The sequence below is a fragment of the Catharus ustulatus genome, chromosome 4 (genome assembly GCF_009819885.2).
Source record: "Catharus ustulatus isolate bCatUst1 chromosome 4, bCatUst1.pri.v2, whole genome shotgun sequence".
NCBI lineage: Eukaryota > Metazoa > Chordata > Aves > Passeriformes > Turdidae > Catharus > Catharus ustulatus.
The window spans coordinates 66,305,661-66,433,141 of record NC_046224.1 but is presented as its reverse complement, the minus strand read 5'-3'; the positions used below and the strand labels follow the sequence as shown (position 1 = coordinate 66,433,141).

Here is a 127,481-nt window from a genome sequence, read left to right as displayed (position 1 = left end):
AGTAGTTTGGAGTTTACTGCAGTGATAAGATTTTATATGTGATTTCTGAGGCGAATGCAAAAAGCACCAGTTCTTGTGTCTATAAGAAATGTATCTCAATGGAGCCAGGCCAAATTATACTAAACAATGACCCTGATATCTTAGGCATAAAATTATTTTTCCCCATCCTGATGTTTCCATTGCTTGTCTTTTCAGGTTTGCACAAAAATTAGTTGTAACCAGATGATAAAGCAGGTTTGAAGTTCTCATTTTTCTGAGCCTTTCTATTTCTGCATGGACACATGAAAGATCTCTAACGTAAGGAGATCAATGGCTCAGTGAGTCAGGATACTCCAACCCATACACAGCTGGGACCTGCACAGCACACGTGTTCCTGTGCTGAGGGAATGGAGGATGGAGCTTATTTCCATCACACAGCTCCCTTTGGAACAGAGTGGTTTGCAAAGCTCTTCATAATCATAGTGAGTACACACAAAGGGACTTCATCAGGAAAGGAGGAAAAAATACTCTGAAAATAATTCCTGAAGCCTAGTGATATAAATACAGCACAATAATGTCTGAGAGTTAGTCACCATTAAAGGAGAAGCTACGCTGCTCAGATTTGCAGACACTGCCTTGTGACACTATTACCAATACCAGCCACCAGGACAAGCCCTTCTGAAGACTATGAAGCTGACTGATAACCTCTCTGCATAAACCTGATGGTTTCAGTGCCACTCTCAAATAGTCAAATGTTCTCACCCCAACAGCAGCATGAGAACTACTTCCCTTGCCTTGAACTCTTCAGAGCAGTTCAGGAGACTGAGCAGCAGAGGTGGCTGTAGTTCCCATCAGGGAGCCATGCCTGAAGAATGCTGACTGGACAGAAGAGAAAACTTTTCCACTGTTTGACATAACACCTTGGCCTCATTCACAATATTATAATGCTGCAACTCTGTCCTTCACCACTTTTTGCTGTCCCTGCTCTCCACCACTCTCCCAAACCTTGATTGCCTGTTTTATGCACTTTTAAAAAATATCTCTACTTTCTCTTCCATATTCATGGATACTTTTTAGAAAATTAATTCACAAAGGCATTACTCCTCTTTCAGCAAATTCCTCAAGGAATACACCCGCCAGGATATCTGCAGGAACTTACATGCTAATAATATCTTGGAAGTGAAAGAGTAAAATACAAGGAATGTTCCTCCGCTGCCTCTTCAGAGACTGAGGTTTGAAAGTCAAATTTTCAAACTGCCCCTAACAAAAACTTTAGAAACTGCTGTATTTTAGAAAATTAGGCACCCTCTTTGAATGTGATTAAAAGAACTTGTGGATGATGCAAAGGTTAGGAGGAATTTTATTACAAGAGCTTTCAGATAATTGAATTAGACCATGGCTATGCAAAAAACTATTGAGGATCTTCCAAATACTTTAAAATGGATTCTGTGCTCACCTCTTAGATTAGATTATCTCTTGACTAACAGATGTCATCACCATGCTTTTAAATCTCTATATTAAACACTTTAGGGTGTTTAATATGCACAACATGGAGCTGAGCTTGCATGGACTGAACATTTTAGCCTGTGGTGGAGTGATGGACTACAGCAGGGTATGGACAGCTCTGTTCATTATGTCTGAACAAGAGAGTGCAAAGAGTTGGACTTTAGGTCCTGGAAAGTTTCACACATTTCACAGACTTTTGTGACTTCAGGCCTTATCCTTCTCAAATACTTATGGGCTTCATAGAGGCCTGGAAAAGCCAAGGCTACAGGCAAGTTTTGTTCTCATGGAGCAATAAATCCAAACTGACTCCAGAGGCTTCTATAAATTACCACAGAATTGCCTACAAGACAACACAGAGCAAGAAAATTGTCCTTATTGATTAACTGAAGATACAGGAATTCACACTGATCTCTTCTCTTGCACTTTATTCAGGAATACTGTAATTACACTGAGGTTACATTTGTTCACATGCTTTAAATCCAGACAAACTCCCTTGACTTCTGTAGGGTTTATGTGGATTTACACAAAGGTAAGTAATGACAAGATCTGGTCCTAATTTAGGACACGTCTGCCAGCACAAATCATGCTGAGTTCATTGCCACATTAATTTTCTGTCTTTCTTTGTGATTCTTCTGAACATCATGCAAACCCAACAATTTTAAAATCTTAATGGTGATGTTATCCCTCTTTGCCATGCTTGTTGAATTCAGTCAGAGCACAAGATGGTCTGGTACTCAAACACGATGGCTTAGAAAAATATCCACATAAAAAATAATGGCTAACATTTTCAGTCTGAAAGGTGATTTGCTTTCTGTGAGGAGAATCTCTATTGACATGCTCTCAGCTGCTGGAAAATCAATCTCCTCAGTACTAGTTTGCGTGACTATAGCACATGGAGCACACATGCCACACTCTTCATCTAGGCAAGACTGCAAGGCGGTCATGTAGAGTTTTGTCTGAGTGATAAATTCTGAATGTTTGATGGCTATGAATCTAAAAAAAAGTAATAAAATTCAGCCTTGAAATAAAAAATTTTGTTGTGATTGTGGGCCTCAAGATGGTGATTCTTAAAACTGGTATTTTTCCTCTGCTCAGCAGCAATTTATGTCCCCCTTTTATCCTTTAATGTTGTTTGTTAGAATAGTCTGATCCTTCCTTTTGCATCAGAGCTTTCAGGGAGGAGAAAGTTGTTGGGTTTTTTGTTGCTGCTGTTGGGTTTTTTTATAAATATGTTTTTTGATAACTTTCTTTTTTAGTTCAAAGCCTGAAGCCTCAAACTGCAGCCCCTCAGTTTTGTACAGTTCCACTCTTACTGCAGTTGCTCTAGAATAACCTTTTGTATGTTTGACTACTCACTGCATCCAAATAAACCTTGTCATCTACTTCTATGCAGTGAAGGAATCAGGTGAGAGTTTTGTGCTGTGCCTCTCTGGAAGGTAACTACATGATGTGACCTTTGCATGAAAGCCTTCACAAATGCAAAGGAGTGGTTCTGAATGGGAAAAAAGAGAAAAATCTGTAACTGTAAGATACACAGAACTGAGTCTCTGGTCTTGGTTTTCTTTAGGGTGTTATTACAAAACATAACACAAATACTTTAGTGGTGCTGAGGACTGATACACTGTGCTAGCTGAATCAGGTGGGTGTGGAGCAGCACTATTAGCTATCAATGTTTGCCCAAATCTTGCTCATGAAACCAAGTACTCCATGTTCTACCTTGTCTAAATATGTACATGCCTGAATTCCGCTAAGTAAACCTTCTGAGCGATATTGTCTAGCTGCTGCTGTTTGCTTCACAGAGTAGCCAGCCCTTGCAAGGACAAATTGATTTATCTGGTTTTTCAGGTGAAGGCAAGTCATGCTAGACCTGTGGTCAGAGACGCCTACTGCATGGCTTCATTCATAAAATGAGTTTCATAACTCTTGGCAGTGACATCACCTGGCAAGTGAGTAAGAGCTGCCTTCCCTGCTCCCCACGTTCTGGCACTGTTCAAATGCCACCTAGAGCTACTCTGTGAGCTGACAGAAATTAAGGCCTTTCTTATTTCACACCTTCTTCCCTGAATGTTGTATGCAGCCTCCTTTTTTGGAGGGGCACAGAGAAGAGACTTTGAAGGGGGAGCAATGAAATTGTTCTCTCTGTTGGCCAATCTTAAAATGTTCACTGCAGGTTGATGCCACTTTGGATCAAGTGGAAAGAGTAAGCCCTGGCTGGTTGGAAACTCTAACCACAGACACCATCCCACAGAGCCAACACAGATAGTTGTGAATGTGTGGTATTCTGGGATACGTCCTCTGCATCACATCTTTATTTGCTAAGCCAGGCTGCAACTGTATTAGAATTACACACAAAAGTCTGCTGATAAGTAGTTATAGCTGCAAATATGGTTTGTATTAGAAATTGCATCAATCACCCCATCTGCAAATTCTGTGGTGAAAACTTTCTATGCAAATGAGTGAATCTATACCAAATGGAATACTTACAGAGAAATATCTTCTGCTGCTTTGCAAGGCAAGCAGATGCAAACTTGTAATTCTCTTTTGGAAGAAATTTTGCTTGGATTTTTCTCTGAACTCTGTCCCTTGTTTGGTCTGCAGGGAAGCACATTGGCTCACCCTTAGATGCCTCCGGGAACAGGGGGAAGGAAAAAATTGAAGAAAACTAAATTTTAACAGCTTATGTTCAGCTAAATGGCAAGAAAATGCATCAGCACACTAAAAAGCTGAGGGTATAAGAAATTTCTGGAAAAGTGCTGTAACTTTTGACTCTATCCTTGTTAATGTTACTATCACACTTGACTTATCTAGTCAACTAAAAAAAAAAAGGACTAACACTACTCCAAAAACCTCCCTATTTCTGATTTACTACAGCCAGGCTAAGAGTCACTGAAACAGATAGTGAGAGAGCAGGAAGATCTAGATGTAAGAAGTATTAAAATTAAAAAGTACTAAATGCAGGAGGAGGAGCAGCCTTTGCCACTTTCCTTCCTACTCCATCAGAGATTCTCTTTCGGAAAGAGGAATCTGGGGAGGATAGCTGCTAAGAACTATTGCTCTGAGCTACATTGAGATCCTTTACAGTTCCTGAGGGATAATTGTAGAGAGCTTTACCAACAAATTTACAGGAAGGGGTAGGATCACTACACAGCCAAACTGGTAGCTGATTTTTGGTTTGTCTTGGGAGTGTTTAGGAGTAAAAGTGAAAGATGCCAATTAAGTACATGGTAAATAGAAAAGTCTAAACTTATTTCAACAGCCTTGTTAAAAAGATCTCTCCTGCAGCAAGTGCAAGAAGCTCCTTGGTGACAGCAGCAGCAAAGTGCTTGACAGCACCTTCCAGCAAGCAAGTTAACTTCTCTCATATTGCCAGTTCCTTTCTTCCCTTAGGTGACAAAGGTCCTTGAATTGCCTCTAAAGACTTCTGCTCTAAAAACACAGAGTGGAATTTCTTCTGTTTGTCTTGCATAAACCTTACCTTACACTTGCAGCACTGTTAAAAGAATGCTATGGCTGCAAAGTCAAGTTAGTTAAGAGTATAAATCCATATTACAGATATTTCTGCAATATTCATTTAGCATGCTATAGGTGTTATGGTGCTGTCTCAAATTACAGTCACAAATCATTTCTTCTGCATGTTTCTGTGTCTGTTAATCAATCTAATCTGTGTGCCAATAACACTGCCTCCAATAAGGAATGAAAAAAAAAATTACATTCTTGAAGTTCAGGCTATCCATCCCTCCTTGGGAGGCAGATTTAGTCTCCTCACTTTTTATAGAGTTCTGGTGCTACTCTGGACAAATACAGCAGCACAGGTTTTCTTTTTTTTTCTTTTTGTGATCAGCAGTGCCTTGTTCTTTGTCATCTGGATTCAGGGTCTGAAGATCCAGCTCTGATTTGGAGAAACAATTAAGACAGCTACTGCTGTAGTCAGTGAGAAGTACCTTGAGTATTTAGGGTACTATAATATGCAAAGTAGTAGTACAAAACAGATGCTAGTAAATAGGCAAGCAAATTAAGAAACGTTATTTTAATTTAATTTCTATATGAATCATTTCCTCTTATCTCACAGGAAGTTTAAAATAGACGGCTTAATAGATTTCATTGCAAATAAATAAGTAGCTTCATCTCCAGCAACGGTTTAGAGAATATGCACTATATTAAGCACATAAATCGTGCATTTCACAATAATGAGATTTTTTTAAAGCAAGTAACATCCATCCTGTGTACTAAAAGACAAAGCAGTAGGATGGGAGAAAGAAATATGTGTTCCTATAAAGTCATATCACGGTGTAAATCCGTGGTGAGGCAAATCAGGGATGAATAGATAATGCTGACTTTTATAGTTCCTGTCTTCTTAGTGTCTGAGCTGGAACTCACAGTAATGTTCTTGTAAACCTTTTGCAATTGAGTTACTTAAATTTGCTTACATTAACAAAGAAACCTTGCAGTAGATTTCTCCAAGACAGTCTGTGTTCTTCAGCCTCTAGATAAACCATTTATTCTCACTCACATTCAGTAACTTATAATAAATTATCTTTTTTATATTACTCTTGAGTATATTTACATAAATGCTCTCATTCAGAATCATTTAAATCAACCAGTGACTGCTGTATTAAACTCAGTTCCTTGTTGTTTAACAATACAGCTAAATGTACAAGTGGATTTGTAAATCCAAGGGATTCTTTCTAAACCTGCACAAGAATTCTTTTGACTCTGCCATCCTGTGCTGTGCAGTGCTTGTATTTGTACCAGCTAACAGGTGAGGAGGAACTGAGTGAAAAGGAACAACTAGCCTTGGGAAATTCCTCTTAGTCAAACCTTTTTACTTAAATCCTATCTTTCCACAAAAATCAGGACTAACTCTCAGGTGAAACTACCTATAGGTATCTGAATTTTCTCCAAAGGAAATTTTCCACCCAGAACACAGCGCATAGTCGTTTGTTTTTTCACTTAGTTTCATCTCAGCTGCTATGAGTCACTGTAAGGGATGCAGCAGGAGGAGGCAGCACTCTATTAGAAAGCTGATTTTTAAAAAGCCACCCACAAACTCACTAGCATTTTCTGTAATCAAGATTGCATTAGTAGAATAAATCTAATTTACTTTTATTGTTTCTTATCACGAATGGGGAATTCTGGAGAGAGCCATATTGCAATATGAGTCAATATTGGAGTTGATAACTTGCTCCATAAATCCAGTTCCCATCCATATGAGCTCTCAGTCTGATGACCTATAGCCATGCTTTAAGCTTGTTAAATTCATGCCTGGGTAGAAGAAGTAGCCATTGCACCAAAAAACTCACCAAGCAGGAAAAAACCCACCTTTTTATTTAATACCATAGCTGATCTGTTCTAACAGAGCAGAGTAACAGCTCTACTTTTGTTCCTCATTTATACAGATATGATTTATGAAATTATTTTGGCCAACATGTTTAATCTCTGATTTTTTGACAATCAGAAAAGAGCTTTTTGCCAGTTCACCAGCAAGTTCATACAATAATATTCCCAAGGCTCATTTCCCTGAGCTAGTTAAGTTCTTTAACAACAGCAACTTTTTCAAGCAGAATTTTAGCATTTGCAGCTTCCTGTCTGGCTTTCTCTCTCCCCATTCTTTACAGTAGTACATTTGGTTTACATCCATTCCATCCAGGCTTCAAAATATTTTATTTCCTTTTACCTTCTTTGTAGTTTTCCTCCCTTTCCCACTGCTGCACACATTGCTACTGTTCAGAATAGATAATAACCTTGTGACAGAGCTTCTTTGTTGTTTTGTTGTTGTTGTGTTGTTTGGGTTTTTTGTCAGAAAAATGCACAATACAAACTCTTTAATCAAAGGATACCCCCATTTAGTTACACTCCTTAGTTTTGCAAAGCAAACTCATGTATTCAGACTTTCTTATAAACAAGTTCAAACCAAAGTCAAGGTCAGAAAGAGGACAGTTAACAGAGTTCATTTTCCCTCTCATTTACCCTTTTAATATGCAAGTTTTTGCATGTGACTGTACTGAAATGATCATACTTTCAATGTTGCTAATAAAAGGCAGGTGTGAGAGAGGCAGGTGCGAAGTAACACAAAACCTGATGGTAATTACACCCTGTTAGGTGAGAGTTGGCTGTTAGGAGACATTGTTGGTGCTTGGCAGCTTTATAAATATAGCTGCAGTTACATCCAGGGGTACTTCACAGATCATGTCACTCTGCAGGGCATACAAACAAGACAAAGGTTATCTTTGAAAATTAATCTTTACATTCAATGATGGGTAAACTCTAAGTGAACCGACTCTGGCTTTTGAAAACATACTTTGAATTTCTGAAAGCATCTTTCTTCTTCACAGTATTTTATAAACTATTCTGTTTACCAAGATGACAAACTAGTAAAATCCAGCCAGCTCTAAGTTAGAAAAGAGTAATCCCCTAACGGGGAGGAACTGGCAGTTCCATTGTGCAAGGTATTTTATCTCAATCAACAGGGGCAGATTGGCTTCCTGCTATGGAAAAAATTAAGGCACAAGTTTGTTTAAAGACACCTTTTAGCAAGTTCAATAAGCTTTCATTGTGAGTTTTGCTTGGTTTCTTTCAAACCAGCAAGTTCTGGCATAATGTAGGCTTGGATTTACTTTATCATAACTTCTCAAAGAGCAAGATGCCAAACATGTAATGTAATCAACATTACATCTCAGTTCATAGAACCACAGCTGAATAATCAGATGCATTGCTTCTTGCAGCCAAAACCAACCAGCTGCATTGCTCAGCCTGATTACATCCTTTCAAGTGTTATTTCAAAAGTTGGCAACAAACCTCCAAATGAGCAACTGGCTTAATGTGTTGTTTAGTACACTTGGACAAACAGATTTACTATGAGAGATAAATCTGAGGTTGAATCAAGCATTGAACTGGTGTAGTTACTTCCTTTAAGTGTGTTTTACCTCTCAGACATCCTTGATTGCCTTTCTTTGCTGCTTCTTGAAAGAAAGTCCTTCATTTGTCAAAGTTCATGGGTTTCAACTCACTTCAAAAATCTTTTTTCACTGTGACTTTTGCTCCTGAACTTTCTGCCAGTTTTCTCATAATGGTGTTGGCCTGTCACCGTCATATTTATTTGTTCACATTTTAAAATAATAACATGGAAGTTTAATGGATAATAACACATTGTTACTTCTTAGTGTACATTTGGAAAAGTATCTAAGCCTCCTTTTGATTTTACTTTGTGTAGTTAATTTTGTACTGTGTTTGGTTGGAAAGTATTGGTATTCTTTGTCCTTAGTAACTTCTCAACTCCTTGCAGAGGAATCCAGAGCTTATAAAATGTACTGTAGTTGTGACTACTCTTGGGGTTTTAAAATAATAGTGTAGTTTAAGGATATGAAAGAAGCATGGCTTACAGGAAAAGATAATAACACCAGATTAATTGATTCAGACTGAAAAATGGAAATGCTTTCAAAGGCCTTTCTTCACAAAAATTTCCTCTCACATTTCTTTTTAAATGAATGTGAAATAAAGAATATTAGGCTTTGTAAATATACAGGATGGGCCAGACATTGAGTCACAAGCTCAGGCAAATATTTTGCAAGTCTTTGTAATTCCTATCTACAGCTGAAAAAATATTCTAAGATAGGCAAGAAATTCTTTAGTAATACATTCCAGCGTTAGTACAATACAGTGTCAAATAGCATTCCAAACTGGATTTCATACATAGTTGCTGGGTTTAGAGAGAAGAATATCACATAGTTCTTTTAAAATACAGTGTCTTTGATCTTCAGGTTTACAGAACTCTCAATATCAGCACGTTGAAATTCCTTGCTGCTTGACTGGCAGCAGTGAAGGGTGGAAAGCAAAGAGCTGGAAATACTGCAGAGTTTCCCCAAATCAATCATGTGTCAGTTTTCAGGTGAGGCTACTTGCATTCTTCCTTCTCCTTCCCTGTTCTCATTGATTCTACCCTCCATCTACCTTTTCCTAGGAAAACAATTCTTCAAATATTTGTCAAGCCTTTCCAGAGGTTGCACTATAGTAAATAAGACTAATAACAAAGCAAGGAGTGGTGTCTAGGGACTGTAACACAGACAGGTCACAAGGACACAGTGTTCTTACACAGGCTGAAAGTCAGTGATTTCACAGTGGCCAATACAACTGTTCTTGCCAAAACACTGGATATGGAGTAAAAACTGTGCTTATGTGTCATCTTCAAACTTGGGTATAATTAGCAAAATTCTTCCTAAAACTATTACAGAATATCAATATAACTCTGGCATTTCGTGAATGTAACAGAATGGTCAAATCTATCACATGGACACACAAAACCTGTATGTCCTGACTGTACCCAAAAACAATAGAAATGGCTGATGAGAGAAACAAAGGAAAGGGGGAAGCTTATGCCAAGAAATACTTCAGGTCTTCAAAAGTCTATAAAATGGTACCATGAGTAGAATAATAAAATCACAGACTGGTAAGGATTGGAATGAACTTTAAAGCTCATCTTGTTCCACTCTCTGCCATGGATACCTTCCAATATCCCAGGTTGCTCCAAGCCCTGTCCTTGGACACTTCAAGGGATGGGGCAACCACAGCTTCTCTGGGCAACCTGTGCCAGAGCCTTATCAGCCTCACAGCAGAGAATTCCTTCTGCACTTAATTTTGAAAACTCCAGTTATGGAATTTAAATTGGAGAATTGTGCATTTTCAACACAGTTTTGCGACTGGAACTTGGGGGTACAGGTGTGTAACACCCTCCATTGGCACAATTACAGCCCTTACCCACCCAACTACCAGGATTAAAGCAAGGCGCTTCAAAGGGAGGTGAGACCTGGCAGTTTTTGATACTTCGGCTTTAAGATATGAAAAGCATTTAAAAAAAAAAAAAAAAAAAAAAGAAGAAAAAAAAAGGAGGGAAGGGTTGGAAGGGGAGGAGGCGCTGTGGGTGTTGGCGGTGTGACTCGCTGGAGAGAAGCAGCTGTGTGCAGCGCTGCTCTGCTCTGCTCGCAGGTGTCCGTGCCCAGCTGGCCGTGTCACCTGCTGTCACACTGTCACGCCGTCCGCCTCATGATGCCCCGGCCACCCCCGCCAGCCCCGCCGTGCCGCCACTAGAGCCGTCCAAGGTAACGCGGCCGTCTTTTTGTTTTGTTTTGTTTTGCCTTCTCCTCACTGCAGCATTTTCGATCTCCCACACCTCTATGACCAGCACGTTTTCAGAGTACAAACTGCTTAATGTGCGGGTTACCCAGTTCCCTTTCTCCTGTAACTGAGGGCTGGCTGCTGGATTTCACACAGACCCGCAGCTGGGAACTCTTGCCTCTCAGGGGTGTTTTTAGGGAGCCGCGGCCGGTCCCATGCCCGTTCCCGGACCGCAACCTACGGGACAGATCCGCTCGCCTCCCCGCCGACACCCGCGGGGGGTTTGGGAGCAGATTTTAATCGGGATCTGCATTTCGGAGCGGCGCGGAACCTTGGCGGCGGGGTGCTGTTTCCGGGCGGAGGGAGGGCTGGGCGGCGGGGCTCATCCGGTCACTCCCGGAAGCCGTCAGGGAATTGGGGCCGGCGGGAGCAGCGGTGCCGCCCCTGCTGTTTCCCAGAGGAAATGGGCGGGCTCAGCACGGGGCGTTCCTTCCCGCGGCTGCCTCTGCGTTGAACGTGTTAGGCTGTTTTCAGATAGAAAAGTGCCTGGAAACACTCGCTTCGTCGTGTCAGCCCGGTGACCTGGAGTTTTCAGTCGGTGAACAGAACTCTTATTCCACTGATACAAACGGAGTGCGTCGAGCAGGAAAGATGTGAGATTAAAAGTTATCCCGATGTCCCCTCGTTGTGTTGGGAGTAAGGAGCCAGCTCCCATCCCGGCTGTCAGGCATCCCTGGAGCACAGCGGGCTCCCGCTTCCAGCCTGCCGTGAGGAAACCTTGTGGAAATGCTGTTTTCAGTGTTTCCTTGTGGAAAAGCAGCTGCGATGTCCGGAGCAGCTCCGGACCACCGGGAGATTTGACCTCCATCCTAGAGAGGCTGACCTGGAATAGAGACTAGACAGAGCAAAAGAAAGAATAAAGTAGGTATTTATTGAAAGGCCCTAAAAGGATTCACCTTGGGCAGCACAAGAGCCTGGCTGGGGCTGACACCCAGGATGGATCCTGGTCACGAGTTTTTACAGTTCTATAAGTTTTGGTTCATCTGTATGTTTGGGTTAATTATCCAACCACAGCCACAGGTTATGAAGTCTCAACCCACTGGCTTACCCACTTCCCTTCGCAATTGTTTATACTTTTTGGGTGCTGGGTGTCCTTCATTCTCTAGCTAGGAAGGGATTGTTGTGTCTAACTACTCTGGGAAGAGAACTCACTAACACCTGATAGGAAGTTTCAGAGTTACATACCAGGCACCAGAGAATCTGAAAAATGTAAAAGCTAAAAGCCAAGGCATCATTTTATGGCAGCTGTTTCTCTGTGAGGACTGGGGGAACATTGCTCCCACTTCCTTGCACAGCCGGGCCTTCCAGAAAGCAACTTCAGGAGCTAAAAGGGAACAGCAAGGTCTGAAATGCTGGTATTGGCAGCAGCCCATGGTGAGATGCTTTTATTAAATTTGGGGAGTTGTAATGAATAAAGCTTTCTTGAATGGGGCAAGATAAGAACTATCTTTCCCACAAAAGTGAGTTGCTCTTCCTTCCTGTGTTGTTTTTGTATTGTGCACTCACTGTTCCCATGTGTGAAGGAGTCTTGTGGCACCTGGGAGCATGGTTTTATGGTGATTATGCTGATGCTGGGGTGGTGGCCTTGATGACCTGGAATGTTTCTGCCAGCCTTGATGGTTCTGTGTGATTTTGAAGTGCTTTGCCCTAGAAGTATATTGTCCTGGATTACATTTTTGGATGTGCTAATGATCACAGTGGGGCACCTCCATGGGATACTGTGGGTCAGGGAAGGGAGTACAGAGAAAATGAATGTTACAACAAGGAAATACTTTTTCCACCTTAAAAGACACGCTGAGTGCATTTGCTGAAGACATCTGTGGTTTTGGTTGGGGGTTTTTTTGGGTTTGTTTGTTTGTTTTTGGGGGAGTTGTTTCGGCTTTTTTTTGTTGGGTTGAAGTTGGTTAGTTGGGGGTTTTTTGTGAGTTTTTAAATTTTGGTTTTTTAGGTTTTTTGTGGGGGATTGGGGTAGTTTGCTTTTGGTTGGCTGTTTGGTTGGTTTTGGTTTTTTTGTTTGCTTTGGGGTTTTTTGTTAGTCAAATAATCTCCAAACTTGGAGCCTCTTGTTTCCAAATTAGCTTTCAGCACATGAAGGCAAGAGCTGGCAACTACCTTAGGAGCCCTAAGGTTTGGCACAATGTTTATTTGAGGGATTAGGGACTGGAGTTTGCCATCACCACCACCAAAAACTGCGTCTCAAAGCCAAACAACAGATACATTCTTATAAAAAAATGAACCCATGTAATGAAACTTGGGGATTTCTAAGTGATGATCCCGTAGCCAGTTCTCCTGCCAAAATGGAATCTTACTTGCACTTCAGACATAAGACATAATAGATGATACAGTTATGTTTTCCTCAGCAAGTATTTCAGATAAAATCTGTCATACCATGCAGTCTGGCCAAGTGGCTCTCAGAGGACTTCTTGTGAGCAGGATGTCTTGTAGAAGTGTGGTTTCCCCAAACTGGATTGAATAAATTGGTGGGAAAAAAAAAAAAAAATCAAGGAACTCATTCATTGACTTGAAATTACTTGTAATTTTAGTGGGTATTATAAATTTAATCTTGAATTTAGACACAAGTATTTTTTAGTTGCATGAACATCTGTGTTATCTCAGTCCTATGGCATTTGGTAGCTTAACTGGAGCTGTGCTGAATTTACACACTTGTCTTTTGGCAGGTTTGTTTCTAACAGAGCCTTGCTTGACTGGGATGTGACACATGGAAACTTGGTATTAAAATAGTTGGTAGGAATAAAGAGAAAAAAGCCAGCAGTAATAAATCTGATTTTGGTTTGGGCTTTTTCTAAGGCAGAAGGATTAAGAACTATTTTGCTTTTTGTTTTATGCAGGGCTCAATGATGGATTCACCAGAAGGGGCCACAACTAGAAGTGAGCAGAAATTCAGGTAACTTGTATTAGAGTTGATACAAAACTGTCTCTCAATGCAAATCTGAAACCATAATGGGAATAAACTACTGAATATTGAATACAGGATCAACATCATGCCTGAAAACTTGAAATTATCCCAGAAGCTAGTTTCTTCACTGACACAAGTACTTCATGCTCACTCAAGTTGTTTATGAGGAATAAATAATGGAGGAAACAATTTGGGCTAAATGTAGCAGGAAGGAATGGGGTCATCAAACACATTTCATTTGTAGGCACTAGCTGGCAGCCATACCTATGTGTTTATTGCTTTTCAAGTTGAACGTTATAGTTTGACCTAGATAGATTCAGGTGATTGGGAAATAAGAGGTGTTAATAATCTTTATTACCATGTTACCGGTAACTGAAAATCTGTAACAGTAGTTTGGAAAGTCAGGGGAGTTCTGAGTTTCTGTACTACTGAAATCATTGTTTGTACAGAAGGGATTTTGCTGTATGGTTTATATGCATTTTCACTTCTTTGCTGAGTAATCATGAAAGACAGGTTTTTCGCACAGTTCCCTGTGCTGGTTTGTGCAGAGACTATGGATGTAACACCAACACATCTCTGAGAGGGATCTGTGGGTAGTAATGTCTAAATAGTGAGTTGGATGAACCCTTGATCTGAACCAGCATGACTGCTATGTTCACATATCCTACAGTGGTCATAAATGAGAATAAAATATTTCACTGTTTCCCAGAAAAAAACCCAAAAGTTTGTTTTGTTGGAATACTGTGACTTGTCCCTTTGACATAGTTCTACTTCCTTTCTGTCACACGTTTTAGTTCAGTCACTGGACAATCTTTTGTCTACTTCTTTCAATATTTCATTGGAAATGGTGATTGGCTTGCTTACTGGCCTGGAAATTGGCAGTTGTCAATTTGGGTCTCAGAGATAATAGTGATTTAAAATTGTTGCCGTGTTTTTGGCTGGCATTGACCATGCACATTTATTTGTCTGAAGTGGCAAAAAGGCTTCAAGGTTATTGTTGGTTTGGGAGAGGCCATGAGCTTCTTGTGGCTGCCCATCTCATTCCTTGTGTAGGAATGGAGAACTCTGCTCCTGCTGGTGGGTTGGTGTTTTGCAGAAGCTTGAATGGCTCAGGTGAACTCTGGAGTCAGTCCCTGAGCTCTTCAGGCAAGCCAGGAAACACACCATGAACAATGAACACTTTTGTTTTCTGTATTCAAGAAAATTCTTAAAAAGTCTCATAAGAAAGCAGCCTCGGGACCTTCTCCTGGTAATTGGGACGGGGGTGAGTGCTGCAGTAGCCCCAGGAATCCCTGCACTCTGTTCCTGGAGAAGCTGCATCGAGGCTGTCCTTGGAGCTGCTGAGCAGCTGGAGGTGCTGCACCCGGGGGATGTTGCTGAATTCCGTAGGAAAGTAACCAAAGAGAGAGACCTGCTTGTGGTTGCACATGATCTCATCAGGAAGATGTCACCAGTAAGTATGTTTATAACCTCTGTTAGTTTCTACACCTAGTATGTATTTACTAGTTCTGTATAACAGAACTTTTGTTCTATTATAAGGAAGCACTACTTCCAAAAGTTGAATATTTTCTAGTTAAAATATTTTTGTGAGTAATCATACAGCACATTGTAGGTTTTGGGGAGACTAAAAAAATCCCTGAGTTTTAGTATTAAGTTACCATTCCTCAGAATTAATGCAAACAAGAGTCCTGACTATTAAATATTTGCTGTAATGTTTCTGAGAAGTGAAAAAGGAATTTCTAGAGACCCTGAAAGTACAGGTAGGCCTTGAGCCTACTGGTGACCTTTGGCCACGCATTGTGAATCCCTGGTGCAGCTCACACTTCCCTGAGAACAGCCCATGCATGCCCAGTCTCAGATTCCAATTTCCAGAGGTTTTCAAACTGTTATGACCTTTGTCAAGTCTTCCTTCTAGCTGAAATAATCTGGGTGACAGACAGTGCTAAGTGTAGGCTCTCAACAGGCCCAGTGTGACAATAAGTCTGCATGTGTTCATAGCAGATTTAATCATTAATAAAGTTTTCATTCCAGGAATGAAAAAACAGAACCCTCTCCCCACCTCCCACCCTGCACCCCCACCCCCCCCCAATCCCCCAATAGTATATCCCAGGGATATCCAGGATATACTGAATGGCTTAATACTGATAAAATAATAATATGTCTGAATACAGGGTGAGCTAATTATAGTGTTGTTTTACTGAGCTTGTATTACAAGCTCTCTTGAGAAACCCAGACAATTGTTTGGAGCTACACTAAAAAGAGGCAAGAGCACTGGAACAAATTGAGATTTGCTTTGTGTGGTTTTGGTTGGTGTGCTGTTGTGTGTTGGTGTGTCCTCTTTCACAGGAATGCTTTGGCATTAAGTAGCCAGATGGCATGGATTCCTGTGGGAGGCAGTTGTAACAGAGCCTGATGGACTGTTCCTCTCCTCTTTCCTCAGCGTACCGGGGACACGAAGCCCAACTTCTTCCAGGACTGCTTAATGGAGGTGTTTGATAATTTAGAACAACACATTCAGAACCCTGTGGTCCTGCAATCCATCCTGAGGCTCATGGAGAGAGGCACAATGGTTCTGACTACAAACTATGATAATTTGCTTGAAATATTTGGTCAGCAACAGGGTAAACCTATGGAATCTTTAGACCTTAAAGATAAGGATAAGGTATGATGAGAGCAGTAAAATTATTAGACTTAATATATGACATAAGCTGCACTGAAAGATGTTTTCCTGTTTAAAGAGTCAAGACTAAAAGTTGTTAATTGTTAAAGCATGTCTATAAGCTACAGCAGATGCCCAGATGTTTCTTTTAAGTATCTCTTTATTCTGAATAATCTGGTAAGAGTTACCAAGGAGAATTTCATGTGACACATTTGTTAACCAGTTCCCTGCCATTTACTGGGAAAAACCCACAAATTGTTTAACTTACATAAAGTCATTGTTAAAATTCCAAATAGAATTTCATCTGGCTGGTAGTTAATTTGCTGTTCACACCTTTTCTGTCAGTGCTCCTAGAAGTTACTTCTTGGTTCACTGGCTGTTTAACCCAAAAAGCCAGAGACAGCTGCAGTATCAGCTGTCACCTTTTTGTTGTGATTAAAGCAAGCTGTGTAATTAGCAATTGCAATCTCTTGCTGTAGGAAAGTTCAAAAGGACTTGTTTCTGCTTTGAGTGGCTTATAAGTCAGTTTAGCTGTATAGTTTTGCAGATTCATGGTGAATGTGGCATATTATAACAAAAGGATGTATCTTCCATGATGTGCTTTAGGTTCTTCAGTGGGCAAGGGGCCATGTAAAATACGGAGTTCTTCATATTCACGGCTTATATACAGATCCCTGTGGAATGGTGCTTGATCCCTCGGGATATAAAGATGTTACTCAAGATCCTGAAGTCATGGTTTGTGTGATTTTTAAGATTTTGACTATGTTTTGCCAAACAGTTTTCTTGTAATCCTTGCCACAAGATACCTAAGGCTCTGTGGGATCATATAAATGAAATACTTGGAGACCAGAGGGATTATTCAGAATTATTCCGAAAGGTGGCTCTGTTGCAAGGGTGGTCTGTGCCCTTGGGTACTGTGGCTGGGTAAATCACAACCAAATCCCTCAGCTGGACAGCAGAGTTTGTATTTATCCTTGGAAAGAACAGGAGCCTCAGAATACTGGACAACAGGACAAGGATTCATCATCATATGACTGCTAGGTTTCTTAGGGGTTTAAACTGGTACTAGCTCTGGATCCTGGACTTAATGTTGTCTTAGCTGTCATAGGAAGTGAAACGTTTGGTCAAGAATATTAATTTTCCTTATTCAGAGATTGACCTAACAGGATCACAATATTCTGTCACCCTAATTCCATTTAAATTCCCTTGCTGGCAACACTTACATGCCTATTGAAATTCCATGGAATGGCTTGGGTTGGAAGGGGCCTTAAAGATCATCTTGTTCCAACAAAATTATATTTGCATTATAATTTTGCCTTTTTTGTGTGTGTGTATGTGTAGGAACAGTGGTTATGAAATGTCAGTTTGGCCTGGTTCTAAACCATTTACTTTTTTCAGGTCACTAGTGAGGTTCTGCTCTGCTAGTCCTTTTCTTGCTGATGTATTTTAAAAGTTCTTGGCTTCTGTCTGCTGAAATAAATGTGTCTCTTTGTTTCTGTTCCTTCACAGGAGGTTCTTCAGAACTTGTACCGAACCAAGTCTTTTTTGTTTTTGGGTTGTGGAGAGACTCTGCGTGACCAGATATTCCAAGCTCTTTTTCTTTACACAGTAAAGAACAAAGTGGATCTAGAACATTACATGTTGGTACTTAAAGAAAACGAAGACCAATTTTTTAAGCTCCAGGCAGATATGCTGCTGCATGGAATAAAAGTGGTGTCCTATGGGGACTGCTTCCAACAATTCCCAGAGTATGTCCAGGATCTGACTGCTCAAATCTGCAAACAGAGAAGTCCAGGTAATGTAGCCTCTTCAACAGCACAATCTGGAGCAAATACTAGGTAGCTGATCGAGGCACTCATGTGCAGCTTTGTAGAGTTGGAACATGTGGCCAAACTGTAACTAGATGGTTTTTTTGAAATCTCTGGATTTTGGAGGTCTGTGGATTCTTGCAAATTTCATCCTGAATTCCAGATTTGTCTCTTTGTTAGTATTTGGTAAAGATGTTTACTTAACATATATTTATAATGGGAACTACTTCAGCTTGAGTATTACATTATCAGAAATTTGACTTGTCAGGAAAAGAGACTAAGAACTGAAGGGATTAACTGGTGGGATAAGCTGGTTGAGCCACAATATCTGAGCATAGAATGGGAAATTAAATCAGTGCATCCAGTAAGCGTTTGGCTTAGTACACTAAGAGGTACAAAGAGAATGAAGAGAAACAGCTGTATGTCTAAGGAAGGAGATTTCTTTAATGTTTTCCAAACAAGGACAGTTCTGTTTTGGTTTATCCAGAGCACAGGGGAAAATAACTAAATGACCTTGGGAAGCATTGCTACTTGACAGCTCTTTTATTTATAAGTTCAGTGAAACTGTTTAACTGTTTTTTCCAAAATTATTCCCAGGTGCTGCATAGCAGGAACCTTTTCCTGAAATGTATGCCCAAATTAATATCTTGGTTTTTGTGATTTGATGAATATTCCAATTAGACTGCATTATGTTTTTCTTTCCATTAAGGTTAGAAAAAAATATTTGTCACACAACTGAGATTTGAGGAAGTTTGGCTGCAGTCTGATTTGCATCAGACTTGCAAGAGGAGGGACCTCACTCAGATTTGAAATCTCATTATCTCATTATTACAAGTCTCATTATTTACAAGTCAAGATCCCAAGCAAAACTATTTTCAGGTGTGCAGAACTGCTCTGTTCATCAAGACTGTCAGGGTTTGATTTTTGGTGCCTATTTACAAACTCTCTTCTAAAATGGAGCAGGGAGGGTTTGTTAAAAGGGTTATATTAAGGAAATGAGAAATGCAAAACTAAAATAAGCCTGATGCACACTGGGGACTACAGGTCCCTGGACACTCACTGGAAAGGGAACACAGCAAACTGCAAGGAGTCCAGGAATCACTTGAGGAACACTTCCTAGCAGAGGTGATGGAAAGCACAACAGAGGACAGGCTCAGCTGGACCTGAGGTCAGGGTTGGTAGTAGCCTTGGCTGGAGTAATCATGTCCTGGTGGAATTCTCAATCTGCTAAACCATAATGGATTTGCTTAGCTGTAATATTTGAAAAAAAATGTGTCAACTAGGGAAGTTCCCACTGACTGGAAAAGAGGAAACATAACCCCCACTTTTTATTAAAAAGGGAAAAAAGGAAGACTTGAGGGATGTGGGTAAAAAAATGGGCTGGATGGTCACACTCAGGGCTGTGGTCAATGGTTTTGTGTGTGGATGGAAACTGATGGAAGCTGTGTCCTCCAGGAATCTGTGTTAGGACCAGGACCATGTAATGGCTTTGATGGGTATGAAGACTGTGAGCTCATGTGTGTCCTCAGCAGATAACAGCAAGCTGAGAGCTGTGGTTTTAGGGAAGGGGTCACATCCAGAGAGACCTGGATAGGCTGGAGAGATGTGCAATCACCAAGTTCAGCAAGGCCAAGGTTCTGCAGCTGGGTCAGGGCAATTGCAAGCACAAATCCAGGATGGGGATGAGCAGATGGAGCAACTCGGGGCGGGGGGGGGGGGGGCGGTGACTTGGGGCTGAGACCTGGACAGGCCCCATCCCAGAGATTCCCTTGTGCTGGGCTGAGACCCCAACGTGGGCAGCTGGGGAGGGGAGGATTCTGCTCCTCTGCCCTGCTCAGGTGAGACCCCACCCCAGAGCTGCACATCAGGACATGGAGCTGCTGGAAGTGGGTCCAGAGGTGAGCAGTAACGATTATCAGGGACTGGAGTACCTCTGCTTTGGAAACAGGCTTTTGGAACTTAGGGTGTTCAGCCTGGAGAAAAGAAGGCTCTGGGGAGATCTTAACAGCAGCCTAAGAGTGCTTAAGGGGGCTCCCACAGAGCTGGAGAGGGACTTTTGGACAAGGGCACATAGGGATAGGACAAGGACAAATGGCTGCATAGATTTAGATTAAAGAGGACATGTTTGTATGATCAGAATAGTGGGACCCTGGCACAGGTTGCCCAGAAGCTGTGGCTGCCCCATCCTCCTGCCAAGCTGGATGGGGGTTAGAGCAACACGGGATAGTGGAAGGTGTCCCTGCCCATGGCAGGATGGGTGCAAGTGGATGAGCTTTAACATCTCTTCCGACCCAGACTATTCTGAGATTCTAAGTACAAGCTTGCTGTTTTGGGATGGTGCACAGAAATGTAAAAACTTCCTGGATGCTCATGTGTGTTGCTGATGTCTCTTACACTTCTCTAGATGCTGATCGGGTGGACAGCACAACGCTGTTGGGTAAGTGATGTTTTTGTTTTCACAGAAAGTTCCATAATCCTACCAATACCAGAAAAATGCCCCTCTTCTTTCCAAAGTAATTAGTGTCCAGAGCTCTGATTTAGCTCTGGAAGTTTGCTGAATGCTCCTTTTATACTGTCTGGTTTTCTTTCTGCCTAGCAGCAGGTAACTGATGGCCTTTCCAGGTCTGTCAAATGACAAATGATAGTATTACCTCAAGTACTCTGGTGCATGTTAGTAACTTCTCATATACATTTTCTGGAGCTTTTACTGATGTTAGCATGTAAGATATTAGGCTTAGATTTCCAAATACAGGTTTCTGTTCCAAAGGCCTTCCTTAAGGGGGTCAGGAATAATGAATCTCAAGGGTGTGGTACTGAAGATGATTTTTCAGCTGAGCTGTTCAGGTTGCTTTGTGGTATTTCTGTGAATCACCCGAGTAATAATACATTCTAATTGATGGAAAAAATACAGCAAACCAACTTTAAAAGATGCCACTCCTGAGAGATCTGTGCTGCTGCAGCCAACATCACAGTTGTACAGAAACACCATCTGGTACTGCATGTAAGGGTCTTTGGCAGTGCAGGATGTGAAAGCCCTGCTCTTTCCAAATAAAAAAATACACAAGCTCCAGGACACTTGTGTGCAGGTGTAAAGCCTGAGATTAGTTTTTTAATTCCAATGGGATTTTATACTTACCTTCCTCTCAACTGAGTTCATAAATCTCATTTTCAGTGAAGTACAGTTGGGTGGAAGAGAAACCAAAACCTTGGGTACAATTTATTCCAGTACTTTTTAATATCCCTCCTAACAATCTTTACTAACTTGTTAGCACCATCTTTAGGTAGTTTTAGCACCTGTTTACTTATAGTTCAGAATACAGACCATGCAAAAAACCCAAGAGGATTACTGTGCATACCCCACAAAATCCAAGTGAATGGTCTGGTTTTGAAGGAATTATTATTCCATTCATGTTACTCTCTATTTACATTGGTTATGTACTTCCAACAGCAGCTCACACCAAGAATTTTTGTTGCAGACTTCAGGAATGGTTCAGTTTGGGACCACTAGAGTAACGTATTTCAACCCTGCAGCTCAAGCTGGGGTGTCTGAATAAGGGATCCCTCCACAGGTGTTAAATTAGCTTGGGCAAAAGGCAGTTGAATCCTGAGCTGGGTCCCTGTTTTTTGTGTCAGTAGAAGAGATGAGTTTTGGGGGAGAGCTTGAGCCCAGGCCTTTACATGTAATTCCTAATCCAAATATGAGAACCTCATGAGACCAGAGTTGTGTTTTTATTATAAGCACCAGCTAGCAAGATAAAGTACACCAAGTGCATGGATGGAGCTTGTGTTAATTAATGTTTTTTTCCCCTCTCTCACCCCAGGAACTTCATGTGTGGACTGTGCTAAAAGGAAGTTAGGAGAAAGCAGCACTGATTCTCCTAAGAGGATCAAGCAGCCAGATGATATACCCACTCTAGAATGAAAAAGCCCCAAGCACCCAAGGCCCACCCCAGAAGCTTTTTAACAGTAGGTGTTTTACATCTGCTGCATGGAAAGTTTTGAGCTGGTATTTCCATGATTTTAAGTGGAATAAAATTGTACATACATACTTTCTCTTTTCTAAACCCATAAATGTGTCATGTGTAAAGCTTGAGAGTCAAATGAGTCACTCCCCTGGCACTGCCAGAGCACTCAGGCAGGACCTGCAGGGTTAGACAGAAGCAGATGCAACTTCTCTTTGCATTTATGAGAAGCCACACAACCTTTGAATCTGTAAGAAGTGGCTCTTGGCACACCTGCCTTTTGAAAGAGAGGGGTTTCAGTTCTCCCAACAGCTGAATTCTGGATTCTTCAGGGGTCTTGCAGGCTTTAATCCCTGAACCCCAAGTCCTGCAGAACAGTGCTGTTCCACATTTATGGAACCCAGAGCAAAATGACCCAGCTGCTTTCCACTTTTGACATGAAGATTTGTTTGTTCCTTTTCTGGTAAGGCCCAAGATCACCTGGGGAGAAAACACTGGAAGAGTGCTGCAGCTGCAAGGACAGACTACAGGGCAGGCCTCTCCCTGACCTCTCTGCAGTGGGTTCCTGTGGAAATGTTTTAAATACTGCTACTGTGCTGCCTTGGACAGCATGTAACAGTCTTGCAGTGGAATGAAACCCAGTCAGTATCAAAGGGATCCATCTGCAGGTAATTCCTAGTTTAAGTTTGCCTTTGGTTGAACTGCTCCAAGGGTGAAGGTGAGGCACAGCAGTACCTGCTATTTCCTCCACCTACATAATCTTGGCAGCAAGACAGAATTCCCACTGCAGCTGCCAGCACTGGTACACACGTGTAGTTTTCCAGTCAGCTGGCTCTCACCTGTGTATCTGCAGGAGAGCATGGCCAGGGCAGACACCTGGCAGGGCTGAAGGATTACTCCTATCAGGTTTTCCTGGGGCCATTTCCTAAGGATTATTTCTGTTGTGCATTCTGAGAGCAGGTCACATTGTATTGGAGTTTTACAGGAAGGGCAAGGAATGGGTCTGGTAGGTGAGCTTTTTCTCTGAACTATGGTTGGATAGGTCTTTATTCCCTTGTCAACCAACCACCTCCTGCAGTTCCCTGGGACAAAAAGCTTCAGCAAGGTGCACTGTTAGGTGCTCCTGCAGGCCTTCAGGCAGCCCACAGCCACCCTGTTCCTCTTAAAGGGTGTATTTACACCAATACAACTCCTGAAAATTGTCTTTTAGCATCACATAGAGGACTATCTGTGAGATCATCCTCTAACATAAGCTTTTGCAGTCAGAATGAATGGGCTGCTTTGTAAACTGATGAGTCAGGCTCTTGCGGATCCTGATGATCAGCTCAGAACACTTCACCTGTTGCTTCAAGCTGAAGCAAAATCCATCACTTGCATTGAGGTATTTATCACCCTGGTTACTACCACTATTTTAACCCTAAATTCATGCAACTCCTTATGTGCTTGAAGTTGGGTGACAATAGGAAATCCCATCCCTCTCTCGGTAAGGATCAGCTATACCCACCCAGCACTGGTGATTCTTCCCTTAGAGATAGTGCTGCACTGTACCTTGTCGAGCAGCCTCCTGTCTCAAGGGCCATCTATTGCATCCTCAAAAGCAGAAGAATGAGGGGTTACTGGATTCTGAATTAAGACACTGATGCTGACTCATGCCTCAGAGTAAATTTATTCAATTAAGTGTGGCAATAACACAAGCATTTGATGAACATCTATATTCCTGTGAAACATGTTACACTTCTGCTCAGAGTTTTCCTCCCTAAGGCAGGATCCCCACAGGCCCAGCACAAGCCAGGGCTCACAGCATGTGACAAGGCAGGTATGTGTAAGCAACCCACAGGACAAAAGGAACCTGCTCTGTGAACACAAGGTAATTATGAACAACCACAAACCAAGGGAAGCTCTGCAGCACACACAGAGGTCATGAACATAAGTCAGATAAAGTGATTACAGCTTTCAGTTTTCTTTACCCAACTTCATTAACTTTTCATCTAAAGTTCATTAACTTTCATCTCCTCAGATGAAAACCAGCCAACAAAGTAACTTCAGTGTACCGGGAGAGCTGCATAATAACATAAGATTTTTCTATATTTCTATATATATTTCATTTGCCTTCTTTAGCATCTGATTAATTCTTTCCACTTCTGTATGCAGTGAAATAGCTCAGAGGTAAAATTTTTCAAGGTTACATCACTGCTCTAGAGCTGCACTGCAAGTTTTTGTACAGTTAACTAATACTTGTGTAAGGCTGCAGCAGAACACTGAAGTCTTTCTGGTTGTCACAGAAGTCACAGAAGTAACCCAAGATAATGAACACATTCCAGTACCTTACTCTTTCAGAAAAGTGGAAATAATCCTGTCTGTAGGCAAACAGATGCAGCCACAACACGAGGTCCTGACTGGAGCACTGAGTACCTGAACAGCATGCTGGCACCTATGGACTTTTCCTAAGAAAAGCAAGAGGCTTGTTCTTTGGGACACTGTACTTACGGAAATGAACCTGCAAGCCCTTCTTACAGTCAAAATATTTGGCATGAAAGCTTTGGGTACCAGTGTGCACACCTCATAAACAGCCTCAGTAATATTCTCTCTAACAAAACTGCATCAAAGAGTAGCAGTTGATTCTCTTAATATTTTGCAAAACTGCTTCACTTGAAAAGTGAACATTTCCTGTCAACCTCTAATAGCCACATTCAAACTCAGACTTGTAACAGTCAGTTGTGAACCAGTTCCTGTTGTCACCTGGCCCTTACACCATTCACGCACTATTCAAAGAGAGAATCAGGGCTGGGCCTCTCTTCTGTATCCTGCTCTTCCTCCTCTGGGTACTCAGTAAGATCCAGGGTCAGGACTTGGCTGAACATAATATCATCATGCTGAGAGAAGGAGAATCACACCATGTAACACACTTCTGGTACTTGAAATAAACATTTCATAACTATCAGATGCAATAATGAGCTTGAGTTCCCCAAAGGATGTTCCCTGGAGCCAGTGCCCACACAGCAGGACACAGCCAGCCACCAACTGTGTGTGCATGACTGACTGAAGCAACACTTAGGTGTGACCCAGTACTTCAACAACCCCATGCGCATTATTTAACCATAATTAGCTGTTACCTCAGGACACACTCCTATCAATGCATCTGCCTTGCAAAAAAACTCTTCCTTCAGGGAAATGACAATCATTTGGGTCTGCTCATGTGCCTGTTCTCTAATGAAACGCGAGACCTTTGGAAAGAAACCAAGTATTTCAGTTAGTTCTGGCAACCTGAAACAATGCTGTGATTAGGGAATGGCGAGGGAAGAACTGATCTGTGCTAGCTGCAGAATTCCATCATGAAATAAGATTGCTAAAATGAGAAATAAATCAGTTTTAAAAGCCAGGTATTTTCCATGGTTTTAAGAGAACTCCCCTCAGGTGTGCTGCTTTTTAAAAATGTTTAAGAAAATAATGGTTCATTCCAATAAATAAAAGTTACAAAAAGACACCAGTGCCAATGAACAACAATTTTACTTTCTGTAACTAGAGAGGAAGGGGGAAATTCCTAAATAAGTTTTTAAAAAAGGTGAAAAGTTGGCAGCTGGCTCTATCAAAACTTAAATTAGTTCACTGCAGACAGCAGCAAATTTCTCAATGATAATGCAACTTAAAGGTACAAAATTTATTAACTAGTGAGTATTGCAATGTCTCCCAATATCAATTAAATGCTGCGTAAAGGAAAACCAGTAGATTTTTAACCAGTAGATTTCTATCTACATGACATGGAAATTAATTTTTTAACAGATGACCTGTTAGTAAGTTACAGGAAGAACTGTTGTTAGTAAGTTAAACTTCTATTTGTTCTCTTATTTGTTCTAATAATTTCAGAGTATAGTTCCAATTAGTAAGAGATCTGCTTTAATACATTGTCAATCAAAGAAAGGAAAGAAAAATAGTAACTTCTTAGGATAAAAAATGGATACCAGTGAGTACAAGCAACAATCTTTCACAGATCAGTTTTGCTCACTTGTAGTATTTAATTTTAGCTCTGTTTGAATTGAGAAATTCAGCTACATAGAGGTAAAACCACCTGCATTTCCAGTATGTTGACAAGAATGGTGCTCAGCACATCCTCAGGCATGAAGGGGACCTCTCTCCTGCCAGGCAGAATGAACCTCCTCAGAGAGGCAAAGTACCTAGTGCACTCTGTTAATGCATCACAGGTAGCCAGTATGGAAAGCTGGCAACATCCCAGAAATCCTCACCTTCATTCAATGTGTACAGGACTGAGGTGTGTCTAACTGCAACAGGAACTTATATGGATTAGTAAAGTCATCCAGGTAGTAACCAGGCAAGGGCATGATCTGGGTCCCTGCCCAGCCCCAGACAGAGCCAGGAAACACACCAGCCAGCCACCCCAGACAGCGCAGAGATGGGCAGTGCTCATCACCTGACACACCACAGCTTCCATGGAAAGCAGTAAATGGTGTAACAGCAAACAGAAGCCTGGAGGCAGCCTGCACTGCTTGAAGTCAGCCTTGAAACATCTGAGTCCAGAGAGAATAACACACAAAACACAACACCTGTATTTAACCAAAATCCATCATCTTAGAGTGGTCCCAAGTGAGACTCATCAGCAGAGCAGTATCTGATAAAAGCTCAGCTCACAGAGGTGCTGTGTGATGTGTGATCTTGGTTTTGATCGCATCACTGAGAGCCAAAGCTTCCTTAGGGATCTTCCTTATAGCCCCACTACATCCCATCTAGTGCTGCTGAAACACACTGCACCAAGTTAAAACAACCTCAGGCCTGGGTAACCCTTGTGGACTTGCATCCCAAGGATTATTTAGGGAATTCAGGTTCAGGAACGTCTCACAGTGAGTCAGAAATCTCCAAGAAGGAATTTAATTCTATCTGGCAGGCACAAGTGGTAGAGCTTCCCAGCTATCTATTCTAGAGGTACCCTCCAAGCAAGCTCTGGGGTACTTGGCACATCACAGTTAATGCTATCAGGGGAAAAACCAAAATGTTTAGTGCTGAAACAACTGCTTTTGTTTGTTAGACTCCACCAAGACTGACATTAGCAGTAATGCTAGTAGAAATACTGTTCTGAAAAAAAATGCTTCCACAGAAGAAAATCCATGCGTACATGGAGAGCTTGAGGATTCCTGCCTACAAACAATACTCTTTCTTCTGAGCCTCCGCCTCCGAGGGGCTGCCACCCACAGCTTCAATCTCTACTGTTTGTGCTCCAGCCTCAGTTCTTGTTATACTGAACAGTTATTGGCAAAAAGGGAAAGATCAATTGAGCAGGCGGGAAGGTGTTTTAATCAAGAAAAGTCATGTCAAGTCAAGACTAAAATTACTGGAGCAACAGCTTAATTGGTGCTAATGCAAAAACAGTTACTAAGCCAATTATATGAGAGAGTCCAGTGACAGTATGACTTGGTTTCCACGTGCAGACACATTTCTTGGAGCCAAGGGAACTCCAAGGCCTTACCAATTCCAAGCACCATAATTCCCAGGTGCCTTCCAGGTCAGACTGTGCCACATGGAGTTACAGAACACACGCACACCCTCACACTCCTCACCACCTCCTCTCACAGTCACAACTTAGAGACCAATCAAACACACTTGAATTAAGGCATTTAAATATTTCCCATATCTCACAGACTCATTACTTCAGTCCTAACCCAATCTAATCTAAAACAGGTTCAGTCAGGCTAATCAATCTCTGCATCCCAACACCCTGCAATGGAAGTAGCCACCCTTCTGCAAAAGGTGCCAGATATTGTCAGTAAAAGAGAAACTTACTTTATCAATGTTTGTGTTGTCCAGTGCAGCATCTATCTCATCTAAAATGAAAAAAGGAGCTGGACGAAAGCTGTAGAAGACAAGACAGTATTTTACACTGAGATACTAAAACATTATTCAACATTCTAGTTACTTACTAACTCCATAAATAAAGTTGATAGTATTTTGAAATATTAGTCTTATATTTATTACAATTAAATAATTAGGTATAATTTAACATTTAATATGAAATAGTAAGAAATTAATTAACATGAAATTCTGCACTGAATATATTAAAGTAATGACAGAAAAAGAATAAGGACTTCAGCAATGCTTGATTTAGCAGAATTTTTAACGTGTGTAAGTGTAACACTGTCTCTTTCTATCACCTACTTGGCCAGACACTTGGAAAATACCCTAATAATTCTTTTTTTTTCCCCTGGATAATCCCAGAACAGTTCTTTTACCTGTGTATAGCAAACACAAGAGCCAGGGCTGCCACTGTTCTTTCCCCTCCTGACAAACTATCCATTGGCATAAAGCGCTTGCCCGGAGCCACGCAGTGAAAGCCAATGCCTTCCAGATAGGGCTCCTCAGGATTTTCAAGACTAAGGAATGCCTGGAAACAAATACATTTAATTGTTAATAGTGAGATTTATCAAAATATTTAGATGGGTATGTTTTAGGTTTAAATACTGCCTTTAGCTAGTGAGGAAACGAGTGAGTTTGCTTCACTTTTAGAGAACCTGTTGATCCATTCTGAGATCAGCAGTATCCAGTTCCCAGAGAATACAGTGCCACATATTTGTTATTTCTAAACTTTCAACTACTGAAAAAACTTGTTTTTATCACCTTTCATGTAACTGCTTTGATTTTTTAAATTATTAAAAGTTAGACTTCAGAAGCAGATTTCTTCTTTTTTGGCCTGGAAGACAATGTATTTGCAAAAAGACTGCTTGTATTAAAGTCTTTTTCTGTACTTTGCATCCTGGCTTCCAGGGACAAAACTGAAAAGCATTATTTTAAAGGAACCACATTTTTCCTAACCACTAAAGGTATGATGGGCAATATCTTTCCTACATGGTTTACTTTTCTCATTAATAGAAGAGACAAAATAATACAGACTGTTCCCCTCCACACAAGACACGTAAGAGGAATTTCCTTACTTTGTGCTCATTTCAAATGTCTCCTCTCAGATTACAGATATCATGGAAGAAAACCAAACCAACACACAACATGCTGAAGGAAAACACAAAATCTTAAGACAGATAAGAGTTCAATCCTTTAAACATTCCACAGTCTATGGAATTTGACATAACCAAAGCATTTGGGAGTTCCCTCTTGACTTTTGTTATTAATACAGGAACAGTAACAAAGATAATTTTGAGACAATTTTTCTACGTTTCTTAAAAGTTGCAAACGTATTATGTTCTATTTATGTTTTCTAAATATTTAAGTGGGGTAGAAGGTGCTTGTACAAAACACTGGCATCGATTTATGACTTTCAGTTGTCTGTACTAATGATTATTATTTGTATAACTTGATGTGTAAACCAATGTTATTTTTAAATGAAGTACTCCATTACATTTCACACTTGTGCTCTCATAATTTACACGTCTGCTAAAAGCAAAAACTAAGCTAAGATGAACAGTTCTCAGGTTTGTTGCACATTACCTCTAATGTCAAGCATACTTAGGCTTATTGCATATTCCATCCCTGACCCTAAATTTCTCTAGTCTATTTCTGTAATTTTCTTCGTAAGGACTGAGACTGTCTTTGGAAACAAGGGCTACTATATTCTAGGTAACAAAGCATCCAGTAAGGCCTTTAAGGCAAAGCCCCTGAGCATGACACACCTGAGCACTACTGTTGCGACAAAGCCTCTTGTAGATCCTGTCAATGGCTACGGAGGCGTGCTCAAAGCACCGGGCAAACAGCTCATATCTCCTTTTTTTCACCTCTACGAATTCCCGCTTGCATATTCTGGCCTCCTTTCTGCTGTTCTCAAAAGCTATGGAAAAAAAATAAAATTACAGGAATTGAATTAAAGAGTATTTGAGCAAATACACAGAACAAATATATACTGGGTACCATGAGCAGCATCCAAGAAAATCTTATTGCAGAAAAAGGAACGTAACAATATAGTGTGAGTTCCATCCACATTTCAAAAGGAGGACCCACAAACCAGCAAAGTTGTGATATATTCAATCTGCTCTGTGCCACATTTGTCTGGAGCAAGAAACAATATTCTAATTCCTTCCAGGAGCCAGGCAGCCCTAAGCAGCACCAGCACTGTCCTAGTACAGCTCCAGAACCCCTTAAATCTCTTACATTGTTAATATCTTCAAAACTCTCTGGAGATAATAATTTTACAGAAATGCTCATGTCTGAGTTTTGGACAACATACACAGTTCCTTCAGTTATGTAAGAAAAATTTAAGCAATTTTAAAGTCAGTACTTCTCAAAAATCAAGTAAAAACTTTACGATGTCATGTGGGAAACAACTATCTTCCCGATCATTCAAACAAGTATTTCAACAAACTACTGCACACTCAAGTGTATGTTAATGAATTGTTTACATGCAATTAAAAAGGTAACTGAGAATAAAGACTTGAGCACAAAAACAGCAGGATCAACCCCAAGAAGAGGAATTTCAATTAGTGTGGAATCACAAAAGTGACTGACATGAAAGACTCAGTGTTACCATCTATTGATTCTTGAAACTTGTCTCGAGCTAACTGTAACTTCTCTCCTGCTCTCAGGTTTGGAGCAGCTGTCTTCATTAATGTGACCTCTTTAGATTTGATTTCCTCCTGCATTTGCTTCACATGATCCTTTCTATCTTCATCAGACTCTAGTTCCTAAAGAAAAAAACAAACCACAAACAAAGCAATCTAATTTGCATTTAGGTCAAGATATTTCAATACATACAGAAAGTGCTCATGGTTCCTGAAACAATTACCTCATTCATGAATACTTGAAACAACTGAAAATGCCACCCAGGTCTTAGTTCTTGCGATTAATCTACCAGGCCCTAATTCTTCTTCCCCAACACCTTTAAAAACAGGGAGCCAATTATTTTCCCTTTATTCCCTTTTTAAAATACAAGATAGTAGCAGGATTAGTGCTTCACTCCTTTGTTCTAAAGAACAGATTCTCAGTGAATTCTTTGAGGTAAATTCTAGTGATTCAGATTCAGATTCATCCTTTGCTCTGTACTTCGCCTTCTGACATTTAATTGTTTTCCTCAGGATTAAAAAGGAAAAAAAATATTACAAAATCTGCTGAGAAAATGTGACCTAATGGACTGTTAAGACAGGGAAGGATGGAAAGTCTCAGCCTCTGCAAATACCACAAACAGAAGGTAAACAACCCGCCACAGCCATCCTTGGGTTCTGGAGTTTTCAGCTGTAATATACAAAGTTGGAACTTCAAGGCAGAAAGTAAAGGAGAAAGGAAAAAAAATAAAAATCAAGGTTATATTAAGTATTTTTGTGGTTCAGGTAAGCAAAGGTTAAAGCCAGTTATATGGGAAACTGACCTATCCAGAAATCCCACACATCATTGCTGTGTCACGAGTACAAAACCAGAGCACACATACACATGCACTTCAGCTTAGGAGTGGTTTTACCAAGTTTCACTTAAAGACCAGAGTGAAAAACAAAACAAACAACAAGTAAAATATACAATATTTTACAAAACTAAAAATCAAACACTCCATCTCCAATAATTTCTGACAGAAAATATTACCTTTAGCTTGACTTCTAGGGTGCTGTAGTCTACCTGAATTCCCTCTTCCCTTTCATAGATCCCTGATAGAGTCTGGGTGCCTTCTACTTCAGTTCCTAGCTATAAGATGAAGGACATTCCAGTTCAGAAAAATAAATTAATTTTGAAACTGTCAAACCAATTAATTAAAAGGTTTTAAAATTAAGAGACAGTGGTAACAGGGCACCAGGTGAACTTAATCCACAACTCTTCCCCTGGCCCAAACAGTGAAGATCTCATGAGCCCAATTAACACACATACCTATTAAATTAAGATTAAAAAATACATGCAAAACTCAGCTTGAGGCTATGTTAAAAGCAGCAGCAATCTGTTTACTACATATTTACAATACTGTACTGCAAATCTCCTGGTTGGAACGATGTACACTTCCTGATACCTTAATCCCTTCCAAGGGAAGGCTGAAGTATGTAAGCTGAGGCATTTCTTCCACTCTTAACCCAAAAGAATAGAAGAGCTTCAGTTCTATATGGTATAAGGAGAGAATCTTCTACTCCCTGTAGCCTGAATTTCAGTCACTTTCCCTCAAACAAGACATGGGCTCTTTCTCTCTCATTTCCTTCCAAATTCACAAACTTGTTACAAGTTCTTCAAAACCCACAGCTCATTTCTTTTGTGACAGTGCAGAAAATTTATTTCTCCTCACAAAAGGTACGTTGGAAAAAGAGGGAAGATGGAGACAAATAATAAGGGGAGTCATCAGATAGAAGCAATGTTTGTTTTAGCCTATCCCTGATTTCTGCAAATATCTACATCTACTGAACACAGAAGGATCATTCTATATACAGCATTTTTATTATGGATGACAGACCAAATATCTCAACCCTCGCATGTGCTGTATTTATTTACATTTCCAAACTGACCCCTGCGTATCTCTTACTTATCTTCATACCCATTTTCTTATACCACAAGATTTTATATATTTCACACGAATTTTCAAGCACAAGTAAAAATACTTGCAAACAATATTTCTGTCTACAAAAATAAAAATAAATCGTTCTTTTGAATGAAAGGGACCTGATCACACAAATAGAGTGTATTGGTTTGAACATTACTATGTAAGAGAAACAGTCCTGTAAGGAAAGAAAAAGGATCTTTAAATTCATGATTAAGTGTTCCTCCATGGTATCTATCGTCTGTAAACGCTTAAAGTACCTCTACTTCGCTGATGTCATCCAGTGATCCAAACAGCAAGTGGATTTTCAGGTCCTGCACCTTGCATTCAAGCAGCAGATTGTGTTTCTTTAATCTCTTCTCTTCCAGAGAGGTTTCTAGAGCTGTAGCTTCCCTCTGCAACTCTGTGGCTTCTCTACACGCAGAAAACACACAAAACAACTCAAGAGTGGAAACATCACAGCTAATAACATCCACAAAAAGAATGCATGATAAGTGCAGCATAGAAAACATAGAAAAGAGGGCTGTTTCCTCTGCAGTAATCCCCAAATATAAAGGAAAATGGAACTGTACTTCTGCTATCCCTTCCATTCTCCCGAATTACTCCAGAGGGAGCCTCAGTCTCAATACATTGCCAAGTTCAAATACCCATCTTTCCTAATTACAGCCTCTGTTCCGTTCAGCTCTAGTGAACACGTATGAAGATTTGATCTTTTAACATGTAATCAACTATATTTATCATTACTCTCCTTGAAACAGCTTGACTCTTTGCAACCAATTTCTCTGATAGCATCAAGTTACCTTCAGCATGAACTGTCCACAAAGGAGCTGATTTAATAGAACAGTATGACAAAATAATGACCTAAAGTTAGTATTAGTTTAACACGTGGAAAAATAACAGTGAAATCAGAAAACAAAACTGTCCCCATTAATCAGACCCACTGTACAACTCCAACTAAACTGTGAAACTATGAGGGAACTTCACATATCCCCAGCCAAGCTGTAAGTAAGCTACTACGTACTCACCAAAAGAGATGAGAGATTTGTGGTCAGAGATTGCAGTGAGACCTAAAACTAGGTAGATAATAAAATATCTCTATATGGTTTATGGCAGAGCTCTCTTGAAATACTCTTTCACACTGAATTAGTAACACTGTCAAACTAAGGCACACTGTAGATGCAAATTACTAATAAATCTTCCACAAGAAAACAAAACAAGAGAAAACCAAACATGTGATCAGTAAATCCCTTCTAAATATTATCCCTTTAATCATCTCCCCAGAGCAGAAGTAGAAATTACCTATTAAGAGTTAACATCATCTTTCTGAACTCTTCAACTTCTTTTTGGCTTTTTGTAAGCTCGGATTTATGAGCACTTAATCTATCCTTAAGGTGTTGCTGCTCCTCCAAAAGTTCATTCACTTTTTTTAGAAGCTTTTCCTCATCCTGCATAGAAATATTTAAATTTTTAACCTCTCAACAAGAATCTAGATCTGGAACTTCTACTATACAAGAAGGAGTCAAAAGTTTAAACCTGTTACATTCAAATGTGTTACAGTACAAGATCTGAAAGGCAGTGGGGACGGAGGGTTTCCCCAACTTTGTGGCACTTTAATACATTTAACTTCTTAGTTTTTGTTCAAAGCACAGATTTTCTCTTTTCTGTGAACAAGCACAAGCTTGTTTCTTTAACAAGCACCATCAGCAGAATACAAGATAAAGACCACTGTGAAGGAGGAACCTATATATATTACTTCAACTAAAAATCTAACTTGGTTTCATAGCATTATTTTAAATGTATTAGTGGGTGTAAAGCAGCTTAAAAATGTAAAGCACCAGAGCTGCTTGCTCTTCCTCATAAAATCATCTGCTGAATCTGAGCCACATGCTGCTGGTTTTATCTATAGTTGTATGTTGCCTTTTCATATCAACAGAACACATTAACCGAACAAAATATAAACTAAGACTGTATAGATAGTAATCTAAAATTTAATTCTAAAACTTAAGCTAGTAAGCTTATTTTTAATAATAAATAAGCATCCAGATACAGCAGTTCAGTCCAAGGTTAAAATGGAATGATATGCATCTGGGTTTTTCTAAGCAATTGCAAAGTCAACAATTGAACTGACCCCTTGAAAAATTAATCCACGGCATCAACTACATTCATTGAAAACTGGATCTGAGAAGAAAGAATGCACTGAATTACAGAGAAAGGGAAACTGATTTTAGTATTACCTTCTTCAGCTTGATAATCTCTGCTTCATCTTTATGAACTGTCTCCCTCAACTTGCTGACCGAGTTTGTTAATTTTTGTAGATGATCACGATTGTACTCCAGCTGAATGTTCAGTCGAGTCCTCTGATTTTCAAACTCCAATCTAGTCAAAGTACAGGATTTAAAAACAAGTTCTCACAAAGCAGGCTATTAACTGTGATTGGACTCTATGCAAACACAAAAATCCACATTACATTCATTCTACTACATCACATCCTGCAGATACATGGGAAATCACAAAGATACAGTGATATTGATTAAACAGATACAATATAGAATGTAAGCACAGTAATATGGAAAGTGACACTTGAACTTCAACCATCAGTTTATTTTAATATTCTCCTTCTAAGATACAACTCTATGTTGAAGTGATGTATCTGTGAGACAAGCAGTAGCTGAGGCTGCCTGTGAAAAACTCAAGAACCTGGTTTCCTTGTAAGAGTATGTTCTTATGCCAAACGCCTATATCTCACACCCAGTTCTTAAAATTTTTCACACACAAGTGACCCTTCATGCTATTCTCAATTTGGGATACTGCCACTTTTCAATGTGGGTATTAGAAAACTATTTATATTTTTATAATTGTGCTACCAAAATAGTAAATAATGTTACCTTTCAAGTTTGTTGCAAGCTGTCACTGACTCTTAACAAACCCAAACCACAGTAGTGATCTAACAAATCCTTCTAATTAATCTATAGCCTAACTAATAGCAGCAGCCTAGTTAATCCTTACAGTGACAAGGAGAACCTTCTACATTCTCCTAGGACTTTGTGTTATTTCCTGTGATGGAGTTTCTCAAGTACCAGTGTGCCCAATCTAACACCAACCACTGGGTTTACATTTTAGTGACATATACCACCTTCTCTTATCAATCTCCTCTTGTTGTCTCACATGTTCTTGTTCATACACACGAATATTTTCTATACCAATTTCTTCACAGAATTTTCGGAAAACAACATCTTCAACCTTTGAAAACAGAAATGGAACAAAAAAAATTATTATACTATTTTGAAACTCAGATGTAAAATATTCAATCACTTCATGCTACAGACTAGATTTTTAAGGTACTTCAAGAAAACAGTTAACTACAGAGAAGTAATTTGTACTAGCAATTTTCAAATTAACACTTTCAGTCCAAATGCCAGACATAAGGCATATGTGCCTGTACTCTACCAAGTTAAGCTCTTCTTGACAGCACCTGGTCATTCTGAAGACAAAAGTCATCACAGTGTAACCAGCCTCCCTGGTACTAGCTGTTCCCAGACAGCTGAAGAAGACAAAACTAATCAGACAGACCAGATTTCTTGGGGTTGTAGTTTAGTTTCTTAATTTGAATCCTTTCAAGAGACCCATAAATATTAAATACTGTGCTCTGCTTATAGAAAATTCATAGCAAAAACTCTGCCATGGAATATCTCATTTCCTAATTATACAGTAGATATGAACAAAAAGCATCAGTCAAAACCAATTCTAAAATTTTAAAGAAAAAATTAAGCAGGCAAATACTAGGTACAGTGTATGTGGCTGGACTGAAAGAAGAAATAGCAACAGTGCATTCCTATGAATTCCTATTTAAAATGAAACTCAATGGACTGAAAAAGATTTTAAGAGAACTCTATGGGTCAAAGCCTGATATTGTCAATACTGTTTTAGTATTCAGGCTTTTTTAGTCAGGTAGCAAATACTACATCAAACCCAGTTATACTATCCAAACTACACTACTCTTGGTTCCAAATGATAGCTTCTATGCTTTTTTTTTTTCAGAACAAGCAAAAGAAAAGTTCCTGTATCTGGAATTCTTACACTGTTAACCATCAATGACTTTCTCAGTGTTTACAGATGACTGACATCTGCATTCTCTCATGCCTGCAGCCCAAGCAGGACAGAACAGGCAGCAATTTTGGCTTGTTCTTACATGTAGAATTCCAGTCATGGATTAACTCCAGACTAACTGATGAGAACTGGGTCAGAAGCCAGGAACTATATTACAGATGTACAGTACAGCCTGAGTTACTGCAGACAGCGATGAAGAATCTCTCCTTCTCCAACAATATACATTTACACCAGCATCTAAGTCCTGGGGTGTGAATTGTCCAGATAAAACTGCAGCACTATTTTACCACAACTTATACCAGATTTCTTTGACTGACCAGAGTAGGAACAAAGGTAACTTCAAGACACAGGTAAATGTGGGAGAAACTGGACTTCTGGATAACAAATTCAGACAATTATGCAGAAGCTGATTTATTGTTTACTTTTAGTCCTAATTATACATTTAAAGACTACTGTTTATGCAATTATGTATTTTTTGTTGGTGCTCTTCAGGTGACATGATTGGTTACTGCTTAGAATTTTGCCACCCACCTTTGTTTTAGGTCTTTTAATCTCGGTATGCTGTTTTTCATTATTTTTTTAAAATTTAGCATAGTTTATACTTTAGTAGCTTTGAAGGGTCTTAACAAGTTGCAGAAAAAAACTCTTAAAAAGGTTTATTTAGTGCACCTGTTATAAACATTGGTCTAAATTAAGAAATATGCAAAAAAATAGGCACGGGAAAATACAGTGAAATTCAGAGAAAAGCAACTAAGCAGCAAAATATGGAGAAAAAAGCTAAATATAGTTTGGCTGGTGCACATGATACAGACCATGGCTCAGACTTGTTCAGCATTATTACAGGTAGAGATGAGGTTCCTATTTCCCCAAGAGGTCCGTTACTGCCTCTAGCAGAACACAGCAGGAAACCCCTCCTGGAATCACATTAGTCTTTACTTAACATTCCCTTCACTGAATATATCAAAGGCTAGCTTCATCTTCCACAAACTGGACTTTAATACAGGTATACAATGGTCTTAATGAAACCCCCAAAGGCCAACAGAATACCAAAACAAGCGCCACCACAAACCATAACATTCAAAAAGAACCTTCTTCCCACTCAGCAAACAAAAAACCAAACATCACAAAATAAAAAGAAAACCTCTACAAACAAACACCTCAAGAAAGTGAAATAGGAATTTGCTGACAATCATCATGCACGCCTCAGCCATTCTGCCAGGGTAATCAGAGCACAGAGAAAAATCAAGAACAAATACCAGCTACTTTCCCAGAGAAAGGAACCTTTAGACTATGCTATTTTTCATCCACTTTCCAAGCAGACAAGCCATCCCCCAGACATGTCACCTGGAGACTTCAGAACAAAGCCCTCTCACAGCACTGAGGACTGTTTTTAGCTCTAGAAAGCTGTATATATTAAGCAAAGCTTCATCTGTTTGAGACATAGATGGATATGGTTGGTTGGATTTGTGTTTAGCACTTGACACTCAGAACTTTGACTCTAAGGAAACTTTTGCAAAGCTACGACTCATATACACTAACCTTCTCTGTTGACAGTTGCCTTGGTAAGAAAGGTAGAGGATGTGGAGAGATTGCTGGAATAATGTACAAACCTTGCTGACAAAGAGGTTTTCAAAGCTAAAAGTTGTCCAGGTCTAAACATTAGGAAAGCTTAAGTTTCTGTAGCCTAACAGCAGGAGCTCTCAAATTTCTGACAAAAGGCATTACCTCGTTAATTTTTTTCTGAAATTCTTCTATTTTTTCTTTTCTTTGTGCAACTCCTTCATTCAGCATATCATGCTGAGCCTCAATATTTACCAGTTCACTTTCCAGTTTTGATTTTTCCTAGATAGAAAAGAAAAAGATGGTAATTTTTCTTAATAGGATGATCAACTTTCTAGAAATTGAGACAGCTCTGTCCCAGGTTAACTGTATTTTCTTCTCAAATGGCACTTAGCCACTTTTATTGTCAATCTGCATGGAACAATTACAGTTTTAACAAGTGGAAAAGCAAACTAAAAACAGTACATAAAGTGCACTTTGAGTAACAGACTTCTGAAGGTTACTAAATGATAAACCAAGCTCACCAGAAAACCAAGTTTTAAAACCACAATAGAAAAAGCCTCATGCAAAGTATAATAATTTCACTAGTATAAGGCACACCAGATCATAAGGTGCACTTCTGGGTTCGGACCAAAATTTTAGTCAAAAGGGTGCGCCTTATACATGTGAAATTACTGTACTTTGCAATCCTGTTTTTTATATTTTATTAATTCCTCCGTTGTAACTGCTGTATGTGAAATTTCAACTGATTTTCAAAAACTATGCAAGGAAGTAGCATGACTTGATGAGTAATTGTTACAACAATGCAATTATTAAACATGAAAATTACAAAGAATTAATACCATACCATGAAGAGATTAGCAAGATGTTTCTTTTTAATAACGTCTAATTCACTCTGGGAATATTTCAGTCGTGTCTGAGTTCCTTGGCACTGAGCACGCAATTGCTTCAAGTCAGCCTCCTTCCGTCTGATCTTCATTAAGTCCTGGGAAAGTGTTATGATGGCAGAAAAAGCTTGTTAAATGAATTTCAAAATTATTTGTTTTTCAAATTTTAAAGCTAGCCTCACTGATGTAGGCCTCATTCAAGGTAAAGGTTGATAGTACAGGTCATATTTAATATTAGTATTGTAACAGATTTATCTCTCCCAAGAAAGCAGCTGCTTGCAGATTACATCATAACTCCATTCCTCTTAAAAAAAGCCAACACTAAAGGTATGACAAATCATTTTACACTGGCAAATTTTGGTTCACTACAAGTCTTCAGGTAGTAACTTTTTCCTGGCGAGAGATAGGACAACAGCGTTGTCCTGTATTTCTGCCTGTGAACTGAGAACCACAGCTCAGAATGGAGATGTCCTGTCTGCAACTTCTAGCAGCTTTGCAAATTACATTTTTAGAAAATCACCTTCCCAGAACTAAGTTAGACACAGCAAGACTTCTGCAGTTAAGTGCTTTTAAGAGACCTACCTTTAACTCATTCATCAAGCTCTCTCTTCTTTCTTTCATTTTACTTATTTCCTTCTCATCCCAACGTCTAGCTTTAAATCTTAAATCACTTGATCCTCCAGAAATCACTCCAGATTTCAAAAATAAAGTTCCATCAAGAGCCACTGTCTGGAAGAAAATAAGGTATACCCAAATAAATCTGAAAAAAACCCAGCCACAACACCCCGTGCACTAGCAACCAAGATATGGCAGTTGAACAAGCAACAAGCACACTTGAGTTGGACTCAAATTTTTCTTTTCTCTTCCAAACCTGCTAACATGAGACATCTGAAGTAAAGAGAAATTCTGTTTTACTTTCTTCTGCTTCATTTGAAGTAAAGAGAAGTTCTGAATTTCAAGTAAAAATGACTTCATACCCACCTTCAACTAAAAGCTGTCTTAATCAAAATTTTAGGAAGTTTATTTTAGAAAGTTTATTACTAGTTTATTTTAGAAATAAAATACTGTGCGCCGCAATACAGACAGGAATAAGAAGAAAACTATAGGAAGCGACAGAGAAGCTTCCAGTCCTTAACATCATCTATATCTACAACCAAGAGATTCTGGCAGATATTTTAAATAATTTTGAAATAATTTCTTCAAAGAAAACCTTGCAAGATAAAGTCTGTATTTTTAAATCAGACAGCTTTAGAAGCAGGATTATCCAGCCCTCCTAGTCCTCTCACAAGGACCATACCAAGAACTATATTTGGACACTATCCTTTCATTTGCCTTTTCCTAGGACACTGCTTCAATTTACTACCAGAGGAAATCATAGCCATAGTGAAGTATGTAGTGCTTTGTTTCTGCGGGATTAGACAGCACAATACCAACTCTGTGTTTATCTGCAATACTCCAGCATGTTTACAGAAGAATTATTTAATGGCATCAAACACATATTGTTGCAATGAAAAGTGTATGCGACAAACTTCGGCTTCTTACTTTCAACCTCACTGGTCCATCAAATGCAAAGTGTTTTGCCTCCTTAACAGTTTCACAGATCAAGGCATTCCCACTCACAAACTGAATCACTTTCTTCAGTGGAGGAAACTGCGTTTGTACAACATCCACCATCATTTTAGCTCCTCTTATCTCCCTTAGCTTCTCGTTAATTGGTTTAACCTGTAAAGCAAACAAGCACTGTTTAGAATTCATGTAGTCACAGCAAAGCATGTCCAAATCTGAGTAGTCTGGGGACAGGACGTACAGGTCTACACAACACGGAGCTCAATCACTGCAAGACTAGAAACAGAACTGGGGTTTATGTTCTCTGGACATCAATGTCCTTCAATCTGTAACCTATTGCATTACTATTTACAATGCATTAAGATACTGTTGTATAAGCTATGCATCCCATCAAAGGACACCAGTGCATGGAGAATAAGGACACCAGTGCATGGAGAATAAACAAGAGAGTTCAAGATGTGTGTCCAGTTGCAAGGCTACCACCTTGCCCAGAGAAGCTGTGGCTTCCCATCCCTGCAAGTGTTCAAGGTCAAGGCATAGGAGCAACCTGGTTTAGTGGAAGGTATCCCTGCCCATGGCAGGGGTGGAACTAGATGAGTTTTAAGATCCATTCTAAACCAAACCAGTCTGTGACTCTATGATTCTTGGGGTCAAGGCGACATGGTCAGATAGCTCCGATAGCTAGAGCAGTGCCATGGAGGGATACAGGCTTTTTTGCAAGGACAGGTGGGGTGAGGACAAGGAGACGAAGCTGCCCTTTATGTGAGAGAACAGCTGGAATGCATGGATGTTTTCCTGTGGAAAGAAGATGAACCATTTAGGACCTCATAGGTACGGACTGAGGGGCCTGGTAAAGGTGACACTGCAATGGGCTACAGGCTACCTTATCAGGAAGGAAAAACGGATGAGGCTTTCAACACACAGCTAAAAGAACAACAAGAAAGGGCATAAACATTTCATGTCATTCCTGAGAAGCACTGATAACCAATTCCTTGCCCAAGAGACAGAGATGCTGGAAGGTGAGAACATGAGGTATACTAGACCTCATATTCAAAAGGGAGAGGCTTGTAGGGGATGGGAAAGCCAAAAGCAGCCCTGGCTGCAGTAAGCATAACACAGAAGAGTTCAGCATCCTGATAATAGACACCAGGGCAAAAGGCAAGTTCATAGCCCTGGACTTGGGCCTCTTCATGGAACAAGACCTCTAAATGAAGATAGGCCCAAGAATCCTGTTCAGTGTTCAAGGATCAGCTCCTCCAGTCTTAAGCGTTAACATACAAGCAAGAAAGAAGTCAGGCAAAAATGCCACAAGGTTAAACAATGAGCTCCTGGCAAAACTCAGATGCAAAAAGGAAACAAAGAAAAGGTGGAAGCAGGAACAGGTAGCCTCAAAGGAATCCAGAAGCACTGTCCAAGCATGCAAGTATGAGGTTAAAAAAAGTCATAACTCAGCTGAAACCAAATCTGACAAGGAATGTTGAAGAAACGGCATCTGTAAATACACTTTTGGCACTGTAAATATACAGTGACAAAGAAAAACTTAGGAAGATGCGACCTTGCTACTGAGTGAGGCAGGGCCCTTGGTGACACAGCATATAGAACAGACTGAGGTACTGAATTCTTTTCACCTCCCTCTTAACTTGCAAGACTAGCCTCTGGGAATCTAGGCAGAAGCACAAGGGGGAGTCTAGAACAAGGAATACATATTCTTGCAAGGAGAGGATCAGGTCAGGCAAACTTAAGCAAACTGGATGCATGTAAATGTGGAGGCCCTGGTGTGATGCAACCAGCAGAGCTGAAGGATGTCATTACTAGGTCACTTTCAACGCACTTTGAATGATCATGGCAACTAAAAGAGGAGCCTAAGGATTAGGGGAAAACAAGGGTCACTCCTGTGCTCAAGAAAGGGCAGTGAGGTTGAGCCAAGGAACCACAGGACAGTCAACCTCATGTTGATTGTGGAAATAGAGCAACTTATCCTACCAACCAGTTTCAGGCATATGAACACAAAATCTTGAAGAAGTAGTCAGCATGGATTCACCACATCAGTCATGCATAATCAACAGCCTGACAATAGAATTGATTGGCCTGGTGGACCAAGGGAGAACAGTGAATATTCTCTACTTAGACTTCAGAGAGGCTTCTAACACTGCCTCCCCTAAGATCGTGGAGAAGCTGATGAAACAGGGTCTGGATGAACAGTGAGGTGCACTGAACACTGTCAGAACAGACAAGCCCACAGGGTGGTAACTGGTAGCACAGTTAGAGGCCAGTGGGTAGCCATGCCAATAATGGGATTGATCCTGTTTAACCTCTTCAATTAATTATCTGGATGATGAGGAAGAATGTACCCTCAGCATTTGCTGATCACAAAAAACTGGAGGAATGGCTAATATGCCAGGTGGTCACGCTGCCATCCAGAGGGACCTCAGCTGGCTGGCAAAGTGGGCCAACAGGAGCCTCATGAAATTCACTTCCCAAGTCCTATGCCTTAGCATTTAATCCAATTTTAGTTGAGTCAGTATTGAGACTTACAAGTGTATTAGCTTCCTGATGACAGGAGAAAGAAAAACATACTTACATCGAGGTAATCCAAAGCAAGGAAAGTTTCAGGTTCAGCTCGTTCTTGTTTTAGAAACCGAATGCAATCTTTTGCTGTTTTTTCAGTGGCAACAACAATAGCAGTCATGTATTTGCTGAATACCTTGGTAACAGCAAGCTGGTATTTTTTATGAATAGGATGACACAGGTCAAGCAATCTTCCAAACTGAAGATTAAAACACAGAGAGATATTAATAGTTTAGATATCAAAAATGTTTCTGAATACGAGATATATTTCTCCTCTTACTGCTTCAGTATTACTTATCACCAGCTGCACTCACTCACAACAGCTGTACATCAGAAAAACCAGAAATCATAGCAGTCATCAACCCAGCTTATAAAGTATGCCTTCAGAATCTAAAAGGATCTAGTTTTTTTCTCTAAGGTTACAGGTACATAACAATGTTTTTCCGAGAATCTCTCCTACACTTCTAGAAGCATGACAGAATGACAAAGTGAGCTGACCTTGCTTTCTGGAGAGTAGGAAAGTAACACTAAGTAAGATCTTAAAATGACAACAACATCTTAGATAAATAAACCTGTTACCTGCAAAATGGCAGCAAGAGGTACCATTCCAGTTTCAACCCAAAAAAGAAGCATGAAATGAGTAAAAACTACTTTTCCTGTAATGTATATAGTCCAAATAATGAAGTCTCTTGTGATGCGTCAAAGTAACACATTCAGAGAGAAAATTATAGTTCTTTGTTGTACATTATAAGCATGTTTTAACAGAACAGAAGCTGTAAGATAGATGTAGGAGCTAAACATTTAGAAGCTGTCTGCCATTTTTGCCCATGAAATCCAGAAAACCGACAAATATTTCCTTCAGTTCTGCCAGCAGACCAGCGTCTTGACCCTTCTATCCTAAAACTGGGATTTAGGTTGCGTTCACTCATCTGGAAGTAGTACACCCAAGCATTAAGAAGCAGCTCAGAAACAACTATGCTGCCTCAGTATGCTGGTGTTGGGAAAGCTACTGCAGGAGCAAGGGTACTGAAGCAGGCAGCACTAAGCCTTCCTTTAACAGGATAGTTTATGTTATGGATTGGACTTCTCATTTTTGTTAGAAGTCATCCTATCACTAAGTACTCTCAAATTTGCAGTCCCTATAGAAAAATGACAGAATATTCCTCAACATCAACCTTCCCTAAGCCAATAAGGCATCACCATCTGATCCAGTTCTTTTCCAACACTGATATAAAACAAGAAGCGAGCAAAAAGCGATAAGCCAATCACGTATTTGATTTTTTTTTTGCACCATCTTGCTAACTAGGAGGAAAAAAAACCCAAAAAACTGAAAACATTTTACTTTTAACGTTCTAAAGGCAACACTTGAAAGTTGAGGAAACATTAAAAAAAGACTTGCACATTTCAAATGACTATGTATATCAAAAGGGACCAATTACTCTAAGTCATACTCAGACCAACTATTTAATTGACTATATTTATTAAAAATTTCTTATTTGAAATGGCTTTCAGTGTTGGAGTCTATCTTTTTGATGCCACTAAAGAGATGTAAAGACACTTCATAAACCAGTTACTGTCTACTGACAATTCAGAATCAATAGACAAAATCCTTAATGGTAATACTGAAGTGTAATTTGAGGGAAATATGTAAAACATCCTAACTTATAATCAAAGACAGTATAAAAATTGTCTTTCAGAAGCAATATTTATTCCAGAATAAATGGTCTCATGGTTAACCTCCTCATTAATTTGTTCAAAATAACAAAGTCAAAAAGGAGGACACAACAAAACCAAATAAGGAAAAAATGAATTAAACACCACTAAATCACACAAGAGAACAAAATCACTATTTAATGTGAGCAGAAAACCCTTTGTGAAAAAATAATGACAGTATATGCTCCCATTCTTCCAGTAGTACACTCAAGCAAGAACAAAATTTAAAAGGATATTCCAGATTGTCCAATTTATTCCAGATGTTTACTTAGTCTAATGCAGAACTTCTAAGTCTTAACTCTAAAATAAAGCACACAAATGACGCCATTCCATTACCACAGAATCTGGATATAGCCTTTTTAGACTCTCCAGGATCTCTGCTCTCATCTGCTCACGCCTTCCTTCATGGTAATCAATTTTAGCATTCTGCAGTTCATCAACTACTTTGTTCAAGTCCTTGTTCACTTCAGCCATTTGTATTGTTGCATTCTCAATTTCCTTAGCCAGCACTTCCTCCTGCTGTTTTTTTTCTGTTAACGATGCCCTTTAAACAGGGGCAAAAATAAAAAGCAACTCACAATTTCATTTATACACACTTTCCGTATAAATTAAGGTCATTCTGCAGTCACCTAACTTCACAAGGAATAAATATCAGGCAGAAGACAAGACCCAGGAGGCAAGAACCGAGCTGTGCTAATACACAACATAAATATTAATGCTTTCTAGAGCAGCACAACTACAAAACTGTCCTGTTTTCTTGCTGAGAATTTGTCCAATAATAGCCCGACATCCACAGTAACATAACTTGTGAGAAATCAGAATTCTAGAACTGATTCAAACAAAATATGGATTGGTCATCATACTTCCTACTCTATTTTGGCAGCTAAAGTGATTGAAATATTAAGTAAAATCAGTAAGAATTCTAGTTCTTATTAAAGTCTCAAAGAATATAATGAGAAAGAAATAGAATAATTAGAAGGAAATAGAAAATTGCTATACTTTGAAAATTATTAATACCCAAGAAATCCAGTTAACTTTTAATTTTTACACATACGTGCATATTTTAACATATTCTTCCAACTTCTCTACACGTTTTTCATGCTCTTCTATCTGTTCCACAGTCTGCTTTATGGTTTCCTATGTAGTCACAAATAGAATAAATTAAACCAGAGCAAAGTGACAGTTATAAGATACACAGCTCTACATTCAGAATTAGAACTGAGATAGATATTTTCTTTTTTATTGCTACTTCATGGTGAAGTAACAGCATCTCTTTTGCAACAGTAGGTGCCAAGGTGCACCTGAACAAATCATATAGGGAAATTGTCTTACTAAGGCCATTATTAGATTTTCCATGTTTAGCTTCAGTTTAGGGAAAGCCTCTTCAGCACACAGAATCATGACACCAACAAATTTAAAAAACTTCAAACAAAGAGCCAGGAAATTATAGGTCTTGAAAGAGAAGAAAGGCTATTCTTGGCCCTACATCAACAGCTTTTTCCCAAGAAGTTGAGTTTCCAAAATGACACAAAAAATTGTAGTAAAAAACCTCCACCAATGGTAAAACAACAATTTTCAATCACTCGAATTTATTAAAAACACATTAACTGAGGCAAGTGGAGAAGAAAAAATAATACTGCTACCTACACAGTTTATTAAGCCTTAATTTAACTCCTGAACTCCTTGTGACCTTTTAAATAGTTCTAGGGATGGAGAGTTAACCTCTTCTTGCACCCACTACAATGTCTGTATATTCACATTTCATGCACTCTTAAGTATTTCTTATTCCTTTCTCAACAATAAAAGGGGACTTGCTCAATTTAAGAAGCACAGGCAACAGAATTTATTTCACTTCCAGACACTAAATACATTTTCCTGGTAACTAGTAGTTAATAAAGAAATATTATTTTATGAAGAAAAAATGGATGTAGGAGTATTATCTCAGCTATTATGGTAAGGATAAATTCATATCCTCATAAACATGGAGTAAAATACAGACTTCTCCATAGAAGCAAGTTTATATGTTCAAGATTGACACATTTGGAACTCTTATAGCTCATAAAAATCTCAGATGATACATTTTTAATTTTTCTGAACAGCAGCCTCCCTCAAACTTGACTCTAACTAAATGCTGAAGAAATGCATGCTGCCTCTCTAATTTCTTAGTAGGTGACAAAAATGCAAGTTAGCAGAGGCCAAAATAAACCCAAACAAAAAAAACAACCAGGAAACCCAACACCCAACAGGACAAGGTTTCCAGCAAAACAGAAATCATCAGCTGAGCTTCTGCCCTTTTTACTTCTATCAGAAGCAAACATCAGGCATGGTAACCAAGCCAGAGTGAAAAATATATGTGTTTTATTGTTACGTTTTAATCTGCAATGATAAAAGATAATCAGAATCAAAATTACTGCAACTCTATTCACACAAAAAAGCTGCCTCTGAAGTGCACGAGAAGAGTGGACACTAAAGTTTTCCAGCTACAACACATTCTTACACACAACTGACCTTAAAACCACCTCAGCAAAAAGGCAGCTGCAATCAAAATACACCTATGCAGGGTGTGGGTGTCATACACACATATACAACGGCAGTGGGACACCTCAGGAAGACTACACTTACAAAACCAGAAAATGGAGACAGTTAAGCCAATGTTCTGAGTAACTGTAAAACATCAGAGCCAAAGCTTTCAAAGCCAAATCCTTGGTGTGGGCCCATGCAAATGATTTCTGAACAAATTTAGAGGCCATTTTGCTAAACCTGCTGCAACATGGAAACTGAGTTAACACGCGCAAAGTACCTCTTCTGCTGAGGACTTCATTACACCAAAGCACTGAATGCATTTATATAGACAGTTAAACCAGAGAGAATGGCAGAGATGTTTTTTGCCTGAAAACCTAATTTTAGTTTGATAGATACCACAATTTCATTTTTCTTCCTGCGATTAAGTTTCAGCCTTTCTTGATCTCCTTTATCCTCCCAACGAAGTTTTTCCAGCTGCTGGGCTAGTGTAGCCACTTTCTTTCTTGCAATTTCCTTTAGCTCTTTGTACCGCTCTAACTGCACAAAAAGAAATTAAAAAAAAATTCACTCCCTCCTTGCAAAGTGAGAAGCCTCATGTTATTACAGGTTTAAGTAACTTTACCTACCTTAATTTTATGAAAACTACCCAATTCTCCAGAAGACTCTTCTAGCTACTTATTGCCTTATAACAAGCTGTAATTTTTTTTAGAGAAAGATTCAATCCAACTTTACACCTAATAGCTCTCGCCTACAGTATTTTTTTAGCCTTTTTTATTACTTTGATTGTTCAAGGAAGCTTATAGTTCTTCCCATTCAATGTGAAGGTTGACACTAAGTTTTTGCATAGCCCAAAGTTAGCGCAGTATTTTCAGCATTCTCATGTTATTAAAAAAATTCATATAGTAAATGAAATGTAAGTATTTTAAATCTAAGTGATGACTAACTGACCAAATGCCTCTACAGTGCAGTGCAGAAAGAGTCACAACCTAAGGTTCTTCATTAATTGACCAGAAATTATTCTAAGGAGCAGACAGTAGAAAGAAAGCTACCATGTAGTTTTACAAACATTTGTGGTCATATGGTTGCAAATAGAGCTTCTTCTGAAGTGAATTTACTATTAAGAGATGTAGCCCTTTCCTTCTCAAATGAGCTACCCCAGTTTCAGACTCAGACTCACAGCAGATGTACTTACACTACCAGGTCTGGTTTACCTTTTTGTCTTCATTGGTTTTCCCTAACTGATACCTCAGATGACATCCAGTTCTTAAAAATCACTCACCCTGAGACCCCGACAAATGTTTTCTGTCCTATCCTCCCACAATGTACCATGTGTCTAAATAAAACACAGTATTTTGGTTTTGTTTGAGTTCAAGGGCAAAAAAAATCACTAAAAATCACAGGTTATTGGTGAAATAAGTTTCCATGTAATCAGGAATATTTTTGGACTTCTCTAGTAAACAGTACTTTGGGGCCTCCTGGTTTACCTGACTTTCTCCCAGGTCAATCTCTGCTGCTCTCTCCCTTCTCTCTTCTTCAATTTTCTCCTCAAATGATCTCCATGCCTTCTCAATGTCATTCAATTCTGTCTCTAGCTCTTCTATGTTCTGCTTTTCCTTACCACACAACTTCTCCTTGTCTCTTAGACTCTTGTTAGACATTTCTACTTTCTTTATTTGGTAGGATGTGTTTTCCTTTGCTTTTATATAGAGGGCTCTCTGCTGAACCAGTGATGCTTCCAGAGTCCTAAAAAACAAAACCAGAAACAAACCCAAAACAACCAATACCAACAAGAAACAGCCAAAACAACAAAGCCACAGGAAAAGGAGAGGGAAGACAGAAAAGACACCCTCTCCCTTTGTTGACCACATATGCAAAGTCTTAAACTGTAAGGTTGAGGACTACACTGTGGGTATGCCCACAAAGGATTTTTTTTTAATATCCAGTGAAAGTAGTAATTTAAGAAGTGAAACTAAAACCTAATAGTAAATAAGTATTTATATAATGAAATATGTATCTAGGCATAGTAGAGGAGGTAGAAACCATTTCTGGATTTTAGTTTAGTGAACTGTTAGGAACTGACTTACATAGCACTGGGCTATCACCCAAATTTCTACCAGGAAATGCCAAGCCTAATGCCATACCACCTGTCAAGCAACTCCCAGTGCAGATAATACTTTATTCAACTATCATGGACTCTCACTGGAAAACCTACTTCATTTCTTTTTCCATGTGCTGCTGGTCCCTGTTTAGTATCCCAAACATTTTTTTCTTGACTTTAAAAGAATCTTCTGCTGTAGAAAGAGACTCCTTCTTGATATAAGCCTCCATATTCTTTTCATCCAAATTGCTTTTCAGAAAGTCAATTTGTTTTTCATTGTGATAAAGCTGAAAAAGCTGCAGCTGTATCCTTTCTTCATCCAGTTCCTTGATCAGCATCTGGTAATGCTCTGCCTACCAACATTAAAATTTAATTTATAAAAACTATTTTCCATCATTAGTTGTCTAATTTCAAGGCCAAAGTGATGTAAGATGACGTACAAGTAGCTGTAATTCCAGTAATGGTCACTAATCATAAAATGTACATATTTAAGTCAATACCTAGGTTAGGTTAATTATACTGGCAAGCATATACTTTCTTTGATTTAGATTACATGTATTTCTCCACCTTTTCAAACAAAATAAATTATTATATAGTATACTGAAAAAAACTACTACACTAAAACCAAGAGAAATTTGTGGGTTTGCTTTGTCAGCTTGCTGTGCTTTTTTAAATACTACTGAAGTTCACAAGACATGCAAAATCTGGCAACTTAGCATGAAAAAAATGGACTAACTTGAAGTTACCTCCTCTTTTTCTATCTTTGCTTGTTTGCGTTCTGCTGCCACACCTTTTTTCCTGTTATAATTAAACTGTGCATCCTCTTCTGCCTGCTGCATTTTCTTCTTCTTTTGTTCATACTCTTCAGCATATTCCCATGAATTACTAATTTGTTCAAAAAGTTGAGTTCTCTCCTTCGGCTTCTTCATTGCAATTGATTCTACTGTTCCCTAAAGCAAAATTGAAAATAATTAAATTATGCAGCACTGTAGATCATTCTGATGCCCTATGAATTTAAGAGCATGTAGTGGAGATTGACCTCTGTATATATGGACAGTGAGCACAGTTGGTGGAAATGAATCTAGATTCAAACTCAAGGAAAAATTTAGTGCCAAAATGACGATCACCTAGCCACTTGGGTTTCTATAAATGTTTCTGTAAGAGGGAAAATTCCATTCTTCCTTAGGAATTTTTGTCAGCAACTCTAAGGAAGATGGTTTTGTGAAATGTATTATTCAACAAAAGCTTAAGGCCTATGTCACTAAATTCTTGGAAACTAGTAGCTGAATAGAATTTTCAACACCTCAATCTTTACAAAAAATTCTTACACTTTCATGTGTCTTTACTAACAGGAGTGTTTTAAGATTAAATTACTTTTTCCTAGCACTCCTACAATTAAATACACTAAGCATTTGTACAGACCCACACTTTTCTCTATATTGTGAATAACAGAAGCACTCATCTTCTTCCAGATTAGCTTTCTCACCAGCACAGGAATGTAAATAAAAACCCCGTTATTTTGTAGTCCTGTAGCTCTTGGCAAGGTCAGGACAAAAGAAGTTGCCTCTTAGCTGGCTAACAGTGCTCTCAATTTGTAGACAATACTCAACTGTGTATTCTACAAAATAACCTAAGAACCTTTTGTTTTCTTTTGAAAGTCCCTTAAATGCTCACCTGAAAAACAAGGCAATTCCTGGCCTTGACAAGAATGCCTATTTTTTCAAGTTCAGATATGTATGCAGACCGGCTGACAGACTTGTCATTGAAAAGAAACTCAGAACAACTACCTAAAGGAGGAATGGGGAAAAAATTAGTGCTGAAAATGGCTACAACAAAAAATTGATGGAAAATAATTAAACTAGTGGAATAATTTAACTGAGAAATTTTCTCAAAGAACACAGATTTGAATTACTCATTTAATCCTTTCAGTAATTTATTTTTTTCTGTTTGAAAACTCTAACTTTAGTACCTTCTAAAGGAACTGACAGTTACGGTGCTTACATCTGCAGAAAGGTGTCAGACCCCACTTCCTAGAGAAAATCATCACCTACAGACCCCAAGGACATATTTAAAGACATACTGAGCAAAGAACTTGCAATAACTTGTTTAATTTTTTAACTGATTAACCCCCCATTTGTTGTTTTTTTTTCATTCACACCACTACTAAAATGCTAAACAAAGACTATACTAATCTGCCCAACTATGAATATTGGGCATCTGAAATTCCAAATTGGGAACTACTACCTACCACGGATAACTCTTGAAAATGTTTTTTCTTCCCCATCTTCCTCACAATATACTATCTTCACACTAGCTGTAGAAGAAACAGGTTTTCCAACATGTGCTCCATGAATAAGTTCTCGAACACTTTTAACTCGTAAATTTGCTATCTTTTCACACATCGCGAAGCTAACAGCATCCATTATGTTAGATTTTCCTTAAAAAGTAAAAAAAAAAAAATTAATTTTTGACATGACATAAACGGTAGCACTTTATTAAAAATTGAAAGACCTGAAGAATTGCCAAATTATTTTTAAATGCTAATTACGTATTTTTTTTATTATTTTAGCAAGAAATTCTTAGTTGTGAGGGTGATGAGATGGCGGCACCTGGAAAAAGTATCATAATTACAATACAGAACAGTGGAGATAGGACAACAAAGAGTGTGATAACAACGCTAAACATACTCAACTTACATTCATAGATCTTACTTCAACCAGGTAAGCGAGGAAACTACAGGGTCTAGAAATCTGAATTATAAATTAAATCATTAACAGACTGGGGAAACTAAAGCGAGTGTTAAGCCCATCCCTGTTGCTGTGTCAAGAACAGCCCTCACCTCCTATCACTTTGACAAACAGACATAAAACCCCCTTTGTTGAATAGAGCTTTCTGGAGCGGAAATCAAACTTTAACAATTCCCAGCACCTTCATCACAAGGCGCCGCACCCACAAAGCCCGGCTGTGCGAACCCGACTTCCCCAAGCCGCCATTTCGCAGAGCCGCTCTCCCTTCCCGAAGGAAGGGGAGCAAAACCCACCGACTCCATCAAGAAGTAAGTTTTCACTGGTACAGCGCGGAGCACTAAAATAAAATTGTCTTTATGCGGTCTCTGCAAGCTGGGGTGGCTAAGGCAAGGTATGGTGTTTGCAAACTAGGCTTTTTGCTGAAGCTGGAAAGCACCAAATCAACTCGAAATTAAAATTCCATCAAGGCCCTCTCTCCCACCTGTTCTTGCCCCTCTATGCCGGAAAAATCTACGCTTGCAGCTAAGAACTACAGAGCAGGTGCCTCCAATGCTTCATTAGTGCTGCCACCCCTTCAGGTGCACACGAGGAGATTTTCAGCAGGTCCGTGACGCTAAATCCCACCAAACGGAGCCCTTAATGTCGACAGCTCATGGAACAGCTGCCCCCCACCCACACTACCTGATCCATTGGGCCCGATGATGCAGTTGAACCTCATGAAGGGGCCGATAACCACCTGCCCCCTCCAAGACTTAAAGTCCTTCACCACCAGGAGCTTCAGGTAACCCATCCCCGCGGGGAGCCGGGAGCAGGAGCTCCTCAACTCCCTCAAAAAGTCCACGAGGGTGTTTCACCAGTTCATCTACCGGCAGAAAGACACCGCCACCCAGCAGCCCTCTTGCACACCAGCACAGCCTCGAAGCGACGGGCACTGCCGCCCCGCCCTCACAGCCTGCGCGCCTCGTGCGGCGGCCCCGCCCCGCCGCCCCGCCGTGCATCGCGACGGGCCGGGGTGGGCGGCTGGTCACTGCCGCTCCCGTCCCATCGCGACGGGCCGCGGTGTGCGGCTGGTCACTGCCGCTCCCGTCCCATCGCGACGGGCCGGGGTGGGCGGCTGGCCACTGCCGCTCCCGTTCCCATCGCCACGGGCCGCGGTGTGCGGCTGGTCACTGCCGCTCCCGTCCCATCGCGACGGGCCGGGGTGGGCGGCTGGTCGCTGCCGCTCCCGTTCCCATCGCCACGGGCCGCGGTGTGCGGCTGGTCACTGCCGCTCCCGTTCCCATCGCCACGGGCTGCGGTTTGTGGCTACTGCCGCTCCCGTTTCCATCGCGACGAGCCGCTGCCTGTGGCTGGCCGCTGTCGCTCCCGTTCCCATCGCCACGGGTCGCGGTTTGTGACTGGCCACTGCCGCTCCCGTTCCCATCGCGACGGGCCGTGCTGTGTCCCGGCTCAACGCCGCCGTAGCTCCCGGCCACCGCTCTCCCTCCGGTCCCGCTGTCCGCTCCCGGCGCCATGAGCGGGCTGGGGCCGCAGCGGGAGCTGGAGGAGGCCGCTGCCCTGGAGCGCCGGCGGCGGCGGGAGCTGCTGCGGCGGGGCCGCATCTTCAACGCACGGATCCGCACCATAGGGGTGAGGGCGGGCAGGAAGGGAGGGAAGGCGCCTTGCCCCCCGCCCTCCCAGGAGTTGTGAGGAGAACGGCTTAACGTGGGGGCGAACCCAGAGCGGGGCAGGGAGGGAAGGGGCGGCTGATCCAGACCGGGCGGGCCAGCAGTGGTACCGCAGTGAGCCCTCCTCAGGTGTGTGCGTGAGGGGGGGCAAGCAGGAAGGGAGGGTATAGAGGCAACTTTCAGAGTCGCGCTTAAAGTTACTGATGGAAGAAATCACAGAATATTGAGGGTTGGATGGGACCTATGAAGATCACTCACTCCAACCACCCCCCCCCCAAGGCAGGGTGGGCCATAGCAGGTGACACAGGAACATGACCAGGTGGGTTTGGAATATGTTCAGGGGGAAAGACTCCCGTGACCTCCCTGGGCAGCTGTTCGGTGCTCTGCCACCCTCGATGGAAAGAGGCTCTTCCCCCTGCTGAGGCAGAACTCACTGGGGTTTACTTTATAGCCATTGCTTCTCGTGTGTACCTGTGCCCCATTGCTCTGGATTCAAGGGCAAGGTGTCATTGTCCCCTGAGAGCACAGAGAAACCAAGGCCTGTGTTTTATCTCTGTGTAGGAGTATTTTGAGGAAAGCCAAGAGCTTCCAGTCACCTCATGTAATGTGGCTGAAACAAGTAATTGTTTTTTAGCTCTCTGCTCTGTGATACTGTCCTTATCTGCTTGGATCTTTCTAGAATTGATGCTGTGAGAGGTTTGCTGCTGTAAGTGTCCTGCAATTAGTCCGCATTTTGCATCAAACAAAACAGGACAGATCCATCCTTGTTTGTGTGTAGCCTCTGAGCTTTCCTAGCCCAGCTATTAGGGCTGGAGGCTTCACTTAACTTGGCAATTTTATGCAGAAAGAAAATCTGATATGATTTTTTGGGTACTAAAAGACTTTAATACTAGAAAATAACAAACAGCAAGTCAAACTGTTTGTAATAATTGAACCGGGAAAGATGGTACAGGGAGGCTTGCTCCATGCACAAGGACAATGGCAAAAAGCAGGTGTTAGGGCATGTCAGGAGTATTTATAAACTTGGAGGAGTGGAAGGAATTAGGGTGGAGTTGAGGGGGAAGGTCCAATAGGGAAGGCGATTAGGAATATCAAAATTATTTCAGCAAAAAGGAACCAATGATAATAAGGGAAGCAGAGAACTTTCTGGTAATTATCAGCATACTAGAACTGGAAGATTCTGGGGGTGGTTTTTTACTCACCACTATTGCAAGGGTTTTCCCTTAAGATGTGGTCATCTGTACTTACATTGGACCTAATCCCAGAATTGTGTCAGATTTTTCTTGGTGTGGATGTGTAAATGTAATGTAAACACTCTTCTGGCTAGGGGATTTTCTCTAGAGTTTACTCTGCAGTCTGCATCCTGAATGTCAGGGAATAATGTGGTCTATTTGACTTTGGATGCAATAGTATATTGAATCTCCCTGTGGCATTTTCAAATGCCCACATTAGGATTTTATGAATCTGCACAGAGGGAAGAGTGCTGTGAGGTGATTTCATTGAACTGGTAGAATTGCAACAGATGTCAATTGGAACCTCTTTTCTTAGATACAGAAACATATCTCAAGTCAGTGGAAAAATACCTTCACCTTATCTCTGACAGGGCCTTGAATTTTTTCTTGTCACTCTTATGCAAGAGTCGTAGGTGCAGAGCAATTAGCTGTTCCCACTCACTCAATGTGACAAGTGTGTTCACCTGGTACAGCATCCTGACACATACCAACAATATACTGAAGTGCCCAACAACATACTTAAGTGGAAGGAGCTAGTAACATTTTTTAGCAGTTGTGTGATAGGTTAGGCTACTTGAAATTTCTTCATCAGAAAACATTTTTTTTTTTTTAATACATGGGTTTTTCTAGAGCCTTAAAAATGAAGTGCAATAAATTCTCAGTTAATTAAATAGCAGACAACTAATATATCCTGGTGGGTTTTATTGAGCCATACTGGAGTACACCATCCGAAAGTTTTACCCAAATACTTTTGTAGAATTGACTTGTTTTGTAGAACTGACTCAGGCAGGTTTTAACAGATTTACTTACATTAGACTAACATCTAAAATGAAGCAGAGCTCATCTGGAGAATTTTGATTAACAGTTCATATTGATTTAACATCATTCGATGTACCTGAACAATTATGCTGACAGAAGGGACTTTTCTTATGCTTTGAAGTTAGGCCAGGTCTGAACTGTAAAGAGCCAGGAAATTCATACAGAGATATTCTATATCAGTATTTCTGTGTGGTTTTAAGATTGTTTGCTTTTGTTTTCTGACCAGTTTACCTGAGTTGCAGTCGCTGAGAAAATTTAAAAATCAAGACAGTATTTGACTTAGAAACCAGAAATCCTAAAGCAGGGTGTGAATATTTTAAAAACATGGAGGTGATATACTGGAAAGCAGAATGGGAACCCAGATTATTTTTTTCCTTGATTATTTCTAGTTTTATTATTGCTTTGACTTCTGTTTGTATCTGTTTTGTCATATGAGTAATAAAAATGTAAGATAATGTCCTCTTCAGTTACAGATTGAAGAATTTATCCTCAGTAAATCAATGATTTTTCTAAAGAGTTCAGATGAGTAATGCAAATGAAATACTACTTTCATTTTGCATGTAAACTTTACAGATAAATAGAACCAGTTTAGAAATAAGCTGCCTCAAACTGTTCGTAAATTTCTTATTTAAACACTGCAAAGTGAAGCTGGTAGTTTTATGTGACTGGGAATGTCTGGTTTTGGAATGTTTTTGTGTTGAGTGAAAGTGTTTTGAAGAGGACTGCCAATAGTGTAACACAAGTCTATTCACTGACCTACCTCTATTATTGCCAGAACACTAAGAACTTGTATTGAATTTCTCTTAACAGAATTTCCTGTAGTTATCTTGTCAGCTTGGCTTTCCCAATGAGACCTCTGAAAGAGTTGATATTTAGTGCCCACAACACTATTGTTTTTGGAGGATAGAATTCTTGATGGTTTCACCCTTGTTTACAGACTTACCTCTTTGCCTGATTGCTACTGTCAGTTGTCCATCACAGCACTAACCATGTGTATTTTTAGCCATGATCTGTTTCTGTTTTCATTGGAATAGGTTTTAGACAAAGACTATTAAAATTGTTTACCTGATTCTTGAAAATTTGTCACTGTATTTTTTGACAAAATTTTTTAAGCAGCTTGATAGTAAAAGACCCATAAAGATATAAAATCCCTGCTTCTGCCTATTAATTTGCCACCAAATGTGGGGCCACATTCTTTTGCCTAAAATGGAGGTCATCCCATTTGATGATGTGGTCTATATTGTCCTTTGCTGATGTCCCACTTACCATGGATGTGGATGTTCTGTACCATATCTGTCAGCTCATCACAGATCATGTACCCTGTAGTGCATTTTGGCAACCATGTGACTCTCTCTGATAAGACATTTCCATTCCATTCTTATGGTGAACCCTTTGTATTTTTTCCAATTTGAATTATTGCAAATTCCTGCCATTTCTTCTGTTAAAATACTTGGCTGCTTTATAAATGAAAGCAGAACAATAAAATAAAATTGCCAGCTGTTATGGAGAAAACATATTATGTGCAGTGCATATTTATATTTATAGCTTTATGTATCATGTAAATGTGGTGTTTTCATCTGATTAGGTGCAAGAGCATATCTATCATTATTTAAAACAAAGCAAACAAACAAGAATGTTGTTTTGTTTGACCTACATTAGTAATGTGTATATATTCTGTTGCTAGTGGGGTTATATCTATTGTGTGCAACTGTGAGTCAGTGTAGCTTGACAATACCTGTTTTAATTTTTCAAACACAGTATTTCCTAAAGAGGTTTTTTTTTTTTTTTTTTCATTTTAATAGATTGATAAAGATGCATTGGATGCACAGGTCAAGGAGAGGAAAATTCAAGAAGCAACTGAAAAAGCAGAACATGAAAGATTTGGTATATTCCTAGATACTGTGATATTTCTGTGAATAGTTAAATGTTTTAAACCACTTCCTGCTTTCTTTTGTCCCATCATCTATTCCCTAAATTCAGTCCTCCAGTTTATGTCCTATTTATATTCATATATCTACATTGCATTGCTATCTTAAGATTTATATTCACAGGATTAAACTGGGATACTAATAGGCCAGAATTTTTAGTGTTTTCTTTTAAAAGGTATTGATGAATAGCATAATTTAAAAATCTGAATATGGAGCAGGATTGAAAAAAATATTATTTACCACTGTCCTTTTCAGTGTAGTAGTGGCTAATCTGTTTTACTTGCTTTCTTGTAGAGTGAGCTTATCTTCTGTCTAGCCATTCTTCCATAGAACATATAGATTCTGTAGAATCCTCTCTAGATTGTTATTGCTGGAAGCATGAGTCATGTAAGGTGATAAGAGGAGCCATTGCTGATCAGAACTCACAGCCACAAAAATATTTCATGCCATGCCCTGACCTCAAACCCTTTGTGGTATTCTACACTTGGCATGCTTTCCTGTGCTATCAGGTGAAAAGATCCCACATGAGCATGAGCTCTCTGCCTCAGGAGGAGCTAAAATGGAGCCAGTTTCCATGCTGTGCTTCTATTACAGCTGCTTGTGATTTTCCTGGCTGGAAAATACACCTGTCAGGGTCTGACTCTTGGAAAGCTACCAGCAGCAGTGTGGAATCTGGCAAAAGAGGAAATTCTTTTTTCTAGCAAATTATTTAAAATAACTAAAACAGCTGGTTGGGTGAGAGTTTTGTTGTTTGTTTTTTCTTAAAAATGCTGTAATTTATTTAGGTTCAATTAAATGGGCAGGAGCTCTTTAGCTGTTCAAAACTTAATGCCAGCCAATGATTTTAGTGCTATGAGTAGAAAAAAGCTGTAGTTGTAAACTAATAGTAAATAGGAACAATTGGTTTACTGTACATTTCTTGTGTTCCTGCAGGTTTTCACCAAACTACAGATTATAGTTCTAGTACTTATTATTGTATGTGTTTCATATGCATGTATTTCATCGTAATATTAATAAAATGATTTATACCTAAAAAGCTGAAAATATTTAATAAGTAAATATTACTAATATTAGAGTGTTTGCTGGGCTGGTACTTACGGATCAAATACTCAAGGCATAACAGTTTGAAGATTTAGACTCTGTTTATTCATCCTGAAAAATCTTATTTTCACCTTATATGTGCACTCCAATGACTCTTGCACCTCTAAGAGTTGTGGTTTCATTATGTTCATTTTTGTCTAGCTCATGATATGAAGAAAAACGACAAGCTCATGTGTCTGTTGGAAGAACGACAGAAAAATGAAATCAAAGACTTGAATAGGGCTCTCGTTGAATTTCAGAAGAATTTTCAGAAACCAGAAACAAGACGTGAATTTGACCTGAATGATCCACAAGCCCTAAAGAAAGACAGACCTGCTCGAGTTTCAGACGATGATCCTCGGTGTTCTATATCTGGCATGCAAAAGTTTATGGGTGAAGACTTAAACTATGATCAGAGGATGAAGTTTCAAAAGGAGCAGTTAAGGGAGTGGTCTCTTCAGCAACAGAAAGACTGGAAAAATGCATTAGCTGACCAAAAATTGGCAGGTAACAAAAAAGAGAATGTAGTTTTAATCTTCTTTTTCTGAAGTTCTGATGTATCTGATGAAAATATGGTATACCCTATTGTATATTTAACTTCTAGAAATATTAGAGTGGTTTTTATTTATAAGCTCTAATGTATTCACTATTTCTCTTTGGAAATCTCTATTTCATAACATGTGATTGTGATATCACCCAGGTTTCATTTCTGGTTTATGCCTCCAGTTGGCATGCTTACTTCATCAGGCCAAACTGTCCAATCTGTACTGTCCTAGAGCAGAAAAAATAATACTGATTTTTCTTTCCCAACTTGTCGTGAAACATTATTTTCTGCAGTACTTAACATACTTCTTTCATTTTAACACTTAACTGTTTAGACAAGATAGGTAGAATATTAAACAGGTAGGTAAGATAGGTAATAGATCAATGAGTCACCTGAAATCCCAAGATGGACAGCTTTGATGGTAAGGTTTGGAAATAGTTATTTAACCTACTGTATCTGTAGCTCCCCTCTGCCTCTTCCCCAGGTGAACTCATATGGCACATCGTGTTCATGAATATTGACTAAATTTCATTTTAATCTAATTTAGATGATCTTTATGACAAGTTCAGGGTCGAACTTGACCGAAAGATTATGGAGGAACAAAAAAAAGAAGAGGAAAGCAGGCGTGCAGTTTGTACAGCTACTAAAAATTTCAATAGAATCCAGGTAAATTAATAATAAGTTGGTTTGTCGTTCTTTTAGAAAGCGTGGAGACAGAGAAGGAAACTAAGATGCAAAAAATCACAATGAACAGTGATATTGTCACAGGAGTTTCTTAGCAGCTGACTTTGAAGGTTGTTTCAGCTTGTAACAAGATAAATTTTATGCAGTTTACCAAGTAAACAATGGATTTGTTGTAAATTTGCTTTAAATGTATGTAGTTGTATCAAAATAAACCACATTAGAATTACCACATGCTGGACAACCAGGGCATCAGCCCAGCCAGCCAGGGTTTGTGACAGGCAGGTCTTGCTTGACCCACCTGGTCTCCTAGGACAGAGTGACCCCCTCAGTGGAGTCAGCCTGCCTGACCTTTAGGAAAGCCTTTGACACTTTTCCACAGCATTTTCCTCATGGCTTGGACAGGGATGCACACTGTTCAGTGGGTAAAAGACTGGCTGGATGTCTGGGCCCAGAGAGTGGAGGGGAATGGAGCTGGGGCCAGGCACTAGTGGTGTACCCAAGGCTCACTGAAAAAAAAAAAAAAAAAAAAAAAAGGCTGAACTAGGGGTCAGCTTTTTAGCATCTTCAACAATGACCTGGACCAGGGGATCGAAGCACTGTGTATATGGTACCAAGTCTTCTGGAAGGTAGGAAGGCTCTGCAGAGGGATCTGGACAGGCTGGAATAATGGGCCTAGGCCAGTGGTCTGAGTTTCAACAAGGCCAAGTTCTGAATTTTGCACTTGGGTCACAACAACCCCTTACAGCTCTGAGAGGGAGACAGTGGCTGGAAAGTGCCTGAGAGGAAAGGCCCTGGGGTGCTGGTGATAATGGCTGAACATGAGCCAGCTATGCCCAGGTAGGCAAGAGACCAGTGGCACCTGGCCTGCATTAGAAGTAGTGAAACCAGCAAGACTTTGACTGGACAAGATAAATCTGATGTTTTTAGCTGAGTTTAAAATCTTTCTTGTCGTTAATCGTGGTATAGTAGTGTGATGTGCATGGCTATGCATTGAGCTGGGAGTTTCCTCCAGTAAGATTCTCAGGCAGCTTGGAAATTTTATGCTCTCCCTCTCAAAAGAGAAGTCCGAGTTACAGTGTCAAAGTGCCTTGATCTGTTGCTAGATCACAGTGGAGTGACATTAAGAAAGTGATCTAAATAATAATTGCACATTTTGAGCTTTAAGGCCAGCAATTACGTGAGATCTATTCAAAATTATTTTCTGTAAAATGTGATGTACTCTGGAGCTTTTTCCAAACTACAAATAATTGCTCGATTCATAGTATTAATAAGAGAAAAGTACATAGCCAGATGTTCTGATTCAGTGTTCCAGAAATACTAAATGATTGAATATCTTTGGGCATTTGATCTTAAAAATTGTCATGTCATAGTTTCTTTCAGGTACTTATTGACTCTTCTTGAGGAAAAAAACCACCAATTCAGGAAAATACATTTTGAATTTAAAACATTTCTTTAACCTTCTGGTAAAAGTTCTACTCACTAACATCCGAGATGGAAAATGGCCTTTCATTCCTGCTGTATTATTCCATGTTGATGATGATTCCTAGATCTGAAGTTGATGTTTGTCACATGAATCTTGATTTGCCTGGAGTTTTACATTTGTGTAAAAGGCATTTATTTTTTTGCTCTATAGTTGATGTTCCTGTTGGGTCTAGACGATTCTAAATAGAGGTTTTTAGCATCGTTCAAGTTGAATTGTGGCTTAGCTAATGTATCATTTTTAAAAATTAATTAATCTTTTATTGCTTTCTTTGCACATCAAATGCTTCTGTTATTTTATGGAAACCACAAGGTTGTTTTTAGCCAAGGAATTTATTAATCTAGGATATGGTACTTAGTTGCTGTTTCTTCTGCCCCATCACTGACAGGTGGTTTTCCATGTTTGCAAACACAAGTCAGTCACTGGCAGTCTTCTGGCCTGATGTTAGGGACAACCACTGTTATCCAAACTCAAAGTCTGTAACTACAAATATAGAGATAATTCCAGTTTTGCAGTCTCCTCTGGTAGCACAGACCACCCTGCTTGCTCAGTTAACAAGTTCTCACACGTGTCTGCAGTCCTGTCATTCTCAGTTTTTTTTATCTTCTAGTTCCTCTGCTTACTTATGTTCTACTTTACCTTATATGCACAGAAGACTTCACCTGCTCTTTCTTAATGGAAAACCTTTCCATTTTCATTTGTCCTGATCTATTTTGCCAATGTGTATTGCCAGTGAACTACTGATCAGCAAAGAAAGTACGAGCTGTTCTACTTAAGTGAATATGCTCAAGGCAGTGAATATTTTTAATAGCACATCTTGGTCAAAGTGGAGACAGAATTACCTACTGATCTGTTGAAATCAGAATAGATGTGTAAGGAGAGACAGGTCTGGCAGCCTATGCTCTGTGTGCCCTAGTAAGCAGGAGGTTTTCTGTCCTCTGTCCACTGGAAGTTGGAACCAGGCATTGTTCCAGATAGATTAGTTTATGCATTACAGAAGGATGAGACAGTATTAGAAATGGAAGATGCATAGCATTATCATTCTACTTCAAATTAGTTTACTTAGTCTAATTCTTCTTTGAGAGAATTATGTTCAGTAAGACCATTATATTTTGTTTCGGAGTATTGTAAGGGGAAAATTTCCTTTGAATAGGAGACTATGCCTTGTAGTGAACATTAGGAACAGTGATTTCCATAGAAAATGCATACTCTGATATCCAGTATTTCAGATACATTCACGTAATATGAGTCAAGTTTGCATTTTGTATCAGCAAACAGAATCAAGGCTGCATCGTCGGACTTTAATTGGACATCTCTTGTCTGTCTGTTTTGAGGGCTTACCCATGCTCTTCACCTAGGTTCAGTATGTAACATATAAATCAAGACTAGTGATTCCAGATTGTAAATTTTTATTGTAAATTTCTTCCATATTCTGTCTGTCTGCCAAATATATACTGGTTATTTACTTGGGGATAAATGTGGAATTTTTTTAACTTAATTCTGTGTTTTCTTATGAAACAAAGAGGTTTTTTCCCCCAGTTTACTTGCTGTATGTGAATGACAACATTAAAGAATTGTTTGATATTAGGCTTTTGATCTTGGCCAATAAGACAATGATCACAGTATTTGTATATGATGCTTTTGACAGCTGTATGCAGGTTGGAAAGACATCTGTTATGATGTGTCAACATTTTTACATCCATTGGAAAAAATATCACCTCTCTCTTTCCATTAAATTTAGGCTGCTGAACTAGATCATAAAAATGAATTGGAAAAGGCTCAAAAAATAAAAGATGACATGGATGAAATTACCTGCCTCCTTCGAGGAGACTTCCTTTCTGAAAACCCTGACCAAGCAATCGGTCCCTGGGGTAAACATAATGTGCTTGTGGATCGATGGAAGGGAATGACTCGGGAGCAGCGGTTGGCAATTCGTGAATTTCAAAAGGAGCAAGCTCTGGAGAATCTGGTATTTAAGCTCACATGCGTTTTCATGCATTTTCTGTTTTCTTGGTTGTAATAATACTATGGACAATGTTTGTAGAAGAATACCATTCTTTGCTGTGGACATGCCAATGTGTGACTGGGTTTTCCATTGATCTGCATTTCACCCAAACTTTAATTGGTCTAACTGAACTTAGTACATCTGAAAGCACCTGGGAGATGTTGTGGAGTAGGCTGGAGCCCTGGACTTGGACTGGGAGGAAGGTTGCCGAGGAGCCCGGGGCCAAGGGGATCTTAGGCCATGGTCCATGATGGTCCAGCTGAACAGCAAAGTCCTGCCCAGCCCAAGACCCAGGCTTCATGGTGCAGTTCAGGACCTGAGAGAGCACAAGCTGTCTGCAAGGAGTGGGCTGCTCCATAGGAGAAGAAGATCCAGGAGCTAAAGGGGAACGCAGGGCAAGCCAAAGCAGTATTCTCATGCTCAAGGATAATCAAGCAAGGCAAATAGAGCAGGTCCAGTGACCTTGCTTATGCATATTTGAGAGGCCTAAATGTTCATTAAAGAATGTAATGGACTTTCATTTCTACCATCCCACACAACTATGAGCCATACTGTGAATTAGAATTTCAGTGGTAATAGTTGCTGCTCTGGAGGTATAAGAAGCAGGCAGTCAAAATGAAGACATCTAGTCTGCTATGAAGTCAAGAGTGTCCAGGTTTAGATATTGTGAAGTAGGAAGGGGCTTGCCTCTTTCAGTGCAGAGGCTACACGGCTAAATGACATGGCATGACAGCTGAAGAATAATATTTGATTTTATCTTTTAGTCCTTACAATACCGTAGGCTATACTATATCTTACTGTTATTAAGCTGAAGGTAGAATTGTCATTTTCCTGCCTCTCCTATTACTCTGAAATGAACTCATTCAAGTCATTAGGCTGGCTGAGAATGAATACAACCAAGAAAAGTAAGGTTTTTTTGCAGGCCTGATTTTTTTTATTCTGTTCAGTGGGGTGTCAGACAAGAAGTGAAGCAGAGGAAAAAACCAGTTTCTACTCACATGGTGTTTGTGGCTCCCCTATTATACTGAATTAGCCATATGATAATCCATACTGATGTCTATGCACTTCTTGCCTTAAGAAGTTTCAACTCCTGCTAACAAGAGGAATAATTTTAAAAATCTGTCTTGCTGCTGTGGGTTTTTACAGAGAGAAAGGAATAGCTCTTTCATTGGCCGTTTCTTGCTTCTGCCTGGTTTAGAAATCCTTGCTCCTTTCTCCCGATTTCAAATGCTACCCCTAATGTTCAATAAAGGCAAGCAAGTTTGTTTGGATGAACTTACCCATGAGGTTTTATATACAGTTCCATCTTTGAAAGAGAGAAAATGAAGCCTTTTTCTCACTCCTGTAGAGAGTAAGAGAGCAGGAACGCCAAAGAGATGCTGAATGGGACAGGCAACGTCTACAGGCTGCAAGAGCCCAGTTGCTTTGGGAGCGGCACCAGCAGCGGCAGAATCAGGAGCAGCGCCGAGGTTTAGATGTCTTGAACGCAGCGCTCTCTCAGGAGCAAAAAGCAAGGTAAGTACCAAACCAGCATTGTTCAAATAAAAACACCTCCTTATCATTATTAACCCAATAGCTTGGCTTTCAAAGAGCTTTTTTTACTTGTTCTGTTTGTAACTTTTTAAATGCATTTGTTACAAGTTCATGCTTTTTAAAAAAAACAACAATTAACCTGAAGTGAGTTTTCCAGTATTGTTTAATCAGTCACCAAAGAGTAGGTCTTGAGTGTTACTGACTGACATGAATGAATTAGGATCTGGAATTCTTAAAAGCATTCCACTGATAACAGACCGTTTATATAGATGGCAAAATAATGTATAAATGTAATTAGCTATGCAGAAAATTATATTCTCAGGTGAAAAACAGTGCACGTTTCTTTAATTTATCTTAGTTTTCTGAAGCAAAAAAGGATGAACTGCCAGTAGAGCTGCCAGTTTCTGGTAGCTCAGGGTTAAGCTAGGAACACAAACAGCATTTCTGTTATGAACTAGCTGATTCTTTAATAACCACTGGATGTGTCTTGATGGGCAGTTCTTGTGTCTGCTGTTGTGGGAAAGGAGAAAGATAATACAAACAAGAAAAGAAAAACAAATGTAATGGTTTGGTGTTCTATTTTTCCAGTTCCTTTTTTTTTTTTTTTTTTTTTTTTGGGGGTGGGGGGCATGAATACAGAATCACAGAATAGGCAGAGTTGGAAGGGACCTCAAGTTTGGCTCTTAAATGAATGGTCCATATGGGGATTGAACCTGTGACCTTTGCAATATTCGTTCATACACACTATCTGCAAATGAATTTCCAATACATGATGCATTCTTCTTATGGAAACAAAAGTTTGGAATTGTTTTAATTCAGGCTTTTATACTGTTGAGTCTTTTTGAGGGATATTTCAGGAAGAAAAAACCTAAGTTTGTTATATTGAGGTGTGGCATGTATTTTGCAGAACAAGTTCTAGTTACATTAAGTTCCATTTCTAATAATTTTTGAACATTTATGGGTGCTAATGCATTACATCTTTTTTAGGTTTCTCAGGCTGCTTCTGAATAATAGCAAGAAAACACTAATGGCTTTCTAAAAATTTTATTTATTTCTAGGAACATTTATCTTAAAGAGGAAGAATATTCAAATATTCCAACAGATGAGTTTTATGCACAGTTTAATACCACCACCCGGTGACAATCTGGATTAATCAACCTGAATTATACAGAAGTATGTAGACACATTAAAATTTTCAGTTGAGCAATTCCACATTTTATTGTTTTTATCTGTTCCCTGCCATGTTTAAACACTGCACTCAAACTAAAGGACGGTCTGGTAGGCCAGATCTGTTCTAAGAAAAGAAAAACAGTTGTAATGATTTTTAAACATGATTGTTGTTCTGAAAGAGCTAGTAGATTAAGTAGTAGGTTGTTTGACTCTTGTGTCTCAGGCTTAGCTGTAATATTTACATTATTCATTCCTATAGGAATCAATTTCTGCAAAGAAATGTGAATTTTAACTGCAGCGCTACTTTATGCAACTTGGCCAGAGGGGAATGTTGCCTCCCATAGTGATGCACTTCTCTGGGAGGGAAGAAAGGTGGCCTAGACTGAAAATTTTGGGTTGCTTTGTTTGTGGTTTGTTTTTGGGTTTTTTGTTTTGGATTTTCTTAAAGCAAAAAAAACCCAACCAGGCACTAAGGCAAGAAAAAAGGAAGAAGTAATCAAGTTAGTCAGAAACATTGCTTTTATTTTGTGAACAGTGGGAGTAGGGAGATAAGAGTTCAATAGTCATCAAGGTATTTAGTGCACTGAGGCATGGCACTTAACAAAATGTGTGTTAGAGTTAGTCTGGAAAAGCAGGGGGGGAAGGTATTCCTACATACACCCCCACACTTTGGAAATAACGGAGGAGGTTTCAGGTAATGTGCAGCTGAAGGAGAGTGGGGACAATTCACAGGTGTTATGGAAGAGGGGTGAAAAAGCAAGTGTGCACCAAACAAAGTCAAGGAAAAAATCTCAGCTTGTGCAGAGTAATTCAGGGAACCCGTGTACTTCCTGTCTTCATGGTGACCATATTGGCTTAGCAATTAAAGTGCCAGTCACTGACATTCAAAACATGGGCAAGCACAACACAGAGGAAGAAAATACAGAGAAGCAGTGTAGGAAACTAAGTGCATAAGGGAAATGGATGGTGGAGCTAACAAGGAAATGAAATCCAGAAGAGAGAGAGCTGACATGGAAAGGACTGCAAAAAGGGTTAGAAGACTAACCCTAGGAATCAGAAGATCTTAAAGAGAAGAAAAAATGAATCAGATGAGAGATTCAGCTAAGAAGCCAAGACTGCTAATATTGTGAACCTTTAATAAAAACTGTAACTTGCCAACATATGGAACATAAAATCTGAGCTAAAAACCATCCTGATGGTGTTGACTTGGAGTCCATGGATTGTTCTTTGTCTTAGCAATAATGGTAGTGTTGAATGAACTTTGTGATGAAACAGGTTGAAGATGCCTCCTCCAAACAAAGGAGGAAAGATGCTTAAAAAAACCCAAGGGCTGAGGTAAACTCAAATGTGTTGTTCTTACCTCTGTGAAAATAATGAAGAATGCATGGCTCTTGAGATATGTAGGAGGATTTTAAGATGTTTGAGGGAAGCATTTCTTGAAAGGCGACTGTTCAAACAGGTCTGTTTGCTCAGCTGAAGTAGTGCCCTCTGGGATCAGACTGATAAAATCTTGCTACCTGATTCAAAATGCTGATTAAAGAGGAATTTGGAAAAGAGCCATCACGTTAATGCCTTTAGATAGAGAGGTGAAAGAAAATCAAGAACATTCAAAAGGTTAAAGAAGTGCCTTTCAACATGATTATCTTGAGCAAAAAGATACGTCCCAATTTTAGTACACTGATACAATTGGAATTAATTGTAGTACAGATAGAAGCTAAGTAGAAAAGCAATGTGGCTGAAGTACAGGAACTGAGAAAAGCTGGAAAATGAAGTTGAAAGGAGATCACACTTGCGCTGTTAATAATGAGCTGGTCTACAACGAAGTAAGAAGGAAAGATATTAAAGAGATTCCAGTGGGATACCATTTGGAGATCAATTTGTCAGACATAGAGCTGGATCTCTGGAGTATTACCCAATACTGTATTAAATTGACAACCTCAGAAGTGCAGGTATGTGTCTTGGAATAGACAGGCCATCAAATGGGTGGATTAATATGCCATCTCTAGTAGTTCTCACATCACTAAAGTTGTGTTTGATCTGTGTTGAATATCTCAGACTCTGACTTTCTCTTTTTTACCTAGAATTTTAGTTACCTGACAGAATAAATTAATAAAGCATGTGCTGAAAAGTTCATGAAGTTGTCTTCATTTGTCTGACTTCTGTGACTAGATGCTTGCAGACTTTACAACAGCTCTACAGCTTAACTATATGATGCTGAACCTCGTCAGATGATGGTTGAGATTCCTTCAGGAAGGACTATGTGTTTCAAGCCTTTTTGCATTATCTATTTGTTTGTTTAGAAACATTTTATATAAAGTCAGAGAAGGATAGGTTTCTCAGTTGTACTCTGAATAAGCCTTTAGGTGAAAATTCAAGACTGACAGGTCAATAATTGGTTAGGATTAGACATCACTGTATTTCCTAGAAAACTTTCAGCATCATCAATCTTATTTGCAAAAACAGCCACATTCCATTCTACCTGTCGCTTCAGAATATAAAAACTGAAATTTATTTTGGGTGTTAAAAATGAAGTCAAGTTGTAGATAACATGCTTAATGTAAAGGGGGAAAGGTATGATTCACTGTTACTGATATTTTATACTAACTTATCTTGCACTGAAACAAGCCATGTTTTCAGTAGGTGTTATCACCCGAGCAGGTGCTGATAAAGAATTTAAGTGCAGGAACTACTCAAGCCTGTATGGCTTTGTAACAAATTAGCTGTGAGTGGTATCTTCACCTTTTGAAATAATCACTCTCTTAACTTTACTGATGAGTTTTGAAGTAAGTAGAGCAGATAAAAAGAGCATTAGCTGGTTGTAGGTGCTGTTTGAAAATGTTGGTTTCCATTGCTGAGGTAATGTATTTTTTGTGACATTTATAGATATTTCACAGCAGTGAAAAAGACAGTGTCTTCTGTGTGATGATATGATCAGCTAACTGGAATGAGTACAAATCACAGCTGCTATGTAGAGGGATAGCAACCATCTCTTCCTAAAAAAACTTATGTATATTTTCCACTTCTTAAGAAAGACTTTTTAAAACTGTGAGTATGGCATAAGATGTTTCTGACACTTACCAGTTCTTACACTAGTCCTTCAAAATAAGAATAATTAATTAGATTAAATGGTCTTCATGGAGTTTCACTGAAGTAATTAGGGTAAGATGTGTGTGCTAGGACATGATTTCAGAGAGGAAAATGATGATCAGTACCTATTATCTTTAAATTTTTGGTTTATATTCACAGAGTTTTCCACAGTTCTTTGGATCAACAGTTTGAGAAAAGAGTAGGTATTTAAAGTTTAAAAAAGAAGTTACAGTAAGTCAGTCCAGTATTCTACTTTCTGTTGGGACTATTTACTCTAATATTTATAATATTTCACTTTTTTCTTACTCTGGAGCAAAAGTCTGACCCAAGGAAATCCTTTATTAGTGTACAACATTTTCATGACAATTAGCATTTTTTAATATTGTAGAAATTTGATTGTGATTTTTTTTGTTTATTGACACGTGAACTAACTAATTATATATGAAAATAAGATGTGGTTTTTTGTGTCTTTCATTGATTATGATGTAATAGTTAAGTCTTGGAAATGCTAGTAATTAGTGTGAGCAAATGAGTTTGAAATTCTGGGTATGGTTCCCTTTCTTCCATTTGTTTCCCTATGTAACCTTCTTGAGATGAGGGGGTCAGAAGGTTGGGTAATAATGGTATTTTCTGGTTTATTCCATATTTTCCATAATGCAAATATATTTATTTCTGTAGAATCCTAACACTGGGCATTTTGGCCATTGTTTATCACTGAAAGGCGTTTTCATAGAACTCTGTAGTATCTCAAAATATCTCAAATATATTTTTTTCTTCTGTCACTTTTGGGTTTTCCTGTATCAAGCTTTACCTAATTTTATCTCCTCATCCTTTTGCTTCACAGGTAGGTTAAGAGGATCAGGAACGTATATGATCACAACATTTACTTCCTTTTTTAAGATGTTGAATAGTATTTTACCCAGGCCTTGTGGGTCTTAAAAATTCCCTCCAAAGGGAAGTTTCAAAGGGAATTTTCATTCTGTGCAATCTGTTACTGTCAGTTTTGTTACACCGTCCTGAAATGTCTGTAATCAATACAATGGCTTGAAACCCTACCAGTAAGTTCCACATAATACAGTGCTCTCATTTGGAAACATCCCTACTCTCCACTGTGACTACAGAAAAATTTCTTCAACTGTTTGCAATGACCTTATTTTTTCTGCTGCTTTAAGAAATTTTGTCTCCTACAGGCTTCTTTTTAAGGTCACCTGCTTATGAGGTATTCAGAAAGGAATGTAAATTTTATACCTTTACTTTAGAGATCCTTAAACTTTATTTTTGGTCTATGCTCTTTTACATCCAACAGCCACAATTTGATTTCCTCTCTACTTCTGGCATGGACCTTTGGAGGAGTTGACAGCTTCCTTTAAAAGGTTTACTCTGCTACCTAATGATACTTGGGAAAGATTTTCTCTCTAAGGTTTAGATAATGTTTAATTTTACTTACTTTTATTTTTTTAGTAGTTTTTTACTTAGCTAGGAATTTTCACACTTTTCTGGCCAATGAATTTAAAAAATCACTATGTTAAAATATTTTTCGAGGTTTTACTTTGCTTTATGGGTGAGAAAGGCAAATGAAGGAAAGGAAAAATCAGTTCCCTCTTACCCTCATGCCAGTAGCAGTTTATTTTCTTCTGAAAAAGTACGAATTCTTCAGTTTTATCACTTAATTAAAAGTTTAAAGAATAGTAAGTCTGCTGTTTACTTTGCTATTTTACAAGAAGAGATGACTGTTTCTAAGTTGTGATAATCTAATGCCGTCTTTTACTTCTAAAGCTCAGAAAGGCCTGGTAAGAGTCTTGCAGATGTTAGTGCGCTTTGAATTAGAAATGAGCAGGCACAAGTTCAGCTCTTTTCTGCTAAAACCCCAGAAAACACTGCAATTAACTTCACAATAACTAATGAAAGAAAGGCTTGTAGTAAAATTTAATATTGCTACTACAATTATGTTGTTTGCGTGGTACAAGAAAGATGTTTTAAGTGTTTTTTCAACTTAACAAAACACACTGAGAAACAAAGGAAGTTTTCAGTTAAAAATAAATAAACCAGTGGAACATCATAAATCAAAAAGGAGTGATCAGACCTTATAAAATAGTTTCTTGATGTTATTCTAGCTCAGGATTGACCCTTCACTACTTCTTTTCATCTGTTTACATAAGCAAAATAAGTGTCTGAATTGGAATGATAAGAATTAAACCTATTATATTACTGAATTTTATGTTTGGTTGGGCAGATGACATTCCATTTGTAGTCATTAACTTCTATGCAAATAAAAATATCTACTGAAAGAGTAAAAATGTGTATGTGTAAAGTTGTTATAACTAATGGTTTTGAAGGATTTCACCAAGTAAATTGCTGCTATTAAGTTGGCAAGTTGCACAAGCAAGTAGTGGAGACTCGGGTTGAAAATAGCCATTACAAATACTGATTACAGAATCAGAAAAAGTGCTAATTTCCTTTTTTTATTCTGTTTCTTATCTCTGGGAGGATCCTGACATTTCTCTTTTCAAGTCAATTCTTTTTAGAACATTGTCTCCAAACCAGTTTTTTGTTCCTCATTTTAAACTGAAGATGCAGTTTTGTATCAAATGCAGTTCAGACAATATTAACCTCAAAACTAGTCAATGGGGCAGATATGTTACATAATATAGCATATATAATGTAATTTACAAATGAACAAGGCAAACTATTCGTGGACAAATGGGCATATAGATTTCAAAATCAGGAAAAAAGAGTTTCTGAATGGGGAAAAAATCAGTTTCTGAATTAATAAACTACATTTCACTAATTTCCTGGGTTTTCTGCAAGGGCAAAGTTAAGTTTTATTGCAGATATTACTGAAATATTACTGGTATTTTCAACCTATCTAGTACAGTAATGCTAAAAAACAAATAAAAGCACATAATGAAGGAAGCTAGGTCAGTCCTGGGTTTCCTACTGTAATTATTTTTTGTTGTTTGCTTCCCATACTCTTCCACATTTATTTCCGGAGGATACTGTGTGTGTTCCCAGCCCTGTAATAAGAAACAACTGTACTTCAAATTCTCAAAGCACAGAAATATTCTGAATTAATTCGGTAGGAAATTAATGTTAATTCTATTCCAGTGAATTTTATGTGTCTTTTCTGTCATACCTTGTTGCAATTATTAATGAAGTTAAATGCTTTTTAGATGACAGCATGTGGAACCAGGGAAAATTGGATAGCTAGTAGACATTCTACTCAGTTAAAGGCTGATGACACATTGGGAGTATGAGGAATACTTCAGGTGATCATTTAATCAGAATAGATAATGCTTTTTGAAGACAGAGTTTTATTTAAATATCATTTTAAAATAAGTTTGACTTAGCTTACTGGTTTTAGTTAATTTTATTAAATTGATTATCATTACTCTTCTGTTGCCACAGGTATGTCTACGTGTGTGTGTATATATATCTGTGTCCATTTTTGCATGAATTTTTAAATACTTTTTTAGACTTCAGCATACTTTCTGTTGATTTAAATACTTTTCCAAATATACTGTCCTTTTCTAGATGTATTACAAGAGTTATGAACTGAGGACATTGCTATTAGAATGTTTCTTGCTGTTGATGCTCTAACCCAGAAATACAGTGCTGTTTAGGAGAATTGTAATGAACTCTCACACTGAGAAATCTAATTCTTGTGGCTTTACATTAACAATCCTGATTCTTCACAGAAGAAACCACAAAAATCTTGTCCATAGAAGAAACCACAGAAAATAAGCAGCAGCCTCTAGATGTCATAGTAGAAATTGCACAATTGCTGTTCACACGGCAAAAATTACTCATGCTGAGTTCCTTAGAAAATAGGGATAAGGGTAATTAAAAAAAAAAAAATACGGGGTCTAACTGAGCAATGCCATTTTTCAATAATACAAGGGAGTGGAATTACCAAGGATCCAGGTGCATCACTGTCGTACCAACTTGAACAAAACAGTGCTCCAGTATATGCTATGGCTTTTCTAATAGAATATTTGCTATTGCAGTGGTGATTGAAATGCACTAAAGAACAGAGTGCTGTAAATACTGTCAGTGTTTGATGAAGCATATAAAAAGGAAAATTATTTACCTTTGAGCTTTATTAGGCTTTCAGTGAACTATCCATCAATACAATTTGGGAGTGAATTCAGGTTTCTGGTTTGAAAATGCTAGAAAATAGAGCATATACAGGAAAAGTTAACAAGAAACAGCCAGCTACATAAAGATGTTACTATTTTAAAAACCAGAATATTTCATTGGTAATATTAAGATAATAGTTGCTAGTTTAATGCTGTCACTGGTAATTAAGTGATGAGATATTTAAACATGAATGTCTTGAAAACCAATGACAGTGCTCTAAAATCAGGATGAGTGGAGAAATTAGTGAAAAGATATATGAAAAAACAGTACAACTGCTCAACAGTTTAGCAGTATGGTATATGAGAAAACTTAGTTAAAAGGACATACAATAACTGGGGCTTGCTGAGTAGTAAAATGGGTAAAATAGCCAGTCTCAAGCAAACCTTCTAACTGCAAAATATTGTTTGTATTTTCACATGCAGAAGGATCCACAGTCATTCCCTGGGTTCATGCTTCTACTGGAATAACAGCCAGTGTGAAACAATGACAATTTTGAGTTGTGAATTCTTGGGAGATGCGGGTCTGCTTGTACCTGTAGTTACCTAAGTTCAAGTCAGTGATCCAAGTACTAAGCCTAGACTCAAGATAACTGAAATTGCAGTGGATCAGTGTTTTTAGCCTCCACAATAGACATGAACATGTAACATGTAAGTATATATGCATGCACATACACAGAAATGAAAGTGCAATTTTCAAAGCCATCTGTTCAGCTCCTGCTGGCTTAGAAAAAAAAAAAAGATAAAATAGTAGTTTTTTGGAAGGATGGCCAGGGCCAGATTTCATTCCAACAGAGATCATAAGCTTATTTCTATAAAGAAAATGTTTTTCCCTAAAAGCTTAAAGGACTGAAGAATGAGAGGTTCTGCCAAGGCTAGCCAAGTGTTATCCAGCTGGTGTAGAGCTGGGAAATAGCTTAATGCTTTGATGAACTGCATTAAAACATGGTCCACAGGCTCTTCGCTTTTCTATTTTTGAGACCTTAGTAGGATGTGTTAACAGTTCTTTCAGAGGTGAGAGCATGAGTCATGTATGGCACAAACAAGTGAGCTCTGGTGGGTGTGTAGCTTTGTATGCTTAAAAGGTACACAACCTGTGTAAATACAACCCCTGAATGGATCCAAAATTTCATCCCCTATCTCTTCCTGTTGATTTTTGGTTTGGTAAGCTACTGTTGGCATCCCATGAGGAATAGAGCTAAAGGTTTTTCTGCAAGGTGATAAGAAAGAATTTCACTGATACAAAGGTTAGTGGCAAGTTTTGTTTTAGCCAAGGGAAAGTAGGTTTCATGCTGGTTAAGTGAATCCTCTGTGTTTTCAGATAGCTAAGCAAGAAACAGAATGGAGAAACAAGCCAAAAAAAAAAGTAGAAAAATACAGTAATTTCACAAGTATATGCGCACTGGAGTATGAGGTGCACTTCTGGGTGTCGGCAATTTTCTGTACTTTGTCCATATATAAGGCACACTGGTCAGGATTATGGACACTGTTGGCTGCAGCCATGATTTGAAAGTTCAGGTGTGTACAGCTATGTGACAGTTTCTGTAACGCCTTTTCCACTCTGAAGTAAGTCTGCCCTTCTGTATTTTACAATGTGTGTTGATGCATTAGTATTCTGCAAGGAGGCTGTGGTTTGCCACATACCTGTTACAATCTTTTCCTTGCAGATTTCTGATTTAGTTGTTTTATAGTTTGACAATAAATTGCACGTTCTGCACAGACTTCATTAATGCAGAAGGACACTTGGGACACTTAGTCCTCTTATAGTCTGGTACCTTTTTGAAACGTGGAACAGAAAAGTTTGAGTTTCTTCCTGCATGATTTTAATCAAGGTGTATGTTGCATAGAGATGGAAGAATGTCAGGCTACCAGATGGGTATGTATTTCCAGTTACATTCCATGCTGAAAAAGTGAAGCATAAAAAGGGAATATTTTAGAAAAAAGGAGTCTCTCACTGCAGTGTTCTCCTAGCTTGGGATTTTCTTTCCTTCCTTCTAAAACTCAAATTGTTAATTGTATGCATCAAAGAAGAAGATGATTTTGCATCCTCACTGAAGATGAAAGCCCTGGCTGTATTAAATCTGGAATATAGCATCAGTTTTCAATTTGACTTGTATATAAATAAACTGCAGAACTGTGACATAATACAGTTTCTGAGGAAATGTATCAGGATGGAGCAGAAAAAAGCCTTCTGTTAGACATAAGTAAGGCTGAAAAGATTTTAAAGAAATAGTACATATTTTTCTCTTCTGGAAATGTGACTTGTGCTAAAGGAAGTACATTCTTATTTTCTGTCAGATAAAACCAATGTGCCCTGAAGTTACCAATTATAGTTCAACATACCAAAGGCTTGGGAAAAACGAACGGCTTCAATCTCTTCCTTCAGGGCCTTTCTAAGTGCTAGAAATCTGTTTTACTGTCATATTTCAGTACAAAAGGACACCTTACTAGAAAAAGTTAACGAGCAATAAATGAGTATAACAAGTTTGGCCAGCACAGCAAATTACTTCTATTTATTCAAGAGATACGTGTATAACATTGTCCCAGGGCCTACAGACCTGTCTTACTATGAATTTAAATGTTTATTCAGTTCTGTTGTGTGTATTAATTTATGTTTCAGTTTACTGGAAAATTTTGTCATTTATAACTAGCTGCTGTAGGATTGGATTGTTGATGTTCCCGTAAAAGTAAATGTCAAGAGAAAGTACTTGAGTAATGCCAGCATCTCTACTAAAGAAAATCACTTTGTACAGTAGGTCTCTAGCACAAGAGACTTACTGTATTCTGATTTTATGATGCATTTATAGAAAATCCTTAATTCATAAATGACATAGTGGTATTTTAGCTTATCATCAGTGATGTCATTTTGCAGTAAAGTTCTCAGTCTCCCTCCTGTGTCACCTGACCACAAACTGTGCTTTGTTCAGACCTGCAGCTGTGCTGCCTGACAAGCTCAAAGCCACATGGAATGGAAGTATTGAACTGCCGTGTCCTTTCCCTAAACAGGTCAATCACCTTTGTTCTTTCTACCTTCTCCAAGCTCAACTTGTGAAATTAATAGAAACTTCTATTTGAAAACTTTACCTTCTTTTATTTGGTTTGAAATTGGTAAGGGATTCAATGTGTGAATGAAAAGCAGGAATGCAAGACAGGACATATGGGTTCTCTCACTGTGCTCATCCTATAACCATAGGAAAAAAAACAGGTCACAGGGATCTGTGGACAAAGTGCAAATACGAAACCTTCCCTAGCCCAGGTCTCTGAAAATACAAGACACGTTAGGAAGTGCCTTTTTATAACAGCACAACATAGAACACTTCGCTGATAAAACCAGTAAACAGCATGATAATACCTTAAACTTAGTGGAAGACAATGGCTGCTAAAAATAATAATGATACCTACTAAACAGAAACTGTAGCCACTGAAGAAAAAGAGCTAAGACAAGTACAGACTGGTGAGGGAAAGTTTATAACCAGTTTGTCACAGCCCCAAACCCCAGACTGATTAAGGAATGACATAACATGATAACATGATCCAATACCTTATGCTTGGCTGTGGTTGTTCTCTTCCAAAAAATTCTGAAGTAAGAAAGGGGACATTTTGGAGATGAGAAAGAAAAAAGAATCAGAAAGAATCAGTTTGTGCAATAGCTCAGAAGACTGGAAACCATGATTGCATATCCTTGGTCTGCAACATGTCATGTCTGAGCAGGAGAATTCTAAGCTTTCTTCAGTTTAATTTCTAGTCTGCAAAATGAGAATAATTCAATAGAAAATAGTATAAACAAATATGTAGATTCAATCTATTTTCTATGCTCACTTTGAATTTGAAGCAACTATTTCACTGCACTACAGTCAAATGATAAAGTTAAGTAATGGCATTAAATTATAGAGACAGATAAAGCAGAAGAACCAATTAGAACAAAAAACAATAAATATGCCAAAGATTTTATGTCACTAGACAGAGACATAAAAATACGTAAGACAAACTGATAGGTAAAATAGACATCAAGTTTTACTGGGCAGCTGGTAGGCCTGAATATCTCAACAAATACCCACATATGCCATTACAGCCATTACACATCTCATATTATTTTTACTGACTAGTTTTGTAGCTCTCATGGGCATCCTCAGGTTTTAAGTGACTTTTTTTTAACGGCCTTCTGTGCCACATGATAAGAGCAACTGCTCCTGAAATGCAGCCAACCTTGAGTAGAGGTTGTGCAGAGTTGCAATCCAAATTAAGTCTGGTTTGGGTTAGCTCAGGTGTCTCCAGCCACCTGAGCTTTGCACAAATATTACAACTGAGAACATAGTGAATGTGCTGTCTTAGTCTCTGGTAAGGGAAGACTATGAAAATGAACGTCAATACGCTTACCATTGTAGAAGGAAATGTTTGAAAGCAACAAATAATTAAGGAAATAGAATCTTTGAGAGGGTGTAATAAAATAGAACAATTTCCTTTTATGCTTATTGAGAATCTGTTGAACCACTTTGGGCATGTTGTGAAAACTAGGGTGTAAACAGTAAAATGTTCAGGGCTTAAACTATTAAGGACCACTGTGTGATAAACTACTACAGCAAGTTAGGAAAAAGCATGATTTCATTAAAGGCAATGGAACTGTTTGTACTCAAAAATAAAGTATACTTCAGTGCTCCACTGGCTCAGAAGCTCATAGTTGAGTGGTAGAAGTTCACCTATGGGCAAGTTCTTTGGTGTCTATGAGGCCTTTCTCTTACTTCCCTCTAATGCATAAGTTCCTATCAAAGGCAGGATATTATGATAGATGGACAACTGGTCTGATGCAATAGGTTGATCATGTTCTTATAGTTTCCTGTGAAGAGCAATTTTTCAATGTTTTGCTTTCCTTTCTCTGTAGCGCATTGAGGAAAAAGAAATTATGAGCCCTATCTTCTGCTGGTCTGTTTGACCTCTCTGAAAACAGAAGATTTGTTCCCACTGGGAAATGTCAATTACTAGACATGTGTATCCTAGGAACAGACACTTTTAAAAATGTTATATGGTGTCCAGGTTTTTTAAGTAGCCAGGAAAATAATTTCATTCTTCAGCAATGATGTCACTGAGCTTGTAGTCCAAATGGTGTTCTCATTCTTGGCAAGGAATATTAAACAAAGAATGTATGGTTTTCAAATGCTACTCAGATTCAGTAAAAAGCATTTACGCAAACAAAAGATGTTGTTGTGTCTAGAAACTATTGTTTATCTTTAGAATGGAGCCATGTTAATAGTTTTAATATGCTAAAATGTGAGGTCCTAGATGCAAAGAATAATCAATTTCTGTTCATCTGCCTAAAAACACTGTCATCCTGTGACCTGAATTAGGACTATGCTGAGGCCCCAGGCCCTGACTAATCTGTGCACAGACTAAATATCATAGAAATTTTTTTTCATTCTTACTTTCTCTGGAAAGAATAATTGTCTTTATCAGTATTAGCTGTATTTTTTAAGTGTCTAGAGAAAATACATGTATAATACATATAATTATCATCATGCTGCATCAATATACAAATTTACTGGTCTGTTTTTTTCTGGAATCTTGAAGGAGATTTACATTGAAGAGACATTGTGAGTTTTGATTCAAAGTGGTTTATGTCCATATCCAAAAATATTCAAGTCAGCAGTGGGATCTCAGTACTTTTGGTATTCTCTGTTTTCTTATCAAGTGCTTACAATTTAATCAAAGGATATGATGGTATTGAGTGTGAACATGTAGAGTTATCTTCATGTGACAGAAAATACACAGACTGAAACTTTGGGTTGAGAGTATTATCCCTAAATAATAGGTAAGAATACACAAATAGATACAAAGTAAAATGAACAATGTATTCTTGTGATGATTTACTTGACTGCCAACAAGAATTTTCAGTTTTAGCTTTTCTGTGTTTTTTTTCTAAACATTTATTTATTATTCTAAACATTTACTTTCTAAACATTTATTTTTTTCTAAACATTTACACTATACAAAGTGTAGGTTCTCCAAAGAAATTCTCAGAAATTACAGTAATTTCATGTGTATAAGGTGTACCCTTTTGACTAAAAATTTGGTCTGATCTCGGAAGTGCACCTTATAGTCCGGTGCGCCTTATATAGGGACAAAATTCGGAAATTTGCCAACCCAGAAGTGCGCCTTATAATCCAGTGCACCTTATAGTCATGAAATTACTGTACATTCTTAGTTTCAGGGGAGCAGAACCAATACCTTTCTATCTTTTACATAGGAGAAAGCACTGTGCTGTTTTGAAGGCAAACCAGGAGGAGGATTAACTCCACACAAATATATTGTGAGAGATTCCAAGTGAGAACTACAGTTTAATAGGAAAAATTGCAATAAAGGCAACAGTACAGAAACACTGGCTTAAACTGACAATGTCAGAATACAGCCTGGCACCCTGTTGGTCAGGGTGGTGGGAGCAGTCCAACTGGAGTAATGGATGTGGTCCTGTTGAGGTGGTGATCCTGTAGAAAGGTCTGGTCCTTCTCTGGAGGCCCAGTGGTGGTTGCTGAGAGGTCTTGTCCTCTGTGCACCCAGTGGTTGTATTGTGGTGTCCCAAGCCCCAGATTATATACAGGTATATACAGGAGCCTTTGGTACCACTCCCACAACGGGGCATTTCACAATAGGATAATGTAATTCTGAGTCATTCTGGGAATCCTTGGCCTGTTAGCAGAGATGGCTCCCCTTTAGGCTGAGTGTCCATTGGGCAGCTGTTACAATGACCGACTAGTAACAGCTCATCTGAAGGTAATGTAGGTGGTGGTAGAATGCACACCTTACATTGTAACCCAAGACAAGCCCTCCAAGATGCATAAATAGTACCAACAGACTACAATTGAAACAGTCCTATGAGACAGAGAAGAAAAGGTACCAGTGCTTGGGAGACAGAAGGTGGTTTTTTATGTCCTCTCCTGCTGTAAGATATTGTTCTTCCCAGCTGAGGAAGAATATTCCAAATTATTTTAGAATATGAAGAGCAAATCTATAATCCTCTGGATCTCCATCTTCTTGAGACTATGGGAACTTAGAATTTGAGGCAGCCATGAAGATGTGTAGATTCTGCACAACTTGCTGTTTCAAAGTGTGAGAAGGAAAACAGTCTATATTCTTCCATCTTTTCAACTTGTGCTTTTGTCTTCAGTGACAGACTCCAAGATCTAGTTGCTTAATTTCGGTTGTTATAATAGGCCTCTTACACAAAAATGTCAATTTGGCCATGTCACATTCCAGTCCACAGACTCTTCCGAGTGATTAGGAAATAATAAACTTTCCTAGAGCATGATCTTTTTATCATCTGTAATGCAGTCTTCCTCATATAAATCTGAATCTTCTGTCTCTGAGAATCTGAGGCAGTTGTGTATGATAATTTTGGAGTTTGCTATGCCATTTCCTAATTTAGCACTAATATTTTTTGGAAAAAGTGCAAAATAACAGGCAGTGATGCTTGTTTCATGTGTATTTAGATCCCAAATTTGGAGTCTTGGTTTTGCCCAAGGTTATTCTTTCTCTCACCGGTTCCCTGTGGTATAATAATTCTCTGTCATCTAGTTAATTAGTGACCTGAGATCAGATAAGGTCATTCAATGTGTCTATTGAATTTGGCCCCCATCTGTGAAAATAATGTATGAGAGAGAGAGAGAGCACCAGCAGAATTTTATTTCATTTAAAAAATATTTTAGACAACGTAGCTTCCTTTTTGTCTCTGTTTCTTTTTTTTTTTTTTAGCTTTTAATGTTTGCCCTTGAAGAAGACTTTTGATCTACAAAGATTTATACCAGTTTGACTAGAAATTGCTCAGCAGAGTTAAATGTAAAAGAAAGTTGCAGTAATGCAGTTGGAGTAACATAGAGCAGGAATGGGTAGTTTTGACATGCCAAAGTAAAAACTGGTTTGCAAATGTGACCAAGCAGAGTCACCTAAACAGAGCAATGTCTGACACATTTTCTTTACACTGGCTCCATGGGATGGAACAAAATGCAGGAGCATCATTGTGGGAAGCAATTGCTATTCTTTGCTAAGGCGGGTCGGGTTTTCTATCGTGCAGAGAACAGTCGTTATCTGATGCTGATGATGGGGAGAGGCATTTGTACTTGGAGTTACAGTATTTGCGTAGAGAAAGGAGGGATTTCTAATGGGGTTCTTCACTTACAGAAGTTTCTTCTTAGGAAGAATCTTGTCTTTTGGAAAATCCTTTCATCCTGCATTGTATGGTGCACTGAAGAGCCGGGTAAACTGAATTTAAAACGTGCATTGGAGGGAAATAAACCTCTATTTTCAGAGACCGCTAAATGTTCTTAATGCAGCAGTTAAGTAGAAGCTAATTGGTGCAGAATTGAGGTTTAGGCTTTTGCTCACAGGGATCTTAAAACAAAGGGTTCTTTTTCCATACTCAGTTCTTACATCTGAGTATGAAACAGTAAAGTAAAAAGCAAACACACCTAATTTTTTTCTATGCCCTGGTGCTCAATTTTGTTATTATTTTAACTACTAAAGGCCAAAAAGTTTTTCACTCGTGAACAGCTTTTATTGACAAAGCCCAGCAATTGCCCCTAAAATATTCTGATTTTCATCCTGGTGCTTTTTGTCCTGCCTTGCATCCATGCTGACTGGATTTACAGTATGGATGCTGTAATTGGAACATGCTCCTCACTGTCTTGAGCAGTTTTCAAAGCAGTGTTTTCCAAGTGTTTGTGACATATACCATATGGTTTCCAACTTCAGTGCTGGCCAAAGCCTGGCTGTCAACAACAGACATGAACAGCACAGCATCAGAAACTCACGTTCTTTATTCCTTGTGTCTTGCATCAGTTCCCTTTTGCAAAAAAAATGTGCACTGAACTACTCTTCATTAAAAGAGGAGAAGTTGAAATCATGTGTTCTGTACATGTAAAACTGCTGCCCACACACAGGACAATGACCTGCATCTTCTCTACCAGCACTGTTTGTCCTTTTACACCCCTTGAATTTACTTTACAGTTCCATTGATGAATGACTTAGGGTTGATATTTATAAATGAAAAACTGAAGATACTAAGATAGGGTAAGTGGCACAGCTATTATTACAAACATGATAACTTATTTCTGTGAATACTGCCGTCTTTTTGTTAGCCTGTGCTCCATTTGTGTGTTTACCTCTCACTGTAGTTTTCTGTCCTAAATTTTAATCAAGAGTATTTTGGCCCATGTATACTTTTATATACTTTATACTTTTATGGCCTCTAAAAGGAATTGTGTTTCCCATTTTGTCCTACATGGTGGAGTTTTAAATATATTTAGGTGCTAATTCATGTTGAATACAGAAAGAATTAAACACCTTTATAAATACAGCAACACAATATAAATAATAATTAGAAATTTATTCAATATATTTGGAATATCATGATCCAGACAGTATTTTTTTATTCATTGATTTTGCACCATAGGGAGCTTTCATGGGTGGGCCTAGAAGACTTGATCGTAGAAAATGCGTATATGTTTGGGTCCTGCTTTCAGGTGACTATGAGCCAGTTTTGTGGCTGTGGGTATCACTTTGAAAAGGTAACTGTAGTGAACACAGTTATTTTAAAATCAAATTCTTTCATAGGGAAGGAAAATATTAATAGTTAAATCTCTGTTTTTCCTTGAAGTTTTTTGCAAGTATTTTTTTATCTGGCTAGAAAGGGTTCAAATAATGATGCATGTTTTCTTCCTAGACAACTTTTTTTTCCACATTTTTAGATTTTCCTAATGAATTAATTAGTCTTTTTTCTTCTATGAATTAAATAAAAAGAATGAATCATTTGACTTGACATTTTTGGTAAAACCTGTGATTTTGGCTTACAGAATGGTACATTCCAGTGAAAGTAAAAGCCAAGCAATCCAATTTACCACTGATCTAAATAGAATCATTAAGGTTGGAAAAGGTCTCCAAGATCATCAAGTCCAAATCAAGGCAGCTTCATAGAATCATGGAATTGTAGAATGTTAAGGGGTTGGAATGCACCTTAAAGATCACATAGTCCCAACCTCCCCTACCATGTGCAAGGACACCTCCCACTAGACCAGGTTGCTACAGGCTTTATCCAGACTGGCTTTGAACACTTCCAGGGATGGGGCAGCCACAACCTTCCTGAGCAACTGCCTTTCTTTATTTGCTGTATTGCCCCACTTTTGTAAAACAGTACTATTTGGGTTTGGAAATACTAATTTTTCCTGTTTATGTGATCTGTTCCATGCAGAATTCAGTTATAAATCCATAATGAAAATTAAAATGGAGAAACCTAACTCAATATGATCTACGTAAGAAAATCAAGAGACTCTTGCCTTATGGACTTCAGAGTGATCTTTCAGAGGATCAGTACAGTTGTGGACCATGTTGTTAGTTCAAGTCATAGTCCATGCAGATATGCAGTGCATTTAAAGAGGTCCATCACTGAGAGCTTTTAAGAAAATTAATCAGCACAGGCCGAAAAAGAAGGTCCTTGCTTAGCTAACATTCACCTAAAATACTGACAGGAGGATAAATCTAAAATATCATTTTTACAATGAGCAATCATTTGCAAATTTCAGGAGTGGTCTGTGCTAGGATCTACTCTCTTCAATGTACTCATAAATAACCTAGAGGCAGATGTGAACATTGAGATTAAAAGTTTGGAAGATACTAAGTTATTCAGGATAGAAGAAGAGAAGATGAACTCTTCTATATAAGCACTCATAGAACTTATAGTTCTATTAGTTCTTTTATATATATAGAACTATATAAGTTCTATATATATGTAACTTTATGACCAGGCAATAAAATGGCAGCTGAAATTCAAAGTAAATAAATGTGAAATCAAACACATGGCAAAAACAACTCTAGAGTCACATAAAACTGAACCAGCTGTTCCCACTCAAAAGCAAGATTCTGAGGTTATGATCTTTGGTTTCATAAAACATTGATTCATTGCTCAGTGACAGTCATAAAACTGAATCAACTGTTAGGCATTTTCAGGACTGAAAAAAGAGAACACCATTATGCCACCATGTACCTTTACAGTTCAATCATGGTTTTTTGGATATTGAGCAAGTTCTGATCTCTTGATCTCAAAAAGGAATGTATTAAAACTTGAAAATATTCAGAGAAGGCAGAAAAGGTAAAAAACGTATGGAGTTCCTCTAGAAGGGATGGATTACTAGGCTAGCCATTTTTAACTCAGGAAAGGGTGATTTAGAGGGCTGATAAGAAATCCACAGGATCCTGGCTTTCACAGGGATAGTTGATGTAGGTCAGCTGTTCAGTGTCTCTTTTCATAGAAAAACTAAAGGCTATCAGATGAAGCTGACTTCAGAACAAATACAGTATGGCAATTCTTAATGCAGAGAGTAGCAGCCCCATGGAACTGCTCACCAGGAGGCATTGCAGATGCTCATATTTATGTGGATTTTAGAGGGAAGTGGACAAGCACTTAGAAGAGGAATCCACTTAAGATTGCTAAAGAGAAAAAAATCCAATAAGCTTAGGAAATCGTGTGACCTGCATATAATTGGAAACTGAGGGATTTCTGAAGGAAAAGTCTGGTTTTTCTCTGTTGCTCATCACTGAGCATCCGCTTACCGCTGCTGCTAGAAAAAAAATATATCAGTCTAAATGACCCCCTGGCTTGAATTCCTGTTCCTAAGAAGTGCAAATAGTGTATCTTTCTTAAAAACAATGAAGACCGAAATTACACAATTTAAGACCTAAATCACCTGTTTGGGGAATGTGGTACACTGTATTATTAGACTATTTAAATATCCAAGCAAGGATTTAGAGATATTTTTAAGAGATATTTTCGTAAACTACCAAGGGACTAAATGACTTCCAAAATTACTTAAAGGAACTTAATGGCTTCCAAATCTGACCAAATTGCAATCTGGTTTAGACACTTCATTGTATTTGTTGTCCTTGAAAACAGGAGCATGAAAAATTTTACAGAAAATATCAGAGAGTACTGATCACAGTGAAAAATCACATTGACTTTGGCACTTTAATTAGGGATTTATGTCATCTGTTATTTTTTAAGGTTATTGATCTGCCATACATATTTTCAATATAGTGTGAGTAGAAACTCATGTTTCTGTTTTAAAAGCCTGGTATGAGAAAAAGGAGTTCAAAACTGGTTGATTTTCCAGGTAACATGACTGTTCCATAAATGTATGATGTTTTCATTCAAGTGCTTTCTTCATGTGCTGAGTCATTGAGGCTGCTGTAACACTCCATAATGGGAAACCCTTCAGAGGGGTTATTTCTGAAGAACCAAACAGGAATTGGGGTTTTTTGTTTCAGCTAAAACTCAACAAAAAATTATGTGGTTCCTTAAGGCATATGTTTCTTAAAACTACCCCGTTTAAGATCTAGAAGAATATTGCTGTACAAGATTATAATAATGCTTTCAAATATTTCATCTGAGAATTTATGTATGAATGGGCATATGTGTTACATTAACATTCAGTCCACCACAGCCACAATGCAGTTTTCTTTAATGGATTCCAGGGATTTAAGAAAAGTATATTTTACAGTATTAACTTCAGCTTAGCTCTATTAACAGCAGTTAATCCTCTTTTTTGTTTAACTTCATGAGATTTATGCAAGTTTAGACGTTTGAAAATAATATTCTTATATTAGCATAAAGGTACTAATGAAGGCATAAATAGGGAAATCACTCTTCACTTTATATTCAATGAAAATTCCTTGTCTATCCAGATGCTAGCACTCTGTCCATCATTAACATACATATTTGATTCACAATGAAATGAGGCTTCTAGCTGGCACCCTAGGATGTTGAATTCACCTAGACTCCTGCTGACTGGCTATGGAATTAATGTATTTTTATATATGTTCAAGTATATGTTATATCTAGCAAAATAGTACAGCATTTCTGACAAAATTAGGAATTTTACTTACTACACTAAGATTTTGCTTATGTTATTTGTTGTTTGCAGCATATATTGACTGATAATAATAATAATAATAATGCTTGGTAAAGTTAGCAAAGCATTTAGTTCTTAATGTCAGGCAAACGTGTAATGAAATAATATCACATTGTATGCAACAGCCTATTTCTTAGTTTGCCTATCTAGTAAATAATATAGTGCAAGAATTCAAAATTTTTAACTTGGAATAAGAGTACTTGTGAAGCTTGAAGTGAAGGAGGGAATATTCACTAAGAATTTTGCTTCCAACATCCATGCATCTAAGACTCAATCTAAATTACAAGTAGCATAGATCGTAAATCTATTTTAATTTTTTCTCATGCTTTAGCTGTAATAAACAATGTTAGTAGCTATTTTGCAGGATGGCATTCAGATTTCTTTGGTATTCTAGCATATTAGTTGAATCCTCAGACAGATTGCATCACTTCCTGTGTATTGGGTATGCATTCATTCATTCATTCATTCAAACAAGTTTTCTTGTTCAGTTTAGAGCACTATTCAGATGCTTTGGAGCTGCACTTGTGTTTAAATTCTTGCTGCAGAGGAGATCTGTTTCCTGAAGTAACATATGCCGCTTTTGACATAAGCAAACCATTTCTGTCTTTCCAACAGATGATATGTGTTTGGATTCAGGCAAATTGCCAAAGGGGCTCCAGTATATTACCTTTCTTGTTCTGTTTAAAAGTTGCCCTGAATACATCAGAGGGGATAGGCAAATCTGTTTGAAATTTAGATTCTAAGGGGACTGTAAACGGCTGGTTTAGGAGCAATGAAAATTTTAGTCTAGAGAAGAAATTGCATTCCCTTGTTTTCTTTGCCCCACAGGAGAGATTGGAGACCTGTGCCTGTGTGGATGTCTTTTAATATGAACTGAATGTAGTCTGAGAATTATATTTCTGATCAGCATAGCAGATTTATTTTCCCTGTCCCTCACTGGGAAGCCAAACTGGCTGTTTAGAAGGAGACACAATTGATACAAACAAAACCATTTCTTTTGAGATGTTTTGGTCTGTTCCTTCTTCGTTTTGTAGTTCAGGAAGTTTGAGAGAATAGGAAGAATGTGATAGTAATTTTCATTCTTACTGTAATCTCAGTGTCAATTCCCATAAAGAATTCAACTTACAACTCATAACTAATCATAACTACTAGTAATGCTTTGAGCATTCTGGATGCTGCAAAGCCAGACTTAGTACTTCTCCCTAAATATTGAAGAGGTAGACCTTCTGAGCTTGAGAGGGTACTTGGGGCACTTCCTTTGACACCCTGAAATATCCTGTAAGAAAGCTTGGTAAAAACTTAGTGTCCTTACTTGTATGTTCTGTGCAATTGTTGCTAAAAGAGTGCAGTTTGCTTTTCTCCATTTCACATATATTGTTAAGCCTTCTGAGCGTTTCTGCTTGGAGACTTTATATGAATCCAATACAGAAACCAGGGATTAAATTAACAGAAAAATTACAGAATACTTTTAAAACAACATGAAGGTGACTCCATGTTAAAATTCAGGTGCTGCTTCTGGTTGCACTAAGTGAAAAATTTACATTGATTTTCTTTTAAGTGAAAAACTCGATTTTTTTGGTGAAAATTAATTTTAAATGCCATCTCCCCTTCTTCTGAGCTGATGCTTCCAAAGGGATATACCTTCTATAAAGACTAGTGGCTGTCTGGCTTCCACAATACACTGCAGCATGCCAAAGACCTCTTTAACAGGAAAGGGAGTCAGAGTCTTTGGTGTTACCTGTCAGAAGAATTTTCACAAGCTGTGGATCTAGTGACAAAAAGTGATCTTGAAAAATAAAATGGGATCTCACTGTTTAAAACCTTTCTTTTCAAAACTAATGTATTTCAGCTGCATGATTCAAACATGGATCTTAAGACCATGAAATTAGGAGTAAAGAGAACTTACATGTTAATAAATTACATATTAAAATAATAATCATGTGGTTATTTAGTACATGCATACCTATTAACTGCCTGCTAGTTTTAATTTTATTTGAAGGGAGGAGTATGTCTAAAGTAATCTCCACAACAGAAAATGTTTCCTTAACTTGGATTACATCCTATTTCCTATGAGGTAAGGAGAATTTTACAGTAGATTTCAATGGACCCAAATTCTTATACAGTAATTTGAGACAATGCAAAGAAAATGAAAGAAAACCCCCACTCTTTTCTGTCTTACTCACAATTAGCACCAGGGCTAATGACTTGCATGAAATTCAGGGAAATGGATAATAAGGCTCACAAAATACTGTCATTTGGAGCATGACTGAATCTGTATGTGCAATCACATTGTTTCATTGTATTGTAGGGAAAAAGCCTTATAAATTTAAAGTAAACATTTCTAATGCAGCACAAGTGTCAATATCTTAGTTAAATAATTGGTCAATAGTGAGTGCTATCTGGCAGTTTCAACCAGTTGAATTGCACTGAGGATTTTTAGTTGACTTCAGTGGTCTCTGGACTAAGTTTGCATGTAAATGTGCAGACCTGTCTCGAGTATTTGTAATTAGATAATTTCATTTTTTTAAAGACTAGATTTCAAATTATTTGTGTTTTAACACAGTGTTTTAACCCTGTGAGCAGGAAGTATTTCTGTTTATTCATTTAGTGCAACTGTAATGTAGTTAGCTCAGTCTTTCTGCCCTTGAAATTCATTCCTGCTGATTCCAGCAACAAAAGCCAATCTACATAATAACTAACTGCACTTCCCTTTACTCCTCCTTCCCTCTTCAAATATTGTGAGAAAATTAATTTTGAAATGATCTTTAATTGATGATCTGCTGAAAGACATTTAACTCCTTAAATTTAGTTTTAGAATGTCAGATGTTAAAAAACAGAAGACACTAATTAATGTACTTCTCTTTTCAATTTCTACTTATGCTGAATCCCTGGCTAGAAGGGGTATATTTACATGGTACTTGGTATGTTGCAAACACTAAGAGCTTTTAGAAAGACCTATATTAATGTAATTTCCCTGCTTAAATGTGTCCTCTGTGCTTTGCATGGTACCCGTTAAAGCTTATTATCATACAATGAAATGAAACAGGCTGTTGTCAGATCCCACATGATGAATTGTAACTTCAAGCACCTCTGTGTAAATATCTCTGCTAACCTGGTCCTAATTAGTGACATCTGGGACCAGATTTTCTTGTATTTGAAGCAGGAAGTTTTTACTCTGAAAAAAAAAAGCATGAAAAAAGGAGATGGGAAATGTAGTAACAGAAAGAATTTTAAATCCAAGTCCTACATATGATTTTACAAGCAGTATCAGATATTTTTAAGCATTACATGTTAATGTTGTACATTATACCATGAAGTGTTAAAGGTCTGACTTTACAGTGATTGGTGTTATTCCAAGTCTAAGTTTCAAATTTTAGAGGCTTTTAAAAAAAAAAAAATATATATATATATATATTAACTACAATACCTTTGAGAACACACTAAAAAACTTCCTCCCTTACATATAGAAATTTGGGGGATGCTGCACCTCCTTTTTTTTTTCCCCCAGGAGTTGGCAATCCTCTTCTGTTGCAAATTGTCACCATTTTGATGAAGAGTGGAGCCATGAGGATTTACATGAGCCATGAGATAGAGAGCCTTAACAAGTAGATATTTGTGCTTCCATTGCATTTTTGGTTATGATTTCACTTTTGTGCCATGGATGAGATTTTAGACTCTGTATCTGTTCAGTCTTTCCCTGAAATTATGGTTGGAATGGAGGAGTCTGAAGGCAAAACCATGTAACTTGCTGAAGTGTACAAAAGGTCTTTTAAACAAGAATTTTTCATTTTGAGAGACACTGAACATTAACCTCCTGAGCTGTGCAGCTGAAATTTGGGATATGTTGAAGCAAGAAGCAGACCAGCATACCAATGTATGCATAGATACATAAATAAACAAAAAAGGAAAGAAATACATGCTCAAACTTGGCACTTTTGTGCTTCACTAGTATTTAATTATAGGTGCTTTTCATAGGCATTAGGGTCAAAAGAGAAGGTGGTTGTGTTGTCCCAGAAAACATTAAGTCTCATTTCTATCCTGGCAGTACTCTTAAGAACAAACTTGTCTTTCTAGCAGGAAAGATCTCTAGTTAATCTTTCATCTCAAAAGCCATCAATCTGATGAGAAGCTATTAGCAACTCAGACAACTTAAAGCTCCAGTATTTTTTTGGTGTCTAAGGTAAATATTAAATATATTGTATGAGGAGGACCCAGGGAACGTAGGAAGAGAGAATAGATGAATTCTTTAGGCTTTTATTAATATTTCATAGACCATTACTACTGCTAGTTGCTGTTTATATGAAGGCACTATCTAGAGGTCTTGTTTTACAAATGTCACTCCACAGTACTAGATCATCTAGGAGTGACCAGCTAATGTCCACGTAAGCAAATAAAGGAGTGATTCCTCTATGTAGAACCATACCTGGAAGACATGACTTTCAGCTAAAACATAATGAACCATCTGGGGGTTGTGACAATATGTTAATGTGTTTGTATGTATTCTCCTGAAAGTCCCTACTGCTGTGTCTTCACTCATGGAGAAAATGAATATGGGATACACTTGCCTGAGAGACACTCTTTTGTGTGTTCTCCATGAAAACAAGTTCTGAAGAAAAGTTGAATGCCAAGACCACTAGTTCTTTAAAAAGAACAGCCATTGTCTCCTTCACAGAATAAATAAACTCAGAATATAAGGGGGAAATTTTCTTTTGAAAATCTGCATATAATTCTCATATGAAGGCAATGCAGACATTGCCTCATATTCCTCAACATTAAGCTGAAGAGAAATCAGGCAGTTAAAACTCCAGCATGATTTTTTTTTACTAGAAACAGAACAGCAAACCAGAAGAGAATTTATAGACATTTCTAGTAAGGCTGGCTTTACTAAGAAAGGAAACAGCTCACTGTGACAGGCAGAGAAGTGAGAAGGACCTCAGATTCTGTGAGCTGTCAGAAAATACAGAAGGAGACATGAACAGCCTGTGTATGAAAAAGACCCATGATGGAGTCTGGCAAGTGCTGGCTTCAGAAATCATAGCATGCAGTTCTCAACATACACTTTGGAAAATGAAAAACATGAGTGAACGTTTTTTAAGGACATTTTATATAACCTAGTTCAATAAAGAATTTAAGGGGATATATAAATTAATATGTGTGAGTAATCCCAGTGAAGTTAATAAGCCTGTTAAATAATGATGAGGTGTTTGGCTGTATTGAAATCAGGCTACATACCATCCCATGGGAACAAGTCCTACAGCACTCCAACAGAAATATTACCAGTTTCTTCAGTGGCAGTTCCTTGCAAAGTCAAAGCTATTCTTAGCTTTGCTGCTTCACAGAAAACAGTCCAATTTCTTCCAGCTACGATGAGAACAACAGTACTTGAACATCTACTTTGAAACTTTACAGAGTTCAAAAAAAAAGCAGCTAGAAAGACTTTGCAAGGGAACACAGAGAGTTAGTCAATTTACCACTAACATGGATCTGTATTCTCTGTGTTTAGCAGAGGACTCTAAATATGGACCATCCTCAATGTAACTTATAGAGAGAACTCTCCACAATTGGATTTTTAGGGGTTTGTTGCACTACCACAATGTTGCTGAGTTTTCTGTTCCACATTAAATTCACTTCCTTGTGATTTTTTCCTATTCACAAAGTCATCGTTGTATTTTGATGGAACAAGGAAACGGAATGGTTTAATGTAGTAAATGGTCTGGAATAGACATATATTTGAATCCTAGAATGGTCTGTGTTGGAAGGGAGCTTAAGCCCATCCCATTTCACCCCCTGCCATGGGCAGAGACACCTTCCACTATCCCAGGTTGCTCCAAGTGCTGTCCAACTTGGTCTTGAGCACTTTAAGGGATGGGGCAGCCACAGCTTCTCTGGGGACCATATGCCAGGGCCTCCCCACCCTCACAGCAGAGAATTTCTTCCTAATAGCCAATCTAAACCTGCTCTCTATCAGATTGAAACCATTTCCCTTTGTCCTGTCACTCCAGGCTCTTGTAAATAGTCTCTCTCCATCTTTCTTCTAGGCTCTTTTCAGGTACTGGAAGGGGCAATTATGATACCCCAGAGCCTTCTCTCTTCCAGGCTGAACAATCCCAATTCATTTAGATAATAATAATAATAAAAATAATAATAATTTAAAAAAAATAATAACAATAATAATTTTTCTGTAAAACTGTCAGTGAAACCAGTGGAATATGAAAGTCAACATAGGTGTTTTCATTTATAAAATGAGAAGATTTGTTTTACTCCAGGGTAAAAGTTTGGGGATAATTTATTACGCTAGTTTTTGAGGATTTGGCAAATTCTCAAGAATAACAGCTTATGTAATTGTACAAAGCCAGTTCAACTTGTAACCAGTCTGGATTGAGGTCTTAGCAGAGTCAGGCCAGCTTCTTAGGCAATCTGGATTTTCCTTGTAGGGAAGAGTTAATAGCAGTATTGGCCCCACTGAAGTCATTGGGAAATTTGCCATTAGAGCCAAGCTGTCACTTGTCTTTAGCAGAACTATTAAATACAGTATATTGCATAAACTGAGATGAATAAAGACACTTATTTTTCTGGATTAATGTAAATGATTCTGCAACCTATCCTTTCATCCAACCTATCTTCTGCAGGAGAGTTAAGACATCATTTATATAGCCCCCAAATACACCTATTTGAAAGAACCTTGTTTTCTGACTTGTAGTCATGTCACTCTCAGTGACATGCACAAGTTAGATCTTCATAATGACAGCCTGTATGTTAGTGAAATATTTCAGGAGTATAAATTATGGCATAACTGTCCAAAAAGGTCTATATCTGCTATTCGGCTGGAAATGTGCCTGTCTGTAGATTTCTAAGTTTGGAGAAAATATGAGAGGTACTTTGAATGCTAATGTTACTGTAATATTGACTACTATATAGGATGCTGCTTTGAAACAGGAAATAGAAGTTAAAGTTGGCCCAAATTACTTCATACCACAATCTTGGGAAGCTAATGGCTTAAAGTGGCTAGTTTCTAACAACAAATTCTTATGCACCTTGTTTAATTTTATGGAGCTCAAAACATTTTACAAACCAGGTTATCCCTATAGACAACATGAGCTACCAAGAGGTCCAGTATTTGGCCAAAACATATGTCAGAAACCACAGAAAATGAGGTAGAAACAGGATTTCTGTTGAAGTCTGCTCGTACTTGCTGTTTAGCAGGCCACATTTCTCCTGGATAATTAATTCCTAAATATTTTGGGTTTTCAGGGTATGGGGAGGGGTCGTTTTTGTGAGCAGCCTGGATGGTTTTTCCACCTCCTTTTGAATTGCTGCTGTCTGTCTGTATGCCCTCTCCTATTTTCACACATTCACTTGGGGGCTGTTCTCCTCTCTTGCAGGAATATCTCATTGACCTAATCCCAAACTCTATGACCATGTGAAAGAACAGTTGTGAGATCAAAGTCAAAAGAAGTAAAGAGTGTGAGGAAAGGGTAGTCTGGAAAAGAAAGGGTTAGTTCTTTCAAGTTCTCTTAGTTGGCACCTAAACTTTGTTTCTTCCTTTGCTTCCAGAGCTTACCTACGAGTTAAGAAAGGAATGACAAGGTAGTTCCTGACAGACACGAAAGCTCAATGTTATCCCAAACTTAGAGTGTACTATAGCTCTCCAAAGACTCTGAGCCAGCCTTCTCATAGCCTGTGGCTAATGATGGAGCACCTACAAATGAAACTGGCTGCCTGAGAACCACAGGGCACACACAACATGGAACATGAAGTTCATTCAATATTTGTACTTTGCAGCTGTTCATAGATCTTCTGATCCATTTACCCTTCCAATTAAAACCCAGTGTGTATTTCACACATACCGGGTATCAACCAGTTTCTGTGGAATTGTGCCAGAAAATATGGTAAGTTTATAATGTTTTTATTCCAAACAGTTTGCTACACTACAATAACTTTTAAATTCATGTTTATTAAGGTACCCTCTCATAGCCACTGCTCAGAATTTTGTCAGCATTTTGTAAACGCAAGCCACACTCCCTGTAAATAGTTTTACTGACATGTGTAGAATCAGGCCACCAAGAATGATCTCAGATTCCTGGGACAAAGATATTAAGCTCAGGGCTGTGAAGTCTAAGAGATGTGGTACATGAATAAATAAAGTTTGAGAACCTCTGATAAGAAAACTGAGACTGAATTAAAAAAACAGGCTATCTGTGAAACTGGGGGAGAAGGAGAAAATGAGTATACATGAATTAGTTGCAGAATTTTGTCAGTGTTCATACTCTTTCCACTGACTGCCTGCATAGATTATACTGTTTTAAATTGGGGTTTCTACTGTTAAGATAAAGGTTTTCTGGCAGGCTGGGACTGTTTGCAGATGGGTAGGATGGGTTCTTGTTTATTAAAACTATGCAAAAAGGCTTGTAAATAATACAGAAAATTCATTAAACAATGAAGAAACACAGTGTTGAATGATACAGGTCTTCAGTGACCATGAGGAAACATAGAAAACTACTTCTGGTTTGAAGCTAGTAGGTACAATTGACTCTGGGATTTCATTTATTTAAGGCTGAAATGTCTTATATTCACTTGTATATTTTCTGGTGCCCAAAGGTCACTGGGTCACGTACTTGGATATTATTTCTCTTTGACAAGGGATGGATTTCAGATTTACCAGGGTTATCAAGAGAGGAAATGGCCTTTACCAGAATAGCCATTTACTTTTTTGTTGGATTTCCCCCACCCTTTATAATGAGATATTATTTAGACTGCAGCTAAAATAGCAACTGACCCCTGCTGTTGTTGGATTTGTGGAGGCTCCAAGCAGAGTCTAAAGCCACTGGCCCCTCCTACCTGTGTGTGCATGACTCACACTCTTCTCCAGCTTATCCAAAGGATCCCAGCCTTCCTAGGGCTCGGGTCATGGAAAACACTTTGCAGATCCACACATCGGCTAGTTCAGTGTGGGGGGACATGAGAAAGTTTAGAAGGGGAAAGGAAATCTATCGGAAGTGAGAGATCTGAGTGACTGGGAGGATGCATCTCTAGAAGGAGAGACAGGAAATATCCCATGAATGTCAGATTGAGTTATTCCTGAATTCTACAAATAATGCCACAAGGGAAATTACATGGATCATCAAAGCATTCTTTTATTCCCAGGTAAACTCCCCTCTTGTCTTAGAAGCAGTCCCCTTACATATGAATGGACAGCCGGTGTGTTCTTAATGTCCAGGATAGCTATATCTATTTCCCTAAATCAGACAGGAGAGAAAAGAAAATGTAGGCAACATGTAAAAACTGGACACAAACTCCAAAACAGGGAAAACCTCAACATGCTTAGAAGAAATGTTGTTGAAAAGGACTCAGGGTTATTCATCCCAGCCCAGAATATTTAACTGGAAAGAGGGAAAAGAGGTTTTGTCTTTGACAAGGAAAGCTCTTAAGAATAAGCAAAGCCTCTTCTGACAGTTTTTAGGCATAGAGCCCAGGTAGATTCCCTTGTTTGGATACAAGCATCTGTATTTCTTGTATGAGTAAATGGCATACTGGCTTGGACTGGCATCAGTGTAATTATGCATATACACATATATATAATATGACTTATTTATGTATTTCTATTTATGTGTAATACAATCTATATAAAAACAGTCTAAATTTACGATTGTTATGAATGACATAGTAAGTAGCTGTAAGATGCTGTAACAAGCCTGGTGATGGTGTCTGGGTGGTTCTTGGAGGTGCAGTTTTGGACTCGTAGGGCAACAGGGGAGGCTCACAGTCCTCCCATTTCCTTTTGTTTACCTAGGCTGGGAGCCATTTGGTGTGGGTGTTCTGTAGTTTGGGATTTGAGGATGGGGATGTGCCTGCATACTGATTTATTCCAAATAAATCACTGACAAGGATATGGAAAGTGCATATAAGGTATCCCCAAGTGATACTACACTAAGGGGCTTTGGTGATCAGTGGTGCACAAAGTGATAACTTCAAAAAGAATACAAGCCTGGAGAGCTATTAAAAAACTAAACGACATTGAGTTAGACTCAAAATAAGCTAGCGATTGTTATCTGTAATGGCAGTAGACATTTCAAAAAGGATTACTGTGCATCCATCTCTGAAAACTCAGCTAAGTTTCTTTTTTTTTTTTCCTTCTCCAGGCAGGAAAGAAAGTGAGTGTCAGTTGTACCATGCTCATAGCATAGACCACTCATAAGCTGAGTGGTCATTTGTACTTCAATAGCCATGGACTTACCTACCGTAGAGTTTGAGGTCTTACATTTACAGTGGGAAATGGTAAGATCCACATGAAACCTCTTAATCACCAATCAGTGATGTATTCTTCCTATTAAGTAGACAAAGAGGCCTTTTTATGCATCTTTAATGTGGCATATAACAAGAACCAATATGTAGCTTCATTTTTTGCCAAAAGGCCCAAGGAATTTCTCTTTAGAGTTAGAAATCTACAGTTTGATTTAATTTCTAGGTGAGTCTATTAACTTCCTTGCACCATTCTTCCTGAAAACAGGAAGGACAGTGCAATTTCATTTCCCTCTCTTTTGCTGAACTTCTGGGACAGATAGGTGGAGTGGTCAAAAATACAGGCTTTAGGAACTGCAGTAAAAGAAATGAGCTGAGAAGCACAACAGCTGGGACTAGGGTCAGCTTTGTTCACTTGACAGAGGTTGATGCCCTTACAGAGACTTAATCAGGCCGTCTCAAGAATTCCTAAGTAGCCAAATGGGAGCTGTGAACCTGCTGCCATAGATGGCTGGATGTGATAAAGTAATTCTAAAGTCTTTGTTGATCTACTTGCGTGCATCTACTCTTAACAGGACCCTTGGAAATGACTTGCACAGTGATTTGTTATGCTGTCATTACTCATTATTCTGAGCTTCTGCAAAAGATTTTTATTCTTCTGAAGCAGAAACAAAATCCTCATTAAAGAATTTGTTTGTTTTAGAGCTACACAAAAGATTACAGAACCTTTACAAAAGATATACGAAAAAAAAATGTGGTTATGCAAAATGTTCCCTCTCATAAGCCCTTGCTTTCCATTGACTCCCAGGACCTCTGGATTGAGCCTGAGGTGCCTGGCTCAGTTCATTACAAAGCTTGGGGTCAGTAATTGGAATCACATGTACTCGAGGCCTCTCAATCTGTCTGTAGGTGAGAGTGCCAATTTATAGTAGAAATGTGTATCAAGCAAAAAAACTCCCACCCCAAACCAAGGAAAAACTTATTGTCAGATCTGCAGATGACCATAGCCATGATGTTTTCTAGAAATACTTCTTAAGCTTTTATTTAAATTTGCCTCATTTCTGGTATAGTTTGTGGAGGCAAACAAAACAGGAACAAGGAATTCTTACTCTGTAGTAAAAATGTTCACACATGGTGTTAATCAGGGTAGCTCCATGTGTGGACAGTATATTCAGTATGACTTTGCACTGTTTTAGGCATGCTGGATGAAGTTCTTTCTATCCACCTTTAATCAATTAGGGGAGGTTTTAATGTAGAGTGAAATAGGCAATATTGAACTGAACCCAGCCTTTCTATAGAGGACATTCCTCTGGTTCAGTAAACTTCTATGAATTTTAGACAAGGTGTAATCTTTGTTAGGTGTTTCTCCCAGCTGTCTGATAGATGAAAAATGGTAGCTTGGAGGTTGGAATGAAACACTGTAACTGATGTAAAAAAATCCTTTTAAACTGAGTTAGGGCATTTAAAGAAGAGAGAAATATACATGCTTATGTAGAAAATCCCACTATTAAAGTCCGCTCCAAATAAAATCAGCCATCCGTCCTTTTTCCCCTTTTCCAGTTCCCTTTCCCAATAAAATAGAGAGCAGAAAACCAACCAAAAAAACAAAAAAGAAACAGCAGGTAAAGGAAGATGATGTGGGCATTTTGAGAGTGGATGGAAGATGGAGGTCAGTTCTTGAATAACTCTGCAGTACATGTGGGAGAAAGCACCAGAAGGGCATTTGGAACCAGCTTCAAAAGGAACAAAAGGAAATGGCCCTTCATACAGTCACTGGTAAATCCATGAAACTGGTTGCTAAAGGGTATTTTGGATGATAAAGTTTTACAAGGACTCATGGGGAGACATGGGAAATAACTGGAACAGAAATTCACTGAGAGCTAATAAGTACACTTAGACCTCATATCACTGAGGAAATGCCCAAACACACAGGAGCTGAAGGCTGGAGAGTAGTTGGGAAAGTAATCATGTTTGTTTTCTTATTCATGCTCTTCCACCATTTTATGACTGTGGCTGAGGACAGGCTGTTGAGATAGTTGGACTCTTGGCCTTATGGCTGTATTTATGTTCTTGTGTTAGAAAAGTACAAATATCTTGGTGCGGAAAAAAATACACATTCAACCCCTACTGCCTTAAATACGTTTTCCATTTGGACATGTCAAGGAGAGATACTTAAAAGTTGCATTATTGAGTAGTTACAGGAAGAATAGCCCAATCAGAGTCCACGTGGCACAACCTCCAAGTAAACACACAATGACTTCCAGCTATTTGTTTGTGTAAAATTGAGGGCAAAGTATACAGGGATGTTGAACTCTCAGTGTGTTTCCATCCCCATTTGTCTGCAAATATTATCTCTCTCATTATCTTAAAGATCTCAGCTATCTCAGCAACAGCATTGCCAGCTGGGTCCTTTGACCACTATCAGTGTTTCTGTTCCTGTTTAAATAAGATAAGGAGGTTTTTTAAAAAAAAAAAAGAGAGACAGAGAGGGAGAGAGAGAGAGCGAGAAAGAAGGGAGGAGAGAAAGAGCAGAGCTGTCTCATTTGGATTGAAGTTTTCATCCTGACTTCTTAAGAGGAGGGGGAGGGAAAAAGGGATTTTTATTTTCCCCACTGAATTTCATTGAAAGGTTCTAGAATGCCTCTCCTTTTTAAAATCTTATTTTATTGACAAAAGCTGTATTGGGGTAAAATCCACGGAAAGACCTAGAAGGGGGGTTGAGTATCTCCCCTTTAGAGGTTAAACCTCTGCTAGGTGGTTTCTTTTGTTTTGTTTTGATTTGCCTTGCCTTTGTGGCTTTCTCTTACTTGGAACCGAGAGAAGTCGCTGCACTTCTCCTTCACAGAATCAGTCACGCCGGCCCGAGGTTCACGCTGAGGATCTGCAGTTTTCCGAGCTCAAGGGAGTCACTTTTAGAGCGTGTGGGGGCGGTGGGGTATCTGAAGCAACAGGGTTCGTGCCTCCGAGCTGCGGTGGCGGCTCTGTTCTGCCGAGCACTTGCAGGCTGTGTAATTAAGCGGGCAGGCGCTGAATTAAATCTTTGTAAAGCCCACCGAGTGGGGGGTTCCTGCAAGCTCTTTTCCAACCGGTCTCAGGCGGCTGGGATAACAGCAGCAGCAGCAGCGAGCGAAAAGGGGGAGCCCACTGGACGCCGCAGGAGAGCCGAGACCCGCTCGGAACAGCGCTCCCCGCTGATGGACACCCTCGGCGGGGCCCGGCCCCTGCGGCTGCTCCTGCTCCTGGCGCTGCTGCCTCCGCTCCGGGGACAAGGTAAGGGCAGGAGCGGCTCCAGCGCCCCGAGCCGCCGGGCTGTGCCCCGCCGGGATCCGCTGCGGGATGCGGGCTCCTGGCGTGGCACCGCGGGGCTCCGCACCGTGCTCCCCGCGCTGCCGTGCCGGGAGTGGGGCCCCCTTCTTCCCCGTGTGCCTGGACGTCCCGGCCAGGCTTTAAAGCGCCGCTGCCACGTCCAAGTGAGCAGAAAGGCGTGGTGTGCATCGGCCCCGCCGCTGCCCCCGCCGGTCCTGTTACCCCCGGGCAGGGTCCATACGGGGCTCTGCCGGGCGAGCTGTGCCATGGGAGAGGGGGAGTCGGTTCGCCCGACGGACACCCCGCCCGGGATCCAGCGCAGCTCGCCGGTATCGCAGGAATCGCGACATGTCGGGGCGGCACGGTGCCCCTCGTCCCCAGCGAGGTGAGGGGTCCGAAACTGGCGGGCAGCAGAGGTGTCAGCTCTGACCTGCCGGAGACACAGCTACGCCCGGAAAACATGGGAAACTACTAATTGAGATGCCAGAGGAGCGGGAGAATAGCAAAGGAAAAGGTGCGGGCTTTTTGGAGACAAAATGTTGAGCATTTACGAATGATACCGTGTGATGTGGTTGCTTTGAAAGCAGGGATCTGGATCCAGGCCATGACTCCTTTTCCCTGTTGTACACTTTTTTCCTGATCTCTTAGTGCTGTCTGAAGAGAGGATGTGAACTTGATTTAATTCATTGTAGCAATCTCATGCAAATCTTAATTTGTACGAAATGACAATGAAAGTCTTTGTCCTGTGGTGATAACGAATTTATCACAGCTAACAGGTAAGTGACTTTTCCATTAGTGTAACCCCAAGGGGTCTATTGAGGTTTCATTACACTCCAGGCAAGTACTTGGAAACACATGGTCTCTGGCCTAGGCAGACAAAAGCCAGTGAACTAAATTGTTACTATCACAGTGTCTCGAGTCTTGGATTTTCGTGTAGCAGAGCACTTGCTACAGATATCCATCAAAATACTTGCTTTTGATAAAGCTGCTGTAGTGCTCTAAAAAGAAGGATGGAGTAAGATGGTCAGAAGAGCAGCATTCACCTCCAGAATCAAAATAGCTCCTACTTTGTCTTAGACAACAGAGTACATCAGCAAAACTGTGGTTTTGATGTGTCACAGTGAGCAGACATAGTAATTTTAAGCGTTCAACATTATTGTAGAATATGAAAAATTTCACTTTGTAATAACCTCTGTACATTTGATCTTAGTTAGTGGATGGCTTTTTAGAAAACTTGGAAGTCATTAGATCTATTAATTCAGTTTTTAAAAGTTTTTTTAAACATTAAAATTGGCAGTAAAATGTATATCAGGTTTTTATTCCCAAATTGGAATCCATACTCTAACTTGACTGAGAATTTCTATTTCTTTAAACTGAAAAGTACACTGGATAAAATTAGATATAAATGTCTGAAAGCAGGTGAGGATCCTTGCTTAGGAGATCAGCATTTAAAGAGTAGGCTTTGCTTGGGTGAAATAATTATTGAATAATATTAAATGTATAGAGTAATAATCTGTGTTTTGGAGGTAAATGAAGTAATACATGGTGAGGTCATGTTGAAGTCTTTGAGCCTGTGCTCCCCTGCAGGTCTGGAATAAGGGGCCTTGGAGCAAAGAGGAGTTCATAGATGCTTTAGTGATACAACTGCCAAGTTAGTAGGACAGCATATTTATGAAATACAGCTTTCTTCTAAACTTTTTACCATCAGTTTTCTTAATTGCTTTTCCTTACTAATGAATCATCAAATCATCAGTAGCTCTTAAAGTCTTCATTCTGAAGAAACTAAAGGGACTGCCTTCAGGGGAACTGCCCAGTTCACATGAATATAGGTATGTACATCATTCCTTGCAAGAATAAGGAACTTAAAACATTCAATGATACAACTTTATTTTACTGTAAACATTGCATTATTTAACATACATCAACTACCACAAACTGAAGAGATGAATTACATCACCATGGCCAGTCAGTGTATTAATAGTTCATCCTGTAGCTCTCTCTTTGGCACATCTTGGTACTACAGGCACAATTTTAACTCACTAAACATCTGGAAACACGTCTATTCAGGGGAAGCTTACAGTTGTAATAAAAAAAAGTTCCACTGACTTTGTGGAATGAATTTTATTTTAAGATTATGATTTTTACATGTGCCTTTATAACAGTACATTTGTAAGAAGTATATGGGTGGAGGTAGGACACATAAAAGGCTAAATCTGTACTTTCTTGCATGGTATCATAGATAAAATCTGCCCCCAAAAAATCACACACTACCAGTTCTAAAACATGAGTGCTACCTCTAAATTAGCTTTTAGTTGAGTTTCATTTTAAAAGGCCATTTACAAAAATGACATTTTATTGCAATCAGGAGAAGAGCAAGATGTTAAAGCTCTTTGTTTTTCATCTGTGTAATTGAAAGCAGACGTGTTAGTGAAATCCAAGAGAAACCCCCATAAACCAGCTTATCAAGTTACTGCAGTGTATTTATATTGTTCTGTTAGGTTTCAGGCATTATCTGAGAATAAGTCAATGCATTTTCAAAAGTTATTTAATTTGTCGTCCTACTTTAGCCCATTCTGCAAGTTTCATATCAACTTTACATGTGTTTTCAATAAATAGTTGTGTTAAGACCAACTTGTTTTACAATACCTCTCTTACTATTTTCTGAAGTCAAAGATGGACTTTAGCCCTCTGGGACTTGACTGAAATAGTTAACTGGGACCATGAAAGATTTTGCTTTTGGTTTTTTGAGTTATGGATACTTCTAAAGAAGTAGGTGGTAAAATGAATTCAGTGAGCTGAGAAGCTGGGTTTACCTGATATAGTAAAATATCTGTAGAGAATAAAAGGGGATGAAACAGAGAAGGTCAAGAAAGAGAGAGCTGAAATCCAAATAAAACGACTTCAGGGCACAGGCAAGAATTTTAATAGTAACATAGAGTGGGTTAGTAGGAAAGAGATAAATGAACATAAGCTTTTGTGAAAATGTAGCAGAAAGTGGTGATTGACTGTTACAGGAAGCAAAGAAAACTAGTAAAGTTAAGAAATAACAAAGTAAGCAGGTAATTTTAGCCAAAATAGGCAGAAGATTTTGTAAACACTCTGGAAATGTTAGGCACTCATGTTTTTGTGTAGATTCAATGGAAGGAGATAGGCCAGGGGTGAGATTTTATTAAAGTCATCACAGAATTAAATTGGGAGGTTGGATAGCATTGCTCCAAGATAAGATGTAGAAGTGGAAGCAGAGGGTTGAGAAGATTGCAGGGTAAGAAAGAATAGAAAATTTGTCTGCAAAGAAATCCAATGAAGGAGTTGTCAGGAGAAAAAGAGAAAACGTAGGAAGAAGCTGCAACAACAAGAAAGTCTAAAAAGTAGAGAAAAAGTCAGTACAGATGAGTGAGGAGTTCCAGAAAAATGGCCAGAATTAGTGGCCATAATATTTTGTGAATAAAAATTAGCTTAGAAAGGCTCAGAATAAAGTCAAGTAAGTGGAGACGGAGTAGACAAGGACCTGCTATGATATACTGGGTGATTTATGTTGACAGTGAGGGAAAATTGTGACAGTCGCCTGCACGTTTATCAGTCTTGGCAAGGTTACTTGTCCTCTGGTAAGACACAGGATAGTCCAGAATAAGTTGCGTTGAAAGTCTTCTCTGATCAACAGGATGCAGCATGCCTTAAGCATCTCCCATGCTTGTACTCTTCTCAATATACCAACAAATCTTTGACTAAGGCAGATCAGGAAGTTTCTTCTGTTCATGTTTTAAAGCAAGCAACATTTCTATTTTCCCCCATCACTCAGGAGTATTTTGTCTCGGATTTGTAGCTGTTATAACCTATCTCAGACTTAAAAGTTTTGAGAAACTGCCTTTTGGATTTGAGTATGTGCTGCTGTATCTTTGGAAGAAAATAAATTTCAAGATTCTCAGGGATTTTCATTCATACTCTTTTCAGTTAATGAAATTACTGTTACATTTTCATTCAAAGAAAGCTGATGTAGTTTTGGGTACTGAGTACATAGATACAGGAAGTACATTGTTTTCTGGGTTATGGTAGCACCACAAATGAGCAATGCTGCACAAGAGCACAGTATGTTTCCCAACAAATGGTTTATTTTGAGTCTAGTCAAAATCTGGATTGAGACTTTAATTTTAGTAATAAAGAAAGCAATACCAGAAAATATATATTTCTTTTCAGTGCTGAAGTGTACAGATGTAGAAATACTTTGTATGATACATTCCAGCTTTTGCGGGTGTTTCCAAGGATTTATGGAGCTTTGGAAGGATACAATGTGCAAATGCTACTCGCAGTAGATCCATTGATACTGCCACCTTCCAGCTTTGCTCTTGTCACTGGCTAAATTTCAGGTACTGAGTACTTTTAATATAAATGCTTAGTCAGAGAATCTGGGAGAGCAAGACACTGATTTGTGCCTTGGAATAGATAATTTCAAAATGAGGAAAGTCTCATGTAAGAGTTCTAGTAATATTTTCCCCTAAAATGAAACCTTTCCTTAAACATTGCTATATATATGCAAAAAAAGGATCTGTATTTTCTTCCTGTTCTGTAAAGTCTGTGATTCCTTCCATACTTGAACCTTGACCCATTGTGCTATAAATTTTACCCCATCTGCTTAGTGTTTCCTGACTATTCTTAAATATGACAATACTAGAATATCAGAATCTTTCCTCATTGTCCATAGTTTTTTTTATATTCACCAGTAAACATGTTGCCTACAGAGTAGATACATTTTATTTTAACAGTATATAATAACATAGTTATTATTGTTAATTTTCCAGTCAGATGAAATACAGAAATCCCAGTGTGAAAATATTTTTCCTGTAATCATTTTACTGGAATAGAAATCAAAATCATTTTACGGCAACAGAAATGCTTGAGCAAGCATGTTCGATATTCTGAGATGTGCTGCTCTGTCACATTCTCACACCCTTCTTATTTAAGTAGCTTTATTTTGGATATATACATATACTTCAAAGCTCTTAAAAGTCTACCTAAAGACTGTTATTTACTGCAGTACGCTTTGGGTCATGGCCTTTATACAAATGAACAGAATGAGCAATAGGTTAATTTTCATATCCTAAATAAAACTTCCTAATCACACAGTTTTTCATTATTTGAAGTGAGAAATCAAGAGAAGATTAAAATTTGCTCTTAAATGAAAAAGTCTTATGTGGCACTTTTCCTGTCAACATCCTGTGAAGTTATTTTATTATTTGCATGATTTTCTCATGGGGGAAGAGTGGAGGGCAACATTTAGCATGCATTTGTCAGGCAGAGCAGTTGCAGTTCTTCCAATTATGAGTCTTTTTTTGTGCGTCCTTCCATGTCATCTTGGTGAGTCTGGGTTCTTTAGTCCACCTATGTCCATCAGAGCTGTGAATGGACCATCTTTTTTCATGTTGTTGTGAGTATGTTAAGCTTGGGACAGAAACTACGTGTACTAAGTTGTTTGTACAATGCTGATTCAGTTGACTCCAAGTTTCTCTCGATACTTCCATATCTTCTAGAAATTTTCAGAACAGTCTTTATTCTTCTAGTCTTAATGTCTTATGATCTTCAGCCTCCTCATGGAAGCCCAAAAAATAACCTGTCCAGAAAGATGAAAAAAATTAAGTTAATTTCTTCCCAGAAAAGGCATCCTCAGGGAGCAGCAGTGTTCAGATACACAGAAGGTTGGGTATATAAGAGGTAACAACAAAAGAATGAATTGAAATAAGCTTTTGGAGTGAACAGTGAAATAATATATCATTAAAAAATTTCTGTTGTTGCTGAATGTATGAGATCTTGGAGCATAACAGCACATTGCCTAGACAAGTTGGGAATCAGCCTCACTTGGTATTGATTTTGAGCAACTACATAGACCTCTGCCCACAACTGACTGAAAGTACTGAGTAAGACAAGATAACTCCCAAGGCCTTCTATATCTTCATCTTTTCTGAGATATATGTATATACATTTACACATGCACACATATATATATGTATATTTAAGATGCCTCATTCCTGCAATAGATGGAGTTGTCTTTTATAATTTTTAGTACCAATTGCCTACTTTCCCAAAAGATTTTTTTTTTTTTAGACCTGAGACATAATAAAAATGCTGCAGTAAAGCATGTGCTTTCCCCACTAGGGACATAATGGATGTTGCAGCATAGCATTGCCTCCATCAGGCCTGTCCTCATCGCCAGCTATTGTCTTGGAAGGTTTTAAGAACTTGTTTTATAAACTGCACACAGATATCTTATAAAATGAGGTTTGGCTGCATTTGAAAAATCCCCTAGTTGTGTGATGGCCGTTACTGGTGCTACCAGAGTCACATTCCCCATAAATGAGTGTTCTCCAGACCTAAAAAAATTTCCAGTAAAATCTTGGCCGTTTTCAAACCAACCACAAAACACACTAACATACCAGGCATTTCCTTTAGGGTGCTGCTGCTTTAGTTACTGTGCTAAGGGGGTTTCTTCAGTGATTTCAGCTGTCCTGAAATAATCACCCTCAGCTGAGAATCCATCTGAAAGTAAAGGTTCAAACTCTTTAAACATGTTTAGAGAGGATGTTATATTTTTTAGTTGCATGTGAATTGCGATTGTCTATCACCCCATAAAGCTCCAGTATGACTCCTCACACTTGGAGGAGAGAAGCCCAAAGTTGTAGATCCTCTTTCAGGGACTAGAGCAGGACAGGAAAGGGACAGCTGGTGAGGAACACAGCCTTACATCCTACTACATATGCATTGGGGAATTCCTCCTGGCCCCTGCTGCTGTGGGTGTTAGGAGAAAGGGTGTCCTGGCTCCATGTTTTATGCTTTTATTATGAGGTTCAGGCTGTCATAGTCTTTAAGGGAGCCTGTAAGAACAACTGAGTGGAATGACTGACAATATCTTACTGTCCAAAGATGACTTGTGCCACAGTGTCTGTTCACTGTACCCCATCAGTGTATTGGTATATTTGATGAACAATCTGGAGGTGAAACAGCACTTCTCTGCAGAAAAAAAAGAGCTTCTTTTCACTTTGCATCTTTCTTTTCATACAAAATGGAAGAGGGGCAACTTCATTACAACTCCATCCTGAAGAGATCCATCACATACATTGTCTCAGATGAAGAATGCTCTCCTGCATTCCTCCCTTACTTCCGGTTCAAACTATTTGTTTCAGGCCAGATTTTCTGTTGTACATATTTCCCTTTCATGGTTTCAGGTCTCCTCCACCCTTTCCCTTACTCTGTGTGCCTAATCCCTAGTTTTACACACAATATGAAGTTGCAGCAAAGCTGTATTTGTCATGTTAGTCTATTACCAGTTGGACCTTTGAAGTCAGCTGGCTTCCCTCTTGTCTAAACATTTCTCTAGGTCTATTCAATACCTTAAGTGGCCAGCCAGAGTGTGTTTGCATTGCCAGAGACAGCATTTCCACAGTTTGTTGTAAGAAGAGTTAAAAAATGAAGAGTACAAATCCCAGCTGCCAACACTTAACTGCTGTCCCTGCTACAAAAGCAGCTGACTTTGGCCACCTGATAGCAGCCAGGTGTCATTGTTCAGGGGGAATTAATGGTATAGCAGATCAGGCCAAGCACACTTTTTTTGCCTTGAGCAGAGGGGAGCCTTAGTTAAAGGAATATGCAGTTGCTGTAGTTTTGTGAGAATGCAGATGTAAAGGGAGATTGGAAGACAAAGAATGTGACTCTGAGTATTATGTCTGGCCAGTCTGTCATTCTAAGGATCAAATTCTGTAAGTAGATTTGAAATTTTTTTCCAGCTGGCATTTAGATGGATGAGCATCACTAGTAAGAGAGGTTTTTTCAGAAAGGTACTCAGTTACTGTTGAAAGTGGTTTTCTTACTGGAAATCTAAACCAGTTGTAATCACGAGTTCCAAAAATTCTGCTGACGTACTGTTACTGAAACATGTTGGATTAGTGCTGAGCTCTCACAGAGTCTATCAGTTGCCTGTATCCTCATATGCTGATAAGTGATTATCATGTTTTGTTTTCTCACATTCCACAGTGCTGAGCCTCTGTTACAGAGTAAATTGAGTGAAGAGAAAGATCTGCACCGAATCTCGCAAACATAATCAATTCACGTGCTTAAAGGATTATAAACATCTTAATAAGAAGGTGTGATTTTGACCCCTTGACCTCACTCAAGGGAACTCGCTTCCAAATCCGTACCCAACTACAACTGGTTATATGGGCTGACAAATCGAGGAGTTTGAGGGTCACATCATTGACCCTGAAGAACAGGCAATCCTAACTGGCACTGGCTTGGTGGGTCCACCTAGGCTCAGGTGTCCCTTTGGTTTGGTTTCACCATCAGGTTGATAACTGTTCCATATATCAGTGGTGAGTAATGAGCAGCTATCCAGTCCTGGACTGTAGATAAGCCTTTCCATTAGAGGCAGCTGTGCAGAATAGCTAATGCTGTAGATTGTTACCTAAAAAAAAAAATCCCCTTTTGATCTAGTTGGAATGCTACTGCTATGAAATGTATCCAGTTCTCATTATTTCTGCTTATTTGCACAAGAAACAATTCAGGGTTTCTCATTCCAGGAATCATGCTTTTGGGTAATGTTCTTCAGTTTATTTTTCTTTTGCAGAAAATATTCACTGCAGCAGCTGATAAGCAATTGTTGCATCATAGAAGTCTAAGGTTATGCAGATATTAACTTCATTTCTTGCTTTGAACTCTCACAAGTTATGGCAATCCTGTTAAAATTAGCAAACTACCTTTTTTTAAAAAACAACCTTTGCTTGTATACATCATGTCTGTGTAAACATAGTTCAGAACTAGTATATGAATGCATCATGCACACATAATATTTTGGACCTTAATCATGCCCTATCTAATAGATTTTCTTCATGACATATTTTGTAAAATCAGAGAATTTAGCTCCAGCTGTGTTTTTACTGTCTCCTTCCCAATATTCCTGAAATCTCTCTTAAAATCCATCAAACACCAGGTATCCATTAGCATAGGCTTCCTTGCTGTTACCATACTAACAGAGCTCAAGTTCTTTTGGATGCCCTGCTGCATGAACTTTTGTACAGGAGCAAAGAAGTGATAAAGCTGCATTGGATTTTATCCAAAATAAACCTGGGATTTTCTGAACGAATCAGTTAGCATGCAAAATTACTGTATCTGATGAAAATGGAGTTAACATGCTCCCCTATTAACAGAGCTCTGGTTTATCCTCATATTTTTCTGTCTTGTGATACCAGAAGGCTGAACCAGCATTTCTCAATTTTACAAAATGGATCTGACACTGTATTCTTGTATGTTGCAACTTTCTGGTAGGGTTTCTCCCCACAAATAAAAGGGCACTTTTAATCTGAACACAGATGATGTCATCAGCATTTCCCATAAGGGCTTTGTCTTTAGGATGCCTGAGATTTCTCTGGCTGACTTGCATGAAACATTGTACACTTGGCAAAATTGTTGGAGGAGCACCAGGTTCAGTGGAGCAGTACTGTTATTCCTGTTTGATCATTATTGGCACTGCAGCTCTGAGGTGTGCCAGGAACCCACCAGCTGAAGTCAGAGACATATGGTTACAGTCAAGGGAAAATAAAACCTGTTCTTTTCAGTGAAATTCCTTGAGATGTCATAATCGGAGTAGTTTCTACCTTCTGCTTCCACTGCCTGATTCTTTGCCCACCCTGCAGTACCAGCTCATACTTAGGAGAGGCTGCAAAGAGGCCACAGCCCCTCTGTGCTGTTAGTCCCCTGAAGAGGGTGTAAGAAGGCACAAATGGCCTCAGTATGAACTTTTTACTCAAGGATTTCCAACTGAGAGCCACATGAATGTGCACATGTGTATAGTTGAATCAGCAACAAAACTGCAGCTGGGAAAACTGTCCTGTTTCTAAACACTCATTAGCAACTCTTAATGCCCAAATAGAATCACTTCTAGTGCAAGCAGAAGTTGACACCCAATATGTGAGGCACACACTGAGATTTTGAAAGAGTAAGGATTTGCATGTGAATTACCTTTTTTAAAACAAAGCCAAGAGAAAATGTTTTTCACTGTTTGATTGTTGTGTTTTAGAAGAATGGCCCTGAGGGTGGAGTGCTTTTTTTACTGTTGTTTTTCACTTCACTCTATTCTCAGGAGATATTTGGCAGGATCTTTAGAGGATATGAATTGTGATGTCACCAAAACAATGGGTCTGGACCGCAGTTCTCCTTCAACAAACTCTCCGTGATCCTTCGTTGTGTGGATGCATTCCTTCAGACAAGTTTGCTTAGCTTGGCCTGCTTTGAATTCTTGGGTTATTTGGTTGGAGTAGAGGTGTGTTGCCAGGGCTTGGAGGGAAGCGCTGGTGTCCTGAGCCAGGGATTGTCCTTCTGGGGAGGAACTTGGCTAAAGACTCATGTGTACAAAGCCCTGCAAAAACCTGTAGCCAGCTCTGCATTTCAGTTAAATGTGTATCATTTTTCAACACACTTAAGATTGATTGCAGACAGCAGCACTAAAAATAAGGCTATTTGTAATCCTTTGTATGAAATTTGATGCATATGATGTTTGTCAGCCAGAGGGCCCCAGACAGGGTCCCTATTCCCAAAGAAGAGCTTAGATACAAATGCATGGATTTCATGCAGGGAGTTATTTACTAGACTGGTTTAATCTGAAGTATTATAAATTGCACTTAGCTTTCAGTCACTGGCATGAATTCTGGACACACTGAGAAATTCAAGAGAAATACTACCTTGACACAGTAATGACAGTATTTTTCTCATTATTTTTGGTAAGACTAGAAGAATGACCCGGGTCATAGAATACAGAGCACTGTTATAAACTAACACTTAAATGTAATTCTGCTTGTAAGTATAATGATTTTCTTACTAAAACATGTTTGGTTTACTTGATCCCATAATTCTGTTTGTTGTTTACTGTAATAATACTATAATACTGCAATGTTTGTTGACAGGAACTATGTCCTTTCACAGGTTTTCCTTATCTATGCTTAAAATGGTCTGTTTCTCCCACTTCCTCCTAATTTAGCAGGACTTTGATCCACCTGGTCGTCTTTCTAATCTTTATTTACACATTTTTCATTTTGATGTAATCTTTCCTAAGCAGGGAAAGTCAGAATTCTGTGCAATACTACAGAGCTTTGCACTGTAGAATTGATAACTGCCTGAAGAGTACCTACCTCAAAATGACTGATGCATCCTAAAATCTTGCTTAACGCTTTCATTTTTGCTTTGAATTTTGATCACTGGTTGGCAATATAGGTTGTTCCCTGCAAAAAAACCTTGAATTACTGGAGGCAATTACCTTCTCTATGTGCTTTTAGCTGCTTTTGCGTTCCCCACATGTGAATATCTGCCAGCTGAGCTGATACAAACTCTATCTGATGTGTGTCAGATTGATCATGAAGAGTTTTAAATATTTCAACTTATTTTAATAACGGCAACAAGTTAGGTGGTGGCTATGTAGATAAATGGAAGGCTCCTACCTCAGGAGCACCTGAGAATGATTGCTTTGTAACTGCTGTAACCATAGGAGACAGATACTTGTCCTTACCAAACTCTGCAGAAAGTAATTTGTGAAGATGTAGTCTTGTCTATAATGTGGCTGCCTGTTGAAATGTGTTCATTTCAGAAGTGCTTGGGCCAAAACTAAAGATGAGACAATCATACGTGCTTCCTGTTCTGCCACCAGCTTGATATGTAATTTGGGCAAGTCATTTCATCCTTCTGTACTTTATCTTCTCCATAAAATGCAAGTACATGAGATTTGCCTTCCTCTGTGCAACAAACAGATGGAAGGATCTTACTTATTTTTCATTAAGTAATCACTCTCAGGATCATTTAGGTTAAAAGGGACTTCTTTAAATCCTTCAGAGTTTAGGCACTCTCACAGTAAAGGGATGTTGTCTTGTGTTCAGATGGACCTTCGTATGGTATAACTTGTGTCTAGTGTCTCTTGTCAGTGAACACTATGGAGAGGAGTCTGGCTCCCACTTCATCCCTTCCTCTCACGTATTTATAAAAAACCATCAGATCCTCATCTAAGCTTTCTGTTCTCTGGACTGAACAGTCCCAGCTCTTCTTGCCTCTCCTCATATGAAATACACTCCAGTGCATAAATTGTCTTGGAGGCCCTGCACTGGACTCAGTACATCAAGTCCATGTCTTTCTTGAACTGGGGAGCCCAGGACTGGACACAGACCTTTAGATGTGGTTTCATCAGTGCTCTGCAGAGGGGAAGGATCACATCTCTCCGTGTGCTGCCAATGTTCTGTCTAATGAAGTCTAGGATGGGTGGGCCTCTGTTGCTGGGAAAGTGCATTGCTGTCTTACAGTTAGCTTGGAGTCCATCAGGACACCAAGGTCCTTCTTTGCAGAGCTGTTTTACAGCTGGCAGGGCCTCAGTGTGCACTGCTGCATAAGCCTTATTCCCCAGAAGCAGGAGTTTGCATTTCCCTTTGGAGAGCTTCCTGAGGTTCTTGTTGGTCCATTTCTCCAGCCTGTTGAGGTTCCTCTGGATGGCAGCATGACCCTCTGGTACATCAGCCACTCCTGCCAGACTTGAGCTGGTGGAGGGCGCGCTGCTTCCCCATGGCTACCTCACTGTCTGCTTACCTAAAGTGTCCATTGTCAGCTTGTGTGTAATGATGTTATAGGAGATGGTGCCGAAAGCCTCGTGTCGTGGGAAACAACATCAGCTCCCTCATCTCCTAAACCAGCCACCTCCTTGTCAAAGGCTGTGAGATAATTAACTAATCATATGCTTAATCATCATGCTTAATGCATAATATACTCTTCATAAATCCAGGCTGACTTCTGCCAGCCACGTTCTTGTCCTTCATGTGTTTGGACATTGTTTCCAGAAGGATTTACTCCACCACCTTCCCAGAGAATGAGAATAGTGTGCAATGGAGAAAAAGCCAATGGCCTCCTGATCTGTATCAAAAATAGTTTGACCAACAGGGCCAAAGCAGTGATTTTTCCCACTGGAGAAGGCCACACCTTAAGTTCTGTGTCCACTTCTGGGCCCATCACTACAAGAAAGACATTGAGGGGTTGGAGCATGACCAGAGAAGGGAATGCAGCTGGGGAAGGTTCTAGAGTATCAGGAGCAGCTGAGGGAGCTGCAAAGGCTCAGCCAGAAGAAAAGGACACTCAAGGGGAACCTTCTCACTTTCTACAGCTCCCTGACCGGAGGGCGCAGCCAGGTGGGGTTTGGGCTCTGCTCCCAAGGAGCAAGGGACAGGACAAGGCTGAATGTCTTCAAGTTGTTCCAGGGGTTGTGCAGGTTGGACATCAGGAGGAATTTCTTCGTTGAAAAGTTGCTCAGACATTGGCAAGGATGGCCCACTGTGGTGGTGGAGGTGGAGTCCTCATCCCTGGAGGTGTCCAAGGAGTGACTGGATATGGCACTCAGTACTCTGGTCTGGGTGACATGGGGAGGATCGGCCACAGGCTGGACTTTATCTCAGAGGTCTTTTCCAACCTGAGTGATTCCATGATTCTATAAGAGGTTGACCAGCTTGTAGTTTCCCAGATCTTCTCTGTTGTCCTTCTTGAAGTCAGGGTGACACTTATTCTCTTTCATCCTTCAGGAACTCCTCTCATTCACCATGCATTCCAAGATTATGTATGTAGCCTGTCAGTATCATCATCCAACTCCCTCAGCACTCATGGGTGAAACTTGTCAGGGCCATCAGTCAAAAAACTTAGGAAATCATTAGAAACCTGAGCCTTTGGATAACCTGATAGGGTTTTTACATAGTTTGCATATTTGTTACACAAGGAGCTGTTCAGTGCTCAGACTACAAGATAATTAATAGAAAAATGTGACTCATGTTTTATTCCAAGTTCTGATACACCTGCTGTGCAGTGAACTTTTGCACTTGGAATATGAAGCAAACCTCTAGTGCTTTTCAGTTCATTAACTTTATTCAGTTTTATTAAGTTAGAAGCTTGCAAAAATATACTCTACACAAATAATTGTCTTCAGAGTAGTTTTCACCTTAATTTCAGTGTTGGTATAAGTTGTTAACAGGATTAATTTTTTTTTGTATGTTAAGTGATCAAAATACCGTGTACCTTTTTGTTCCTCTCTACTCTTGCATTTACAGACATACTTCTGAATACAAAATTGAAAACAGATTAACTGGATAATAATCTCAGGAAAAAATAGTTCTGCAAAAATTCTTGTAATGAAATTCATCTGTTTTTCATATCAGGTATTTGATTTTTTTCCTGTATTCTTCAGGATTTTAAAAGGTTGTTTATTGCTACTGCTGCTTTTGATAATAAAGGAGTGCAATCCCAAAGATCCTTTTATTTGGCAGGAATATTTGAACTGGTTTCTGCCAGTGTATCAGTCCCTAGGCTGTGTCTTTGTCTTTTGGAAGGTTAGGAGAAAATGCCGTTTGCTTCACCAAGAAGGAAAACCTCCAGCACTGGGCTTTATTGCAAGGTCCTGACAGGTGCTTTGTTTGTCCATTGCTGCTTTTTGTATGGGTGCCCTGTTCTGTCTGTGAGTCATGGAGGGAAAATCTGATTTGCTTGTGTTTGATTGGGCTTTTTTAACTGGCAGATGCAATACCATTTATTAAGGTTGTATTAAATATATTGTGTTTTTCTCTTTTTCCTCATTTCTGCAGATCTGTCAGTGGAAGAATGCTGTGACAAGGGTGTTGAATGGGCAAATAAAAACAGACTATGTGCTTCTCTGCCGTTAATATCCGAGTCTAGAGAATGCAGGTACATAGTTACATATTATCTATTAACACACAGTTTATACTCTGATGTGAAACCATAGGAATGGCAGGTATTAAAGCCAACTTACAAGATGAAGCACCCAACTCTTATATCCCAGCTTTTCAATTCCATGTGTAGCCTTGGGGAGTACCTTCTGAGTGCCTTCTTTTCATCCATAAGTTCTTTTAATTTTTGCTGTCAGTCTAGTGTAGGTTCACCCAGCCCTAACCCATGTGGCACATACTGTCTCTTACTCAGAGATTTTCCCACTGTGCTCTGCTCGCAGGGCTTGGGCTCTCCCTGCAGTCAGGACATCTCAGTGTGGCTGCGCTGTCACCAAGCTGGTTGTGAATCTGGGCACATTTCTGGGCAAACTTTTATAAAGAAACCCAGCAGACCCTGCACATGACTAATCAATGATTTGACTAAGTACATGTGTGTGTATGTACATGAGGCGACCTTCTGTGCTGCTACACAGGTAATTGTCCTGTGGTCCTTGGTTGACTCAAACTTTCAGCTCCCTCAAGAGCGATTCGAGGAGATTCCTAGTTAGTCCAGCTTAGGAAAGGAACCTACAAGAAAGATGGAGAGAGACTATTCACAAGGACTTCATGCTGACAGAGAGTAGGTTTGGATTATAAGCCACACCATTTTGACTAAAATTTTGGTCTGAACTCAAAAGTGCAGCTTGTAATCAGGTGTGGCATATATATGGACAAAGAATGAAAAGTTGCTGTTTTAGTTTGGAGGACAGGTGTCTGCTGAGAAAGGCAGGAGCATCTCTTTGAAATGGAGAATGTAAACCTCCTCCCTCCAAATTATTATAATTTTGAAATCAAACGGCTCTCAGGCAAAGATATGGGAATTAGGAATAACAGTTCTTTTCTAGGGAAATTAAAATAGAAATACAGTACTACAAAGAAACAAACTCCAAACCCTGACAAAGTCAGAGTACAGCCTGACACCCCGTCAGGCAGGGTGTTGGTAGCAGTCCCATTAAATGGTGGCTGCATCCTCCTGCAGTGACAGATGTGATTCAGTTGGAGCAGTGCTCCTGTACAAGGTGCAGTTTCCCTCCGGAGCTCCAGTGGTGATGTGGAGAAATCCAGTTTTCCTCCGGAGTCCAGTGGAGAAAGGGGCTCCCTTAGTGTCCCAAAACCTCTGTTTTTATCTTGGTAAGAAATGTTGGACTCTTCCCCCTGGCTGGAGCAACTTCCAATGGGATGCAGTAATTTTATCAGTCCCACAGTGGGACTCAATGGCCATTAGCAGAAAATGACCGGCTGGAGGAAGGATGGGTTGTGAAAAGATAAAGAACAATGCCCTGCCTGGTTTCAATGGATGGCCCATTAGCAGAATATCTGCCATGGAGATAAGGATCACTGCCCTCACCCTCAACAGATGGTGATAGAATAGATACCTTTTATCACACTCTGTATTGTAACCCAAGGCAGTTGCCGACACCCGGACGTGCGGCTTATAATCAGGTGCGGCTTATAATCGTGAAATTACTGTAGATGTTATGAAGAAATTTTTCCCTGTGAGGCTGATGAGGCACTGGCACAGGTTGCCCAGAGAAGTTGTGGCTGCTCCTGGATCCCTGGAAGTGTCCAAGGCCAGGCTGGATGGGGCTTGGAGCAACTTTGGAAGGTGTCCCTGCTCATGGAAGGATGGGTAGATGAGATGAGCTTTAAGGTCTCCTCCAACCCACACCACTCTGTGTTTCTATGAAATGTATTTGACTGTAGAAAATAGAACCCTTCAGTTAGTATACAGATTTCTTAATCCTATGAAGAATTGATAGGATATTTCTGTTTGGTAATCTACTAAGTGAAATAATGAAGGCAGATGTTTAATTAAGATTTTGATTCTACTGTATCTCTTATGTTATTGTGGCATTTGTACTTTTTATGTCAACGATAGTTTGAATTATTTGTGCTGCTACATGCACTTGTTACATTTAATTAATGGAGCTAACAATTGGCAGTTTGAGAGGCAGCTTCATAGAGAAATTTGCATTTTAAACACGTTACTTTGCTCCCCTCTAATCAAATGGATTGCAAAGCGATTTAACCTTGGTAATTGTAGAAGTGGTGGGTTGATCTTTATTACAGAAAAAATATGTCTTCCAGGGAAGTTTATCCATGTTTTCTGACTTTTGCATTTATACTGGCATCAAAAGCAGTCTCTTGCACAGAAGACTTGACAGATAGGAAATAAATGCCAATTTAGGAAATACTTGAAGAGTCATAAGAATTACAGACAAAACAGGCAAGAAAAACAGGAAATCAGATTTATTGTGTATCTTGATGATTTAATCATTATTTGATTTAATGCGAGTTGAAATTCTGCTGTAAATAATTTATTCTTCAAAAGATTTTAATTTTAGAGACTCATTAGGACTTTATAGGAACTGGAAAAAAGAGCTCACTAATGATTCATCCAGCTTTTACGCATAACTGAGGTCTAGTTAAGAAAATTATTCTAGTAAAATAAAAGGCATGTATTCTGTGAGAGGTATGAGCACTTCTTGACAAAACCCTTGGTTGAACTACTCAGTTCAGTTTATTCATGACTGCAGGCTCATCCTGAATCTTGGTTTCACTCTAAAAATGACTAAGTAAAATTGGCACCTTGGAGCACTTTTTTAACCATCAATATTATTTTATTCCAGTTATGATTGCAAACTGGCACATCTGTGAGAGGTACAAAAAAAAATCACTTTAGGATGCCGTTTCAGACACAAAGGTCAGGGCCAAATTCAACTCCTAACTGCTGTTGTAACTGGAGCCAGAAGGAGCAATGAGGGAGCATGATTCTTTTTGCAGACACGTAAGGGTAATGACGCTGATATTCTACATTTATTCCTGCTGCACAAAGATGGGAACAGACCTGAATTCATTGCCCTTGCTGAGGTCTAGGCAAATGAGACTAGAGGATTGAAAAATAGAATGCCTTATTGGTCACAGATTTTCAAAATAACTTGGCTCCTACTTAGACTCCTGCATGAAGTGGGAGTTACTGGGGGCCACATGTCAGCATTCCTGTGGTTGTTTAAACCCCAGCTGGGATCCCCTGACCATCTAGTGCAGTGCAGTGTTGTCCATCTGACTTGAGTGGTCTAGAAAAGTGGAGGGGTAGAAAGCCACATCCCTTGATGCCAGGGGGAGTTGTTCACCCTGTTTATTTCAGCTTCATTTTGCAAGATTAGCAGATGAATATAAGGGGAAAACATTCTGAAGTGAACAGGTTTGATAAAGTTCCTGAAGTAAAGGGGATTTTTTGCAGTTACAGTGCAAAGACTGTGCAACACAGAAGAGAACGGATGTGAGTGCTTTCCCCAGTACATTTTACAAGAATTTCCATGCTGGTTTTGAATTATATGTTTAGAATAGTAATAACTTACTGGTGTCTGAGATTCAGCCCCTTCTTCAAAGGAAGCCCATCGCTAGAGTCTGTTGTTTGTGTGAAGAACCAACTGCCTTATTGAGTTAAAATTGCATCCCTTTAGCTGTTTCCCAACCCTTTAAAATACATCTATAGTAATCATAGAATCCTGGAATGGGTTGGATTGGAAAGGACCTTACAGATCATGCAGTTTTCCACCCTCCTGCCATGGGCAGGGACATCTTCCACTCTCCCATTTTTCTCCAAGCTCCATCCAGCCTGGCCTTGGACACTTCCAGGTATGGGGCAGCCACAGCAGCTCTGGGCAGCCTCTGACACTATCTCAACACCCTCAGAGGGAAAATTTCTTCCATAGTAAAGAAAGAATAGGTTTCCAACCCTGTCATTCTCATATCTGCCATGCATCACAGAAAAAAGGTGACAGTTCTGGGTTCCAGCATATTTGTAGTATTCTTCTCCTGAAGTCCCTTGTGGTTCCTGAGGGATTTGCCATCAGTCTCAGTGTCACTTACTGAGTGTGATGTGGTTCAAACTACAGGCATACTTACTTTTTTGTCCTTCATAAGGTGATCCAGACCCTGTGTGAAGTTAACAAGTTCCAAAAGTCCCTCTGGCTTCTCTTAATTCCATTGTGTTTAAGCTGAAACAAGGCTCTGGGCCCAATGTCTGCAATCTCTCCTGTGGTTTCTTGCCCCACACATGATTTTATCTCATTGCATTATCTCTCTGGACAATGTCAGTGTTTATCTCTGTGTCTTTGTGGCTCAGTAAATACAAGTGTAGAATTTTAATGAGTAATATCTCTGACTGTCATCACAGTGGGTCTTTTCCCATTCATTCATTATCTTGTGGTGTGGTTAAACTCTCAACAGCTGGAAAGACCTGCCATTTAATTTTGGAACTCAACCTGTCCAATAAGTCTTCCTTTCTAAGTGGAGAGTTTCCCCTGCACAGAGCTCTTAGCAAGTGAACTTAATTCCCATGCCAGAAACACTCTATCTCCATATGGTATTTGCATGCCTTTAACAATGTGTAGCCTTTTTGGAATTACATCAAGAATAACATTATTCATTAGTGTTGCAAGAATGCAGACTGAAGAATCTAAGGCTGGAAGACCTAGCTTGTTTTTGCAAAATCATTCTTTTTAATTTTGATGTTTTGTCCAAGACCTTCCACTGTACACATGAATAGCACTAGCATAGCTTGAAGGAAGTAGAATGAGAGAGACTAAGGGTATTAAAAAGTAGATCGACAAGAATTGTTTTCAGCAAAAAGATAAATTTTAATGCTTTTATGAAAAGAAATAAAAAATAGGTGATTATGAAATCTGTGCATCGTCTAGACAGGAGAATAACAAATGTGAAAATATTGTGGATGTAAGTGGGTGTGTAGATTTTCATTCAGAAATTAATTCAATTAGTTCATTCAATTAATGAAAATCAGCCACATTGGTTAAATTTTAACCGAAAGGAAAAGTGAGAATATAAAACAGGATTTCTTAACTTGATTTATAATCAAATTATCTAGTAGAGAAATAACATTTAGATCAACATCTGAAACAATGAATAAGGATTTTTTAAATGTCTTGGTGATTTTTGTTCACTTGTGAGCCATGAATAAAACTCATCCTTTAGAAGTGCATTATTTTACCTGAAATATCCTGAATGAATATCAGTTATGAGGCCTCATAGTCTTAAAGATTCAATATTTAGTGTTGCACAATATCTGCCACATTGTGAATACTTGTTTATTTTCAGAAAAATTCTATTGCTTTCTTTTAATTGAAAGTCAGAATAAGGCAGATAAAGAAAAAGCAGCTTTTGGCTTTTTAAAGTATTACTTCTAATTGAAAAAGGAACAAACAGGCTTATAGAAAGGTACTACTTTACTTTCTCTGTTTTTAGAGACCAATACTGTAATGGTCCACAGACTGTTAATGGTACACCTGGAAGGTTTTACACCAAGAGACAAATCTAAATGTCCTGTTAGCCAGGGAATACAGCTTTCACCTTGCTGGGGAGTGGAAAGTGAGCATGCATTAGCCGAGGCTACAAGCCTTGTGACTTAGGAAAGACAAGGAGAGACACTGCTCATCTCAGACTCCCTGGAGCCTGCCAAGCTGGTTGTGGTGAGTGCAGAGGGAAAAAGAAGACCAAGACTGGTATTTCTAGCACTTTTCTCTGCCATCTTCCAAGGACTTCTGCCTCTCTTAGTGCCACTCTACTGCTTAGAATTCTCAAGCAATATTTGCTACCACTGCAACTTGGCTGTAGGATTTGGGCAATGAAGTGTGATTTTATTGTTGTTCTCAGAATGAACAAATGGTATTTTAATCTAGTATCCAATTGATGTTTAATTCCTTATTACAGTTGGGGTGGACCACATGACTTATGAATACAGCTGTGGGAAACATTTTAAGAAACTTTCTTCTTTTGGTTGAATTTGCTTGTTTTTCAGAGATTTCAAAGAGTTGGCTTGTGTTTGAAATAACAAGGAAACACCAGGAATCAAACAGATCTACTGAAAGACTGCTGTTGTTTGTTTATTTGTTTGCTTGTCTGTGGCTAACATATCTAGCTCCTCAAGAGAATCTGAAGGGGTAAAAAGGCTGGAAAGTCTCAGCTCCCACACTCTTGGGCTTGGAGCTGAGTTTTTAGAGGCTTCCAAAGCCCTGAAAGTCAGACCACCCCAGAGCTGGGCAGGGAATGGAAATTCTGCTTCAGAGGGAATTTCAGCAACAAAAAAACTACATATTCTTCCAAACTGGAACTGAATCAGATATCTAAAACTTCAAATATCCTGCCAAATAAAGTTACTGTCCTGGGCTTAACTTCTTGCTATGATTTTAGAGTCTATTTTTGAATAATTTGTTAATGAATTTATCCTGGATTTTGTTCCTATGCATTGAAATATCATGGCTGTTTATATCCAAGTGAGAACTGCACAGTCAGACCATTACTAATCACAGAACTGCAGAATTCTAGAGTGGTTTGGGTTGGAATTGACCCATGTAAAATCTTGTAAACAGTAATTGGAATCTTCAGGAATGTATCTTGACAACCTGGCCTCACCCACATGCGTAAAGATGCATAATCTGAGCCCAGTAGCCACATGTCACCTGCTTTTAGTTGCCTGACTTTAGAGCTGAGGGAGTCCTTCATACTGCCTGGCAGCTGAAAGGTCATCCTATTGTCCTGGAGAGCAAGAAAGCTCCTCCAGAGGGGATGCATGCTAAACCACTTATCTCAGGTGATGGTGGGAGAAGCCTGTAGTTCAGTAGTTCCACTAACCTACTCCCTGATCTTATAAAAATTTTCAACAGTGGAATAAATAGAGGATTTTTAGGAGTACAGGAGACTTTTTCTCAGTTTCCCAGTGTCTGTAACTGAAGGTAGTGGTGGAAGAGCTTTACCCACAAAACTACCCAGCAAAGCAGAGTTACACATAAAAGTAGAGTGGAGAAAAGTCTTCACTGGGATTTGTATTTGTGTGACAGTAGCAACTGGACTGGAGGAGTTTAAAACCTCCTCATGCGGATTTTTCCCCAGTTTTCTCATTAATGTTGAGATAAAATAGAATGATTTAATAAGCAGTGTAACTGGACTAAGTTTCCTGCACAATTATATCCTGTCTTCTCTCCACATCTCCCTGCCCTGTAATACTTTTCCCTTCCTTTTCTTTCTTTTCCCCTTGCTTGCAATACACTCTTCTGTTTCTCACTGTGACCTCCCCTGGTATCTTCATTTCTCTTCATTATCTCCTGTGTCCCACAGAACAATGCTCTGATCTTCCTTCCACATGTCATACCTGTTGATTTGGGGCTGCAGGTGTGAGGGCAGAGTGGGATTGCAGGCTCTCACGAGATCCAGGGCCTTTTCCCTACCATCAGTCTCCTTAGCCACCAGCTGTCACAAAACATGCCAGAATGCAACCCTGAAAACTCTGAGCCCTGAGGCAGGTATGGCTGAAATTACAGATTTGTTAAAAAAGGTTGTTAGGACAGACTGTAAGGTAAATCAGCAATGAAACTCTGTTTAAATGTCACACAGACAATCTACCTCCTGCCAGATTTTATGTTGTAACAGTGTTCCCAAAGCGATCCCTTTCCATATAACTAGTATGAGTGCTAATTGTCAAATCTTGCATCATCTGTTCTTGACCCACATGTGACACTGTTCTCCCCTTCCTTCCTTGCTGTTGGCAGCATGACCCAGGCGCAGTGCTGCCGCAGCCAGCTGGAGAAGCAGTCCTGTTCCGATGGGGTTGAATTTGCCAACGTGCGTGAGGAGTGTGACTCGCACATCGACAAAAATTCCACCTGTGAAGCCGAATACTTCAAGGTGAGACATCAGAGGTACTCTTTTTGTCTCTAACAAGTGGAACTGAGGTTATTTAGGGTTGACCCTGGAGGTCATTAGACTTGGTTTGCTGCACATGAACAGTTTTTTTCCTGCCTGCACCTCATGTCTCTGTTAAGGTTTTTTTTCTTTGTCCTTCTCTTTGAGAAATGGAGCCCTGTTCAGCAAAGCTGACTGTCACATTGCATTTTAGCTGAGGCAGAGGGGAGAATGTAATATGGTAGAAAATCTTTAATGGGTAATTTGCCAGAAAACTACTTTTGCATGAAAAGAGACCATCAGTGCTGTAGTGACAGATGGGTGAGAAACTCAGACGCATTTCAGACTTCAGATTTCACCAAAGCACCACGGCCTAAGATCAGACTCACTGGTTTTCAGTATTGGTGGTCCAAAAGGGTAGGACTGAAGTTAATCCTCTCAGGGTACTTAAAATTCTAGCTTGTGTAAGTGTTCTAAGTTAATATGACTTTGATTTACAGCTGGATGGGGAGATCTGTCATGACAGAATTCGATATCAGAATAAAAATGCCTGTTGTTGGCATCTAAAATTAATCTGTGCCCTGCCCTCCACCTTTATTACTGTCTTTGTCTCTCACTGCCAGGAATGGAGCATAGTCACACTTTTCTTCAGGTATTTTTGGAAGAAAGTTCCACCAGTAAGATCATGACCTTGACCATGAACCACTTGTGAACAGCTTTGATCCTGTTATGGATTTCTTTCCATGGTGATGAGAACAGATGAGAGTGATTTTAGTTCTTCCCCCTGCTTTGAGACACCAAGCAGTTCATTCGGTTAGAATTTAAAAATCCACTGTGCGGAGTATGGGAGACAGTGCCTGACTGACAAGTTTCATGTTCTAGAAAATGCTGGCTTGATCTGCTCCTGTCAGTGCGATGTCACTGAGTCCAGGGCTGGGAAGTAATCCAGGTTCTCACTGGGAGGAGAAGAGAGATGACACATGGTGATGAGGCTGACATGGTAGGGTTCTCCTGAATCTGTGCGCACATGCCGTATTACCTTGTCCCATGGTGGGCTGTGCCTCCCAGAGGGGCCATGCATCACTTGTTGATGATGTCCAGGGAATGCCCTGGTCTTGGCACAGGAATTCCTGTGGGCAGCCTTTACTGCTGGGAAGCACATCCTCCTTAATCTGAATGTGGTACAAAATTATATTTCACCCTCTGTGTCAATACTTTGGAGGGCTCTGAGCAGATGAACAACGACTGATGGTGAGGACTCTGCAGATCCTAATGCTTGTTACCAAAGACAGGATTTTAACAGCAGTGCTGTTTTAACCACATGCCATGGGGCAACTCTGAACCAGAATGCAGCTGTTCAAGGGAACCACTTACCACCAAGTGCCTGATGTTTCCCTATGTAGGCTTGTCAGCATGAGGAAGAAGACTTAATGCTGTTTTTGTAAATGACCAAACATCTTTAAAGATGGCAGATTTTGACAGTGATCAGTTTTATTATTACACAAATTGGACTGGGCCTTGATCTCTGGCCCTGAGAGGAAATGGCTCAGCACAGCTGTCACACAGCTGCTGTCCTTTCCCTGCAACACACATTGCAGGAGGGCTGTGTTTGCCTCAGAACACACTTTAGCCTTGTCAGATGGAGTGTTAGTTGCCTTTCAAGCTTGCCAATATTACAGGTGATTGTGGAGTAATGCCGTGAGCCCACTTTCTGTCCCTGTTTAATCTAGTATAAACGTAGTCTGAGTTCATTCATCTTTGTGAGTCACATTCTGTCCTTCCACTCCCTAACAGGAACATCCTACACATAACAACTTCACTGAGGTAGGAGTATCTTTGAAGGTAATCTCTTATCCATGGTGGATATAGATGACTTATGATCTAATATCAGTGAACAATTCATCATTTTTTCCGTTGAATAAATTTTAAATTTGATCACCTTGAGACATAGAGAATCTGGAAGTTGTGCCTTGCTGTGGTAAACAAACTTGAATCTCATTTTGCTTAAGTTGGTCCATTTTTTTAGCTTAGGTCATGCCTTTTGGTTCTTCTTTGTCTCCTTCAAGGAAGTAGAAAGAATGATTAGTAGGATTAATTGCAACCCTTTGCAGTAAATGAGGCAGCTAATCCTTCTTTTGAATCCAAAACTTGGGATTGGAAAGAAGATAAAAAGACCATATTTTGAAAACTTAGCTTTTATACATAAAGGCAATAGGCATAGGAAATGATGGGCAGAATTTTCTCCTCTGGTTGTTTGGAAGCATTGTTTTTCTAGCCTTGGGAAAAAAAAAAGCAAAATGAATGATTGATCTTTAAAATCTTCATCAGAAGAAAGCAATCGATTTCCAGATGTGATGCTGGTACATGAGATGTAGAAATTATTTTTTGGAAGTCTGCACCACAACAGCCCTCCAGAAAGAAGTGCAGCTTCTAGAAATTTAACCACTTTTAAGGTGCTTGGACATTTCCCCCAAAATTTGTTGTAGGTACTTTTCAAGGGTTGAGATACATCCTTATCTCAAAAGTTTTGTCATTAATAATTTGGTTGTGTGCAATAGGTGAGCACAAAAATTTTATTGCTTTGGAATGTTGAAAATATTTTAAATTTTTGTTTAGTTTTTTAATAGTTCTGGAAAATTCTTCTGAGTTATTAGTGAGTTTTTGGTTAGCATCTAATGGATTTCAGAGAGGGAGAGACCTCTTGTGGACAGATACCAAAAGCAATGTTACTACAGGATTCACACCAAAACTGGCCACCTAAATCCGAACATAAATAATAAGAAATATCGTAAAACTACTGTAAACTTTACATAATCAATGGACTTTATTCATCTAAGGCACTTCAGGTGCTTCCTAATCACACCAAAAATAAATCTTCAAATTTCTCACATGTAACTTTATTCCTCTCTGTGAGAAGACATGCAAGGGAACATGGGACTACAGGTAGGGCACAGCTGTCTACTGTCTGTCCACACATGAGGAGCAAGGCATGGCTTTGAAGCTGCATGGGATTTGGCTAATACCAGGGGAAAAAAGTTTGATATTATTATTGGGATGACTTAAGGAGCAGAGGCTTACAGGCTGTGAAAGGGTATAATAACAAGTGATAGGTTGTACCATCCATTAAATCAGTTATGGTTCTAGCAAATAAATAAGTGGTCATCACAACTTGCTTCCAGCCAGCTGGCAGCCCTTGGAAAATGGCTGCAAACACCTCAAGAATGGAACTAATATGAAGGTTAGAGTGCACTCCTGATTAAAGGATCAAAGGCTTTCAGAACAGGCCAATTGCCAGGAAAGTTGGTGTGAAAAAGGAAACATTGCAATCAAATTATCATGCTAGTGGTAGTTCCATGCTACTTTGTGTCTTGGAATTCCAGAGTACACCATGAACATGAGTTAAAGTCTCCTCATCACTGCTAGGATTGCTCCTTTTCTACAGTGGGAGAACTGAAAGTAAAGGTGATTTTCCAAGTTCACAGGTGAAATATGTGGAACCATGTCCAGGTCTACAGTCCTGAGTATGCTCCTCATCAGCTTCTCCATCTTCTTTCGTGAGTCAGTCATGAAATTTTGGCTTTTGAGATTGCCAGTGTAGAAGCTGTGAAGGTCACTAGGAAAACTCAGTTATGAAAAACACCAGTTGTTGTGGTTAGACTCTGGCAAAACACCAGGCACCCACGTAAGTTGCTCACTCACTCTCCCCTGCCACAGCTGAGCAGAGGAGACAAAAATTTAATGAATGTTTCATGAGTTAAGGACCTGGAGAAAACACTCCAAGGGAAAAACTGGCTTGGTTTAGAGGTACAAAGTGAGTTTATTACTAACAGAATCAGAGGAGGATAATGAGAAGTAAAATACAGTGATTTCACGAATACAAGCCGCACCAATTTGACCAAAATTTTGGTGGAAACCCGGAAGTGCGGCTAATATTCCGGGGCGGCTAATCTATTAACAAAATTCTAAAAGCTGCCAACACGGAAGTGAGAGCCCGCGGCAGCCCCAAGCCAAGCTGGAGCCCGGCCGGCCCCGGCTGAGGTGGGAAAGCCTGGCAGAGGCGGGGCCAGCAGTGTGGGGGGCGGGCGGCAGAGCCTGAGCCAGCAGGGCGGGGCAGGGGGGCGGCAGAGCCTGAGCCAGCAGGGCGGGGGAGCCCGGGAGAACTGGGGCTAGCAGTGCAGGGGAGCATGGCAGAAGCAGGAAGGCCGGCGGGTGGGGCTGCCTGGCAGCGGGGGAAGCCCAGCAGAATCGGGGCCAGCAGCGTGGGGGAGCCCGGCGGTGCGGGGGCCTGCAGTGCCAGCCAGGGCGAGGAAACGCGGCGGCGGTGCAGACGGGAGGGGGCGGCCGGCGAGCCTGGTGGCGGCGGCGGCAGCCCTGCCGGCGGGGCGAGCGAACGCGGCGCTCGCGAAAGCGCCGCTCGGCGAGCGAAAGCACCGCTCGCGAAAGCGCCGCCGCGCGCCGCCGCCGCTCGCGAAAGCGCCGCCGCTCGCGAAAGCGCCGCTCGCGGGGGCGGGGCGGGCGCGGCGCGGGGCGAGCGAAAGCGGCAGCGGGGCGAGCGAAAGCGGCAGCGGGGCGGGCGGCGAGCCCGGCGGCGGCAGCCCTGCCAGCCGGGCGAGCGAACGCGGCAGCGGGGCGGTGCTGACGGGAGAGGGGGGCCAGCGAGCCCGGCGGCGGCGGCGGCAGCACCACCCGGCCAGCCCCGCCGAGCCGTGGCGCTGAGCTGGGCCACCCGGCCCCGTCGGCAACCATGAGCGGGCCGAGCCTTCCTGGCCCCGCCCCGAGCCAGTAAAGCCCGCTATGCCGCGATCCTGTTACTAATTGGCCAATTTGTGAAAGCTGCGCACGGATTCTCGCGACGAACGAAAGTGCGGCTAATATTCGGGGTGCGGCTTATCTATTGACAAAGACAGCAACATTGTCGAGGCACCGGGGGTGCGGCTTAT

At 39.4% G+C, this 127,481-nt stretch overlaps 4 protein-coding genes across 6 annotated transcripts in view; 3 read left to right on the top strand and 1 right to left on the bottom strand.

Moving 5' to 3' along the window:
* Positions 1–10,382: 10,382 nt before the first annotated feature.
* LOC116995931 (protein FAM118A-like) lies at positions 10,383–22,085 on the top strand. 2 transcript variants are annotated; one of them, XM_033059047.1, is made up of 8 exons: positions 10,383–10,577; positions 13,503–13,558; positions 14,771–15,023; positions 16,011–16,232; positions 16,836–16,964; positions 17,739–18,024; positions 20,442–20,474; positions 21,859–22,085. In XM_033059047.1, the coding sequence occupies exons 2-8, from the start codon at positions 13,509–13,511 to the stop codon at positions 21,957–21,959; spliced, it is 1,074 nt and encodes a 357-aa protein (XP_032914938.1). In that variant the 5' UTR covers positions 10,383–10,577; positions 13,503–13,508; the 3' UTR covers positions 21,960–22,085. The 2 variants fall into 2 exon arrangements, with proteins under 2 accessions (XP_032914938.1, XP_032914937.1); XM_033059046.1 differs by lacking the exon at positions 10,383–10,577 and adding an exon at positions 11,313–11,514.
* Positions 22,086–24,333: 2,248 nt separating this feature from the next.
* On the bottom strand, positions 24,334–53,105 carry LOC116995874 (structural maintenance of chromosomes protein 1B-like). Its single transcript, XM_033058950.1, has 25 exons — positions 52,900–53,105; positions 51,720–51,908; positions 51,146–51,258; positions 50,218–50,421; positions 49,586–49,824; positions 48,858–49,116; positions 47,770–47,910; positions 45,905–45,987; positions 45,187–45,394; positions 43,151–43,336; positions 40,546–40,725; positions 39,586–39,732; positions 38,964–39,101; positions 38,282–38,398; positions 35,583–35,689; positions 34,684–34,825; positions 33,749–33,894; positions 32,710–32,863; positions 31,519–31,617; positions 30,473–30,629; positions 29,625–29,779; positions 28,236–28,387; positions 27,790–27,859; positions 25,113–25,223; positions 24,334–24,872 (listed from the first exon to the last, which is right to left on the bottom strand). Exons 1-25 carry the CDS (start codon positions 53,006–53,008, stop codon positions 24,762–24,764), a joined length of 3,717 nt encoding a protein of 1,238 aa, XP_032914841.1. The 5' UTR covers positions 53,009–53,105; the 3' UTR covers positions 24,334–24,761.
* A 610-nt stretch (positions 53,106–53,715) lies between these two features.
* On the top strand, positions 53,716–66,819 carry LOC116994869 (RIB43A-like with coiled-coils protein 2). 2 transcript variants are annotated; one of them, XM_033056813.1, is made up of 7 exons: positions 53,716–53,847; positions 57,739–57,820; positions 59,107–59,451; positions 60,036–60,154; positions 63,394–63,621; positions 65,006–65,172; positions 66,249–66,819. In XM_033056813.1, exons 1-7 carry the CDS (start codon positions 53,731–53,733, stop codon positions 66,328–66,330), a joined length of 1,140 nt encoding a protein of 379 aa, XP_032912704.1. In that variant the 5' UTR covers positions 53,716–53,730; the 3' UTR covers positions 66,331–66,819. The 2 variants fall into 2 exon arrangements, with proteins under 2 accessions (XP_032912704.1, XP_032912705.1); XM_033056814.1 differs by lacking the exon at positions 57,739–57,820 and having other exon boundaries at positions 53,774–53,847.
* Positions 66,820–99,305: 32,486 nt separating this feature from the next.
* The window catches only part of LOC116995623 (fibulin-1-like), a 46,843-nt gene continuing 18,667 nt past the window's right edge, over positions 99,306–127,481 (top strand). Inside the window, exons 1-3 of the mRNA XM_033058479.2 lie at positions 99,306–100,033; positions 114,700–114,799; positions 122,409–122,544. Of these exons, the coding sequence (XP_032914370.1) occupies positions 99,958–100,033; positions 114,700–114,799; positions 122,409–122,544 (312 nt within the window). The 5' untranslated portion in view covers positions 99,306–99,957. The remainder of the gene's footprint in view (positions 100,034–114,699; positions 114,800–122,408; positions 122,545–127,481) is intronic.

Bases quoted from the DNA above. Each gene is read 5' to 3' on its own strand.
- LOC116995931 (XM_033059047.1), top strand. From the start codon at position 13,509: ATGATGGATTCACCAGAAGGGGCCACAACTAGAAGTGAGCAGAAATTC. The intron at 16,233-16,835 runs GTATGATGAGAG...GATGTGCTTTAG, and splicing joins ACCTTAAAGATAAGGATAAG to GTTCTTCAGTGGGCAAGGGG. The intron at 16,965-17,738 runs GTTTGTGTGATT...GTTCCTTCACAG, and splicing joins CTCAAGATCCTGAAGTCATG to GAGGTTCTTCAGAACTTGTA.
- LOC116995874 (XM_033058950.1), bottom strand. From the start codon at position 53,008: ATGGGTTACCTGAAGCTCCTGGTGGTGAAGGACTTTAAGTCTTGGAGG. The intron at 49,825-50,217 runs GTAACTTCAAGT...TAATGTTGGTAG, and splicing joins CAAAGATAGAAAAAGAGGAG to GCAGAGCATTACCAGATGCT. The intron at 31,618-32,709 runs GTACTTTAAGCG...TTCATCTTATAG, and splicing joins ATGACATCAGCGAAGTAGAG to CTAGGAACTGAAGTAGAAGG.
- LOC116994869 (XM_033056813.1), top strand. From the start codon at position 53,731: ATGAGCGGGCTGGGGCCGCAGCGGGAGCTGGAGGAGGCCGCTGCCCTG. The intron at 63,622-65,005 runs GTATTTAAGCTC...TCACTCCTGTAG, and splicing joins AGCAAGCTCTGGAGAATCTG to AGAGTAAGAGAGCAGGAACG. The intron at 65,173-66,248 runs GTAAGTACCAAA...ATTTATTTCTAG, and splicing joins TCTCAGGAGCAAAAAGCAAG to GAACATTTATCTTAAAGAGG.